Below are 124,989 nucleotides of genomic sequence, written 5' to 3'. Positions count from 1 at the left end.
TCAATCCCTGGTTGGGGAACTAAGATCCTACATGCCCCCACAGCACAGCCAAAATAAATAAATAAATAAAAGAATTCCACCATTCTGGAACCTTGATCTCAGACTTCCAGCCTCCAGATGGAGAAATAAATGTTATTTAAGCAGCCTAGAGAGCTGAAGCCTTTAGAAGGCATAAATTTGTCCTCCAGGAAATCATAGTCCTATTCACCTCCAAGAACTAAGATAATGGCTGTAAAAAGACCTGGATCAAGAGACAGTGGTATCTATCTATAAAGTGGAATATTATTCAACCGTAAAAAGGAAAGAAGCACTGATTCATGGTGCAACATGGATGACTCTTGAAAATATTATGCTCACTGAAAGAAGCCAGTCACAAAAAAAAAACACATATTGTAAGATCCCATTTTTATGAAATGTCCAGAATACGTAAATCCATCAGGACAGAAAGATGAGTGGTTGCCAGAGTGCAGGAGGAGAAAAGGGAGTGGAAAGTGACTGTTAACTGGGTACACATTTCCTTTTTGGGTGATAAAAAGGTTCAGAACTAGATAGTGATGATGGTTGCACAGCACTGTGAATGTTACTGACTTGAACCTCTTAAAATGGTTAATTTTATGCAAGATGAATTGAAAAAAAAAGGCCTGTGAACATAAAAATGGAAATTTTTCTGAAAAATCCCTCATAGGGATTATTCTAGCTAATGCCAAAGACTTTGCTGCTGGTGCCTAGTTCCATGTCTCATGTGGGGCTGCCACACTGCCCAGTTCCAGGGGCACCATTTACACAGGATTCATTCTACATGAGTGGCGCCCCCTAGAGTTGTGAGACATGGCTCCTGCTGCTGCTGCTGCTGCTGCTGCCAAGTCGCTTCAGTCGTGTCCGACTCTGTGCGACCCCAGAGACGGCGGCCCACCAGGCTCCCCTGTCCCTGGGATTCTCCAGGCAAGAACACTGGAGTGGGCTGCCATTTCCTTCTCCAATGCATGAAAGTGAAAAGTGAAAGTGAAGTCGCTCAGTCATGTCCGACTCCAAGCGACCTCATGGATTGCAGCGCACCAGGCTCCTCCGTCCATGGGATTTGCCAGGCAAGAGTACTGGAGTGGGGTGCCACTGCCTTCTCTGGTGAGACATGGCAGCTCCACCTTTAGGGTCAGAAACAGATCCGACTGGCTGGAATGCCACTGCCTCCCCAAGTTTGTCTTTCTCCTCTCCCCCAAAAGGCTCAGGGATGTGGCTCTGACAATCCTGACTCCAATTAGAAAAGCAGTGTTAGAGGCTGGGTCACGGGTGCCTGCAGGTGGCTGGTGAGAGTCCCCAGACAGCCCTGAAGGATGGCTTCTTCACTCTTTACAGAAACTCTATCCCAGGGTTGTAAGGCTGGTTCAAAGGGCAGAGTGAGGAGTGCTCGGTAATTGCATTGAGCTGGGGAGCTTGCTTCCCAATTACCGGGCATTTGAAGTTATTTGATGTGGGAAAAGTGACTGCCCTGCTAAACTTCCTCTAAGCTGCTGTGGGAACAGCGAGAGAGCACCGGCTCCACGCTGAGATGGACCAGATGCCAACCAGAGATGCCTATTTTGGTGTTAGCCATTCCCTTCTGGGCAGAGTTAGGCCAAGATGGGCACTTAAAAATAATCATCCTTATCAAACTGTCATTGACATGACATAACACTAAAACAAGAAACAACTTTATGGAGGTATGATTTCCGTACAACAATGCACCCATTAAGTGGACAGTTTGGTGCATTCTGGGGCTACCTCGGTGGCTCAGCAGTAAAGAATATTCCTACAGCGCAGGAGATAGCCCGCAATGCAGGAGACATGGCTTCAATCCCTGGGCATCTGCATATCCACCACTCCAATAAAGATACAGAACCTTTCCATCACCCCAGAAACTTTCCTCATATTCCTTTGCCCTTAATCGCCACCCCCTCAATCCTAGACGGCCATAGACATGTGAAAGAAATAGAATTTCAAATAAATAAAACCGTACAATATGCACGTTTTTCTATCTGGCTTTTTTTGCTTAGCAGAATGTTTCTGTATTTGTCCACATTGTTGACTGTATCAGTAGTTCACTCCCTTTTCATCACTAACAAGTACTCCATTATATGGATATACCAGAATTTGTTTATCTATGCACACATTGACGGGTGTTTGGGTCACATCCATCTTGGAGCTATTATGAATTGCACTGTTGTGTGCAAATCTTTGTATAAGCATATGCTTTCATTTCTCTTGGGTAAATGCCCAGGAGTGGAACTACTGGGTCATATGATAAAGTGTACGCTGAACTTTATAAGAAATTGCCAAACCATTTTCCCAAAGTAATGGTACCATTTTGTGTTCCCATCAGCAGCTCATGAATGTTCCAGTTGCTCCACACCCTCATAAACACTTAATATTGTCAGTCTTACTAGTGTGAGCCAACCTGGTAGATGTGTAGTGGTTGCCTCACTGAGGTGTTAATTTGTATTTCTCTAATGATTAATACTGGTGAAAACTTTTCATGTCTTTATTGGTCACTTACATACATTCTTTTTTGAACTGTCAAGTATTTTGATCACATTTTGATTGGGTCATTTGCTCAATGTTGAATTATAAGATGATACATTCCAAAGGCAAGGGGTGAAGGTATTCAAGGTTCTCAGTGTGATGGGAGGGGTTCCTAGTCTCCGTTTTTCTCTGGGGTCTGGCCAGGACAACTGAGAAGGGAGTCTTTGGTAGTATAACCTGAGGTGCAGAAAGATTAAAAGCATAAATCCTTATAGCATAGAGCACACAGGAGGACGTTAACCTCAAACTTTAGTATTCATGAGAATCACCTAGAAGACTTGTTGAACCAGAGATTCCCCGGGAGACAAACCCCAGGTGTTTGACTCGGTAGCTCTAAGGCAGAGCCCAGGAATCTGCCTTTCTAACACGCTCCCAGCTGATGCTGAAGCTGCTGGTCTGGGAACCACAGTTTGAGTTACACCTTAAAGGTGCTTGATGCTGAAGATGGACTACAGTGAGGACCCCTTACTCCTCCCTCTTGTCCAACCTGTCATCTCTGAAGCCCTCCCCTCTTCCTCCATCCACCCACCCATCCCACGCTCAGAGTAACTGGACAGAATGGAATGAGTGACAGACCACATTGTCAACATAGAGAGGACCAACATGGTCCAGCGGCTCAAGGAGACTGCTTTCCCTGATGACCTCATAGGGATAGGTGCACCTTAAGGAGTGCCCTAAAAGTGAAGAACAGAAGTCACAAACTAGCTGAGTCAGGCCTGGATATGAGTCTCTTTTTTTGTGGGCAAGGGGGATGTCTACACAGTATTCAGGATTCTTCGGAATTAGTCATCAACATGTATACAAAATTGACAATAAATCCAATGTCATTTTTTTTAGAGCCAATGGTTGCAACCAAACTTTTTTAATTTGCTTTTTTATTTAATTTTCTATTTTTTTAATTTTAAATTGGTTTTTACTGTTGTTATTTTTAAATCATTTTTTCTTTTTTTCAAACCCTTGTGTCAAGGGATGACTTTCAATAGGTTGAAGCGAGGGAGCTGCTTTGCTACAAATGAAACCCCAACCCAGAAGCAGGTCGTCTACGAATCAAACTCTTCTTAAACTTTCGTGTGAAAGGTAGAATTATGCTTATTAAAAATAACTCTTAGTGACTTTGGCATCTGAGTTTAGGACCTAGAAATACATCTGGGGGCAAAGATACCTGGAGAGACAGCAAAAGCTTGTTAGAAGTGTGAATGCATATAGATAGGCGTGTATGTGCACAGCACACATTTTTTTCCCTTTTCTTTTTTTGGCAGCACAGCGTGGCATGCGGGATCTTAGTTCCCCAACCAGGGATCAAAACTGGCCCCTACACTGGGTGCTCAGAGTCTTAACCACTGGACCACCAGGAAAAAACACACAACTTTTTCTTATATGTGTTTATTGAGCTAGAGACCTGGGTTCGATCCTTGGGTTGGGAAGATTCCCTGGAGAAGTAAACGGCAACCCACTCCAGTACTCTTGCCTAGAAAATCCCATGGACGGAGGAGCTTGGTGCAGGCTACTGTCCAGGCTACTGTCCATGGGGTCACAAAGAGTCAGGCACGACTGAGCAACTTCACTTCACTTTACTTCATTGAGCTAGAAGACTGCACAACCCTAATTGAAAACTTAACAGGAAAGACTTTGATTTTGCAAATTTATAAACTACAGAGTCAAATATAAATAAAGAAAGCAAAAAAAAGAAGAAGAAATGGAAAGGAAAGAATACCCACGGTTGACAGTAACTAGGAGCAGATGAAATAAACATTTTCGATCTTAGCTAAAACTTTAGAAATTTTCCAAAGTGCTTAAATGAGAGAGGGGGAGAAAAAAAGGAAATAGAGTGAATAGGGGAGAGGGTACTACCAATTCGGATGAAGCTAAAAATTTAAATTTTTGTTAAGCAATCCTAACAAATTGGCATTCAAAAGATGCTATTAATAAAAATGCTCTGTTCAAAAAGATGGTTTGGTGTAAAGTACTTTTTCCCCTTTATACTTTCCCTTACCCCTGAGGCATTTGGGATATAAAGATTGGATTTGAATTTCAGCTTTGCTGTTTATTAGCTGTGTGACCTTGGACAACTAGACCTTTCTGATCCTCAGTTTCCTTGTAAATTGGGAATAGTGAAAATTACTTCTCGGGGAAACTGTAGAAAACTCAGCAGTAGACCTTAGGCAGAACTCAAAAGGTCCACAGCAAGGGACCTCCCTGGTGGTCCAGTGGCTAAGACTCCACTTTCCCAATGCAGGGGGGCAGGGTTCAAACCCTGCTCAGGGAACTAGATCCCGCATACTGCAACTAAAGATCCTGCACGATGAAATGAAGGTAGAAGACTCCACGTGCCACAACTAAGACCCAGCACAGCCAAATGAGTAAATAAATAAATATGTATTTAATACTAAACACTAGATTTATTACTAAGCTCATATTTATTTTTTAAATTAAAAAAAAAAAAAGAACCTTGCCTACGAATATTAGGTGCAGCTGGCTGCTGAAAGTTTTCAGGTCTGTGTGCCCAGAAATGGAGTGTGCCAAGCGGATATGAGCAGGGCACACACAACATCTGTTATAAGGAGTCACTGAAGGATTTTAAGCAAAGTGATTTTCAAAGCTCACTCTGGTCTTTGGGAGGATAACAGGCTGCAGGTGACATCAGTGGAAACACAAGTGTAGTGTGGATTCTGCTGGCAGTAACTCAGGAAGGAGATGGCCGTAGCTTGGACTAGTAAGGTGGATGGGGGTGGAGAGAGTGGGAAGGTTTGAGATACATTCAAAGTAGGAACTGCAGGGCTTGACGATGGATAGGATGTGGGCCTGAGAGAGAGTGGGGCATCAAGGGTAGCTCCTAAGTTTCTGGCTTTGCCAACTAGGTGAATGAAGATGCTATTCTCTGAGAAGGAACTGGAGAAGAAAATGTTGCTATTATTGTGGAATCTGATTAAATTAAGGAGACCGCACCTAGTCTGGGGCCTTCCCTATGCTAGGCTCTCAGTAAGGTTCTGTGTTTTACCTTCCACTTTCATGTTCTTTGGAGACAATATCAAAGCCTGCTGGGACCCACAAAGAGTGAAACATTTAATCTCTGGGAAATAACAGACAATAGAAACAAACTTCCCAGCCCACCTTGGCAGGTTTATTGAAATTCCATGTGATATCCCTGGTGACTCACATAGTAAAGAATCTGCCTGCAATGCAGGAGACCCAGATTCAATCCCTATGTCAGGAAGATCCCCTGCAGAAGGGAATGGCAACCCAGTACAATATTCTTGTCTGGAGAATTCCACGGACAGAGGAGCCTGGCGGGCCCATCCATGGGGGTCACAAAAAGTCAGATATGACTGAATGACTAACACACATGTGACATCCCAAGCCAATTCTGGAAGCAAATTCCAGAAATTACCTTTGGTCCTGATACACCAGGGGCAGATCTTTTTTTTTTTTTTTTTTTTTGATTGGCATCAATTATAAGCTGAGGGTTAGAACAATGTGGTCATTTTCAGCTGGTGATGTGCTTTTAGTTCAGTATTTTCAAATGGCTCAGAGTTTTCCTCTTAACACATGGTCCAAAAATAAACATGGAAGAGCAAACATTTGGGATTGCTCCAGAAGATCTGAATCAATCATTCACATATTCAACAAACATGAGCATCGAGTGTTTTCAAGGGAACTGGTAGAGAGAGGAGCTTTCTCGAGGAGCTAAATCATATGAGCAGAGATGAAACTGTTCACAGCCAAGAAAGAAAGTATACTGGGTGGGGGTCAGAAAAGGGGGTGATTATTATCCACAAGTGTCTTTACAGGGAATACAGGGACATGGAATGATGCAATAGACTTAGAGTTAGAGACGGAAAGACATGCAGAGTTACCAGAAGAGGAGTGCAAATTGGTACAACCACTTTGGAAAACTGGCAATATCTATTAAAATTAAAGGCAATGGCAACCCACTCCAGTACTCTTGCCTGGAAAATCCCATGGATGGAGGAGCCTGGTAGGCTGCAGTCCATGGGGTCGCTAAGAGTCAGACACGACTGAGAGACTTCACTTTCACTTTTCACTTTCATGCATTGGAGAAGGAAATGGCAACCCACTCCAGTGTTCTTGCCTAGAGAATCCCAGGGACGGGGGAGCCTGGTGGGCTGCCGTCTATGGGGTTGCACAGAGTCGGACACGACTGAAGTGACTTAGCAGCAGCAACAGCAACAGCAAAACACTGTAATCTAGCAATTCCATTCCTAGGCATATTCCAAAGAGAAATGCATTCATTTGTTCACTAAAAGACTTGTGCTACAAAGACAGAAATATAGATCAATGGAACAAAATAGAAAGCTCGGAGATTAATCCACGCACATATGGACACCTTATCTTTGACAAAGGAGGCAAGAATATACAATGGATTAAAGACAATCTCTTTAACAAGTGGTGCTGGGAAAACTGGTCAACCACTTGTAAAAGAATGAAACTAGAACACTTTCTAACACCATACACAAAAATAAACTCAAAATGGATTAAAGATCTAAACGTAAGACCAGAAACTATAAAACTCCTAGAGGAGAACATAGGCAAAACACTCTCCGACATACATCACAGCAGGATCCTCTATGACCCACCTCCCAGAATATTGGAAATAAAAGCAAAAATAAACAAATGGGACCTAATTAAACTTAAAAGCTTCTGCACAACAAAGGAAACTATAAGCAAGGTGAAAAGACAGCCTTCAGAATGGGAGAAAATAATAGCAAATGAAGCAACTGACAAACAACTAATCTCAAAAATACACAAGCAACTCCTACAGCTCAATTCCAGAAAAATAAATGACCCAATCAAAAAATGGGCCAAAGAACTAAATAGACATTTCTCCAAAGAAGACATACAGATGGCTAACAAACACATGAAAAGAAGCTCAACATCACTCATTATCAGAGAAATGCAAATCAAAACCACTATGAGGTACCATTTCACACCAGTCAGAATGGCTGTGATCCAAAAGTCTACAAGCAATAAATGCTGGAGAGGGTGTGGAGAAAAGGGAACCCTCTTACACTGTTGGTGGGAATGCAAACTAGTACAGCCACTATGGAGAACAGTGTGGAGATTCCTTAAAAAACTGGAAATAGAACTGCCTTATGATCCAGCAATCCCACTGCTGGGCATACACACTGAGAAAACCAGAAGGGAAAGAGACACGTGTACCCCAGTGTTCATCACAGCACTGTTTATAATAGCCAGGACATGGAAGCAACCTAGATGTCCATCAGCAGATGAATGGATAAGAAAGCAGTGGTACATATACACAATGGAGTATTACTCAGCCATTAAAAAGAATACATTTGAATCAGTTCTAATGAGGTGGATGAAACTGGAGCCTATTATACAGAGTGAAGTAAGCCAGAAAGGAAAACACCAATACAGTATACTAACGCATATATATGGAATTTAGAAAGATGGTAACGATAACCCTGTATACGAGACAGCAAAAGAGACACTGATGTATAGAACAGTCTTTTGGACTCTGTGGGAGAGGGAGAGGGTGGGATGATTTGGGAGAATGGCATTGAAACATGTATAATATCATATATGAAACGAGTCACCAGTCCAGATTCTATGCATGATACCGGATGCTTGGGGCTGGTGCACTGGGACGACCCAGAGGGATGGTATGGGGAGGGAGGAGGGAGGAGGGTTCAGGATGGGGAACACATGTATGCCTGTGGCGGATTCATTTCGATATATGGCAGAACCAGTACAATATTGTAAAGTTTAAAAATAAAATAAAATTAAAGAAAAAGACTTGTGCTAGAGAGTTCAAGGTCATGCTATTCATAAGAGCAAAAAATTCAAAACAAAGAAACTGGAAACAACACAAGTGCTGACGACAGTAGTGTGAATGAACAACCTGTGGTATACTTACACAATGCAGTATCGTGATACACTGTACAGCAATGTGAATAGTTTACAAGAACATGCAATAACATGGATTATTCCCACACAGTTATAATTCTAATAATAATACTTTACAGTTGGACATACTGTTAAATTATTTCAAGAAATACTGAGAAGTAATTGCTAGAATGGGCTTACCTGGTTCTAGGACTCAGTGGTAAAGAATCCTCCTGCCAGTGTAAGAGATGGGGGTTTAATCCCTGGGTGGGGAAGATCCCCTGGAAGAGATCTATTCTTGCCTAGGAAATTCCGTGGACAGAGGAGCCTGGTGGTCTACAGTCCCTGGAGTCATGACTGAGCAACTGAGCACAATACACACATACACAATTCCTAGAACAGACACTGTCCGAGGAACTGGAGATGTGACAGTAAACAAGATCTTGAAAAACCCTTGCCTTCATGTATCTTACATTCTAGCGAAGGGAACAGACAGCAAGTAAGTAATATATCTGAAATCTCTGAACATGTTTTAGTATGGTTTTGGCTTTTTAATGGAATTAAATAACTTAATGGCCAGGACTGAATTAAATGAACATTATCCCCTAAACCTGGAGTTGAGGAACATCTGTGGAGAGGGGTGACCCTTGATGGATATCAAGGGATCCCCGAATCTCATAGAATTATATGTAAAATGTTGTATGTCTGGGGCTTTTTCTGGGGAGATGGTCCAAGGCATTCTCAGATTCTTAAAAAGGTTGCTGACCCAAAGGGAGATCCAAATCTCCAGATTCTCCCCAGTGCTGCTCAGGGAGCATACACACAATCCCAGAACACTTGCCAATAATTATGGGATCAACTGTATTTTGCTCAATTTGCTCAACATTATTTCTCTGAACCAGGAAATGTATAGCCCTGTCCTACGTGTCATTCATAAATGCTACAAAAGATCTTGCTGCTTCATACTCTGATTGTTTTGCAGAACTACTCCCTGCCCGTCCGTCAGGCATGGGGTTGTTTCCCCTGTCTTACCATCCCACAAAGGTTGCTGTGAGAGCTTTGGGAAGATTGTTTGTTCCTTTTAAAGTTTTGTCTTGAAGTGTTTCAAAAACTGCAAGAAGTGGGTCAAATAGTACCAACGGTTTAATACTCCAGAATGGCTTTTGACCACATTTTCAATATAGCAAGAATAGCTATTAAAAATCACCTACAGGATATGACAAAGGGATCGTTTTAGCTTTAATTCATCATTGATCTTCCTCTCCCCCCAACAATAGTAGTCTTTTATCTGTGATAAAATAGCAGAATGAAACATACTTATTACAATAATGGAAAAATACCTATTTTCTGGCAAGATATTTCATGCTTCTATGCCCTTGGACGTTCCTCTCAAATTTTTTTCATTCACCATAACTAATGTGTCAGTTTCAGGGTAAACAGGCAAGATGGAGTGGGGGGTAAGGGGGGGTTGAAGGGTGGAATGTTGCCATGGTAACAAAGGATTTCAGTGATGAGTATCCATGGTGATTGTTGCTAAATTCTGAGAGGCTTTAAATGCTTTATTTAAAATACATAACAACTGTGCAGCTGCTGAGGATGTTGTGAGAGGAAGAGAGGAATGGACTGTTTGTTCCTTTATGGATCCGTGCTTGGTGCGGTTCAGAAGGAAAAAAATAAGGCAGTTTAAGGACAGACGTGCTCCCTGTGTGATGCTATTTAACAGCTATCAAGGTCTGCTCTCCCTCTAACACAGGATGCTCTCACAGTTCTGGGTCCCAGTTTTACCTTGATCGCCTACTTGACAGGGTAACCCCTGAGATAAACTCCAGCAGGAGCCAGTTTCCATCCTGCTCCTCCCTTGGGCACCCTGCCCACATCACTGCCTCAGAACAGAAACACCCAGCACCCTGAGCAGAACTGAGAATTCCCAAGGGACGAACCCCAGTGGAAGCTTAAAATGAAGGCTGAGGATTGTGAAGCAGGGACTATTTTTTTCACCCCCAAATTTGAATGGAAGATGAATTGGAGGAGTGGGACTAGAATCCAGGTGGTCTAATTAGTAACAGAGTTCTCCTTTTGTATTAGAATGAACTTTCGCTATGAACAGCAAAGATACAACAGAAACTTAAAAAAAAAAGCTCATTTCTCTTTTATAAATCCAATCAATTCATTATGCAATAAATCCAGAGGCTCAGGGGGCCAGGGTCCCCTTATTGCTCCCCTAGACTCCATATTCATGGTCCCTTCTTTGTCCACCATGGCTGCCTAATTCCAACCATCACATCTAATTCCAACCAACAGGGAAGAGAAAGCGATGAAGAAATAAAAGCAATGGTCCAAATAAATGTCTTTTTAAAGAAGGTTCCTAAAAACTGCTCCCTGACACTTTCCTTTATACCTCCTCTAGTTACCAAACACAAGTCCGTGTGCCGATACACAGTGAAGCCAAACAATACCACAACGTTGGAGTTTGGAGCAGAGAAAGGCTTATTGCAGGGCCATCCAAGGAAACGGATGACTCGTGCCTTAAAAACCCTGAACTTCCTGAAAGCTTTCGGCAAAGCTCTTTTATAGGAAAGGTGAGGGAGGGGCATGGTTAGTTGTTGCAAACATCTAGGCGTCAGATCCTTTGTTCATAAGGTCAGGACATGATCAGGTTATGATATATAGACCTATAAACCTACAAACCTATAAACCTCCACCAAAACAAATGTTAGTCTCTGTTCTGATGATAAAGTCTCTGTTCTTGGGAGCAAGGTCCCAAGGCTTAACTTTTGCCCTCTAGGGCCCCTATGCCAGCCAGTTACTCTGCCCAGGAGCATTTGTCCAGCATCCAGTCTGGGTCCTTCTGCCTGTGCCCAGATCCTGCTGAAGAGGCAGCTCTCAGCTGGTGGTGCCCTTCAGGTCCCCAGACCCTGTCCCGTCATCATCACTGAGGGAGCCAGGCACCCAGGACCATGCCGCTCTCAGGCTTTTCATTTAGACAGGAGAGAATAGTTGTATAGGATCAATAGAATACATGTCATAGCAAGTATCAGGTTAATTTCCAGCTCATCACAATTGCCCTTCTTTGAGAACAGCCCCAAAGGAAATCACTGACCAAAACTGCCCACCCTCGCCAGGCATAATAGTAACCACTTGCATGAGTTATCAAACAGGAGGTCCTGGTAAGGAACATGGAACTGACAAGCTACTACCAGTCAGAATAAAAAAAAATCAAAAGGAAAAAGGTGAGACGCCAGTCCATATGTTCTGCCACTTTCCCAGAGTCCTTCTCACCGGACTCCATCTTGGCTGAGCAATGCACGCACCACCAGGAAGGGCCCTGAGTCGGAATGATTGGCCAAAGACAACCTGGAAGCTAACCCCATGACCATAAAACCCGAGACTTCGAGCTGCGAGGCAGAGCAGTCCTCCTGGGTTCCCTTACCCTGCTGCTCTCCGCCCAGGGCGCCCCTCCCCAATAAAGTCTCTTGCTTCGTCAGCACGGGTGTCTCCTCGAACAATTCCTTTCTGAGTGCTAGACCACAGCCCAGCCTCCGGGCCCTGGAAGGGGTCTGATTTCCTCCAACACAACCACAGAGGTGGACTTGAGGTAATAATGTGCAAAACGTCCTTCCAATTTAACCCTGGCCTCTGGTTACCTCCTAGACGTATACAACTGATCCAAACTGGACCAAGTTGTGAAACTTGAACAGAGAGACTGAAGCTGATGGAAACTATTTCCTTAAGGGCAGCATCCACGTACGTCCTCTGCGGACATCAGGACGTTCAGAGACAGCAGCCATTAGGTGGAGGAGGCAGAGATCAGGAAAAGGGTTGCCTCCGCCTGAAGACCAGGACGAGGGCTCTGGGGCTCTGGAGCTCTGCGAGCAAGACACAGCCCTCAGCCTGTGCCTGGGCCCCTGGTTCACCTGCCAGCCCTGAGCTGGAGGGCCCCTGAGAGAAGGCTGAGCTCCACCTCTGGGCACACTCATCTCTGAGAGGGCCACCCGCTGCCAGGCTGACTGCTGGCGGAGCAAGACCTCCAGGCGCCGCAAACTCTGGGTCTCGTTCCAACGGTCTCGCGGCAATGGTCTCTCGGTAACATGCCCCGCACCCCCAACCCCACCCCCAGGCCTGTAGGCGCTGCTGCTGCTGCTGCTGCTGCCGCTGCCGCCGCCGCCGCCGCCGCCACTGCTCAGTCGCTTCCATCGTGTCCGAATCTGTGCGACCCCGTAGACGGTAGCCCGCCGGGCACCCCCGTCCCTGGGGTTCTCTAGGCAAGAACACTGGAGTGGGTTGCCATTTCCTTCTCCAATGCATGAAAGTGAAAAGTGAAAGTGAAGTCTCTCAGTCGTGTCCGACTCTTAGCGACCCCATGGACCGCAGCCCACCAGGCTCCTCTGTCCAATGGAATTTTCCAGGCAAGAGTACTGGAGTGAGGTGCCATTGCCTGAGACAATCCTAAATGGTACATTGGGCTTCCCTGGTGGCTCAGACTGTAAAGAATTTGCCTGCAGTGCAGGAGACTGGGGTTCGATCCCTGGGTCAGGAAGATCCCCTGGAAAATGGAATGGCAACCCATTCCATTCTTTCCTGGAGAATTCCATGGACAGAGGAGCCTGGCAGGAGCAACTCGTCCCTTTTTTCATTCCCTTCCAATCCTGAGCACGACAAGGAGAAAGTCTCAAGTTGGTAACCACAGGTCCCCAATGCTGCCCTCAAACTTGCTATTGCCTCTTTTTAACAGAGAGGAAGTCTCAGCCCAGAATTCTTTTTAAATATTTTTTAATTTTATTTGGCTGCTCTGGGTCTTAGTAGTGGCATGCGGGATCTGGTTTTCTGACCAGTGAACCCCGGATATCTGCATTGGGAGCTCAGAGTCTTAGCCACTGGACCACCAGGGAAGTCCAAGCCCAGAGTTCTAAGTAGCCCTAAATATCCCTAAATACTAAACCCGATGAGCAGAGCAGATGCTAGCTTTTGTTGTACATGAGTCATTGTCTTAACAATCACAGTTGCCTAGTACAGCTTCATACATGGATTTACTTGCCTTGTATAATTATCATTTATTTTCTATTTTTGTGAGTAATAAGATTTTCCATTTACACTTGGGCAGTTATTTCCTTTTAAGTAAACACCTTTATGTTTTTTAAAGAGAATTGATTTAAAAGGAAAAACTTACGTGTACAATAGTACCGGGGGCACATGAGTATCTTACAAGTGTGACTGAACTACGGGAACAGAAAATTTTCATGGAAAATACAACTACTGAGGCTGGAAGAGGCCTCATTCTAATCCCAGTTATGCCACCAATTTGCTGTGTGACTTGAACAAGTCCCTTTACCTCTCTGGGCTCCCATTTCTTTACCTGTAAAATGAAGAAAACTGAACTCCTGTAAAATGAAGAACCACTGAACAGTGGTTGCTAAGATCCCTACTCTAAGTAATAGGAATTCTGGGGTCTACAGAGAACCCCAAAATATAACTTCCAAGGACCCAGACGTTATTCCTCTAGTGATACCAACTTTGCCTCCATGAGCCTTTGAGAGCATGTGTTCTCTCATGCATGCTAAGTCACGTCCAACTCTGTGTGACCCTTTGGACTGTAGCCTGCCAGGCTCTTCTGTCCATGGGATTCTCCAGGCAAGAATACTGGAGTGGGTTGCCATGCCATCTTCCAGGGAATCTTCCTGACCTAGGAATCGAACCCGTGTCTCTTATACCTTCTGCAATAGCAGGTGGGTTCTTTATGACTAGCACCACCACCTGGGAAGCCCCAGTTGAGAGCACATCAAGCAGCAAAGTTTAGTTTAGCGATGGAGATTAATCTGTATTCAGAACATTGCAAATAAATAAAGATTTTTAAGCCAGTGGAGAGCCATCTCCCAAACATGCAAAATTAGAGTTAATTATTTTTAAAACAATACATCTCTTAATTTGCAAATGAGCAGAAGCGGCATGCTAAGCAGGGTTTTATTTTGGATGCTAACTACAGTAGGTTTTTCAATGGAAGATTTTCATACTCCTCTTCACACTTCCCCTCAACTGTTTATTAATAACTCTGCCTTTTCCTTGGGTTTAAATTATCCCTAAATATTAAAGCCAGTGTGCAGAGCAGATGCTCACTTTTGTTTTACGTAAGTCACTTGTCTTATTATAACCCGAAACAAAGACCCATATCAAGAAATCCCGAGAGATGATCTCCTTCGGAGCTCTGGACTTGAACAAAACTGGGGGGGAATCTGGGGGGACACAGCTCCACTGTCCCTCAGAAATGTTGACATCTGAGTTCCCAGGCATATCAAGAAATGCGTGGGAAAACCACTATTTTACACCCAAGCACTGGAGAAAATTGAAGTGTCTGACTATAGCAAGTGTTGTCAAGGATGAGGAATTCTTACAGACAGGAAGCCAGTCAAGGGAGGCCCCATGCCTGCAGGGGACAGAAGGATGGCTTTGGAGTTATTCACTCAACAGATATATATTGAGCACCTACTGTGTGCCAGGCACTGCTCTTGATGCTGGGGAAGCAGCAGAGGGCATGACAAAGCACCTTGCTTTCATGGAGCTGATCTTTTTGAGGGGAAGAGTGAACAACAAACAAAAATAAATAAGTGATAGAGTGTGTTAAATAATGAGATGTGCCAGGGAGGAAAATAAGGAAAGAGGGAGAAATCAGGGGTAGTGGGGAAAATTTGCAATTTTTAAAAGGGTTGTCAGAGAAGAGGTGACATTTGAGCACACACTTGAAACAAGTTTATGCAACTATTTGGGGAAGAGTATTCTAGGCAGAAGGAACAGCCTGTGCAAAGGCCCTGAGGTAGGAGTGTGCCTGGATGATTAACAAAGAGGTGGGGAGAGGGGATATAATCAGGGAGACCAGGGAAGAGGCTACTGAGATGTGAGAGTGGCTGACCCAGGTGATAGCAGTGGGGTTGAGGAAAAGTGGGCAGGTACATATTTTGAAAATAGAGACAAAAGATTGTGCTGAATCTAGTTAGAGCTGAGTTCAAATTCCAGTTCATCCATTTTCTCAGATGTGTCACTTTTCCTCTCCGAGCCTCAGTTTCTTCATCTGTAAAATGGGGATAATCATTCCATTGGCAGCTGTGGTGGAGAGTCAGTGACATAGCTGGTGCACAGTAACGCAAAGCTATTATTATTATCTCTTCCAGCCAATGTCCACCTCCTCAGGGCTCCACTGACCACCTTAGAAAGACAGAGTGCCCTGGGGGTGGCGGGTTATCACAGAGCCATGTTCTGATATGGTAAAGGGAAATGAATCTGACCAGAGTGGACCCTAAGAAGCTGATGTCACCGGCCACATAGAAACAGGATGGGCCACGGGCACAGGAGGAGATTGACCACTGACCACCACCACACGACCTGTCCTCAGCTAGAAGCCAGGAAAACCTCCTTCCGTCCTCCGCCTCTCTCTCTGCTTCTGCCAGTCTCGTCTCATCTCTCCATTAACTGTAGCCTCTTGTTCTTGATGGCGAGTTCTGGCCGCCTCTGATGGCCTTTCTGCACACTGAAGATGTGGGAAAAACAAAATAATTAAACCTTGCCTTTCTTGGTATCTTTCAGCTGGGAACCCAAAGTGCTTTTCCAACATTAATGAGACTGCTGAGGCTTCCAGCAGCTTAGCACGGAGGGCAGGTCACTGACACAGCATGGACCCGGCTGTCAGGGTCTTTCTGCTGCCTTAAGAGCCCTCCAGGAGGAATAGCAGCTAATTCAGAGAAATGTCTATGCAGTTCTATAAGGATGGATGAATCTGCCCTTTGGGTTACCTCTTTTAAAAACAGTAAAATTCAACACAGAAAAAGGAAGCCAGAAAACCCTAAAATGTTTATGGAAGAACTCTTATGTAATTCCCTGCTGCTGCTAAGTCGCTTCAGTCATGTCTGACTCTGTGCGACCCCATAGACGGCAGCCCACCAGGTTCCCCTGTCCCTGGGATTCTCCAGGCAAGAGCACTGGAGTGGGTTGCCATTTCCTTCTCCAGCTGATTACCAATAATCAGCTTATCCACTTCTGCTATAATCAAGCTAGAAATCAGCATAATGTCATTATGTCAATCAATAAACATTCTCTGTCATTTCACATGTCACTCAGACATGTTTTTCTGATCTCTGTATTTAAAACAGCATCCCACTACCCCCATCTCTATCATTCTTTGTTCTTTTATCCTATTTTATTTGTCTTATTTCTTCTATTATTGTATGAAATTGTGATTATTTATCTATTTTCTTATTTACTATTTTCTCCTCCAGCTGGAAATAAACCTCATGTCTGCCTTATTTGTTGCTCTGTCCCAGCACCTATCACAGTGACCATCACATAGTACACCCTCAATAAATACTGAATGAGTGGATGAATGAAAAACGGAACAACCCTTCAGGGTAGGTGGGACTCATATATCTTTGCCATTTAACAGATGAAGAAACTGAGGCTTATCCAGATTGAAACAAATAGCTCAAGGAGGGCTACAGGACAGAGCCAAGGGTTAGAAGAGAAAGAAGGGTGGGCCATGAGGTCTCCTGAGTCATCACATTCTGGACCATGACTGAGGAATCCAACATTCTAAATTCAAATTGATAAGTGTGTCAAGATAGGAAGATAACTCACATTTCATTTATTTGCTTGATGTATAATTTTCAAATTCACAAACAAAAGATATCCTGGCCTCCCTCTGCACTCTTGCCTTGGGGCCTGCAAATGTTAGAGGTGCCCCCATCAGCCCAAGCCAAGAAGTGAGCCTGGAACCCATGCTGGGCTGATTGTATGTCCCCTCTCCCACTGTCTAACTCCTACACCTTCTGATTAATGTCTTTGACTTAACTGAGCCCAAATTGGTGTCTGTTGCTTCCAACCTAAGAACCCGCCAGGTATTCCCAACCCCAAATTCATTGTTCCTTCCATTAGAAAAGGAGGAAAATACACATCAGGTCTGCATCCCCAGAAGACATACAAGACACAGAGAGGGAGAAAGGGGAGGGTGGGATGGAACCTCAGGTACATCTCACAAGAGGTATCCAGAGACTGCATTGGATCCTCCATCCCCAGTTCCCCCCACCTCAACTGACTCAGGGCAAATAGAGTCTTAAAATTCACTAAATCTCATAAAAGAGATTATACCTTCAGCTGCAACCTCCACCCTCATATGTATAGAACAAAAAAAAAGCAAAACCCTTAAAAATCATTTTAATTTTTGCTAGAAATCATTAAAGCCTTCACACTTGATGCTCTGTCTTTTGTAAATATTTCTATCGCATCCCCTAAAAAGTGATCTCACTGAATGGATGAATAATAATCTAAAGAGAGGACAGGAGGAAATTTACATCATTTAAATGAGAGCCTCTATTATGCAAAATTATTATTCAAATGATGCAAATATCACCCTCTCAACGGGATGAACTTGCCAGGGGAGAGGGGAGGGAGCGGAGGCAGACCACTCCATGGAGCGGCGGGAGGGAAGAAGCAAGATAAGCAGGATCCTAGAATAGCATCTGGAGGGTACTAAAACCTGCAATGGTCCATGGTGGGATGGGTCTTTGTATGTTAGATTTGTTTGTGCATCACTCTACCCTAAAAATTTGCAAAAATCTGATTCATTTCCTGTGATTCCTGCAAATTGCAAGAAATGAACCCCTCAGATGTTGTGGCTCTACATCAAGAATACTTGTAGGGACAGAAGGATGGAATTCTCTCCCAGCAGGGTGTCTAGTAAAGATGAGACAACCTGAAAAAAAAGTTAGCTTTCAGGATAAGTGGAGAAAGGACAGAATGTTTGCTACAACAGAGACCAATCCCCATTATTAGTACCATGCATGCTGATACTGCTGCTAAGAACCCCCTTCCTTTGCCAGAGAGGTTTTTTTTTTATTTCTTCCTTCCTTTTTCTTTCTTTCTCTCTTTTTTCTTTTTCTTTCTTTCTTCTCTCTTCCTTTCTTTCTCTCTTTTTTTTTTTTTTAAAGGAGATTGGATGGTGCTGTTCCCCTGTTTAAAGCCTCTTAGGAGCTTCTCATTCACTGATGACAGGAAGGCTACACATCCTCCCATCCACCTAGGAGTAAGTGTGATTATCATCCAGTGTCCCAAGCTGGAATCCACAGGAAACCCACCTGGAGACAGAGCTTAGCATATGGGCTATTTACTACGGAGGGCCCTTGGGATGGTTCCCTGTGGAAGGCTGGGGAAGGAAGTAGAGTGGATAGAGGGGGAGCTTGAGCTTGTGATGCAGGTTCAACCACATCCTCAGCCTGCCCAATGGGGAGGCCTGGTGCTAATTTGGTGATGTTCAAAAGTTGGGTCTTGATGGCAAGGCCTTCATACTCCACCTTGAGCTGTGGGCTGACCCAGAAAGGGAAAAGGTCAAGGTGGCTCTGCAGCTGAGGGAACCTTGAAGGGATTAACACCTGAGGGCTATCTGCTGTCAGCATCCCCCTGACAAGCCCTCCACCAAAAGGGAATCTGAGTGGCACATGGAACTGAGACTTGAGGAGTTTTTGCAACCTGCCGAACATCTCATAAGTACAACACAGGCAAACAGCAGAGCCAAGATTTGAACCCAGATCTGTCCGATGCCAACATTTTCCCCACCAGCATGTACTTTTCTTAACTGCTAATCTACACTGGTTAGTAAAAAGCAAAGGAGTTCATAATGACTTGGATAAAGGGAATAAAACAGAAAAGACTGAAAGAACAATCTGTGGTTTGCCAGCCTGGGAGCCTGAGTATGTGATGGCATCCTTGACAAGTGGGAAAGTTGGAATGTGGAGCCAGCAGAGAGAGGGGAGGTGACAGGTTCTAATCTGACCAAGTGGCCTGTGGCAGAGGTTGCTAGAAGGAAAATTTGCGTTCAGGGATAGATACGAAAAAAAGCACCATTTTTTGAACTCTCTGAGTTGGCAAAGGGCCAGGAAGATAACCCAGCGTTTGTCTGGAGCATTGCATGATGGGAAACGCCATTAACACTTGGAAAAGATGAAATGCAGCCGAGGAGATTAAATAACAACACTGCACTTTCTTCCAGAAACTGTGAGGACTTGGGTTTCTCCCCAGAGAGAGGTAGCAACTGAAGACGGTTTCACAGATGATGACAAAACGGAACAAGTACACAGTGAGGAAGCAGGGGGCCTGACGTTCAGCAACAAAACCGCCTTGACACACGTGCTGTGCGTCCTTGAGCAAGCCACTCGCCCTCTCTGAGCTTCGAGGTGAGTGAGCACAGAGAATTCTGCCTTAACAGAAGCCAGATATAACACAAAGCAAAATCAGGTTTGTTTCCTAATGATGGCTTAGTATTCTTTTGTCCCAGCACACTTCGTTTGCACATTAAAGCTTTGCTAAGAGCACTATTTCCACAAAAGAAAACATTCCTTCTTCATCTGCTTCTGAGGAAAAGCCCTCTCCATCTACCCTTTGTCCTTTCTCTCCAAGGGGCGTTAAGTAAAAGAAATGCTTTGGTTTCCTCTTTACTGTAACAACATCTATGTGCTGATACACAGCAATGAGTGACACTCCAGCTGCAAGTTCAGAGGCACTAGAAAGTGATCTGGGATGTGCAAGGAAGGAGGAGGGAGGGGGCTTCCTTCTGGCCCCTCCCTGCTCTGACCACCTACCTTCTGACCTGCAGAGGCGGCCCCTCCTGCACAGCCCCGCCTGTCCTTCTCCACCCCCCACCCCACCCTGCCTCCAACCCCGCTCCTTCCCTTTGCCCTGGAGGTGGTAATGATTCTCTCTCTGCCAGCCCTAACACCTCAGTATGCCCTGTAGTCCCCTTGTTCTCAACCATATCTTTATACTGGATCACAGTTACATAACTATATAACTATACAGCTATAGTCTTTTTTTTACCAAACTCTCCTCAATTATCCAGTTAAAGTGTGCCTTCTCTTTCCCGCTGGAACCCTAGCTGATACAATAGGTGCTCAATAAATACGGATTAAAAAAAAATAAATGAACGAGTATTTGAATAATTGAGTGGATGAAAATGGTAACTGTGTGAGGTGATGAATGCATTAATTAACTTGATTGTGGTCATCATTTCATAATATATATGTATATTCCCTAGTAGCTTCCCTAGTAGCTCGGATGGTAAAGAATCTGCCTGCAGTGCAGGAGACCCAGATTCGATACCTGGGTCGAGAAGATCCCCTGGAGAAGGGAATGGCTACCTACTCCAGTATTCTTACCTGGAGAATTCCATGGACAGAGGAGCCTGGTGGGCTGCAGTCCACAGGGTCAAAAAGAGTCAGATGCAACTGAGCAACTAACAGACACATAGGAGGTCTTCACAGTGGAGACCTTAAATGTATGCAATACCAGTTATACCTTAGTAAATCCGGAGGGGGAATGAATGGATGAATGAGGTGGATAAAGGGGAGAAGCAGAGGATTGGGGTTGAGGTTAGTTAAGAGTTAGAGTAAGGTAAGGGTTAGGGTTAGAACTGGGGTTAGGGTTAGTGCTAGGGTTTGTCTGCAAAGTAGAGGGAGAAGCGATGTCAGCAAGGCAAGCAGAGCCGCCCGCAGCCATCTCTGGTGCTGTGTGCAGGCTCCTCCATCCCATCTCTGCTACCCAAGGGGCCGTGAGATGACTGTACTGTGCAAAAAGCCCATTAATTACTTTGGCTGAAGGTCAGTTGACACACCCCACAGACAGTACATTAAAACACCTGTCACATGGTGGTCCTTCTGGGGGCAGTCAGCACCTCCACCAAAGGACGCTAACCTCAGCCTCTAGCAAGGTCAGATTGAAGGAGTCCGGCATGCCTGACGCCCTTAGTGGAAGTCACCAGGCTCTATGACTACGAAAGGAAGACATTTCTCATTTTAGACAAGCAATTTTGTGAGCTACCAGAGCTATGGCTTAGAATACACTCAGGAGCCCCCATCTGGCGTCTTCCCTGATGCAGGCATTTTCCTTTTTTATGGAATTCTAGGTTTCTAGAGTGTTCAGCATTTCCTAAGTTTCAGTGATTCAAAGCCATGGTCACAATTTTGCTGTACCCTTGTCATGCATGCTTTATTATCTGTTTAATATTTTTCTTTACATTAACTCTCACCTCCTTTTTTTGTTCTTGTTTTTTGGTAAATCTATTTTAAAAAGGAAACATTATGTCATGCATCAGCAAAATAGGATGGTTAAGGGCACAGGCTCTGAAGGCAGAATTCCTGGGTTCAAATCCCCCTTCTGGTATGTACTAGCTGTGTGAGCTTGGGCAAGTGCATCAACCTCTCTGTGATTTTATTTTCTCATTTCTAAAGTGGGGATAAAAATAATATCCTGTCTTGTAAGAGAAGGGAATGAATTATGCGTGTAAAATCTTGAGAAAAGTTCCTGGAATTAGTAAGCACTATGTTGGTGTTGGTAGTGGTGGTTGCTGGATTATAAATAAATGGAAAACTAGTTTTCACTGGCTACACAGAGAGAAGAGAAGGGAAAAACACAAATAGAAAATAAAAACAATGTTTTTTTATGGATATATATCTGAAGAAAATAAAAATACTCATTCAAAAAATACATGTATACCAATGTTCATAACAGCATTATTTGCTATAGCCAAGATTTGGAAGCAATCCAAGTGCCCATCAACAGATGAATGGATAAAGAAGATGTGGTAAAAAAAAAAAAAAAAATGAAATTTTTCCATAAAAAAGAATGAAATTATGCCAGGGACAGACTTGAATGGTATTGTGCTCAGTAAAATAAATCAGATAAAGAAAGAGAGATACTGTATGATATCACTTACATGTGGAATCTAAAAAATACAACAAACTAGTGATATAACAAAAAAGAAATAAACTCAGAGATATCGAGAACAAACTAATCATCAGTGAGAAGAGGGAAGAGGAGGAGCAATATAGGGGTAGAGGATTAAGAGTACAAACTACTATGTATAAAATAAATAAGCTATGAGGGTATATTATACAGTACAGGGAATATGCCTCCCTGGTGGCTCAGATGGTAAAGCATCTATCTGCAATGCGGGAGATCTGGGTTTGATCTCTGGCTCTGGAAGATCCCCTGGAGAAGGAAATGGCAACCCACTCCAGTGCTTTTGCCTGGAAAATTCCATGAACGGAGGAGCCTGGTAGGCTACAGTCCATGGGGTCTCAAAAAATCGGACATGACTGAGAGACTTTACTAACTCACTAACAGGGAATATAGCCATTTGTTTTACAATAACTATAAGTGGAGTATAGCCTTTAAAAATTGTGAATCACTATGTTGTACCTGAAGTTTATATAATATTGTAAGTCAACTATCCCTCAACTTAAAAAGATAAAATTTTTAAAAAGGCAATGTTATTAAATTTTCTTTGTCAGAAAGATATATTAGCCAATGCAGGTATTAAAATATCATTAGCAACAAGTGCATTTTTCTTCATGGAAAAGACAAATGGAATTGAGCAAGGAAAGGAATTCCCCAGCAGTCCAGTGCTTAGGATTCAGAGCTTCCACTGCAGAGGCCCTGGATTTGACTCCTGGTTGGGGAACTAACCCGCAAGCCTCTTGGTGCAGCCCAAAAAAAGAGAGAATTGAACAAAAAACACTTTAACCAGATGATATTTAAAGCTCCATCCTTGTATCAACTAAAATTTATATCATACACTATAGTCCACTCTGGTTTTACCCTCCAGGATAGGGGCAAACAGAGGTCCCAGCGTTGGCCTGCCCAAGGGCACAGGCAATTTAATACAGATGTCATTCTCAGCCAAGCTGGAAGTTCTTTGGACATCAGAATTCCTAACATCTCTTCTAGACAAGGATAACCAAGAGCCCCAGTTCAGCTCTGTTCAGTTGGTTTATATTTTCAGGTACCAGAGCTGGAAAGACCTGAAATGTAAAAGAAATCTTTAATAAAATTCCATAAAAACTTGAGAAGCAGTCAATGGCCATGACACAAAATGACTTGCAGAAGCTTTGAATATTTTCATCTTCTCCAAACTGCCTTTATGAAAAAGACAGCTATAAAAGTGAAGATTTTAGCAGCCCTCTCAGGGCTTTTGAACACACAGGCGGATTGCAATCAGTGTTGCAGTTAGCCTCAGGAAATGCAATTTTTTGGCCACTGAAAACGCCTGTGATATTCTTCTTTGGTCTTCAAAATAAATGCAAATGCACATCCCTCAACACAAAAAGAAAGTAAGGAATAAAATAAAAAATAAAAATGTCAGGTTTGGGGGGATGAAACCAGGAGATAGAGTTTGTCGCCGTGGGAGGTAGACCAATTATTTTACCTCGTTCAGGGCTTGGGTTCTTCACCTTAAAAAATAAGTAATTGAAACTAATGGTCTCTATGTAGAGAACGGACTTGCGGTTGCCAAGGGGGAAGGAGGAGAGGGAGGGGAGTAGACTGGGAGTTTGGGGTTAATAAATGCAAACTACTAAGTTTAAAACGGATAAACAACCAAGTCCTACTGTATACCAAAGGGAACTATTGATATATCAAATTTCCTGGGATAAACCATAATGGAAAAGAATATAAAACAAGAATGTATATATGTGTATAACTGAATGACTTTGCTGTACAGCAGAACTTAGTGCAACATTGTAAATCAAGTATACTTCAATTAAAAAACAACTAATGGTCTCTAATGACGGCCACTTACATCTCTTACACACACACACACACACACACACAGAGGACCTCTAACAGAGAAAACTAGCTGCTCCTCCACCCACCCATTCAGCCCTTCCCCACATTATTCTTAGTTGAAGGTTGGCCATCCTCCTAGGAACCAGGACTCCAGACTTGAGGCCTCTAAGCACCTTATCTCCATCATATCCATCCACATAGCATGCCAAATCTTGCTAACTCTCCTTTTATTATTTATTTTTGCTTTTATTTATACAATGCTTATTATATTCCGGGGGAAAAAATGGGTTTAAATCTTTCTGACAGTCAGTAATAAGCACTATTATTTTGCTACCCAGCACCCATACCCCTTCTTCTGGTAATGGCACCCTGTTTTCTTTTGAGGACCATCCCCCACTCTTAATCCATGAGGCTTGGGAAATGCCAACGCACACTCCTTCCAATGACCCAGGCCTTACAACGTGTGTGTGTATTCCATCCCTCTGGCTATAAGGATTCACTCAGGAATGGGCATGTAAGCTGTGGTGATCCAATTACCAACCCCACAATTTTTATCAGAACTATTAATAAAGAGGTAATCTCTTTACATAGAATTTGTTGAGGGAGTGTGACATAGGTCTGGATGTATTGGCAGCCACCTTGCCCCCATGAGGAAAGAAACAGCCTAAATAAAGCCAACACTTAATCAAGAGATAAATCCCTAGTAACTTTACTAAAGCCTCTGGATCCAGCCATACCTGAAATTGGAGCCGTCTCTAGTGAGCATACAACACAAGTAGTTACCTTAGTGGGAGAATGAAAGCAGAATATCTCAGGTAGAACACTGAGGCATATGCAAAGGCCCTGAGACAGAAACAGAAAGGAAATATTTATTTTTGTGAAACAGAAAGAAAATCATTGTGGCTGGGGTGCAGAGACCAGGGGCAGGCAAGAGTGGAAGAAAATAAGTTCTGAGAGAAAGGTAAGGGTCAGACCATCGAGCGTAGACCAGAGTATGTATTTAGATATTTATTCTAAAGTCAATAGGCAAAATAATAATAATAATAAGTAAAGACAATAGGCAAAGTTTTAAGAAGGAGAGGGTTAACGGTCTGATTTGAATTTTGAGAAATTCACTGGGGTTGTTTGAAGGAGAATGGACTCGGAAGGCAGATTTTGGAGGGACAATTCGGGGACTATTGTAATCATCAGGGGAGAGAAGGTGGCCTGGAACACGGTGGCATGTATCCAAACAGCTGCCCTTGGAAAGGCCACAGAGAGGAGGAGAGGCCGGCCACGTGCTCTATCTTAGTAGCTACATGAAATGAAAACTAATGCAACAACCAAGGCAAGATTTGCCGCCCCCAGCAGCCCGCCCAAACCACCGAATCATGGAGAGCTAACACAATCAATAAATCCACAGTTGCTGGGCAAGAGCACTGCTCTGCATATATATTGGCACGAAGTAAGGGACCAGGAGCTATGCACCAGTTACATCCAGTCACCCCTAAGGCTTGCAAGAACCTGGAAGCTAGGCGAACTGTCTGCCAGACAGGACCCCTTGAACCTGTTTGTCTTTTCCTGTTTACACTCCTGAGTGATTTCTCCTGAATATTTCCCTTGAATTAAAAAATGGCAGATGTTCATCATGAAGGGGAATGATTCCTGTACAGGGGAGAAATTAGACAATATCACCTTGGCCACGTGATCAAGGTTAACATCATCAATAACAGGACAAATGACACCTCATGCCTCCTGATGGGATACACCAAGAAGGACACAACAGTGCCCACACTGTGTTTTTGCCAAAAAATGTTTAACCCCAATCTAATCATAAGAAACAATCAAACAAATTCAGATCGATGGACTTTGTACAAGACAAACGGCCTGTGCTTCTCGAACACCAATGTCATAAAAGAAAGAGAGAAGGGAACTGCTCTAAATTCTGGGAGACTGAATCAAAAGGACTACTAAATGGCATGTGTGATCTCTGATTGGATCCTGGTTCCCAAAAAAGCAAGACATTTGGGAGACAATGGGGAAGTAAAAATATTGACTATATATTAGACAGTGATGTGTCAATGTTAAATTTCTCGAGTGTGAACACAGCATCATAATTATGAAGGAAGAGAATGCTTTTAGGATTTGCACCCTGCAATATTAAAGGATGAAGTGTCATGCTGTCTGTACTTGAGTCTAAGGAAAAATAATGATATTGATAGACAAAGAAAGTATGTAGGTAGGTGGGTAAATAGATAGGTAGGTGGGTAGATAAGATAGGTAGGTAGAAAGATAGGTAGGGTAGGTAGGACTGATGCTGAAGCTGAAGCTCCAATAGTTTGCCCAAAGTTTTAGCTGACTCACTGAAAAAGACCCTGATGCTGGGAAAGATTGAGGGCAGGAGGAGAAGGGGGTGACAGAGGATGAGATGGTTGGATGACATCACCAACTCAAAGGATATGAGTTTGAACAAACTTTGGGAGATGGTGAAGGACAGGGAAGCCTGGTGTGTTGCAGTCCAAGGGGTCACAAAAAGTCAGACACGATTTAGCGACTGAACAACAACAATAAGAAGATAGATAGGCAGGTATACAATGTAGATAGATAGATAAGATAGGTAGACAGATAAAGATAGGTAGATTAAGTGGGTAGACAAATAAGATAGATGGGTAGATAGATAAAATAGGTAGATAAAGACAGGTAGGTAGGTAGGTAGGTAGGTAGATAGGTAGAGAGGTAGGTAGACAGAGATGACATAAATGTGGCACCTGTCAAAAATGGCGCTATCAAGGTAACAATTATGTAAGTGTTCATTGCACTAATCCATTATTCTTGCATTTCTTTTGCACTCTTGAAATTTCCCAAGTTATAAATTGTGGGGGAAAATCAGTAACTTCTTTCAACGCTCACACGTACAGCACACAGCCAGTGTCCTGCCGCCACTGTGGTGAAGAGTCACCTCCCTGATTGGCAATGTTACCAGGCCTCCTGGTTTGCCTAAGACAGAGAGCATTATTCACAGTGCCCCCTGAAAACCAAGATGGCTGCCCAAAGTGGAGAGAAAATATCACCACCATCTGACTTCTGAAATAGCAGCATGTAACACTCACGTTCGTCGGATGTACGGTGGGCACCTAATGGTGTGCCGAGTATGCAATGCTGAACACGGTCAGGCAGTTTCCTGCCCTCATGGAACTGATGGTCGACAGTCCCTTTTTGCAAACTGCAGCCCACAGGCCACATCCAACCCCCGGCCTGCTTTTTAGTAACTCGTGAGTGAAGAAAAACTTGACATTCTAAAATGCTTGGAAAAAATCCAAAGGAAAAAAAAATTGTGATATATGGACATTAAATGAAATTCAAACCTCAATGTCCATCAATAAAGTTTTATTGGCACACAGCCCCATCATCTAGGGACACATTATCTCTGTTGTGTCCCAACAGCAGAGTCATGATAGTGACAGTCTGGCCCACAAAGCATAAAATATTCACTCTCTGACCCTTTATAAAAAAAAATTTCGCTGACCTCTGGTCAACAGTTGTATTTTCAGTTGATTTCCTAGGGTCACCAAAAGATGAAGTAGGATAAGACAAGTGTAACAGAAGCACCTGGCACTTAGTAAATTCTCAGACAATGTGATTTGGTTAACTGTCTCGATTTATTCATCTGACAAGTGAAGGTGTCTGCAGCTACAGAGACTTCCCTGGCAGCTCAGTGGTTGAGACTCCGCATCTCCACTGCAGGGGCATGAGTTTGATCCCTGGCTGGGGAACTAAGATTCCACATGTTCTGTGGTACAGCTAAAATGTTTTTTAAAAAGGAAAAGAAAGAAATCACCAAAGCTCATATAGATAATCTCTGCCACAAGTTATCATCTGAGAAGGCAGTTGTGGTGTGGTGAAGAATAAACATTGCAGCTACAGGGTGTGTGGTTGTGTGGAGGTAGTCAGAGAATGCAGGGCAAGCCTTGGCACAGTGCCTACACCTGGAAATCAGCCAACAAACAGCAACTACTGGCTGTTACACAAGCCGACTTGAGCAGTGCACTACTCACGAGGTGCTGGTCACATTTATTAGCATCATCTTTTTCATGTTTCATCCTGAAATATTTCATATGTTCAAAAGAATATACGGAACATATAATCTTAGAATATGAACATATTACAAAATGTTATAAAATCCATAAAAACATGAAATATATCATCTTATAATGCAAATACCTTACAAAATGTCACAAAATCTAAAATTATATGGAACTTATGCTCTTATAATGTAAATAGATGATAAGACATAAAAACTAATAATGTGAATAAACAGCCCCAATAAGCATCGTGGAAGCCATGGGAAGCCCACTGGCCCCTCTCTCTTATCCAGCCTCATCTCTTCCTAATGTAGAAACAACAACTACCAGAGAGTGGGGGTTCCTGTATTTTCCTTTAGAGTTTGACTATGAACAATTTTCTTCTCTAAACATGATTATTTGTTTTTGCATGTGGCTGGGCAAGCAGAATAAATGATCTCACTGTGTTCATCTTCTCCCAAGATTTCCTTGTCCCTTTGTGTGAAGGATTCATTTATATTGACAGGATCCACTCCTTCCCTTTGCTGTATCACACATGAGTCAGTGTATGGAAAACACCACAACTGATCCCATCCATTCTACTGCAGAGGGACATTTGAGGGATCTATTATTGCTTTGCTCCTACAAAGAATCATTCTTGTGTATTCTGTTAGCTCATTTTATCTGCACAGGCAGTGTGATCGTCACCCCATTTTCCATGAAGTTCTGAAAGCTTAAATTACTTCCCAGAGTCACATGAGCAAAATTTATGACTCAGTCTTTACCGTCAGCTCATCCCCATTCTCAGCTCTTTCAGATCACGCTTCCCAAATTGAAGCAATTTCCCACTTGTTGATTGTAATAAAGTAAAAGGTATTTGCTCAACCATTACCTTTTGGAAGGGCTATGTAAACTCTAAAGCAACCCATGAATTTCATTCATATCCTCCCTGCTATGTGCCATTAGCTAGTAAATTCATATAACACAGAAACAAGCTATGTCAAGGGTCTGCAAGATATTTCCAAGTCCTGTAGGAAAAACATAGATGTTTATTGAGCACGTACTATGTGCCGAGTTATCCACCACCATTAAACTTCTCAACAATCCTTCACAACAAGGTAGATTTCCCAAAGAGGAATCTGTGGATCAAAGGCCTGAACTGACTTGTCTAAGCTCTTATAGCCAGTAGGTGACAAAACCAGGAAACAAGATCAAGATTGTAGGATTTCAAAGCCCTGATTTTTCCCACTAAATTAACACGCCTAGCACAGAATGTTCCATCTCCTCCTGGAGTCTAAAACTCCAACATAATTAATACCTTGTACCAAAACATATATTTTAACTTCCCCTTAGCAGAAACTTGATGGTTTATTCTTATATCTCGTGAGAGGAATTCAGACTTACTTGTTGGTGACTCCACATCTCCACTGCAGGGGGCATGGGTTTGATCCCTGGTTGGGGAACTAAGATCCTGCATGGCTCACAGTGCGTTCAAAATATAAAAAATAAAGAGAGGACTTACGTGTCTCCACCAAGGATCTTGGGGCTCCAAGGTGGCACTAGAGGTAAAAAATCTGCCTGACAAGCAGGTGATGTAAGAGTGTTGTAGCCACACGTTCTGGGAAACAAACTCACTCAGGAGGACAATGCAGATAGTGGAGTGCAGTTTGTTTCTCGGAACGCATGGCTACAACATTTGGTGCATTGGCCAGGAAAGTCCTCACTTTGAGGAGACGAGTCCCATTTGGGACTACTCCGAGGCCTTGCAGCTCGAATCTTCTAGAGGGGGAAGGTGCCTCGCCCTTCTGGAAGGATTCTGCTTCTCAATGCCTGGACCTTTCACGTTAGCAGGTAGTGGACAGCAGCAGGGGAACTGAGCGCTCAGGTGAGGAGGAACCCACGCAGTAGGGTGGAAGAGGGGGCCTGATCACCCCCCTGGGAGGGATTAGAAGGGGCACAGACCCACAGGAGCCTGGAATAGGCAGGTGGCAACGATTACTTGGTACACAGGTTGATGTGTGTGTTAGGGCTTAGGAAGGAAATTTGTGAAGGTCATTTACGAGGTGGTGTCCACGCTGTCTTGGGGAAAATTATTACCAAGCAGTTGTCAGGGGATTTTTAGGAGAAGAAACTTGGTTTTTCTGTGTTCGTATTCTGCCCAACCCAAGGAGGTGTCCTATCTGCTAGGAAATTCTTGACCCCCTCGGAATTGTCAGGCTAGAAGGAGGGGGATACATGCTGCTGCTAAGTCACTTCAGTCGTGTCTGATTCTGTGCCACCCCAGAGACGGCAGCCCACCAGGCTCCCCTGTCCCTGGGATTCTCCAGGCAAGAACACTGGAGTGGGTGGCCATTTCCTTCTCCAATGCATGAAAGTGAAAAGTGAAAGTGAAGTCGCTCAGTCGTGTCCGACTCCTAGCGACCCCATGGACTGCAGCCCACCAGGCTCCTCCATCCATGGGATTTTCCAAGCAAGAGTACTGGAATGGGGTGCGGGGGATATGTAAGTGAGTACGAATTGGCTTTTCCGGAGACAGCCTGGGACATGGGATGTTTAACCCATCTGTATTTTCATCCACACCTGATCAAGCCCACCAAGGCAGAATGGACTTTAAAAGTTAAGGGAGAAACAGTCTTGCATCATGTGATGTTCTGGTTCGGCTGTGCTGACCATCAGGTGAAGACATGCTGATCCCCCTTCTCCCTCTGGGATCTGGCAGGTAAGGTTCTTCTCACCCCAATTAGGAAGGAGGCAGAATGGCAATTTAAGTGTTGTTGCAGCCATGAAATTAAAAGACGCTTACTCCTTGGAAGGAAAGTTATGACCAACCTAGATAGCATATTCAAAAGCAGAGACATTACTTTGCCAACAAAGGTCCGTCTAGTCAAGGCTATGGTTTTTCCTGTGGTCATGTATGGATGTGAGAGTTGGACTGTGAAGAAGGCTGAGTGCCGAAGAATTGATGCTTTTGAACTGTGGTGCTGGAGAAGACTCTTGAGAGTCCCTTGGACTGCAAGGAGATCCAACCAGTCCATTTTAAGGAGATCAGTCCTGGGATTTCTTTGGAAGGAATGATGCTAAAGCTGAAACTCCAGTACTTTGTCCACCACATGCGAAGAGTTGACTCATTGGAAAAGACTCTGATGCTGGGAGGGATGGGGGGCAGGAGGAGAAGGGGACAACAGAGGATGAGATGGCTGGATGGCATCACTGACTCAATGGACGTGAGTCTGAGTGAACTCCGGGAGTTGGTGATGGACAGGGAGGCCTGGCGTGCTGTGATTCATGGGGTTGCAAAGAGTCGGACACGACTGAGCGACTGAATTGAACTGAACTGATGGGGTGAAGATGAAGCCTAACTGCCTCCACATACTCTGTGAGGTTGAATGGCCCCCTATGGGAGTAGGATGGCCACCAGAGAACACCATGAACTTAAAAATAATGGAAGCAGTCTATACAGTAGTCACAGGAGAGCCAAGACACCTGGATCAATATCTGTATATTGACTCATGGCTAGGGTTAGCTTAAGACCCTCCTACTTGGACAAGGTTCTGTATCCAGAAGAGAAAGGGAAAAATATTAATGGCACAAAAATTAACTGATGATAAAAAAGGAAATTCTACAGGATTTGGATGGGGATGACCTGACCCCTCGCCCATACTGGATAATGACGCACCTGCCTCCCAGTGCTACACCAGGACCGGAGGCCGCCTTAATGCCCAATCCAGGGCCAGGTGAAGCTCCTGCAGCAGCCTCTGCTCTTCCACCAGCTCTCCCGGAGTTCGTAGAGCCGCCGTTTCGGCAGGCTCCAATCCCAGCAATGGAGACCTCTGGTCAATGCCCCCAGAATTCCACCTCAGCTGGACCTCCTAGATTGTATCCACCTCTCCTGGTGAGTACTGTTGGGAAGGGGGAAGAAAACACAGCAATTAGACAGAGGCTGCGCTCCGCCAAGGAACAGGGGGAAAGAACCCCACTACAGATGCCCCTCAGAGAGCTACAACAGCCTCCGGTTCAGGACGCATGGGGCTCTACCATCAGCCCCCTGTAGCCTATTATTACCAGCCATCTTCCTCTACAGATATATTAAACTGGCAGAGACACGCTCCACCCTACTCGGGGGAGCCACAATCCATGATTAGGCTAATGCAGACTATTTTTCGAACCCATTGCCCTGCATGGGATGACTTAATCCAACTACTCGTCTCCCTCTTCAGCACTGAGGAGAGACACAGGATCCTAACTGAGGCCAGAAAATGCTTAAGAGCAATGGCACCTGAGGGTACTGCAAACCCACAGCGGTGGGCAGAATTAGCCACCCTGATGAGAGGCCCAGTGGGGACTGTAACACAGAGGAAGGGAGGGGCCACCTCGAGAGATACTGGGCGGCTATTTTACAAGGTCTCAAGAGGGGGGCCTGAAAAGCTATGAGTATCACAAACCCCTCCAAAGTGATTCAAAGGGAAAGTGAATCACCCTCTGAGTTCTGTGAAAGTCTGTGCGAGGCCTATAGACTTCATACGCCAATAGACCCAGCCAGAGGCTGCTGGGTCTCAGATGGTGATAAATGCAGCCTTTGTGTCTCAAGCCTACCCCGAAAATGTCAGATGGGGGGGCACCAAGTGACTCAGGAATTTTTATACATCCCTGAATGCCCAGTACCTTTGTTAGGAAGAGACTTGCTGTTTAAATTGGGGGCACAAGTGACCTTTCCCCCCACGAAAGGCCCACTGTTCGAGTGGGCTCAGCCACCTATTTACTCTTCCTCTCGGTAACCCCTCAAGATGAATGGAGGTTGCACAATCTCCCGGAAGGGAAACCGGATGGGCTAAACAGTCAAGAGATAGAGTTAACTCAACAATTCCCTGAGGTCTGGGCAGAAGACAACCCCCCCTCCACCCACCGCCCCAGGCTTGCAAAACAAGTCCCACTGGTAATAGAACTCAAACCCGGTACAATGACGTCAGCACCCGCCTTGGGCCTGCCAGACCTTGCTAAGCCGTTTACTCTTCATGTGACTGAAAAAGACAAGGTGGCTATGGGAGTGATGCCCCAGACTATGGGGACATGGGACAGACCCGTGGCTTATCTCTAATCAGCTGGACAATGTTGCCACTGGGTGGCTGGGGTGCTTATGGGCAGTTGCTGCAGTTGCCTTACTGGTCCGGGAGGCAGCCAAGCTGGCTTTGGGCCAAGATTTGTTCGTAAAAGTCCCACATGAGGTCAACACTCTCCTGCGAGGGGACCCCCATAAATGGCTGTCAACATCCCGGATTACTCAATACCAGGGACTCTTATGTGAGAACCCCCATGTTACTACTGAGCCTTGTCAGGCCCTGAATCCGGCCACTCTCCTTCCTGTGGGAGAAGGTGGGCCCTCACATGATTGCGAGGAAATATGCCAGCAGACCTGACTTGAGAGACCAGCCAATCCCAGACCCAGATTGTGTCCTGTACACCAAGGGCACCAGCCTGGTGAGACAAGAACAATGACTGTCGGGATATGTAGTCGTCATGGAAGAAACCATTGCTGAGGCTAGCTCTCTGCCAGCACACTGGTCCTCTCAACAGGCTGAACTATATGCTCTAATCCAGGCCCTCCAGCTGTCAAAAGGTAAGAAGACAAACATAGACACAGACTCCAGGTATGCTTTTGCCACACTACAGGGCTCTGTATAAGGAGAGGGGCCTTTGACAGCTAGTGGAAAAGATATTAAAAATAAGGAAGAAAGTAAGTCCCTATTAGACGCTGCCTGGGAACCAGAAAGGGTTACAGTCATACACTGCCGAGGACGTCAAAAAGAGGATACCCCCCGGGCTCAGGGAACAGACTGGCAGATAAGACCACTAAACAAGCAGCTGAGGGCTTGGGGGTGACAAGTGAGGCCCCTATTAAAGCTCTCATATTGGCGGAGCTACCTGAGCTAACGCTAGACTCTCCAAAATACAATGAAGCCCAAACCAACTAGCCAAAGCAGAAGGGGACATCAAGACTGAAAAGGGATGGTGGGAATTGCCAGGTGGCAAATTATTGGTACCGGAGGAGTTGGCACCCACTCTGGTAAGCCAAACACACCAAGCAACCCATCTGCTGCTGCTGCTGCTGCTAAGTCACTTCAGTCGTGTCCGACTCTGTGCGACCCCAGAGACGGCAGCCCACCAGGCTCCCCTGTCCCTGGGATTCTCCAGGCAAGAACACTGGAGTGGGTTGCCACCTCCTTCTCCAGTGCATGAAAGTGAAAAGAGAAAGTGAAGTCTCTCAGTCGTGTCTGACTCTTAGCGACCCCATGGACTGCAGCCTACCAGGCTCCTCTGTCCATGGGATTTTCCAGGAAAGAGTACTGGAGTGGGGTGCCATTGCCTTCTCCAGCAACCCATCTAGGCCATGATAAACTGGAAGAGCTAATTTGAAAATATTTCTTGGTTCCCCGCCTCTCTTCCCTAATGCAGGACAGAATCTCAGAACTGTACTGCCTGCTCACAGGTCAATGCTGCCTCTCGGCATGGACAGAAACCTCCAGGGATTCAGCTAAAAGGCACGCTGCCCTTTGAACACCTGGAAGCGGACTTCACTGAAATGAAACCTCACTGACACTACCATTACCTGCCAGTCATGGTATGTACATTCTCGGATGTGTAGAAGCTTTTCCTACCCGGACTGAAACAGCATCAGAAGTAGCCTGGTGCCCGCTCAGGGAGAGAGTTCCCAGATTTGGATCTCCTACCAGCATTGGATCGGACAATGGCCCGGCTTTTGTAGCTGATTTAGTATAACAAGTAAGCAAAACTTTAAACATCTAGTGGAAATTACATAAAGCATATAGGCCCCAGAGCTCTGGGATGGAGGAAGGAACCAACTGGACACTTAAAGAGTCACTCTCCAAGTGGATCTTAGAGACTGACTGTTCCTGGGTGGACTTGTTTCCGATGACTCTGCTCACTCAGGATGACCCCACAGTCCCGTGGCTCTTCTCCATACAAAACTGTGCATGCGAGGCCCCCTCCCATAATAAAACAGGTGTCAACAAATTTGCCTCAGGTAAGGGGAGATGAGATTTCACAGCAGATGGAACAACTGGGTAAGGTAATAAACCAGGTAACTAAGTTTGTACAAGAAAGTGTGCCATTCCCCATTGGGGAACAGATTCACGAATTTGTGCCCAGGGATCAGGTGTGATCAAGGATGGGAAACAGGACTCCTTGGCCCCACATTGGAAGGATCCATATACTGTTGCTCTAACCAGCCTGACTGCAGTTAAATTTGCAGATGTCACTCCCTGGATCCACCACATGAGGGTGAAGAGAGCATACCACGAGACCCGGAGGACGCCGAGTGGACTACACAAAAGGACCCCACTGATCCCTGTGAAACCAAGATCGTCTTAAAGAAGAAACAGAGATGAAGCTCTACGATCAACTGCTGCTACAAGGACTTGCTGGTATCATCTTGAGACTAACCTTAGTTTCAGTACAAAGAGGGACCTGTGCTATAATTAAAGTTGAATGTTGTGTATATATTCCTGATTATATCAGCCACCCTAGATGACATGAAAGGTCAGGGAAAAGTTATGTCTGATGATAATCTTCCTTTTTGGACTTCAGTCCTATCTTGGGTGAAGGGTGACGGGTGGAAAACTATATTTACCATTGTTGTAGTTGCCTTGATAGTTCTGCTTTGTGGACCCTTTATTTTACAATGTATTATGAACTTTGTAACCCAAAGGTTGGTGTCATTCTCCCAATTGGAGGTCGGAGAGTCAGGGTGCAATATATCCCTATGAATGATGCTCATACTATGAGATAAGAGCATCAAGATGGGGGAATGAAGGAGGAAAGAGACAGAACAGGCTCCATCTTGAAAGCAGGACTCCATCTTGGGGCAGACTGTGGACTTTAAGCTCTATGCCCAGTATCTATGGAAACGACATACGAACCAGAAAATGAGGCCCCCTGGATGGAAGAGCCCCAGGGCTTGTACCTAGACTCTCTGTTGCCTAAAAGAATACCCTAATTATCTGTGTAACTGAATAGAATCATAAATTCTATCATGCTTATTGGGGTATGACCCCAGGCCTATTGATAATTGTCCACTGTTAACTACCTAGGCTTAAGACATATGAATCACAGGTTAACTTTGATTGTATCTTTCTTTTCCTTTGTTCAGACTAGTTTCAGAGAATTTGGGGAGGTGGGTTTGGGCACGTACACTTAGGGTATATAAGGTTTTCAGAAAAACTGGTCAGGGTCCTTGGCTAAGAGGAGACTCCGCCTTGGGCCCGCCAGTGTAATAAACTGCACTCCACTAACTGCATCATCCTTCTGAGTGAGTTTGTTTCCCAGAATGCATGGCTACAACAAGACATATGGGTTCGATCCCTGGGTTGGAAAGATCCCCTGGAGAAGGGAATGGCAACCCACTCCAGCATTCTTGCCTGGAAAATTGCACGGACAAGGGAGCCTGGTGGGCTACAGTTAATGGGGTCACAAAGAGTCGGACATGACTAAGCATACACACACAAACAAGGATCTTAGTCCATTTTCAAAGGTGGAGAACATATTGAACACAATAAATCAATTCACAGTGGGGCACTGCTAGAAGCTTATTTGTATGGCGGAAGCTTAGGAATCTTTTCTGTCCATAACTCAAACCTTTGTTAGACATTTTCTAAAGCCTTCATACAAGGTAACACTTGAGAGAATCCACCCTTTAGAAAGAAGGAAATTGATTTTCGTATGAGAAAAAATATAACGGTAAAAGGGGAAGCAACCGTCAAACATGTATGAATGAAGATGAAAAAAACTACTTCTTACAAGCCGAGAAATCTATCAGGACCCAGACATCTGTCACCTCCCAAACAGACTTTAATTTTAGAGTTTGCTTCCTCTACATTTTTTTCCCCTTCTCTTCCCATAGTTAGATGGATTTAACATATGCTTGGGATTTCACAAACTCGGTTTTGGTAGGTGCGATGTCTAAGAATATCTAAAGCTGTTTTTGAGGCCTTATGGGATGACGCTTGTCTTGTTCTTTGAGATTCAGTCTTTGGATTTTTCTTATTCTTCGTGGGTACTCTTGTGATGTCAAGTGATTCCCAAATCCCCATCTGCAGATGTGAACTGAACCAAGCACGGGGTCTAATTTCCAACGACCTTTCTCTCCAATGCAGCTCATTTCAAATGCGCCCACACAGCCCCTGGTAATCTTGTTTAAAAAAAAAAAATACAGTTTGTGATTCAACCCCTGGTGGTTCAGACAGTAAAGATGCAGGAGACTCGGGTTCAATTCCTGGGTCAGGAAGATCCCCTGGAGAAGGAAATGGCTACCCACTCCAGTGTTCTTGTCTGGGAAATCCCATGGGCAGAGAAGCATGGTGGGCTACAGTCAAATAGAGTCACACACAACTGAGCGATTAACACTTTCACTTTTCTGACTCAGTAAGGGTGAAGGAGGGCCTGAGACACTACCTTTTCTTAACTTCCAGGAACACCACTACCTGTCTCCTTGACCTTCGGATGGCAGTAATAGACGCAACAGACCAGGGCTAGATATACTTTAGGAGAGTGAATAGAACTGGCCGGAAGGATGGACAGGCACTGGCGTGGTCACAGATGATCCCAACATTTCTGCTTGAAACAACAGAGCGGTGGTGATGCTGGGGCCTGCACCAGTGGAGGAGATGCTGAGTGCTGGCCCAGAGCTTCAAGGGGCTTCCACAGGGGCTGGGCGTGACTGTTTAGAGTTCACAGCTGCCCCAGGAATCAGAGTGAGGCTGCCTCCACCTGAGTCCTGCCTCTCCTGTGCTCCTAGGCTCAACAGACCCTAATTCCCCACTTACTGAGTGAGTAGAGCCTCAGATAAGTCAGTTTGTGTCCCTGAATCTCAGTTTGCATGCATGCTAAGTTGTCTCAGTCGTATCCGACTCTGTGTTACCCCAGGGACTGTAGCCCACCAGTCTCTGTCCATGGAATTTCCCAGGCGAGAATACTGAAGTGGGTTGCCATTTCCTCCTCCAGATCTTCCTGACCCCGGGATCAAACCCGAGTCTCCTGCTTCTCCTGCATTGTACACAGATTCTTTACCGCTGAGCCACTGGGGAAGACCAGACCTGTTTACTCATCTGTAAAATGGAGATGAGCCATTCATCCATAACTACTGAGCCACCCAGGTACCATGCTAGGCACAGGTACATGGTGGTGAGCAAAACAGATAGGGGAAGAGTACCCTGCTTTGCCACGGGAGGGTACCTTTCAGTTTTTTAAATCATCTCTGATCATCTTTCCATAGCTGCTTTATTTTCTATCTTTTATTTAGCCTGTGTGTGTCTCCTTTCCCTAAATGGGGCATCAAGTCTTTTAAGACAGGGGTCAAGATGTTTTGTATCCCTCATAGTAGCTAGCCTACGGTTCACCATACTCATTAAAAAGGGGTTGAATGGATGCATGAATGCATACTGCTTGTTGCTTTTGAATCTGAAAGAAAACCTGAAGAAATTCTAAACTCACTGCTGCTGCTGCTGCTAAGTCGCTTCAGTCATGTCCGACTCTGTGCAACCCCATGGACTGCAGCCTACCAGGCTCCTCCATCCATGGGATTTGCCAGGCAAGAGTACTGGAGTGGGTTGCCATTGCCTTCTTCTCTAAACTCACTAGCCAGGATAATTAAGACTGGTCTTACATGGTAGCTGGTAGAGAGCTTCAGCATCCTGGCAATGCCAAGAATGCTTTCCTTCATCCTGAGGAAGGAAAAAACTGAGAATGACAATCACAGCAAGGCCCAAACCACAATGCACAGACAGGTATATTCCATATGCACCTAAAGAGCATTTACAAAAATTGATTGGTGATTCAGTAATTCCAGACAAGTCAGCCAGTCAGAGAGAATTGAATATCTTTAGTCCTAAACTCCGGAGAAGGCAATGGCATCCCACTCCAGTACTCTTGCCTGGAAAATCCCATGGATGGAGGGGCCTGGTAGGCTGCAGTCCATGGGGTCGCTAAGAGTCAGACACAACTGAGCGACTTCACTTTCTCTTTTCACTTTCATGCACTGGAGAAGGAGGTGGCAACCCACTCCAGTGTTCTTGCCTGGAGAATCCCAGGGACGGAGGAGGCTGGTGGGCTGCCGTCTATGGGGTCGAGCAGAGTCGGACATGACTGAAGCGACTTAGCAGCAGCAGCAGCAGTCCTAAACTCAAAACAGGACAGATCCAGAACTGAAAAGGAAAGAAAAAAACAAAAAGGCAAGTGACATAAAGAATTCACAGAAAGGGATACACAAAGCATTTGAAAAGATGCTTGAGAGAAGCAGATTAAGTTACATTGAACCATCACTGTTCATCTATCAGAGGGATGAGGGCTCGTGTTTGACCACAAGGTAACGATACGAGGGGAAAGAGGCTGGTCAGGCTCTAACTAGTGTCAGCCACGCTGGGGGACATTTCAGCATTCTACATCCAAGAAACAAATGCAAACTCTTGGAACCAGCACTTTGTTGTTGCTGTTGTTCCATCGCTCAGTCGTTTCCAACTCTTTGCAAACCCATGGACTGCAGCACACCAGGCTTCCCTGTCCATCACCAACTCCCGGAGCTTACTCAAACCCATTCCATGGAGCTGGTGATGCCATCCAACCATTTCATCCTCTGTCGTCCCCTTCTCCTCCTGCCCTCAGTTTTTCCCAGCATCAGGGTCTTTCCCAATGAGTCGGCTCTTCGCATCATATGGCCAAAGTTTTGGAGCTTCAGCTTCAGCATCAGTCCTTCTGATGAATAGTCAGGACTGATTTCCTTTAAGATTGATTGGTTTGATCTCCTCACAGTCCAAGGGACTCTCAAGAGTCTTTTCCAACACCATATCCAAGTAACAAATGTAAACTCTTGGAACCAGCACTTACAGTGGGACATATGTTCAAAGTTGCTCTCAGTCCTTGGGGATAATGAGAAACACTGTTCACAGGAGATAGGTGTGAAGAGATTTCCCACTGTATGCTCTTTTGACTGATGCTAAAGCTGAAGTTCCAATACTTTGGCCACCTGATGCAAAGAGCCAAGTCATTAGAAAAGCTCCTGATGCTGGGAAAGATTGAGGGCAGGAGGAGAAGGAGGTGACAGAGGATGAGATGGTTGGATGGCATCACCAACTCAGTGGACATGAGTTTGAGCAAACTCTGGGAGACAGTGAAGGGCAGGGAAGCCTGGCATGCTGCAGTCCATGGGTTCGCAAAGAGTCAGACACGACAGCAACTGAACAACAAAAAATGCTCTTTTGAATATTTTACGCTTTGTTCTAAGTGAATTTATTATGTATTCAAAAACAAACACAATTTTTTAAGCCTAAGGGAGGGAAATTTTTTAAAAACAGACATATTGGTTAATGGGTCCAGAATTTCAGTGGTGATACATTTCTGGAAATACCGTGGTTAATATTGCACAATGATGTGAATTCCTCATACCATACACTTAAAAGTGGTATAAACGTTTAATTTTGTTATTCATATTTCACAATTTAAAAAAAATTTTTTAAACAAACTAAAGACAGACACACAAGAACTCATGAATCATGAGATCACATTCAAATACCACTACTTGGGAATTCCCTGGTGACCAGATGGTTGATGGCATCATCAACTCAATGGACCAATGAACATGAGTTTGAGCAAACTCCGGGAGACCGTGAAGGACGGGGAAGCCTGGTGTGCTGCATTCCACGGGGTCCCAAAGAGTCAGACACAACTGAGTGATTGAATGACAACCAGTGGCTAGGATTCTGAGCTTTCACTGCCAAGGGCCCAGGTTGGATCTCTGGTTGGGGAACTAGATCCCAGAAGCCGCACAGCCAAAAAAAAAAAGAAAATACCAGCACTTGGAAGATATATTCTGCCAAGCTGTTAAAACTCAGAGGCCTACATACATACATTCTCTAGGGTAGTCCTGAATTAATAAATAAAGGAACATTTATTAATTGTAAAACTAAATTGCAATGTAACTCTGTGAATTTATATGAAAACATTTACAATGTAGGAAAAAAAATCCTTTGCCTTAGGACGTGAACTTGATTTTTCCCTTGAAAAATGTGGTCTCAACAGTGATTACATTCAGAATGAAATGGCTCATTCCAAACCACAGTTATACTCTAAATTATACTAGGAAGCCCTAACAAAACTAGCCTAGATTATCCAAATAGTGACTTTATATTTCACCAAGAACAGAATGCTTAAAAATGTGGTTAACAGATGCATGGATAGAGGATAAAGACGCTGATAAAATCTGTACTATGTTTTGCTGCACAGTGTGTCCAGAAGAGTCCTAGAACCGCCATTGGTACAGATCATGACGAACAGAATTATTCTCCTTTGTTCAAAGATGAATAGAGCAGAGTTGAAAGAGAAGAAGGGAAATAGCTATTTGCCTTGCATGTTCATTTCTAGAAAGAGAAGCAAAGAAACTGACCTTAACTGAACCCACAAGAAAATGAAAGGACAGTTTTCCTATTTCTCTACACACACACACACACACACACACACACACACACTTCCCCTCTTTCTCTGTACATACGCACACAAACACACAGAGAGGCTCCCCCATGGTCAAGAATAAGCTTAAGGGACCCCCAACATTGAACTCTAACTCCCCTATAATTTACTCCTCTATGTAACCATTCAGTTAATATGTTTATTGTCTAATCCAATCAAATTACTACCTGTATATAGATCTGTCTCCTTGACTACACTGAACATGTCAAAACAGGAACTTTTATTCATCTATTCCCCAGTATCTAGTCTCTAGCAGGGATTTAATTTTTGCTGAATGGAAGAGAGTTTGTACCCAAAACACTCTACAGTCTTATCAGGTAGAAACAAGTCTGAGTAACACATGAATTTTTTTGTCCATAAAAATGTTTATAAGATTCTTTCTTATAAACTCTTGTTTGAGTAGCTGTGTTTTATATCAGGATGCTATTTGGAGATTTAAATCATCTAACCTGAAATGATAAGACTATCAGCTCACTAACTGTGGCTATTGATAAAAAAGCAAATCACTCTTCTTGGCTCAAATTCAGTGTTTGGAAGTTCATTTAGTTCCTAGGGGGAAAAAAACAGCACCTGCAATAAAACCATTTACTCCAGGGACCATACCCTCCCTTTTTTTTCAACTGCTTCTTGTATGGACCTCCCTGGTAGCTCAGCTGGTGAAGAATCAGTCAAAGCAAATGGGTGGATACAAAAGCATGCACATGATCCAATAACTAGGTGCTTTCTTCAAAAGCTTTTCATTTACAAGATGATCAAGCCTGGCAGGCTACAGCCCAGGCCATTGGGTTGAAAACAGTCGGACACAACTGAGTAACTAACACAACAACAAGCTAAATAAACCCTTAGCGCTCCATTCACAATTAACTGGTTATGGGGATTCCTGCTTTGCCCTTTAATCTACACATTCTCTTAGGGACTTTTCTTATGTGTAGGAACTATAGAACTAGAAAGTTCTTTCATGACAAGTCAAAGATATTGCTGTTGCCGTCTAATGTACAGAAATTCCTTGGTGGCTTAGACGGTAAAGAATCCACCTGTGATGCAGGAGACCTGGGTTTGATCCCTGGGTCCGGAAAATCCTTTGGAGAAGGAAATGGCAACCCACTCCAGTATTCATGCCTGGAAAATTCTATGGACAGAGGAGCCTGGTGGGCTACAATCCAAGGGGTTGCAAACAGTCAGACACAAGCGAGCAACTAATATCTAATGTACAACTCAGGATCTCTGGCAGGCTGAAGGGGAACGAGAGTTTCCAGGCCAGCAGTGTATACTTTTCTGAAACCCCAGAGGGTACACACCAAAGTTGTTGCTGTTCAGTCACTACACACCAAAGTACCATGCTATGAAAACCCAGCAGAGGTCCCCCTCTCGTGAAAATTCGCTTGACAGATACCCTCAGTTCCTCTTCACAACTCCCATACCGTTTGAAATTCACTAATTCCCATTTTTCCTGCTTGTCTTACTGCCCTGCATCTTCAGTAGTGCTTATCCCAAGTACAGCTAACTGCTTTCCTTTTTTTTTTTTGCTGCACCATGCAGCTTGTGGGATTTTTGACTGCACCCCACAGCCTGTGGGACCCTAGTTCCCTGACCAGGGGTCGAACTCAAGCCCCTTGCACTGACGGTGAAGTCTTAACCACTGGACTCCCAGGGAAGTCCCTTGTGGGATTTTAGTTCTTTGACTAGGATCAGGACCAGGGACCGAACCCGGGCCCTTAGCATTGAGAGCACTGGCCCACCAGGGAATCCCCAGTTAACTACCTTCTGACCTGTACCAGGCCTAGCTCCCATGTTAGGGCACCACCACGGTGACGAAGGCCACCACATCTGTTCTGCTCGCTGCTCAGGCCCAGTGACCTAATGTAGATAGATGCAGCACTCGGCATTTCAGAGAGGCTCTGTATTTCTTGAACGGATACATGACCAGACCACCTGCATCCAAATACAGGCAACTCGGCTGAGACCAAGAGGAGGGCAACAGTATTTTACAAAAGTGTAAGTAAGTAAATAATACAGATCATTCTTTGGATTTATAATACAGAAGGAATACCTGTTTTGTTATTTATAAAAAGGATTTCTTTCTGTGTAGCGATGTCAGAAGCAGCAGATGGCCCTGTTGGTATGAGGTATGAGACCTAAAGCTACTCATAAGGGGAGAGCTGACGTCCTATGCCACATTGATTTACTCCTCCTGCAAGCCTCCTTTATCGTATCTTTACTTCAGAGCCCCACTCAATACTATTTACATTCAGTTCTATATGTTTTCTGTATATATTACACAGACATATTTTTTATTTGCTACTTACTCATAAGTTTTTTTGAATAAAACTGCCTTTGTGTCTCCCAGAGCTACTCAATAAGTAGGTACTGAGTAAGCGCTTGAGGAACTGATTCATTCATTCTGTATTCCAAGTTCCCTTCTAAGTAAGAGCTGCTAAATGTCAGCATCTGGCCAGTATAGAGGTTCAGGGACATATAAATCCAGTTTTTCCTGGACTTTTTTTTTGGGGGGGGGGGAGTACAGTTGCTTTGCAATGTTGTTTCTGGACATTTTTGATGAAGTAAATGACAAATACTGTAATATAAGAAAATGGTTTTATTCCTAATTTTTAGTTCCCATACAGTTTACAAATACACTTTTACTCTGATAATGCAGCTTTGCGACTAGCAAAGCAGTTAAAACTAACACCCATAAATACAGGTGGGGAGACAATTAACAGCCACTAACGTTCCTCTACATAAACTATTCTTTTAATGTCATTTTTTAAACCAATTGCAAATAGACTACATAGTATACGTGGGCAAAAAGGCAATTAACTGAATCTCTTGAAACACTAAATGTATAATAAACAGTGCATATTATCAACATTTACATGATTCACATCAAAATGATGACATCCTAAAACGTATTCCTTTTAAAGGATAGATTTATCAATAAAATATTACATATCTTTTAATACTCTGGTACAATACTTCATATACTGCAGGAAAATTAACTGTAGGTCTAGTCATCAACTTAATAAAGGATCCTTTTCCATTAGCTTTTATTAATAAAAGAATCACAATTAGGTCATAAATAAACAGGCAAATTATTAATTACATGATTTGAGGTTTAGGATGAAAACTTGTAAAAATTAGTTTGATATACAGTAAAGTTATGCAACATACTAAAACCAACTGTTTAATATTTTTGCCTTGTGTGAACTGCCCGTAATGAAAAAGGAACAAACTTTTTAAGGATGGAAGATACAATAAACTATATTTTGGAACTTACTTTTCAAGAGGAAGAGGAAAAAAGATTTTAAAGAAATTAAGGGCTAATAGATCCTAATAAAGGCATATTGAAATCAGGGAGGCCATGTGCTTGCCATATAAAACTTTATTCCCCCAACAACATACAGAAAACAAAAACTGCACTGGGTTTGTACTTATGTCTACAGCCTAAGTTTCCCTTGCGGATTAATAAGCTACAACAAAGCACTTCACAACTGCATACCTTTTTCCACATTCCGCAGCACTAGAAAAAACCCAGGACATTATATTAGTTCTTAAAAACCCCAGTAAACCCTTAATAACCCCTTAATAACACCTAAAAATAATCTTGATGACTTTCTTGGGTGTTCCAAAGCAACTGGGCTTTGTAAAGGATGCACAAACACCAAGAAAATCATACATGGACTTTCTCATCCCTGTTTAGCCACATTTAGAAAGTCACTGAGTCACTGATTTCAAAGGGAGAGATGACCAGAATTTTCAGGAGGGCCACACACTGAATACAAGGTGTCTTTTTGCTTTTTTTTTCCTTTTTAAAAAAGTTATTAAGACTCTGAAATTTGGCTTCTTTTTAAAAAACCCCAATACCACGTGCCAGGTAATTTCTTCACCCCAAATATAAAATCCTATGCTTATAATTTTAAAATACTTAGCCAGCTACGGGATATTGTGCAAATTTAATGTCTACCAGCAACCCGGAAGCAGACTGTAGACGTGTAGCTATCACACCTATTTCCCAGGTAACCTGATTCAACTATTACTGACTGCTCTGGCCCCAGGCCCTCTGACTTCCTCAGAAACCACCTCTTTGGAACTTCCATTTCCACTGTATTTCTACCTGCACCTTGAACCCCCGCCCCCACCCATCTTCGCAGTCCCTCCACCTGAATCCATCCCATGTAACATTACCCAAGAACCTACAATTACCTTTACCAAACACATGGCAAACCTTAGCACCCTAGGGACTATTACAATCTTGTCTTGGCATCAGTTTATAGCACATGATAGTTTGCTGACTTTATGGAGGGAAATCTAAATGAAATCAATGTCCCTTTACAAAGCTGGCCAAGATCAGGTGGTTTCCAAGTGCAAAACCAACTGATCTTAAGCTACAGGCAGAGACGTTACTGCAGCAGATATATTGTACAATCAAACCCTTGTTTGCTGGTGAAAGACCTTGCCCCCAAAGTCCACAGTCAAAAATTTACCGCAAAAATGAGACCTGTTCAATGTGACAATGTAAGAAAAAATAACAGGACGCAAGATCCTTGTTGCAAATACTTAACTGGAATCTCTTTCCTTACAGGTTTGACAAGAAGACAGTAGTCATTTACATTCCTCTTACAAAGTAATTACCTTCAGATCAGACCTGTGCTCTGAAGCACTGAAGGCACTGCTTCAATGCTGAAGTTCAATGGCTAGGCGGGATGGGAGGCGGGATCGGAGGTGGGGTAGGGGGGAAATCAATGTACTTTTTTTTTCCAATGTACATTTTTGTCTTCTGAAAATGGCAGCCAGGCTCTCCTCAAACAAATCTCCTCAGGATTTTAAAGGAGGTAAAGCCCTCAGGAAGGAACTACTACCAGGGCTGGATCTAGTCCTTCCTTTTCAGGAGACAAAGCAAGAAGAATTTGATGAAGGAGCCCATGACTTAACAGCAAAGTTGCCACGGCATTTTATTATCTTTACCATGTCCACCAATGACGCTTTAATTGAAATACACTCACCGACTGATGATTCAACACACAGGGCAAAGAGGGATGTCTTTGGAGAAGGCACTTCAGGTAGGACATTAGCAAATCTTACTGCTCAGTTAAATCAAAAATGAGCTACTGCTAATTCAGTCAGATTAGTGGCCTCAGGAGAACTGCTCCTCCTCACTCAGCCAATGGCAAGCATGGGTATGGGATATGACTAAAACCAGGGGCATGAAGAAAGCACTCCATACACCTCTCTCTGTAGGGGCTAGGGCAGCGAGCTGGTTCTGCTTTCAAACGCTCTGCCCTCACAAACACATCCATCCTAAGAGGTCAGGTGCCCAAAGTGATGGTTCAGAAAATATGTTAAGAGCCAGCAGAAGTGGTTCAAGAAGCTTGCTGAAGGCCCTGTTTCTGCCCGACTCCCAACTTACACCAGTTATCATAACCAGCTTCAGCTTTCCAAGGTCACTAGCGGCTCCTACTTTTGCTACTTTTTTTTTAGCTGTTTTTCCATGGCACTGGTCCTGACTGTTACGCTGGGGGCCTCCAAGGAACCTTACCTCCAGTTCATGCCCTCATGCAGTCCCCTCTTCCCAAATTGGGCCTGGACCTGGACCTGGGCCTGGCTTTAACCAACACAGGGCAGTAGAAATGCTGTGGTGACGGTTCTGGGCTGAAGTCTTCAGTGCGCGCGGCCACTACTGCTTTATACCCTTGGGGCCTCAGAGCTGCCATAAGCGTGGTCCAGCTATCCTGCTGGCGGATGAGAGACCTGAGGACCACACGCAGACAGAGAAGCCAAGCCATCCTGCCCACCACATGAGTGACACCAGCAAGACAAGGAGAGGAATCACCCAGCTGAGCCCAGCCCAGTTTGAAGAAGGTGAGGAAAAGCAAGCTGTTGTTTTAAGCCACTCAGTTTTGAGGTGGTTTGTCAGCAACAAATGATAACCAAAAACTGGTTATCCGAAGATGCAATTTTTTTTCCAAACACAAGACAATTACTCAAATGAAAAGAAAAGATGGCAAATGTTTTCCCACCACAACATTTTCAGTCAACAGGCTGAATGGTAACTGGTCAACTGCTAAGAAGAAAGCATGCCTTTTATCCTAAGTTCCCGTGATCTTTCCCTTCCATGATTTTTTAATGTCAATGCAAAGGTAAACAATCTAGGGCACTGGCTTAATTGTTCTTGAGCCAAAATAAGAGGCCATCAAAATGAATTATCCACTACTGGATAAGTGATGATAAATAAAACTGTTTTCTCTTCTACAGGATGTTGTCACTTAATTTTTCCAAATCATTTTTCCTCTTACAAGTGCCCTAGCATCCCCCACAAAGAGGGGAGAGGAAACTCAATCTGTTGAGGTTATCAAAAGAAAAAAAATGCCAATAACTAGAATTTGAGTCACCATCATCTGTAAAATATACAACACAATTTAACTGCTTCCTCAATTTAAAATAAAAGTCCATAAAATATAACACTGTCTACATCATAGAGATGATTTCTTCTTATCTGAGGACATGAGTAACTGGAAATCAGGTATCATCGAGTTAAAATACAGTGGTCTTTAAATGGTTTCAAATTTTGCTCATCAAAAGGTAGCCAACCACAGTGCAAGTATTCCAAATTCAAGTTCATTCTTCATGTAACCTTTCTTGTATCTGTTCTTGATCTTTTCAGGGAGAGGGTGAAAGTTCACATCTAGCAAAGAAAGAAATTAGAATTTTTAAGGAGCATACATTGAAAAGTCTGGCAAGGCAGTAAACCATTTTAAAGCAGAGTTAAAGCTTTTAAATATACTACTCATTAGAAATGAGAACTTCAACATGAAATACTAAAAACTGTGAGCTTCTAAATTCTCTTGGGTTACATCCATCACATACTTGGGTCACTCTCTAAAAAGGTGATTGACAGGGAGGAAATGTACAAGAGAGAGAATTCCCAGCATCAGAGCTGGAAGGTGTGGAGTTGAGCCAGTCAGAGAGAGGCCCAGGAGGTCCAGTGCCCTGTGTCACACAGGCAGGCAATCAGAGGCCCAATAAGGTGAAAACTCAGGCATCCTGACTCCAATCATCCAGGACCATGTCCCCATACTTTCTAGATCCCTAGAGATCCTCTCCCAGCACAGCCTGGGTTAATCTACTTTACTAAAAATTGCAGGAATGATGATATCTGCTCTTCATCACCAGTTTCAACCATTTCTCAGTAAGTGCTAACCCTGGCCTTAACAGAATTAATTTTGCATTTGATTTCAATATTTAAATGAATCCAGCTTGGAAAAAGAAATACAGGCAAAAGAAAAAGAAGGCTGATTTCTAATAAGGAGGAGGTTCCTTTTGTTATAACAGTCACAGATTTATCTGCCAGCTCCAAAATGCCACAAATTCACCAGACCCTGATGCTGGGAAAGATTGAAGGCAGGAGAAGGAGACGATAAGAGGATGAGACGGTTGGATGGCATCACCGACTTGATGGACTTGAGTTTGAGTAAGCTCCGGGAGTTGGTGATGGACAGGGAAGCCTGGCATGCTGCAGTCCATGGGGTCACAAAAAGTTGGACACGACTGAGCGATTGAACTGAATTGATATGAACGATGAACCCGAGACCACTTCCACTGAAATACCTATTTCTGTGCTTGACGTCTTGGCAGGTCTTCTCATCTGAAACTTTTCTGCTGCTGCATCAGGCCCACGTTTTCATAGACTCTAGCATTATCTTCTCTCATTCTGAAAAGAAGAGAAAGAAGAAGACACTAACAAAAACACAGACATACTGTTTAACATTATGTGATAGTTATAACCCATCTACTTCATTTTCTGGGACTGAGTATGGCACAGATATAGCTGTTGCCCCCAGGAGCTGACATTCTAGGAGGGCATTTGAGACAGAAACACATATCAAAATCATTGTGAAGAGCCTTGAGTCCCTGTACTCTCAAGGGTTTGGCACAAGGAGAGTTGTTTCCCAGGAAGGTGGAGTAAGGGAGGCCCGTATAACGAGGTCCTGGGTTAGACCGTGAAGGAAGCTGGGGCGTGTGCACAGAGAAAAAAATGGTATTCACTGTGAGGAGAGGGATCTGATGGCCAGAGCTCCATGAAGGCAAAATGTAGGAATGGTCAGGCAGTGACTCTAGATCCATTCAGTCCCTATCCAGTCACGTGAAGGTGAACGTGAAGCTGATCGGTGGTTTAGGGCCCCTGGTGGGCAGGGAAGCATCAGAGTCCAGACTCTATGGTGACCAGAACAGTCCAGGAGGATGAGGAAACCAGCAGCAGTGGGCTGGCCAGAGAGGAACAAGCTGAAACAAGCAGCAGGGGCTGGGGTCTCCTGGGTCTGCACCCTATGAGGGGGATGATGGGAAAGGCAGAGAACCTGTTGGTCACAAGGAGGCCACTGGTAACAGGGGAGTCGTCAGCGCTAATTCTGTTGAGCCAACATGTGGGGAAAGCTTTCTGGCAAGAAATCGGAGCCCTGACGTGCTGGTTCCACTGCAGATCACAATTCAAAGTATCAACTTTCCCCATTGGCCCACTGGGAAAGAAAAAAGCAGCCAGAAGGAAGAGGGAGCTTGGTGGAAAGCATACTTTTGCTGCATCATTTCATCTCAATGTTAAATAGAAAGCAAATGTAAATACAAACCTCATATATGTTATCCAAAACGTTTATATAGAGTATTAAAGCCAGCAGGGGTTTAAAAATCCACATCAGAAACAAACAGACATAAGACTCGCAGGGGAAAATAAAAAGTAAATGTTATACCAGAGAGTGACTGCAGGATATACAGAAAAATCATAACTTATAATTACTATTCACATCATTGATTTAACAAATATTTTCCTATCACATGTTTTAGTTTAAAAAAGGAGTTAGCAAAGTTTTTCTGTAGAGAACCAGACTGAAAATTATGTAGTCTCTGCGGGCCATATGCGGTCTCTGTCATGTATTATTCTTTGTGTGTGTTTTTTTAAATAACCCTTTAAAAACCATCCATGAGCTGTACAAAAACAAGCCGTGGCCCAGATTTGGCCTGGGGGCTATAGTTCGCTAACCCCGGGTTTAAATGACCACAGCGGATTTCTGCTGACTACAGAAAATTAGACCATGACTGTGTGGACCACTGTGTGCTCAGTCACTCAGTCAAGTCCAACTCTTTGTGACCGGACGGACTATAGCCTGCCAGGCTCCTCTGTCCAGGGGATTCTTCAAGCAAGAATACTGGAGTAAGCTGCCATTCCCTTCACCACAGGATCTTCTCGACCTAGGGATCAAACCTGGGTCTTCTGCACTGTAGCAGATTCTTTACCACCTGAGCCACCAGGGACCATTAGACCATTATTTTATGTAGCAAAGAATCTTGACTCATCAAAAAGGGTGTTACCTACTTCTGCAACAATCCCCCACCCCACTGAAATAAAAATAAAATTCTTCTTGGAGAAACAGCACTTGATATATTTATAATCCCCTAGGTTCCTAGCCAGTGGAGCAAGCAGCCTTCAGTTTAGGTGAATTACAATTTAGCTTAGCTAGCCACGCTCACAAACCAGTTAGGCAACAATAATGTGCACCAAGGAAAGGCATGTGCCACAAAGATGTGTCATTTTTTAAGCTTTTCTAAAGGATTATGTTCAGGCAAAAAGAATTTCCTTCATTTCTACTTACTCTGCACAGGATGGTGTTGGGGTACAAGGTGGCAGGGGACTCTGATCTCCACTTGCCTGGTCCGTCAGGGAATACTTAATATTTGTGTATTCGTGTCCTTTCCTCTTGCTTTTCTGAAAAGCAAAGGTTGCATATATGAAGTCCTATGACTTTTTTGAAGGAATGAAGAAGTTAAAAAGGCATTTCACAGGAAAGAAAAAAGGAGAGAGAGAGAGACAGAGCTGGACAGATAGATAAGTTGAACCCTGAATACTGGTATGCTGGCCAAATGCCGGGGAATTCACCTCCTAAATGTAAATCCATCCTATGGGTGAAAGGGACTTTTGAACCATACAATTCAAAAACAGAGAGAATCATGCATTAACAACTTACTGTACTAAATGAAATGTACCTGCTTCTGAGCTAAGAGAGAATTCACACTTTCTTTGCCACATTAGCGTCTAATCATTTCATAGTTCACTTGCAACACATTTAATGATTTTCAAGTAAACGGGTGGGAAAAGAGTTCCAGAAATAAATGCACTCTAAGTAGAAATGGCCCACGGGTACAAAAGATGTCAGCACCCTTATCAGGATCATACATTTTATCACATCATCCCCATCCCACCCTTACACCAGAAAAAAACCCTAGCACATTTAATACTTTATTTTCAGCCTAATGATAAACTCTGGAGGAAAAAAAGGCAAAGAAATCAGTAGAATGCAATCTCATCTCAGATACAGAATGAACTGCATTCGGTAGGACTCCTGGTTAGATGATTTATCACTCTTTCCTCCTAAATTCACCCAGAAACAACTGATTCCAAAAATCTAATCCATAAAGTTCTCATCATTATACAATGCTGCTTTCATTTCAGGATTATTCAAGACACAGCAAACATTAGAAAGGGTATCCATATCAAATACTGACATACAGCAATGACTTTCGTTCACTGCTGGTGGGAGGGTAGACTATGCCATCACTTTGGTGCACAATTCGTCAGAACAGATAGTACTAACACTAGTTAGTACCTGGTAATGATGAAAAGTAGAGATACCAAGGGAACATTTCATGCAAAGATGGGCTCGATAAAGGACAGAAATGGTATGGACCTAACAGAAGCAGAAGATATTAAGAAGAGGTGGCAGGAATAAACAGAAGAACTGTACAAAAAAGATCTTCACGACCCAGATAATCACGATGGTGTGATCACTGACCTAGAGCCAGACATCCTGGAATGTGAAGTCAAGTGGGCCTTAGAAAGCATCACTACGAACAAAGCTAGTGGAGGTGATGGAATTCCAGTTGAGCTATTCTAAATCCTGAAAGATGATGCTGTGAAAGTGCTGCACTCAGTATGCCAGCAAATTTGGAAAACTCAGCAGTGGCCACAGGACTGGAAAAGGTCCGTTTTCATTCCAATCCCAAAGAAAGGCAATGCCAAAGAATGCTCAAACTACCACACAACTGCACTCATCTCACACGCTAGTAAAGTAATGCTCAAAATTCTCCAAGCCAGGCTTCAACAATACGTGAATCGTGAACTTCCAGATGTTCAAGCTGGTTTTAGAAAAGGCAGAGGAACCAGAGATCAAACTGCCAACATCCACTGGATCGTCGAAAAAGCAAGAGAGTTCCAGAAAAACATCTATTTCTGCTTTATTGACTATGCCAAAGCCTTTGACTGTGTGGGTCACAATAAACTGTGGAAAATTCTGAAAGAGATAGGAATACCAGACCACCTGACCTGCCTCTTGAGAAACCTATATGCAGGTCAGGAAGCAACAGTTAGAAATGGACATGGAATAACAGACTGGTTCCAAATAGGAAAAGGAGCACGTCAAGGTTGTATATTGTCACCCTGCTTATTTAACTTCTATGCAGAGTACATCATGAGAAATGTTGGGCTGGAAGAAGCACAAGCCGGAATCAAGATTGCTGGGAGGAACATCAATAACCTCAGATATGCAGACGACACCACCCTTATGGCAGAAAGTGAAAAGGAACTAAAAAGCCTCTTGATAAAGTGAAAGAGGAGAGTGAAAAAGTTGGCTTAAAGCTCAACATTCAGAAAACTAAGATCATGGCATTGGGTCCCATCACTTCATGGCAAATAGATGGGGAAACAGTGGAAACAGTGTCAGACTTTATTTTTGGGGGCTCCAAAATCACTGCAGATGGTGACTGCAGCCATGGAATTAAAAGACACTTACTCCTTGGAAGGAAAGTTATGACCAACCTAGATAGCATATTCAAAAGCAGAGACATTACTTTGCCAACAAAGGTCCGTCTAGTCAAGGCTATGGTTTTTCCAGTGGTCATGTATGGATGTGAGAGTTGGACTGTGAAGAAAGCTGAGCCCCAAAGAATTGATGCTTTTGAACTGTGGTGTTGGAGAAGACTCTTTTTTTTTTTTTTTGACGCACACTTCAACAGATTTATTTCTTTAAAGGAATGGATTTTGAAGAGAAAAAACATGGGGCAGAGAGGTATGGAATAGAAAATAAATACAAATGTAAGCTGTTTTACTAATTGCTTTATAACCACAAACTAGTACAGAGAACGCCCTGTACAAAACAACAATAAAGGTTCAAAGATGGAGGTGTTCCCTTAGGCAAGGCTGAAGACTTAAGTCTCTGGTACTTGGAATTTAGGCTGCAGTCCTTGTTTTTGGATGGATCACTGGGTGTGTGGCACAGTCCATGCTTTTAACCAGATTTGAACAGGAGAATGGCCACTTGGCCCAGGTAGAAGTAGATGAAGTGTTTGGTTTCATGTGTCACATAACTACCGAAGTTCCTCCCCACGATGCAGTGCCAGGTGGGGTTGTACTTCTTGTCAAACTCCTTCTTGATATGGGCCGCAGTGTCCTTCTCTATATTATACTTTTCCAATGCCTGAGTAGCACACTCCACCGAGTCCTGTTGCATCTCCTCAGACATATCGGCATTCTTTATTACGGCCTTTCGGTCACACATGGTTACCAAGGAGCAGGGGCTGGCCAACTGCAACCGGAGAAGACTCTTGAGAGTCCCTTGGACTGCAAGGAGATCCAACCAGTCCATTCTGAAGGAGATCAGCCCTGGGATTTCTTTGGAAGGAATGATGCTAAAGCTGAAACTCCAATACTTTGGTCACCTCATGCCAAGAGTTGACTCATTGGAAAAGACTCTGATGCTGGGAGGGATTGGGGGCAGGAGGAGAAGGGGACGACAGAGGATGAGATGCCTGGATGGCATCACTGACTCGATGGACGTGAGTCTGATGAACTCTGGGAGTTGGTGATGGACAGGGAGGTCTGGCGTGCTGCGATTCATGGGGTCGCAGAGTCGGATACGACTGAGTGACTGAACTGAACTGAACTGAATGATGGAAAGGGATGTATGTACTACAACTTTAAACATTTTCTTCTTCAGAAGCTCATGCACACAAGCCTAGAAGAGCTGACAAGGATGTCCAGTGACGTGCTATTTCCAACAACATTCACCAAGAGAATAAATGAATGTGATGTATTCATATCACAAAATAAGAGGAAATGTACATATGTATGTGTGCACACCAAAACAGATTTCATACACAATGTTAGGTACAAAAATACAAACTGCAAAATAATGAAACAGTGCAATAGTATGATATCACCTTGCTGAACATTCTAAGGGAATTCCATTACGCTGTTTCTGCATATTTTTTTAAAATGTCTTTTTAATACTGTAAATGGAAGTTAACAAAGGAAATCAACTTCCAAGTAAACAGCAGAGTGTGAGATTGGTATATACAGACTGGAAAATTTTCTCAGTCTTGCTCATTTGCATTTCCCCTAGATTCCCACCTCTGTTTTGCATTCCCTCCTTCCAATGCTGCCTTGGTTTCTCTTCTTCCCTTATCCTGCTCTCCACCTCTGACTGTCATTTTCTTTTTTTCCATTTATTCCTCTGTAGCACAGTCTTTTACTCCCAAAGGTCCTTAATGCTTCATATTAATAATTTTGGAAATGCCTGGATTTAATAATTAATTATGCTGAATGAGCTTTGTTCATTTGCTTAATCTAAAAATCAGGTGGGTGTAATATTTTTAAGTCTGCCACTGAAACCTACTAAATTAAAGTACTTCTTACTCTAGTCCCAAGTCAAGTAGCAAGATCCTACATTGAATCAAACAGTATAATGAAGGAAACAACATACCACAAAATCTACTTTATTTCTTTTAATTAGTGGATTTTTTAAAAATTTATTTTTTGCCCCACTCTGTGGCATGCGGGATTTTAGTTCCCTGACCAGGGAATCAAGGCTGTAATCCTCGTGTTGGGAGCATGAGGTCTTAACAACTGGGATCACCAGGGAAGTCCCCACAAAATCTAATTTTAAAAAACAATCTAAGCCTACATATTTTTCTTTTAAATCCAAGGGTTCATATACCAAAGAGCTAATGAGCTGACACATAATGGCACTGAAAAGTACTGGCTGAATGGATGAATACACACACTCATTTGGTACTCTTGGGATGGGATTACTGGGGACATCCAATTTCTATAGTCTACATTCTGTAATATTTAAGTGATTCTACCTCCTCTATCCCTCATCCCCAATCAAAGTGCAGCAATAAAGGCATTTTGGTTTTAACTAGTTCCTAAATCCAAATTACAACTTCAGATTTAGGGTCAGAGGGACCATATATGGTAAGTAATAGGAAGATGTGAAGTGCCAGATAAGCTGGGAGGGAAAGTCCCTAAATTCTCCAAAACCAGAAGAAAAACCAAAGCTTCTGAATGAAATAGAGAGCTTTTCCCCCAGCTTTTCTAAGCAAGACTATCTTATGGTCTTCAAGATATTCCCAAGTAATTTCCCATTTGTACCAGTGGGACTGCACTCTACTTATTAGAAGTCCTTCTTTTGAGGCAACTTCATGCTTTAAGTAAGTACTCCGGGCCCAAATCAATATAACTGGAAGGTGAATATGAAATAGCCTACAGTAACCATCTAAAGGCTTCCTGGTGGCTCAGATGGTAAAGAATCTGCTTGCAATGCATAAGACCTGGGTTCGATCCTTAGGTCGGGAAGATCCCCTGGAGAAGAGATGGCTACCCGTTCCAGTATTCTTGCCTGAGAATTCCATGGGCAGAGGAGTCTGGCGAGCTACAGTCCATGGTGTTGCAAAGAGTCAGACATGACTGAGAGATTAACACTTCTACTTCTAAGTTCTAAGTTCATAGCACTTACATTAAGACAACGACTTAAAGCGGTCAAGTTCAAAACCAGAACAGAGCTTGTTAATCATTTGACCATGCTTTCCTATATCCACACTGTTTCTGAAGACATTTTTGTACAAGGAAACAACCTAGTGAGTATTTCTGCATGGACTGAGAACCTGCTAAACTAACTCGGGCTAACCATGCTTTGATAACGTGGCCGCTGCACTGCTAGGCTAGAAGCCTTTCAATCAGGCTGCAGGTCCCATTTTTGAGAAGCTGAGTTTTCCAGAAGGTGATAAACAGGGTAAAGAAGGCAAATACCACTGATGTTTAGACATCACATCTATCCAGTGAGCAGCATGGTGATGGGGCTGGGGTTGGGGGTGGGGAGTGAGCTAAGGACAGCTCCCAAAAGAGCAGTCTCCTCAGGCCTCATGAACTCAGCTTTGTGTGTTATAAAGAGCTTCCAATGCAAAGGCTCCAGTGCCACACTGTTCATTATGTATGGTTTATTAAAAATGGAAATGTTTCTGTTTCCAACTTGACCACATTGGTGGTTCCAACCCTCATGTGCTATAAAGAGTGAGGCATTCATTTAAGAGATGGAATCAGGATGAACAAGGCCTGGATCAAAACTGGAACAGGTTGGAAACTTTGAGGCTTGGAGTTCTAAGTCTGCCAGGTGAGCCTGGGAAAATCCCAAACCCATCTGTCAGGCCTGTTGCCCCTCCCTGAGCTACTCCATAGTGAAAAATCAGAGTTGTGTGGTAGGGAATAATTCGTTTCCAGAGAGGTCCTTCCTGGTTGGGAACTTGTTTCTCCTTTTCAGATAAAGACAGTTATCTAGCAAAGCCTGTATTCTCGCTCAGAAGGACAGCATATCCAAGCCAAGCTGCCCAGAAAAAAAACACCAAAAATCTACATGTCAGCCGTGCAGGCTTGGTACCTGCTCTTCTTCAATCCTGCGCTGTAGTGTTTCAATATAATGCTGGACGGCCATATAGATGAATCGGTACTGCGCTTCTGTCTGGACCATCCCTGACCTCTGTGACCGCACCATCTGAATGGTTTTGGGAACGTCGATGTCACAGTCAACACCTATAAAGCAAAGCACCGTGGAGCATCAGGAGAAACTGCAGAGACAAGGGGCAGCGGCTCAAAGCACAACTTTGAGCAGAGATAAAGCAAATTTACACGTTCATGTTTTAACTGAACCTGTTCCAAGGGCTACGGCACTGGCCTTCTGACCAACACCAATGATCCTAGAAGATTATAGGGTCAGGGGTCAGCGGTGAGGAGCCCCACAGGTTACAACACCGCCCTGTACCATCAGCAAGGAGTGAGCAGATGGACAGAGACCACCACTGCTCCTAAGCTGTGTTTTATGCCAAAAGCTCAAACGGCTTCACTCCTGTTCTTAAGCAAACATATTGAAAGTTGAAGTCTCTGGCCTAGATTTTTGTGAAAATACTTTAACATTCAATTTTTTTCCGCAGGCTATTTTCACTAGCACTTTCCTTCCATAAACTGAAAACAGGAATCGTAGCTTCTTGCCCTCCGAATGACCTACCTTTCTCTCTGATGATGTCAATAAGAATATCAATCACAATGAACGTCCCTGTCCGGCCAATTCCAGCACTGTGGGCAGAAGGACGAAGAGCGAGGACAATGGAGTCATTCATGAGGGTTTTATACTCAAAACCAAGCTATTAATATTAACAGAAACAATGTCTGCTCTTGGGAGTATTTATAAGATTGTCTATTTATATTTGCAAACATATTAGCAAAGAGCCCAGGGCTTTGGACTCAGTCCATCCTGCACTTGGAGCCCAGCTTCTCCAGCATAGTGTACCTGAGGCAAATCCCTTAATCTCTCTGACCCTCGGTTTCTTCATCTGTGAAATGGGCTACTGTGAGTATCAAGTATCAGTAATGGGTGAAAAACAATGAATGCAGATGCTGGTATGGAGCAAGGGCTCAATAAAAGGGAGCTTTTATAGAAATGAATAAATAATGTTTCACGTGCATCTACTTGCCCAACATATGAAAGATTTAGGAAACCCAACTTTCCCCAGTATAATCATGAAGCCTAAACTTGGGAACTGGAGCCTACAAACTCTGGTGCGGAGGCCATGGGCCTGGCTTCTAGAAGCCTGAACGGGGAGCGGTCCAAATATTCTGAAACAAACAGGTATGTTGTCAAGGGGAAAAAAATACACCATATTTCCATGGAAAACAAGAACAGGATCACAATCAAAGAGATGAATCCTAAAATAACTGCAGGACAAAGAAAACCAATCAAACATTACCAGACTAAGGGTGCCTTAAGAATAAGGACTGTGTTCACCACCTCCTGCCCCACCACCCCAGTACCTGGTGGTCCCACAGGATCTAGAAGAAATGTAATTTGGGGTCAAAGTGTCCCTTAATGCCACAAACAGGCATTAAATTTTTCCCACAGTTCAGGAGCTGTGGCTGGGGCTGGGCAAGTACAAATAAGCACCCTGGGCGTCGAGAGATGATGGGACAGGTGACATCCTAGAGGTGGGGGGGCTGGTCACCTGCAGTGAACCACCACGGGCCCCGCGTCCACAATGCTCTCCTGCTTGTGGTGAACCTCCTCCAGGAAGTCCAGCACGCCCCCCGGGTCACTGGGCACGCCGTGGTCCGGCCAGGTCCGAAAGTGGTATTGCCAGACCGTTCTCTCCGTATTCCCCTGGAGTAGAGCCAAGAAAAACCAGAAAAGAATTAAATAAACCAAGGGGTTGAGGCATCGTCCAGGTCCCATCTTTCCCAGATCCTCTGTGAGCCAGGAGGGTCAGGCTGGCACCACCTCCTCACGCTCCATTCACAGGTCCCCTCCACAAGTTCCCCAGATCTCTCCTCCTCCTGGGTCTGGCTGAGCAATCCTGGAGGCTGGAACCCTTTGCCTCTGTCCAAAGAAACAAGATGTCTCGTATGGCAGTTTGTTCTTGAGGAAACGACAACTGGCATCCGTGTCTGTACTGTTAGCCAGCAGCAGACGAGGTCCCTGTTCCCCCTCCTCCAAGCGCAGCTCCACGTGGGAGACAACTGAGTCCTCTGGGACTCGGGGGCTCTCCTCCCACCACCTGAGAAAGCGGGAATTCCCTCCAAACATCTGCTCATCTCTGTCTTTTTGTACCTGACCCTCCTCCCCTCCTACAACATGCACTTTTATTACAATTATTTCAACTTCTATTTTGGTGCAGACCGGGTAAGACAGGCTTTGCAATCAGGTGGGTGGATTCAGGCCCCAAACCCAGCGTTCACACTCACTGTGGTCCGTGGACATCTCTAAGCTTCAAACCCCTCATGTGCTGATGGGCATAAGACTCTCTACCACAATTATCACTGTGAGGACTAAACAAGACCAGTTAAACACAGAGCCACTGCGAAGCAGAGAGGAAGAGACTCAGCACACTGGCACTCTTCTGAGGACTGACAGTAAAGGTCAACAAGGGTACCGAGACTACAAAAAACCAAAAAAGCATCATGTTCTGGGTCCACACAATTAGGTCACTATTTGTCACTGCGTCTTCTTCCTACATTATCTGGAGACTACATAAGCTAAGTAACATTTTTAAAGGGGATTTTGAAAAAAAAAGAGAGAGAATAACCAGACCCACCACCTGTGACCTTCAGAATATCCAAGGAATCTGAACCACAGTCAAGATCTTCTCGTGAATTATGTGCATTTAGTTTGCTGAGTCATGAAAAAGGATTTTTCTGGAGGTTACCAGTGAGCTAAAGCTCAGGGGGTTCCCAGGGTCACAGAAGGACAGGGAATGAGAGAGGCCCAGCTGCCCCAAGCACCCTTGTTCTCCATCCTATATAAATGGCCACTGAGGTCTCTGGTCCCACTCCTGGTTCCCAGGCGATTAGGAGGCTAAAATGAGATCATGTGATAGTACTTGAAAAAAAAATGGAACATGCTATACAAAAAGCAGATAATCCGTGACCAGCAATCTTGGAGAAATGATCGGTCTCGTGTCAGCACCTGCATCCCAAAGTGCAAAACACAAACCCAAACACCAACATTTCCCGTACCTGATACTCCCAAATCTCTGCTAACAAGAAGATGGATGGTTTATCCAAAAAAAAAAAAAAAAAAAAAAACAACAAACCTGAAGAAAAATCCACCTGCTACTGAGAAACACCTGATAACGAGAAGATGGGTAGTTTATCACTACAGCTGAAGAAAAACCTATCTGAAATCTTTGTCCGATGTCCTCTAAATCTCTCTCTCATTTCTGCTTGACAGACCTCGCACAGTCTTGCAATCGACTGAACCTCCACCCTCTCCCTGCCAGCAACAGAACTGCACATCAGAAGTTCCAACATCTCACCCTGGACCACAGCCGCTGAGGCTCCCAGCTCACTCGGGTCCCCAGACCACATCATGGAACTCATCAGAGGACAGTCCCTCCTCCGTCCTCTGCCTGCCTCCTCCCACCCCAGCTGCCCAGCTAGGACTCCGTGCACTCTCTCCATCACAGATCTGCATTCCCCCCACCCTCTCTCCACCCACTGCTGAGGAATCTCAGCACCTTAGGTGGGTGTGACAGCGGGTGTCTGCTCAATGGCATAGGGACTTGTACCGTGGCTTCTCATGGCAACATGACTGCAATTCCTTAAGGACAAAGGCTGTTTCGTTCACCTCTGTGTCCCCAGAGGCCCCTGAATAAGCCCTTCTCACCATGAAATCATGCTGAATCCAAATCACGCTGGATGCAAAGTTAGTCACCCCAGATGTATACGTATGGGTGACTCCCTCTGCTGTCCACCTGAAACTATCACAATATTGCTGATCGTCTATACTTCAATATAACATAAAAAGTTAAAAAACAAACAAACAAACATAGTCATCCCAGGGACAAACCTGAACTATGTACAATTAGAAGCTGACACATGGAATATGAGCACTAAAATAGGCCTCAGGCCCTTTGCACTTGCTGCTCCTTTTGCTTGGAACTCTCCTCTCCCGAGCCTCAGATGCTGCTCCACCTTCAGGTCTCAGCTTGCCTGGCATCCCCTCAAAGAGGTCCTCCCTGCTTACTCCATTTCATTTTCTAACACACCACACCGTGGCGTTCACAGCCCCATCACAACTGGAAAGCTTGGTTGGTTATCTACTCCTTAGCCTCCCACCTCCCTAGGCTCTGTGGGGGAAGGGACCGTGCAGGTCTGGTTTGCTATATACCAGTCCAGTACCTTGCAGCTTCCCAAGTGGCTCAGACAGTAAAGAATCTACCAGCAACACAGGAGACCTGGGTTCAATCCTTGGGTCAGGAAGATCTCCTGGAGAAGGGAATGGCAACCCACCCCAGTATTCTTGCCTGGTGAATTCCAAGGGCAGAGGAGCCTGGCGGGCTACAGTCACAAATAGTCAGACACGACTGAGTGACTAACACAACGACAACAAAACAAGTACCTCGCTGGCGCCTGGCACACAGAGGGTGCCCATAAATGGATGCTACTCAGTGAGTGAGCGAATGCCTGAAGGTATGCAGACAGGAGTGACCGCACGACCCTGGATTAGCGCACCCTCTGTGCAGTTACCAGAGTCTCTAAAGTACGACAGTATACTTACTTGTCCAACCTTCGAGAGTTTAAGTTCTCTTAAGGTATAGTCGTGAGCGGCACTTTCCTTGACGTTCCTAACGCGCATGACTCCGTATTCTTTTAGTGCATACTCGTCAGGCCAGTATTTGACACATTTACTCTGGAAGGGGTCCAAGAAAAGAGTTAATCTCTGTGAACTGTGACATGAAAGCCTCAACCAGCAGAAGAGCAACATTCAAGTGTTGACTATTAACATGGAAAAGGGCCTGCCTGGCATCTAACTGTTGGATTTTCAAAGAAAAAGAAACAAGAGTTCAAACTAAAGAAGCAGATACAGGGAGAACCAGGGAGAAGTGGGAAGAGAAAGCCAGTGTAGCAGAGTGGTTCATCTACGTCACGGGTCTGAGGAGAGTCAGTGCTTGTTTATTTCTCTCTAAAGAACCAAGGAGGGATTTCTCTGACGATCCTGTGGCTAAGACTCCGTGCTCCCAATGCAGGGGGCCCGAGTTCGATCCCTGGTCAGGGAACTGGATCCCACATGCCACAAGTGACCATTTGCATGCCTCAATCAAAGATCCCACATGCTACAACCAAGACCCAGCAGAGCCAAATAAATAAATATATTTTTTAAGAAAGCACTTGAAAAAAAAAAAGAAAAAAAAAAAAAAAGAAAGGACTTGAACTTTCTTTTTAAAAAAGAACTAAAGAGCAGAGAGCGGGGGACTACGGGGTGTGCAGGTCGCTGTCTAGCAACAGCTGAGCACTGAATTTCGGAGATCTGCCAGTCACTCTGCAGGGAAGACAGGCAGGGGCTCTGGAGGTGGACGGGCTGCCCAATGAGCCAGACTGTCTGGTTCATTTCCGCACCCGTGTAGGAGGCCTCCTCGCCTTATCTAACCCAAGTGTGAACAACTCCAGCACAGAAAGACAGCTGATGGAGTTTTGAACCAGCTGCTTTTTCTATAACCAGATCCACTTGATACCTGCTGCACACGTCACCCTCGCTTAACCGGGCGCCTGGGAACGCCAAGCCTGCAATAGCTGCTGGCTTCGTGTTGGAAAATATGGCACTAGGGGAATCAGTCTTGCTGCCAAAGAGGAAGATACTTTGTTCAATGAGACATGAGTCCGCAGAGATCTGCTGATGGAGAATGTTTTTGTGTCTTGCTTTTTTCCTCAGGAGCAGTCACCCACACCACTCACTTTCCACAGCCCCAAGACACGTCTAACAGCAAGAGAAATCTATCTGGTACATTAGGAAGATACAGCAACTCACTGTTAAAAAACAAGAAATCAGAAAACAGCTGCAGACACCCCGCCAGTCAATGATTAATCGAAAGGAAACAAAATACAGTAGAAGGAAAGATCAACAGAAGAATTAATGGACAGCACTACTTTTTTGCTTGACATGCTTTATGTGGCCTTTTATTTATTATTCTGAATTTGGCTTTCCCTCCAGTATTTTGTAAATCCAAGTACCTTTTTGACAGATGATACAATTTTTATTATCCCCAAATGAACACTTTGACTATTAAATGTATGCAATGCTCTCGCTGGTCAATCAATTCTGAGGACTGCTGGTCACCCAAGAGAACACAAATCACAACTCCTAACACTGTAGCTGATTCTACGTGTCTGCGAATGACTGCGCCCTCCTCCCAGTTTCCCAAACTCTGATGTAAACCTTGGCAAACAAATTCTAAAACGTGAGCACTGATACTTTAGCTTTTAAATTAAAAGCCCAGGAATCCAGAGTCTGGTTTTTCTTCTACGCACTGGGGGTGGATACCAAGCAAACACAAGTTATTGGAAAGACCTGTGGGGAGACCGAGAGCACATCACGCCCTCCGCTCCAGCTGAAGAGTGAAGAGGGAGAATGGGAACACAGGCGCAGGCCAGGAGGAGGTAAGGAGTGGGGCAGGGTGACTGGTCCCAATGTCTGTCTGTTCTGGGAGCTTCTGGCAGCTCTTCTGAGAGGGACCAATCCTGATCCCTCTGAAGTAACCCAAGAACCCTCTCTTCCCAGCCCCCAGGTCGCCTCCTACAACTGCAACCAGACAATGAGAATGGGTGGCCTCCTATAACTGCAACCAGGCAACTGGTAGGATGGAGGGTTCAGCTTTCCTTTCTACACTCAGATCAGGTGATCCTCCCCTGAAGCAGAAATTATAAAAATGTTTTAACTTGTCCATTAATTCAAGAACATCTAATGCTACTGCGGGCGGCTGCTGGAGGAAGCCTTTGTTTCACCATGACCAGACCTGGCCCCAAAGGTATTCAGATGTGTTAACAACTAGCAGTACAACAACGAAAATCTTATAAGGGAACTCTTTGGTGGTCCAGTGGTTAGACTCCATGCTCTCATTGAGGAGGGCCGGGTTTTGATCCCTGCCCAGGAAACTAGGCATAGAACACTATCCCACGCAGTGTAGAAAACTATACCAGATTTCCTCCACTCCCCTTTTTCCAAAGGGTCAGTTAGAACAAGCTTAACATGTTTATTCAGTTCTTAACATGATCAACCCAACACGTCCAATACTTCAAGAAACTATAGTACACAGCATACCTTTCCTCTCTCCACTTCTTTTGTTGTCATGACAATCACTCGGGAGTTCTCTTGGAACACCATCCTCCAGAAGTCATTCACGGTGTTCTGCAGGCAGCCTTGTGTGGCAATGTAACTCTTTTTGGGCTTTGAGTTGTTGCATTTGGTTTCAAACTCAGGCTAGAGATTGAGAAAGAAAACAACTTCAAACGTTCGAAAATTGCTTTCAGGCCATGTGGAAGGATTTAAAATACAAAAACTGGCTAGCAATATATAGTCAGAAAACACCATGAAAGCAGTTTACCATGATAATGTTTGCGTTGATGTAATCCGAAACGGGCTCATTGGGATCACCGTCGTGGAGGACGACCCTGGTGTGATCGACTGGAAGAAGAAGAGACCACGGTCACAGTGGTACTCAGACCCCTTCAGGACAAATCAGGTCAAATCAGCTCATCCTCAGGGAGTTCCGGTTTTATTCATTTCATGATAAAATGGTATTAAAAACTAAATCCAATGTGAGCACGATAATCTGAATATGATGCCCCCAAATGCTTTCCTTAAGGAGTGTAAGGTAGCAATGTTAATTTCCTGGTTTTAATAGTGTATTGTTGATAGAGAGGATATTATCTGGAGAAGCTGGAGAAAACAATGGTACACGGGAACCCTCTACGTATTTTTGCAACCTCTTGTGAGTCTAAAATTATTTCAAAACAAAAGGTTTTTTGCTTTCTTTTTCTTTCTTTTTTTTTTTTTTAAAGGAAAAGTATAGGTTAACAACGTATGTCTGAAATTTGCTTCACAATAATTCAGGGAAAGAAGAGACGTGTACCAGAATACAGATAAACTGGGACTTTGCTGGTGGTCCAGTGGCTCAGGGGGGCCAGGTTCAATCCCTGGTCAGGGAGCTAGATCCCACATGCCACATCTAAGAGGCTGTATGCCGCAACTAAAGATCCCACGTGCTGCAACTAAGACCCGTCGCAGCCAAAATAAATAAATATTAAAAAAAAAAAGAATAGAAGTGAATCAAGATTGGGCACAAGCTGACAACTGGTAGAGCTGGGTGCTAGGCATGTGTGGGTTGTGTATATTATTTTGTCTACTTTCAAATATACTTTAAACTTTCTGTAATAAAAAGGATTTTTAAAAAGTGAAGTAGAATTAAATACAGTCTCCAGGCAACAAGATTCTGACAACAGTATCTACTGACCAAATTCTGTATAAAAGTACATTACTGATATAAAAATCTGAGTGTGCTTCCTAAGCAACACATTTTACACTGGGAATTAGTAATAAAGTCGTATGTCTTAACACTGTTCTTTTGTTTCAGATTGCCCATCTTTAAAGAAAATGATGCTAATCAGAAGAAACATCTGCTTGGGATTTTTATGGGAGGAAAGGACAGTAATATTCTGTTTAGTACTGCATACCACTGTTCCCGTCATCTTTCCCTACATGCCCACATCTTACTAATGAGCACCATTCAGACCTCCTGAGCAGAAGTGAACTTAAGACGTAAAGAGGATAATGCTTCCCCAAGGTCATTAGGACCATGCTGTGGCTCAGAATGATTCCCTGCAAATTCCTCTTTTTCTCTCCTCGATATTAGAAGAGCTTCCACTGTCTCCCATCCTCACTTACACACATCTATATGGATGTGATATTCATATACACCATGTATGTGCCCATATGAACACAGAAAGAGGAAGACTATGCTCCACACACACACACGGGATGGGTTTACAATATATAACAAAGTAGCTCTGAGCCGATGAGACATTAGAGTAAGGCTCTCCAATCTGATCATGTTCCCCAATAAACTTTAATAATAAAGTTTTTGGACATTGAAATGTATACATATTGGATGGGTCAAAAAGTTCATTCAGGTTCTTCTGTATGCTCACAATGTGGGAAAGCCAAACAAAATTTCTGGCCAATCCAATACAATTATAGATACAAACAAGGCTTATTAAATACATTATACACATTCTGGTATCAAGCTGCATATCAGATTTTTTTTTCTTTTTCTTCCTTTTTTTTTTGGATAAAAAATATAAATCAAGAGAAGTTCTAAATGTTTCTTCCTGGCCCACTCTGGAGACCCTGCATTAGAGCCTGGAGCTAAGAGTAGTGACTCTGGGGTTTCCAGTACCGGTTTTCCCACGCAGACCCAAGAGCCAGGGACTGCAGAGCAAGGGCACAAGCCTGGGACCCCTGAGGCTGACAATGAGACCCTGGGAGAGAGCAAGCCTTGACAGGATCTCTCCTGGGCAGTCTAAATTAACAGAAGGAAACAACCACACTCTAAGCCTCCTAGTGGCAATTTCACTCTGTAAGAAGCAGCATCACAGGCACTCGATGAACGAGGCCATCAGTCTCCACCACAGCTGACTACTTTGGAAACTACTCACAATTAAAAGAAGCTAAGGCCTTGGATCTGCTGAAAAACCACATGTCCCACCTTCCCAGAGAAATGACAGAGACACTGGGGATCAAAACCTCCAAGAGTGACTATTACAGAGATTAGTACTTACAGGGCAGGATGTTCTTATATCTATTTTTGTTTTTATTTTCTTGCCTCTGACCCTCTTTTCGGCTATAGAGAAGTTTACACTCCTGTTGTTGTAGTGTCTGGAGAGAAACAAAAGTAAATATTATTATGAATCAAAAGCTTCCCAAAAAAAGCCTGACTGAGCAGTTCTGCTTTAGGGGATTTATCCCAGGAAACGTTTAAGAGTCGTGGGCGACAGCTATAAGAATGCTCACCTTAATGCTATATCAAGAGGGGCAGAGACACTGAAAGAGCTGCCGAAATAAACACTTTCATTCATTCAAACAAAGGATGTTCTACAGACATTTAAGAGACAGCCTAGGAGAATATCTAATGCCTTGGAAAGATGATCAGAGTGAGTGTTAACTAAAAAGGTCAAATTTTCCAAACAGTGCCTTACACAAACCCTTATGTCTGTGTGCACCTATGTATGTAAGAAATGGCAGAAGTCTGTACACCAAAAAAGTATGGGGCTTTTTTATTTTCAGCAGTAAGATTATGTTTTGTTTTGCTCGTTTTTTGCCTAAATTTTCTACAATAAATATTTATAAGAAGAGAAACTTTGGGAATTTCCTGTCAGTGCAGTGGTTAGGACTCCTCGTTCTCATTGCTGAGGGCCTGGGTTCATTCCCTGGTTGGGGAGCTAAGATAAGATCCCCCAAGTCGCCCAGTGTGCCCCCACCCTGAAAAGAGAGAGACCTTTAAAAATAAGTTATTAAGAATGAAAGCCAGTGAACGTTGGTATACAGTACCCAAACAGGAAATGTGATCCATGTTCTTGAGGACTTTGTAATCTGCCTACTTTAACCATTGATGAATTCAAAGCAACCTGAAAGTCAGTTCTCAAATCTGGATTCTGGCGGACGGTAAAAGTGGTTTACTGTGGACATGCAATCTTTGTTAGCAAAGCTTTAGAGTCCTCCTGTGCCCCAAACCTACATCAGTGCCCTGGGCAGCCAAGCCGTGCCTGCACAGATGCCCGCTCCCCTGCGCTCTGAGGGGAGGGGGCGCCCCTCCGTCTCCCAAGATAGAGATGGAGGAGGAGAACGCTCAGGATCCTGAAGCAAGTGGTCAGGAAGGACACCTCTGCAGGGAAAGGAGGTGGGGAGCAGAACCAGGGAAAGAAGAGCCTAAACAAAGCAGGCAGCCACAGCAGAGCTGGCCCCAGGGAAGAAGGGACAACGTAAGGAAGTGGAGAAGACCAGCTGTAGAAACAGACAGGAAGGTGGACCAGCCAGGCTGAATGAAGCATTTTCAAGAATGTAGGCTTCATTTTCAGAATCACCAAAAGTGCCTCTTCAAGGAACCAATGGTTTCAGACAAGTCTCGTTTGAACAGGAAATCACAAATGGGCAAATCAAGAAAGTGAAAGGCAAACTAAAAAGAAAAAAAAAAAGTGTTACATACTAAAAATATATTTATATATGCCAAAATGATGATCCCTTAAGAGATTTCTCTACAAGGGAAGGCAGAGCCAGTATTTCCTAACACAGTGGCCCTATTATATTTCCATTTCATTTATCTGCATTTCGCAGACAGGTATGAAAGTCAGGAGTTTAAATTGCTGTTTGACTCTAGGTTTCAAAATGCAATAATTCAGCCTTGACACACAGCTCAAAACCAAAATGTTTAGCCAGCTGAAACCTGGACAGAAATAAAATACAACATACACAGAACTCTGACAATCAAACGGTCACTCAAAATTCTTCAGTGAGTTCACATACAGTAATTAGAGCCATCTGCATTCTCGGTGCTGGCATATCCTCTGATACTGCTGTTAGGAAGAAAGTTCGATCTTGATTTTTAGACAGTAAGGTGAGGTTCAAACCCTATGAACTGAATCAATCACTTAAACATCAACCAAGTGAAGAGAAACAACATCAACAAAAGCTACACACTAGGAAATAACTAGGGGCTTGATTCAAAACAAACTTGACAGCAAAGCATTCAAGTGCTCACTTATGGAACAAACTTCAAGTGACGCTTCACTTGTGGAGGGCACACTGCCAGAGCAAGCTCTAGAAAAGGCAAATCTCACCCACCCTCCCTGTTTAAGCACGTTCAATTTCTCCCCCTGCCTTCAAGACGAGTGCAAGCTTCTCAGAACAACTCAGGAGACCTTCTCTTCTCTGAGTGGATGGAGGCCTGCCTCTAACCTCAGCTTCTGATTGTCCAGTCACGATCCTGACTGTCCTTCAGTGTCCTCCGGTATAAAGCAGGGTGAACCCTGATTACCTACCCCACAGAGCTGGTATAAGAGTTAAGGCGTACTGTCTACACTCCAGCCACACCAAGTGTCTTGAACCCACCGTATTTCTTTAGGCCTTCATGTTCTTGCTCATGGCCTCTGCCTAGAATTCCTTTTCTCTGCCTTGAGTACCTCTGAATGTTACTTTTTGGTCATTCATTAGGACCCACCCCAAAGGCCGCCGCCTCTGGGAAGCTCTCCTAACCCATTCAGCATGACCTCCCTGTGTCTCACGATACCCGTACACGATCTGAAGCACCGCCCTCCATGAGTGCTCCTGTCACACTGAATACAGCTACGTCTTTACAACCCGTCTTTTCTATTAGAGAGCATGGACCACCGGTTTGCCTGTAACCAGCTCAGCATTCAGCACAAAGCAGGCCCTCAAAATGTATCTGCTGGATGGACAAATAAATACAGGAAGGGGTTGGGGGATGGGAGGGAGACAGACAAACCACAGACCATCATTGGTGATGGCCATGAACTGCAGGCCCCACACTCAGTATCCCATGCCGACACTGTTGACCTGGCCTTCAACGTAAAGGAAAGCCATTGGAGGCAAAATATGAGATCAGCATTTCCCGATCTTTAATCATCTGAAAAGCATATTTAAGGGAATTCCCTGACGGTCCAGTAGTTAGGACTCCAAGCTTTCACTGCCGAGGGTGCTGATTCAATCCCTGATCAAAGAACTAAGTATCCCACAAGCTGCACAGCACAGCCAAAAACAAAAAGATAAATGAAAACAAAGAAAGGAAAGCATCTTTAAGATGCTGTCTCATCTCGGCACGCTGCCTATTATATCAGTTGTTTTCTTAAACTAACCTCCACTTTTTCCCCTTCGGAAGATGTATTTCAAAAGAAAACTGCATATTACTAGCACATAAGAAAACCAGTATCACTTGCCATATATAGAAGGTAACCAGAAGAAGGAATATAATAAAAATGAAATATTGTCAAATCTTACCTAGATATTATAGCATGCCTTAAAGTGAAAGTTGCTCAGTTGTGTCCGACTCTTTACTGTCTGTGGAACTCTCCAGGCCAGAATACTGGAGTGGGTAGCCTATCCCTTCTCCAGCAGATCTTCCCTACCCAGGAATCGAACCAGAGTCTCCTGCATTGCAGGCCGATTCTTTACCAGCTGAGCTACCAGGGAAGCCCTGGTATGCCTGAGGCTTTATTTAAAAAAAAAAAAAAAAAGGTATACTGACAAGTGTTAAGAAATAGATGTTGCTGCTGTGCAGTCACTAAGTCATATCTGACTCTTTTGTGACCCCATGGACTGTAGCCTGCCAGGCTCCTCTGTTCATGGGATTTCCAGGCAAGGATACTGGAGCCACTTCTTTCTACAGGGGATCGTCCTGACCCAGAGATCGAACCTGCATCTCCTGCATTGGCAGGTAGATTCTTTACCACTAAGCCACCAGGGAAGCCCAGAGGTAGATGTAAGAGGCATATTAAAACTGTACTCAGACCTTCTCCTAAGCCATGACCAAAGAAATGGATAAGGGTTAAAGAGAAAAAAAAGAGAAAACCTTCTTCATTCACTAATTCAATCTTACTATAACAGGGCCGCTGAAAATCACCTCACACACCAAGAACACTTTGCTAGAATAACCCAGACTTCCAGGCCGAGGAAAGCCTCACCAATACCCAGCACACGCTGGCTGGACCATCTACTCGGCTCAGCCTCTGGCTTCCCTCATCCTGCATTAAGTTACCAACCATCTCTTCCACGCGGATGTGAGGTTTAAACAGAACACAAGCTGAGAGAGTTTGGGCCCTGGAGTCTTCCAGAAAGGACAGGCCCAGGGGCCTTGTGTCCCTGGCTTTGCTGGGTGCTGACTGCCGGCGGCTGGCAGCTGTCATGGATTAGAAATGAGTAACCGTGTGTCTCCCACTCCAGCCCTGCCCACTCCTCAGACCCCATCAGCCCGTTCTCAACTATGCCTGGGGCCCACTGGCCTGAACACAATTCATTTCTCACAGTGGACGGTTGCCATCCCTCTAGAGTGAGGCTGAAAATAAAAAGAACTCAGAAGTTGTGAGTTTCTGTGCTCTGCCAGCAGAGGCTCCCCGACTGCACCTGAGATTATCAGCTACCACCTGCTAAGGGGTGCTTTCTCCCCGGCACCAGGCTGGTGGACCAGGCATTGCAACCAAGTCCTGCCCCCAGGAGGTTACAATCCGTTCCAAGTTGATCTTCCATGAACTCCCTCTCAGCCGCCCCCAGGTCATCAAAAGCTGTGAATGACCTGCAGCTGACTGTCACTGTTTCTGTCCCCATTATCCACTGGGCCAGGCAGGATATCAGTGATAAGGCGTGGGACAGGCAGCTAAAAGGACAGTATAAAACTGGAGAGAAGCCCATGTGCAACCAACAACGACAAAAAACACTATAAAGCTGGGGCGCAGGCTGCAAGATATCCCATTTTCCCAAGCAATACAACCAAAGATTTGCACACAAGGATGAACCCTCCAAAAGGACCAGAGGCTAGCTACAGTCACCTGATTACATGAGCCAAAGCTGGTCAACAAAGGGATTATATCAAGTGGCTAAGCCTTTATAAAAGCCATGAAGAGAAAGATAATCCCTTGATCCACACTATACATTAGGAGTGCCCAGCAGCACAACCAGTGTGCACAGAACAGGTGTTCACAGTGCGGAACCATCCCTTACATGTATGGCGTTGAACATCCATGCTCCCCATACCTGGACCCCTGCCAGTCTCCAGCCCAAAAGCTAGGAGCAGCATTCTCAGTCTCTGTGATGATCGAAAGAGACCTCCCAAAACACCCCCTCACAGACTTCCAAAGCCCTGTGATTAAAGACCACTGGAACTGGCTCTTGAACAGAATGTCACGAATGCAAGTGGAAAAACAGGATCAAAGAAAGACACACACACAACAAATGAATGGGCAGAGCCAGGCAGCCCCACGCGCCAGGACAAGGCCTGAGAACCATTTGTCCTCACTGCTCTGAGCAACCGGGACTAATTGCTAAGGCGGAAAAAAAAATAATGCCATTAACCATTAGGGACAGACCAAGTTGTACAGTTAATTTATTTTTTTAATTCTAATTATTTTTTATTATTATTATTTTTTGGCTGCACTGAGTCTTTGTTGCAGCATGCAGGCTTCCTCCAGTTGTAGAGTATGGGCTCTAGAGCACGCGGGATCAGTAGTCCTGACGCACGAGCTCTCTGGTTGTGGCATGCAGACTTCCCTAGCTGCAATGCATGGGTTTAGTTGCTGTGAGACATGTGGGCTGTGGCATCTCAGTTCCCTGACCAGGGATCGAACCTGCATCCCCTGCATTGGAAGGTGGATTCTTAACCACTGGACCACCAGGGAAGTCCCAGCAGTTACTTTATTTTTAAAAACAAAGCTACTAGGGGAGGAAACAAGAATAACAAAGTATTGCTAAGTGTTACTGCTGAGTGTTGGGAAAAAGAAGGTTCATCATACTATTTTTCTCGACTTCAGGGTGTGCGAAAACATCAATAATAAAAGAAGGTTTTTATAAATTGTAAAAAAGAAAAACAGAAATGTAAAAGTTGCTATTAACTCTCCCACTACCTATGCATGGCTGGCCTCCTGAAGGAGAGAGAGAAGGCTGAGAGGGGCTGCTGGGCTGATGGCCTCTCTGATTTGGGGCCACAAATAATAAGACAGTGGTAACCATGTGGGCAGGCTCCACGTGGGCAGGTCTTCTTTCCTGTCTGAATGAACTTCTGTTTCCCTTTGGCATCTGCCCTCTGCAAAGAGGAACACTGGAATTCTCACTCTGTCCTCTTTACTGCAAACTCTGCAATGTTACCAGGCACCACTAGCGGGTAAAAGCCCCCACTTCCAGATGCTACGCGGCCTGGCCTTTTACCACTTCCTCACAGTGGAGTCTAGCGGTTAGTCCCGAATGAGTCCACGGCAACCTCGAGAAATGAAGGGGCTGATGGAGCCTCTCATGGTCAGAGAAGGTCCGCACTGATGGACAAGCTCTGACAAAGCACCATGAATAGACAAAACCAACCTAAGATCTGGTTTCTTTGCAGGTGCATGTTGTAAGTCAAGTCATCACCTTCCTCCAACAAGGGGAAGAATAAGTGGAAAAACACATTTAGAAGACACAGTCCCCAGATGAGAACAGGACGACACAGGAAATAGCAGCCCACAGCACAAGACAAATCCATCATTAAAAATCTGTCATTCAGTGTGCAATGAATTAGGTGATGTGGAACTTTGGGAGTGAGATTCATGAAAATGAAGGGAAGGTGGTTTCTGGGAGGAGCTGAGGCTTGAGGTAGGTGAGGGGTGAGGCAGAGGCAGAGGAGTGCAAGGAAGAAGAGAAGACATCCCAGCAAGGTAGGGATGCGAGCAAAGGTGGCTAAGAGGCCAGAGCTAGTGACCTTAGAGTTGGGGGGAAGGAAACTGGTCAGAGTCTGGAAGTTGTGCTGTCAGTGGTGGGGAATGAGGTCAGGCGGGGAGCTAGGGGGCTTTGGGAACTGGGCAGGAGATCTTCAACAGCTGAGCAGCACAGTGCAGTGGACTTGGAGTCAGAAGTTCTGGAAGTTCAAACCACAGCCAACTATTTGCCCACCACATCCTTGGGGACAGCTTTCTCCCTTTCTTCCAGGTGCTTCGTCTTCAGAATGAAAATGCTATACCTCTGGTGGGACATCGGGAGCCACTGCAGGTATGTAAGCAGAAGAGTGACGGGAGAAATGCTGGGAGCAGATGAGCACGAAGGGTGAATGGAAGGGCAGAGGTCAAGGGTAAAAGAGCAGCTGGGGTCCTGTGGGGCGATGAGCACCTACAGCCCTGGCATCAGGTGAGACTCCTATCTCGGCCGCTGCCCGCCTGGGTGGTCCTAGGGAGTTGCCCTGATCACAGAGCATCCAGGGACACAAGATCTACCTCCCTCAAAAGACCTGGGGACACAATGAGATGACTTCCTTAGCCCACAGCGCAGCACTAAACAGACCATAAATGCTGGCTTGCTTCCTTCCTTCCTCTAAAAACAGAAAGACAACTAGGAAAGGAAAATCAACCGGACCTGGTGCATGACAATGAGAGAAAGAGGAGAAAGACAAGTTAAGGGATGCTCCGAAGATTCCAGCATACAGGGTCAGAGAATATACAGGACAACCACCAGAGATGGAGATGTAAAAACGGATAGTTGGTTTGAAGGCAAAAATAAAATAACAGGTCTGGTTGTGAATGCTTGAATCTGAAGAGGCATGAAAGCCAAGAAGAGTGGAAGGCACAAATCAAAAGGTAAAACCAGAGACTGGAAGCCACTTGGGGTAATCGGACTGGGGTGAAAATGGACGTGCTCTCAGTGAAGAGAGAAGTCAGAAGAGCAGAGGGCTCAGGCCACGTCTTGGAGAACTAGCAGAGTTAACTGTCAGGAGAAGAGAGAGCAGTGAGCAGCAAGAAGGGCACGCGGGATGGGAGGAAGGAATAAAGCAGGCACATGCTGCTACCAGGGAAATGAGAAGATGGTGGGAAAGAGAGGCTGGACAGCTGTTCCAAGACCGGCTCATGGGTGAAAAAGGCCAGAGAAAAGACTATTTTTTTAATCGCAATTAAGAAAACCCTTGGTGGGACCTCCCTGGTGGTCCAGTGGTTAAGAATCTGCCTTCCAATGTGGGGGACACGGGTTCAATTCCTGGCTGGGAAACTAAGATCCCATGTGCTACAAGGCAGCCAAGCCTGAGTGTTGCAACTGGAGAGACTATGCACCACAATGACTGAGCCATGTGCCACAATGAAACCCAAGCACAGCCCCCTAAAAAAGAAAGAAAGAAAGCCACTGGTGTCTTCTGAAAGTGTTATTTCAATATACCGGGGACTGTCACATTCCAAGGTTAAGGAAGAAAGGGGCTAAGAAGGAATGGAGGCCACAACACAGGCCCACTAGATGGAGAAGACAGAAGGACAACCACAGGTGTAGAAAGCACCAAGAGTGTTCAAAAGCAAAGGGGAAGGTTAAGCAGAGATGTCAAAGTACCTGGAAGTATCTCAGATTCTTCAATTCTCTGTAAAGATGTCAGACAGCTCCAGCAAATGAAAACATTCCTAAAGAGAAAAACCTGACACTGGAGAGGCACAGAACAAAAGCAGGAGGGGAGGGAGGATGAAAGAGAAAGAGTTCAAAGGAAACAAAGGAATTTCTCCAGAATTAAGCTTATGGAACAGACCCCCCTTAGCCACTGTGATGCTCTGCCTGCAGGAAGATAGCAGCTGGGAGCTCGGGCCTGGATGGAAAACCCTGATGACAGCTTCAAGGCTGCCATCCTAGGGCATTTTTAAGCACGAGGCTGGAGCCCTGGTTGGGGGCTGTTGTTCAACGTGGGTTTGCTTAGTCACCCAGCAGAAGATTTCCGCTAGAGATCACCAGCAAGAATCATTATTTGAGGCACAGCTTTGGGGTGCAGTTAAAAGTCTTGTCTCCATAAAAACCTAACCACCTCCAAGGAGAATTTATAGCTCCCCTGAGCGGATATAATCACTTTAAAGAAATCAAACCAGACTGTGGGTTTGAAGATAGGCACGAGCTCCTTCCGGAGACACGCTGGCTGGCAGAGCTGCTGGCAGAATCCAGGACATCTGTGTGGCTGTCAGCGAACTGCCTGCAATGCCCATGCAAACAGAGAACAGTTTCAGACCATGACAGGGAAGAGAGGCTTGTGTATAATGGAAGAAGGATGGGCTTTGAAGAAAAACCAAAATACTGAGGAAAACAAGCTTTAAAGTGCTTGAGAAGAAGGTGTGCCTTCTTTTTTTATCTGTGTGTATTTTTTTTTTAAGTCAGAAAGTTCATAACTGAAATCTCTGAAATTTATTACTGCGATCCTGAATGACATCATTTTAACCAAGTTTGTAGAGAGGTTGCAGGGACTAAAATGTGCATTCGCCAAGCCTCCAACAGGGACTCCAAATGAAAAGTGCATAAGAATAAAGAGGGACATGTCAAAGCAAAGCCTGGAACATTCCTCCATACTTTTTAAGTGTCAGAGAGCTGCTCCCTATTGAATATAAGCAAAGGGTCCAAAGCCAATACAAGTCTCTCTTGCTACTGAAAACAGCTCACACCTGACACAACACAAAACATACATTGTACCTACTGTGTGCCAGGCGCTTTGCTGGATTCTGGGGCTACAGTGAACAAAACAAAACAAAAAGGACTACCTGTCTTTGCAGGGCCACAGACTCACCTGGACTATTTTCTTAGATAATATGCATACAGCAGACATAAAACAGCAGGGTTGAAGTGTATCTATTTGTTCACCAACACTTTCATTTGAACAAAACCATAACGCATAATGGGCTTCCCAGGTGGTGCTAGTGGTAAAGAACCCACCTACCAATGCAGGGTTCATGCTTTTGAGCTGTTGTGCGGGAGAAGACCCTTAAGAATCCCTTGGACTGCAAGATCAAATCAGTCAATCTTAAAGGAAATCAGTCCTGAATGTTCATTGGAAGGACTGATGCTGAAGCTGAAACTCCAATACTTTGGCCACCTGATGCGAAGAACTGACTCACTGGAAAAGACCCTGATGCTGGGCAAGACTGAAGGCAGGACGAGAAGGGGACAACAGAGGATAAGATGGTTGGATGGTACCACTGACTAGATGGAAATGAGTTTGAACAAGCTCCGGGAGCTGGTGATGGGACAGGGAAGCCTGGTGTGCTGCAGTCCACGGGGTCACAAAGAGTCAGACACAACTGAACAACTAATCTGAACTGAACCAATGAAGGAGATGTAAGAGAAGCAGGTTTGATCCCTGGGTCAGGAAGATCCCCTGGAGGAGGAAATGGCAACCCATTTCCCAACCCATTCTTGCCTGGAGAATCCCATGGACAGAGGAGCCTGGCCGGCTGCAGTCTATGGGGTCACAAAGAGTCAGACACGACTGAAGCAACTTAGCATGCACGATGCACAAGTGGTGAATTCAGGTTTCAGGTCACTTGCACATCACAGGGACAAAACAGCAGGATCATAACCTACCTGTTCATTTATTTAGTGTCAGTCTCATTTTAATAGAACTTTAGTTCATTTCACCAAATCTAGAAATACTGTCCACCTCTTCTCAGTCATGAGCAGAGATATGCAAGAGACACAAAATGTTTACAGAAATGGGCAATCTCATTTTACCACAGTAAATGTGGTTAAAAAAAAAAAAAAGTGGGGGAGAAAGAAAAGACAGAGAATCTACAGGGGTAAAAATCAAAGCTTGGGTTTGCAACATTTTGATCACACCACATGACCTAGAAGAAAACCATCAATCTGAATTTATTTCAGGAGCAAAGGAGGAAAGAACCAAAGAGTTTCAGAAGAGACTTTGTATATTTTAAGATGCATCAAAATCGGAAGTAATTTATAAGTGTCTTCTGGGGAGAAATAGCTGAAAGAACACGCAGAATTTTACAGAAAACCAGAAGCCTGGCATAGAAACAAACAAAATGTACCTATCGGAGCTAAATTCTCAATGGCACTGCAATTTAGAGCTCTGGTTGACTTTAAAGACCATAGAACACACAGTAAGAAGGAACTGATCCCAAATTTATCATCTTCTGGGAAAAAAACTAAGATACAACCACTAAAATAATAACACCTTGCTGTTGGATCAAGCTTTTCCTTCAGAGGACTTAGATTTTAATGAGTCTCTGCTTCCACAGACCTAAGTTCTTCTATAATGGTTCGCTCTGTTTCCAGCCTTATTCCCCTGGCCCCAACTTTAAACAGCATTAAAAAAAAAAAAATTGACTGGATTTAAGCAGCAGGTACATAAGAGATCTAGAAAGCAGGCCACCAGCTGTTTGGATCTAGCTTCAGTTTAAATGAAACGATAATGCCCTGACTGCCTGACAATTCATCACCCCAGCCTGACCTCTGAAGAGGATATAGGAGAGTTCAGACATGATCTTGTTTCTCTCCCACTTCCCCTGAAAGCCAGCTCAGTTCTGCCTCATTTTGTTGTTAATAATGTATACAAGATGAACTGAATTTGACATGTCATGGAGTGAAACCATCAGGTGAGCATCTAGAGTCAACCTTCTTTCCATGGCCAGAAAAGTCAGGTTAGGCACCTTCCTTCTAAGTTCTTATCCTGACCCTACCAATGGGATCATGAAAAACTCCCTACTGCCACAAGCGGCAGGAAGGACTTAGTTTCTTTAAGTATTGCCTAAGTGAACTTAACGAATCCACCACTGCACCAGATACCCAATTGACTGCTATAATTTCTTAAAAGTTCATAGTCACTTTACAGTTTCCCTGGTGGCTCAGTGGTAAGAATATGCCTGCCAGTGTAGAAGACACAAGAGACACAGGTTTGACCCGAGTTAGGAAGATTCCCTGGAGAAGGAAATGGCAACCCACTCCAGCATTCTTACCTGGAAAATCCCATGGACAGAGGAGCCTGGCGGGGTACAGTCCATGGGCTCGCAAACAGTCAGACACGACTGAGAGACTAAGCACGCACACACGGTCACACTTTATAGGAACAGTGGTTGATGCAAATGACTGCCCCAGTTATTTTAAAAGGTAACATAAAAATGGGTCTAGATTACAAAATTACTCACCATTTGCTTCTTATAATTATTTCTTATATTTACCAAAAAGGCTTGATATTTTAAAATTTTAATTAAAAACAGTACTTTTCAGACTTTAAATATGCTAACCAAAATCATGCAGGATAGATAATAAAGATTACAGATGAGTAGGGAGTTTCCTAGGAGTCTAGTGCTTAGGTTTCAGAGCTTTCATTGCTGTGGCCCAGTTCAATCCCTGATCAGGGAACTGAGATCTAGCAAGCCATGTGGCACGGCCAAAAAAGAATAAAGATGAGTAACAACCATCACTTTTTTTTTAAATACAGAATACAAAAAAAAAAAAAGTTAATATTAACAATAGTCTGCGAAAACAGAGAAACAAGCATGCACAAGGCTATCCATTGTATCTTCTTTCATTTGCAAACTATCCAAATGCTGATCAATAAGCTGAATAAACTATGGTACATCCCCATGGATGTAGTATGGAGTAGTATCCCAATGGAGTAGTATGCAGTAAAAATGAATGAAGATTATCTGTAGACACTATTGTCTGGTGGGTCTCCAGTGTAACAAAAAGACAATGCTGGAAAAAAAGGGTGTAAAATGATGCTACTATTTATCCACGAAAGGATGGGTTATGAAATTACAGATACATATTTGCTTATGCTTTTTGAAAGGCAATGATAAGCTATAATTTTTTTTAAAGGGCTATACATATAAGGAGGAAAAGATGGGAATAGAAGGTAGACTTCTTTGAATGTATTTTTTTTATATCTGACTTTAAGAATCAAAGGTAATATTTTATATAATTATAAATAAAATTTTATAGAAAGAAATTTCTGAAATTCAAATATAAAATGAAACAGCCTAACTGTATATCCAGTTAGAAAATAACCATATACAAAAGAGATACTGATGTATAGAACAGTCTTATGGACTCTGTTGGAGAGGGAGAGGGTGGGAAGATTTGGGAGAATGGCATTGAAACATGTATAATATCATGTATGAAACGAGTTGCCAGTCCAGGTTCGATGCACGATACTGGATGCTTGGGGCTGGTGCACTGGGACGACCCAGAGGGATGGTATGGGGAGGGAGGAGGGAGGAGGGTTCAGGATGGGGAACACATGTATACCTGTGGTGGATTCATTTCGATATTTGGCAAAACTAGTACAATATTGTAAAGTTTAAAATAAAATAAAATTAAAAAAAAAAAAAAGAAAATAACCATATAGAGAAGAACTATTACAAATGAATTGAAAGAACAGTAACTTGACTCTATTTCTCTGAAGGAACTACCGTAAGGATTGAAAAATAAAAACTAGCAAAACAAACTGTTTTCAGTAATCATATTATTACAGGCAGTGGAAGTCTTATAATTCTGAGCCCTAAATTTGAATTGGAAGTTTCATCTGGACTTATAATAAGTTATTTCAAGAAAATAACTTTTTCTAGCTCCACCCATTGAGAAGGCAATAACCAACCTTATAGCAATAAGCACTTCTGGCTCCTGGACTATAGTCTCTAAATACCACTTCCCAAGAAAGGAAGGACGAGAAGGAAGGGAAAAAAGGGAAGAAAGAGAGAAGCTAACTCACTCCTTAGAGAAATGACTGATTCCAGTTCTGACATGGGAAATGTATTACCCTGTAACAATTTATTAAACCAGAAAGTAAGGAATCTAGAAAAAACTACTAGAGTTGTACAGGAAGGCATAGAAGCCACTTGTAGAAGCTCCCAGTGGCCAAAGCTAAAATAATTTGAGCAACAGAAATGATAATGCTGTAAACAGACGCACACTGAATGTGTTAAAATTCATGAGTAGGGCTCCTCTGGTAGTCCAGTGGTTAAGAATCCACTTTGTGATGCAGTGGACACCAGTTCGATCCCTGGTCTGGGAGGATCTCACATGCTGCGGAGCGATTAGGCCCATATGCCCACAACCACTAAGCCCCCAGCCTGTGAGCCACGACTACTCAAGTCCGTGCACCTGGGGCCCGTGCTCCACGACAAGAGAAGCCACTACACTGAGAAGCCTGCGCACCGCAACTAGAGAGTGGCCTCCGCTTGTCACAACTAGAGAAAGACCATGCACAGCAATGTAAGCCCCAGCACAGCCATGATAAATAAATAATAAAAATTAAAATGTAAGGTACCAAGGCAAAAATAAAGTAAAAACAAAGAAGTACAAAATGTTTTTAAAAATCCATGAGCACATATTGATAAAAAAAATTTTTTTGGAGAATGCTATTTTGAAAACTACTTAGTAAAAAGGAAGAGAATCAAACATTTATCTTGTCTTTGGTGACAAGCACCTCCTGACACACCAACATATATGCAGTCCTGCTGAAGAAAAACTGGATCTGACAAAGCTTCTAGATAGACCAACCTAAAATAAATACAGGGAACTTCCCTGGTGGCCCAGTGGTTAAGACTCTGTGCTCCCAGTGCAGGGTGCATGGGTTGGATCCCTGCTTGGGGAGTGAAGATCCCACATGCCACGCAGTGCAGCCAAGAAAGAAAGAAGGTGGGGTGGGGGTGCTAGCCTGTTCTTAGAGCCTCCCACAGGAGAACATTCAGAGGCTTAGGATTTTAAAACAGAGATCCGGGGGAACTTATTTGAAAAATGATCCAACAGCAACAACAAGAGACAACTAGTATAATGAGAACAATAACTACTATTTGATGAATCTTCATTATAAGTGGAGTGGAGTGTAAAAAGACTGTCCAGCTAACAACGATTGTTAATGTTGGGTGACAGGTATATACTGCTACAATCAGATGATTCTCTCTGCTTTTGTATATATTTGAAATTTTACATAATAAAAAGTTTTTTTAAAAAATAGGTTTTTCATTCAAAATCTGATGTAAGATTTCTGAAATTTCTGTACTTATCCATCTCTCAACTCAAAGCTCCTTAAAGACAAAACCCTGTCCATCTTGAGGGTGTCCTTGGTGAGTAACCCAATGCTGGTATAAAGGAATAAACATGAGGTCAAGTCCCTGATCAGGAACACTGAGCAAAGACCATGACTGTTCTATTCTGTACCCACCCTCAGTGCTGCATTCAATCAATATTCGTGGTACAGAAAGCTGGACAATTTACTCAGCCTCTCTGAGCCTGAAGGCTCCTCCCTCATCTGTAAAATGGAAATAATATTCCGCCAAGGTGATCTGACATATGGTGGTTAAAAGGACTCCATGTGGCCATTTACTCATTCATTCATTCATTCCACAAATATTTACGAATCCTGAAGTCCTACAAAAAGTATGGAATGATCATTCCCATAAACAGAATAACAATAATATAATAACATAAATATTAGCTACATGTAAATACTCATTCAACAAACATTCATGGAGCTGCTGCTGGTTACTAGGCATGCTGCCTAAAGGTACCTATGAAGATAGATACAGCACACACACACACAATTGTTTTTAAGGACGTTTTCCGTCAAAGGGATGAGAAGGGAGAGAACAAGGTTACAGAGGTGGCACACTTCACCGCAACGGGACACAGCCCGCTGTGGGCGTCTCCTGCCCGCGCTGGCTTCAGGAAGGAGCTCCGTTATCTCTGAAAAGGTGTAAACTTCCAGATCATACCTTATAAAAGGTATAAGCTCCCAGAGTAAAGCTACCCTGAGCTGTCTTTTACTTATTCGCTGCAGTAAAGCTATATATTCTTCCTAAAGACCCCAGCCAATGCTGGAAATCTTCCAAAGAATTAGGTACTTTTGTGTTTCTGGGATTTTGCCAGCGGTCCAAACCAAAAGAGCCAATCCATGAGCCAAATAGCTCATTCATTTAACATTAACCGCCAACTCCTTTCTCCTAGAACATAACACCAAGTCTTTTGAAAAAGCCCCCTCAGCAACTTGCTCCATGTCAATCAACGACCAAATTAAGAAGAGCTGCAGATCCAAGTGAGTCTTTTCGAGATCCAATCCCAAACATAAGACTAACTTCCCTTCCACTAAGAATAGGACTTAATAAATCATGTAAAAAAATTTTTTTTCATAACTTACCTCAAATTCTTCCCAAAAGCCTTGTTTGACTTTATCTGTGGTCTCAGCTAATTTGCTTAGTTCTCGAACCCGACTTTCTATTTCAGCAGCATTGATACGAGTTGTGTTGAGGGGCTAATCAAATTCAGCAGTCAGTGCAAAAACAAGAAAGTATTACAGAAAAAAGTGTCAATGCACAAAAAAAAAAAAAAAAAAGACTTCTCTGTTGGCATTCATAAAAGAAGGACAGGAAGTTCACAGTATTCACAATAAAAGTTTTCAAATAGAGTTTCACTTTCCTTTCTGTTCGGTCAGGAAATACCTCTTTCTTGAATATCCACATACTTTACTCTGCTGATATAAATTCGAACCTATTTTTCTTTATAAATAGACCACATGTTAGAGATGATGTCATTTGCCACTAAGTAATGAGTGAGTTTTAAAATAGCAATAACTCCCAAGTGAAAAGCAATGATCACCTAAAGATAACCAAAGCTGGATTTACAATGAAAACTTTATCAAAACTTTGCTTTAAAACTCCATAAGGCCTTTTGAATTATATATGAAGACAGTCATGAAAATGATGTAATGTCTAGAATTCGTTTACAAATACTAAGGAAGAAGGTAGTGAGTGGACTAATAAATGAAACAACACTTGAGTTGATATAATTGAAGCTGGGTGATGGGTATGTGGAGGTTTATGATACTATTCTACTTCCATCTGGAATATTTTATGTTGGGACTTCTTTAATTGTATAAGGAGGTGAAGTTTAGCTTTCCAATAAGCTTACCTGCTTGAGTTGTAGTACTGTGCCCAATGTTTCTACCATAGGATTCTTCTTGTAATGCTCCACGAGGTCTGTCAAAGAGTCAAACCGCTCTCCTCCACCAACATCATATTTCAGTTCCTTTCATGACGCAAAACAAAAAAAAATTACGCTCATGACCTTTATGTTAAATGACTGCTTTTCCCAACTCAAGTACAGAGACTAACTCTCCCCTGACTTGGTAGCCTTGAAAACCAATAGCTTCATAACCACAGTAGCTGGGCAAACAAAGCAGCTTAGCACAACTGGAGTAGACAAGATGAAACTGGAACGCTGTCCAGACCAACCCCCAGAGAATTATCACTACCTGATCTGTTTAGCAGCTCCCTGTTTTCAGAGCTTGTCTTTGAACCTGACTTAGAGCCTATTTAGCCCTGCCTTCAGGGGATCTCCCCAAAACAATCAGCAGCAACTGTTCAGTATCACAGCTGCCTAAGGCAGCAATACCAGTCAGTGCTTTATAAGAGACTGAGCAAAAACTTAAAAGGAAAATCCAGGCAACGTCATAGCAGGCTCTGAAAACCTCCAACATACTCTTGAGAATCTAGAAGGACATGTGCATGTGCAGGGCTATGTGAAGTTCAGGAAAGATCCAAAAAGGCCCTAATCTTTATCTCTGGCTGATTCTGAGGCTGTGTGCAACCAGGATGTGAAGGCTAAGGCTGAGTTTTAAGGTACCAGAACACTAATGGCAGACATGCCCCAACACACACACAAACACACACACAGAGCCATGCTGGCAAAGTCTGGGAGATTTAATGTTTCAAGGCATTTAAGGAAATCTCTGTCCAACCATCAGGTGATCACTATGCTACCCAAGCAGAGATATCAGTGGCCACACATGACAAAGAATACAGGAAAGTCAATAAACATACAAATAGCATCAACTATAGGAATGATAAAAAGCAGCAACAACAAACCCTGGGAAAGGAGGACATCAGATTTCCAGAGCTGCCACATAATATTGCTTTAACTGTCTAGTTTCCAGGAATTTCCTGGTAGTTCAGTGGTTAGGACTCCAAGTTTCCACTGCAGAGGGCCCAGATTCAATCCCTGGTTGGGAAACTCAGATACCACAAGCCATATGGTGTAGGGGAAATTTTTTTAATAAGTAAAATACTTTGCTGTCCACCTGAAACTATCACCACGTTGTTAAATGGCCATACTCCAATACAAAATAAAAATTTAAAAAAATAAAATGCCTAGTTTCCAACAAAAACTCATGAGCCATGCAAAGAAACAGGAAAGTATGGACCATATTTTGGGACTGGGAGGAAAACATTCAGTGGAAACTGTCCTTGAGAAAGTATAGACAAAACTTTAAACCAGCTAGTACAATAAAGTACAAAAAATTATACAAATTAAAAGAAAATATGAACATCACGTCTCATCAAATAGAGAATATCATGAAAACTTTTACATAAATGCAGTATTCACGATAGCCAAAATGCCCATCAATTGTTTAATGGATAAACAAAATGTGGTATATATCCATACAACAGAAAGTTTGACAATAGAGTTTACTGACACATGGTACAATATGGATAAGTCTTGAGAAACATGCTAAATAAAAGAAGTCTGTCACAAAAGGCCACATATTACCTGAGCCCATCTATATAAAATACCCCAAACAGGCAAATCCACTGAAATGAAGAGATTAGTGGTTGCCAAGAGTTGGGGGAAGGAGGAAAGGTAGGGAGTGACTGGTAAAGAACACAGGGTTTCTTTTCGGGGTGATGAGAATATTTTGGAATTAGTGTTATTGGCTGCATAATTTGTAAATATAGTAAAAAAAAAAACAAAACCACCAAACTGTCCACCCTAAAAAGAGTGAATTTCATGGTGTGTGAATTATATCTCAATAAAGCTGGTTTTTTTAATCTTATTAAAAAACCAAAGCAATAAGTGAATACACAGTTACTATTTAAGAAACTATGTCAATGTATATTATCATATGTGAAATAGATCACCAGTCCAGGTTCGATGCATAAGACAGGGTGCTCAGGGCTGGTGCACTGGGATGACCCTGAGGGATGGGATGGGGAGGGAAGTGGGAGGAAGGGTCAGGATGGGGAACACATGTACACCCATGGCTGATTCATATGAATGTATGGCAAAAACAGCCACAATATTGTAAAGTAATAAGCCTCCAATTAAAATTTAAAAAAAAAAAAAAAAAGGACACTATGTCAAAACAAAGTTTGATATAGTTGACCAAAAACCCAACCTCCTTGGTCTAGCCACCACATTAAAAACAAGAAATGGTGAGTTCAATTCTCCCAGCCTTAACTGATATGAAATCACATGTAGTCACAGGCTATACTGTGCCAACCCAAGGGAGGAGCTGAGGCCATCGCTTTAGAAATTCAGACAGAGGCAGATTCCAGCTGCAACCATGTACAAGTAGATTGAGATACTGTGGGGCTGGGAATTCCCTGGCAGTCCAGTGGTTACGACTCCATACTTTCACCACCAAGGACCAGGCTTCAAGATTCTGCAAGCCACGTGGTGCATCCAAAAAAAAATTTTAAAAGATACCAGAGGGCAGAAGGTGACTTGCTAGAGACACACAGGAAATAAGTAATATAATAAAGCCATGAAATGATGAAACAGTTATAATTAACAAGGTACTCAAAGTATAGAAGCCCTCGCCTAAATGAACAAAGAAAACCTGACTTTGGAAGAAATGGTGTTGGTCTTCTCCCAACAGAAAAACCACCCAAAGATGACATTTCAGAAGACTCACGGTTCAGCTGGGACTTTACCTGACAGCGAATCATGACATGGGTCACTTTAGACTTGGCATCATTGCTCTCCCCTTTGTCATCTCCAGTTCGGACAGAGAGAACAAAATCTCCAGGGTGGCTCTGGCTCTCGCGCACAAGAAAGCTACCATGTTTTCCTTTTTCAGTTAATAATTTTTCTGCTTCTTTCCCAGAGAGGTGTCCATGAAACCACCTAATTTTTTTTTTTAAATGACAATCAATTGAGTTCTGCAATGAGTTCACAATATCCTTTTATAAAACTACCATCCATAGTCATATCTCAAAACAATTTAAAACAGACACATTCGTCCAAGAGACTGATCCATCCTATTCAAGACTGAACCTGCATCCCCAGCATGCAGGAAAAATGATAAAGATGTTATGAGTAACCATTAAATTCCTTAAATGAGCCCACAGTCATTTGAACACAAATATTCTCAATCTTTCTTATTTTCTTTTAAATTCCTCATCTTTTAAAAAGGCAGTCTGCCATTTCTCCACTGCCCAACCCTAAAATGACCAACTATTTAATCACAGTCATTTAAAGAAATTATAATACAGAGTTATGGTAGACAGAGAATCATTTGAATGTTTTCCCTTGCTTTGGCATGCAAACACTCCATAAAAAAGGGATCTTTTGTTAGAAATGAATTCAAATATTCTAAGCTTTTCCAGATTTTCAACTTATACTTCAAGAGCCTCCAAGTTTGCTGTCCACATATTTGGACTATCCGCTGGGTTATGATTTCAAATTTTAATGCACATGAGACCTGGAGTAGAGGCAAAGGATTGGGCTAACGATGTGAACTCTCATACCTTACAATCAGAGATACCAATACTCTAGGTCAGAATGGGGCCCAGCAATCTGCATTTTTAAGTAGCACATTAGAGTAGGCGGTCTGAAATCAGACTTTGAGAAAATACTACTGTAAGTTACTATAGAAAATATCTTAACATAGTCATATTAATAATGTGGCTTTTTCCCTCAGGATCTTGGTGAGGAAGATCACTACATGATCCGCATGTAGTGCTAATCACTCATCACTGAAGGTATATATATCAAGATATTTTTTCATCCACTCTCAGCCAAAGATAGTAAAATTAAGAAATAAACTGCAGAGAGTTGGCTGACAGTCTTTTGCTTAATAATCTGGCTGGCAAACAAAGGATCAGCATAAAATAACAATGACATGAAGGTATAAAGAGAAGAAACCTATCTGAAGATGGAAAATATACAAACCTAATTAAGAGACCCTGATTTGGTACTGAGTCAGAAAGGAGACGGAGAATGGAGAAGAAAACCAATAAAATCAATACAAATAAGTGAAGCCCCAGCTTTCATCAGCTTAGTTCCAAAATAAGGGAAAGATCTTAGAAATAATACAATTCCCTCTAAGCAAGGTCATTCCCACACATTCGTGGATATAACATCAAAGAACTTATGAACAATCTGAACCCTCTGAGTTCTCTGCTTTCCCATTTCTGAGCTTAAACTGACATCTGTTGGTGGCATTGCTGAATAGCTGGTCAGGAGCTATAGGGAACTACTACCATTTTGGTGTTTCCATTAGCGTTTGTTTTCCTCTCCTAACTCTCAAAGTTCAGTAACATTCAAATTCAATAATCTTAAAATTATTGCATGTACCAAGTATAATCTATACAGGAACTGTCTGAGACTTCTATGAGTTCTAAGTAATAGTGACTGAAGCTTTTGCAAGAAAAGGCCACTCTGAGAGTAAACTGATTCTATCACTGTTACTTTAGTAAAACTTTTAAGATTATGAGATTTTTAAGATTTTAAGATTAATAAACAGATAGAAGCCAAACCCCCATGATGCATTCACATCACACCTATGACACGGGAGAGACACAGGCTCCACAGTTACAGAAACAGAACTGACCTTTCAGAGGTAGGATCGGCACAGTTCAGAGGATATTTGAGCTCAATAACATCTCCATTCTTTTCTTTTAGTTGCCCGTGATGTTCCATGTAATACTGGACCAATTCAGCCAAAGTGGCAAATTTCTCTCCTCCGTACAGGTCGTAATAATCACCAGTGTTCTGAATCTTGATGTGGGTGACAGCTCCATTTCTTCTAAAATAGTCCATTAGAAAGGTGGGGGGAGACAAATAAAGAGCTATACTTGCAAATACGGATCTCACACTCATTATCAGATTTCACCTAACTGAAACAAACCCAAAGAAGGTACAAGTTTAGGCTTTTTTTAAACAAATGCATTGAGTGAAAAATAATCACACAGTCAACCATTTCAACACAAAGGGTTCTGTGTATATTAAGGGGCAATCATTTTTCTCATCACTAATTAATCAAATGAATATCATTAGAATAAAACATACATTTACCTGATAATTCAGTAAACCCGCTCTTAAGTATTTTGCCCTCCAAAAATGACACTTCATGGCTACCAAAGATTGGTTCAAGAATATTCATTGTGGCCTCGTTGTAGTAGAAGAAAAATGAAAAATCAAATATTTGTCGCCAAAATGTATACAAATACTCATACAATGGAATATCATATAGGAATTTACAAAGAAAGACACAGAACCACTGATATACACAAACAACATAGGTGAATCTCTAAAACATTAGGTTATGACAGTGAAGCCAGTGCTCATTTTGGCAGCACATATACTAAAATTGGAATGGTACAGAGAAGATTAGCATGGCCCCTGCGCAAAGATGACATGCAAATTGGTGAAGCGTTTCATAATTTAAAAAAAAAAGAGAAGGAGAAGTCAGACACAAAAGAAAATATATTGTATGACTTCATTTATATATTGCTGTCAAATAAGTTAGTCAATGGGGATAGAAAAAAGAATATTAATATTGCTGACCTCTTAGCAGGAGGAAGATTAGAAAGGAGCACAAAGGGACTTTTGAGGATGAAAGAAATAGTCAAGATTTTGATTGTGGAGTTTTGGTTGCATTAATAAGTACACTTGTCAAAACTCGTCTCACTATACACTTTAAGATATTATACATAACTGTGTCTTTAAAAATCATTTGAAAGACATATAACTGAAAGACTTTCCAAAATGAGATGGCTAATATGTCAACCCACTGAACTGACGTAACACACTGGCCAAAAGTTTCTAAAACTTGGTTAGCCTAGGCAGTCTGATGATTTTCCGCTTGGTTTTCCAAACTACTAAACATACCTCGTTACTCATAATCATCTTTGTGGACCCAAGAAGTCTGGCAATCCCAAAATGATAGCCACTAACCTATATTTCTTAGTCTGATCCTACACCATTATCGATGAGGCCTCTGTTAAATATAAACACTACTATCTTTATCCAAAGATAAAGGAAAATGGGAACAAAGTACGAAAAAGTACTCTACAATGTTAACAACAAAATCTACTTCTAATTTGTGGTAACAATCTTTTCCCTGTAAAAAAGGTACTTCAAGTAAGTCTCTCCTCCAGCTACACCTGATTCTATTTTAGCACATGAGCTTTCTATCTCTAACCTTAAGAACATAACACAAAAACAGATATTTCAGTTATGGACTAGATCAATACAAAGCAACATAGGTGGATCTCAAAAATACGATATTAGGAATTCCCTGATGGCACAGCGGTTAGGACTTGGTGCTTTAACTCCTGGGGCCCAGGTTCGATACTTGGTCAGGGAACCAAGATCTGGCAAGGCTTGCTGCGCAGCCAAAAAAAAATGTACATATACATAAATATACACGATAGAGCATGAAAGAAGCACAATGCAGAACAATGTGCATAGCATGTACCATTTATGAAAATTTCAGAATATACACAAGTCATACCATGCATTATTCACGACACAGACCACAGACATACATATAATTATGTTTACATTTTATTATTTTTATGTTCCATTATTTATTATATGTGTACCCTTTTAAAAATGAACTAGAAAGAAATACACCAAACTCAGAAAGTAGTTATTTCTGAGAAAGAAAAGAACAGTAGAAAGTGTGGTGAAAAAGAGGAAACTTTGCTTTACTTTATATTTTACTTTGAAGAAAAAAATAACTGGCAATAAACACAACACGAGTAATTGTACATAAATTTATGTATTTTTCTGTATTTTTTTTCCTCAAAATTAAAACAGGGGATCTTCCTTGACTAACTAGCATGGGTGCATAACAAAAAGTTTAGATCACCTGCAGAAAACTAGAACAATAAACAAGTCATACACACACATATACACATATCTCAGTGTCTATTATATCGTATACACAAAAAAACATTTATCATACACATAAAAAAATGAGTACATAACCAAAAATGAATACAGAAAGAAATGAATCTGACTTTGTAGTAAGTTCATTAACTACACAGAAAATTAATTTCTGTAGCTTTTGAAAACAGTACTAACAGTACACCCTTATTGGGATATATTCTAAGAACAAAAAAAGACTCCAGGGAAATCATGAACTTTACTTAATTAGAAATGTTTGTAATTAGAAATGATAGTGGTATAGTCATTTTGAAGCTATTTTCCTATTATAGGATTGGGCAAATGAGGTCATACACTGATGCGGCTATAAAACAGGGTTCTCTCTATAAGTGAATGGAAATGCAAATATGGAATGAGAAGAGGTGAAGAAGCTGGTGTTGAATTCGAACTATCAAACTTGGTTTGATATATATTCATGTATTTATTGATACTGATATATTTAAAATTTGCTTTCAAATATATATTTACTCCCCAGCTCTGTCTACTACAAGGGCCTAGAAGCAGTAACACTCCAGGAGTACAAACACCAAAAGATAAGACAAACAGATATTCTGTGCTTTCTGATGTGACATAATGGGATGGCTTCAAAAGCCACGATTGAAATGACGCGAGAAATCTGAACAGGGACTGTACATTAGATAATATTGAATCAATGTTAAAATTTCTCATATATAATATTAATGATATTGTAATTATACAGGATGTCCTTGTTTGTAGGACATGCACACTCAACTAACAATATTGAGAGGTTAAAAATAAGCATCCTGACATTTGCAACTTATTTTCAAAAGGTTTGGTAGAAGGAGTATACAAACACATGCTCCTAAAAAGAAAGAGCAAACACAGTGAAATGTTATAATAACAGGTAAAGAGAATGTGGGTGTTCACTGTATTCATTTTTTGACTTTCCAATAGACCTGAAATTGCTCAGAATAAAAAGCTGAGGGAAAATAAATTAAAAAAAAAAAACCTCACCAGTTCTGTAGTCCTGGCTCTGCTGCCTACTAGGTACAAGACCGGCTTTCTAACTTGACCTTTGAGCTTCAGCTTACTTACCTCAAAGCTGGAGATAGTGGTATTTATTCTTAGGACTTAGGACTTAATAAAGTGGCATTTATTCTTAGGTTACTGGAGAGATGAAATAAACTGAAATACGGTGAGTGTTTAGCAAGATGGCCTGGAATGTGTCGAGTCCTCAGTAATGTCTGCTATCATCCTCCTCTTCCTCGTCATGGTTACTATTATATAATCTCCACCCAAACTCTTGTAAGTCAAATGTCACTCAACTGTAGGTTAGAGGTCTATGCTAGGACAAGGCCCGAAAACTCATGAAGGCTTCTGCCCACTCCTGGTAGCAAAACAGAAGTAAAAGCTAGCAATGACAGTGGCTCCTAGAGAAACCAATACCCATCGAAAAGGGGCTTCTCAAGTCCCAAAAGGGCCCCAGATAAATCCTCAGAGCACATTTTCCTTACTTTTTTATTTAAAAATAATAACAACAAAAGAAAATTCATAGAGCAGTTCGGATCTGGCTCCTGGAACGAGCTAGAGCAAGGAGAATATAAGAGTATATAAGTATATAAGAGAAACTCAATTTCAAGAAAAAACTCTCCCATGTGGGCTCAAAGAGACATGCAACAGGGTGCGTTGGCCATACTGTTCAAAACAATTTTAAACATAGTAAAGATAACTTAGTGTCCAACAATAGGGGATGGGATAAATTGTGGTATATTCACACCATTCAAGTATTATACAGCCATTAAAATTGATAATTAGATCTATATGTCCCAGCACAGAATTTTAAAAAAAAAAAATTTTTTTCAAGGAAGTCGCAGAATACATACGTTATAAAGCCAGGGATATGAATTCTAAAAACACACAAACCAACTTCATATCATTCACACATAGGACAAATGCAGTACGAGTATAAAAACATGTTCAGGAAGGAGATATGCCAGCCTCTTGATGGTGGTTTCCTCTGAGGAAGGAGCGAGGGGAATGGGACTGGACAGGGGAACAAACGGCACCACAACTTCCTCAGTGATGCTTTATTTCTTGAAAAAGAAAAGTGATCTCAAGAAACTCTTTCTTTCTCTTTTTACTTGAAGTATAGCTGATTCACAGTGCTGTGTTAGTTTCAGGTGTACAGCAAAGCGATTCAGTTATGTACACACTTTTTTTTCAGATTCTTTTCCCTTATAGAACATTACAAGATACTGAATACAGTTCCCTGGGCTATACAGCAGGTCTTTGATACCTACTTTATATATAATATAGTGCGTATCTGTTAATCCCAGACCCCCACCACCACCATTTCCCCCTTTGGTAACCTTAAGTTTGTTTTCTATCTCTGTGAATCTATTTGAAGAAATACTTCAAGAGTATTTTTTTTTTCCCATTCAGTAATCACCAGAAGAGAAAGGGAACCAGATTCAGGATGAGTGGAACCAGAACTGTGCCTTGTTTGGGATTACACTGGGATTGAATCAGGCTCAATTTAAGAACTTCTTATGTTCTGCTCCAACTCATCCTTATGTGGTCCCTCAAGAGAGAAGAAAAGCCCACCTTTCAGGCCCCTTCTGCTGACTCCCTAATCTGCTCACTCTCAGGAGGCTATGTCCTGAAACCCCACAAGCAGGCCTGAATCCCCCCTAATCTGGGGACCAGGGCACTGGCAAAGCCTCACTCACAGGGCTGCAGACAGGTCTTCAGACTCTAAATGAGGGTAGCAGGTTGTCCAAATGTGGTCTTAACATTTCCCACCTGGCAGGCACTCTCAGGATGTGCTCTTGTTCTTCCAGCTTACCTAACGGAAAGTGTGAAGTCTCCAGGGTTGCTTTTACTGGGCCTCGCCAAGAAACTGCCGTCAACTCCTCTTGTCAACAGTAGGTTTTCTGCCTCCACGCCAGTGATATTTGGGTGAAACCATCTTGAGAGAGAGAAAAAAAGAGCAATGAAAAACAAAGCACTGCTTTCCACACCATTGCAGCTAAAATGCCTATGAGAAGAGTAGCAGATAAAAATATCAACACAACCTTTCCCCGACTCTCTTTGATCACCGCCTCCTTCTTGTCTTCCCTACGGTAGGGACCTGGGGTCCCACTGGCACAGTAGGTGGGGCTGGGGGCATGGTTAACAGGACCGGGGCTGAAATGGATGCTATTTATTCAGGGTGGTTGGGGACGGCCTCAGCCATAAGGGAATATCTGATCAGATCTGGAAGAAGCAAGGCAGTAACATGCAGCCATATAAGACAGGAGCACAGCAGGCAAAGGGAGGAACAAGAAAAGGGCACGGGGCAGACTGTTTTTGACCTGTTCAGCTTGGGACAGAACAGACAAGGGTCAGAGGGGAAGGAGATGAGGCCAGTGAGGTAATGAAAAGCCAGATGAGGGAGGGCCTTGGAGGACACTGTAAAAACTTCAGCTTTTATTTTTTTATGAAATGGGAAAGGACTACAGGGTTTTTAGGCAGAAGAGCAACATGATCAACCTTACTTTTTTTTTTTAACTTATTTATTTGGCGTGCAGGGTCTTAGTTGCAGCATGAGGAATCTTCAACATTCATTGTGACATGCAGGCTCTTTAGTTGTGGCACACAGAATTTTTAGTTGCAGCATGTGGGATCTACTTCCCTGACCAGGGATTGAACCCAGGCCCCCTGCATTGGGAGCAGAGTCTTGGCCACTGGACCACCAGGGAAGTCCCTGACTTATATTTTAAAATCATCCCTCAAGCTATCATGCAAGGACAGAAGCACACAGATCAGTTAAATAAGCTACTGTGATAATCCACACAGGAGATGATGATACCAAGGAGCAAGGTGGCAGAAGGAGCAGTGATAAACGGTCCAGCTGGGAACACTCTAAAGGTAGCCACCAGGATTTCCTTATTAACAAATGAAATGGGAAAAAAGAAAAGAGTAAGAAAGACGCCTGGGTTTCAGGTCTGGGTAAGTAGCAGGTTGGAGGTACTGTGTACAAAACAGGGGAAAAGGGTGGGGAGAGGAAACTCAGGTGTTGGATTTGGCATATGCTAAATATGAGATGCTTAGTCATCTGAGAGTGCATATATATTATGCACTAAGGTTGATTATTGACAATCGTAATAATAAATATAAGACTGTTCTGACAAGGAATAATCAGAAAAGGCAAGAATTCAGACATAGCCTACCAACATTCCTGTTATTTACATTAACTGAAATTTATTTTCTTTTTAATTTTTCCTATTGTATCTTCCGAGCATTTAGGGGTAAGTCTAAACATCACTCTGATTGTCCCAGAGAAAAATCACAGGGCTCAGGTGAAAAAAATACATATATATTAGTTGGCTTTTTACTCCCTCTGAGAGCCTGTCAAAAGATCAAGATAGAATTTTACCCCAGGAAAACAACCTCAAGTTATATATACCTTTCATCCCAACATCCCATACTTTCCCACCTGAGTCCCCAGAGCCCTAGGGAATCAAAAAGCAGTAACAGAGGGCTTCCAATTACTTAAAACTTTTCAAAAAGTACAGTGAAAATTTTACATTAACATTCAATTTGTCTACCTATATAAGCCAGTTAGAATGTCAAATCTCTTTTGCTTTTGGCTACAAAACAACGTATTACTTGATGTGGTAGTCTGAAGCTGAGTGGGGGAACACACATATAACTGAGAAAAAAAACAAACAAACACATGCAATAGAACAGAACTAATATTTAAAACTAAATTGAGGGCCTTCCATGGTGGCCTAGTGGTAAAGAATCCTCCTGCCAATGCAGGAGACATGGGTTTGATCCCTGATCTAGGAAAATCCCACATGCTGCAGAGCAGCTAGGCCCATGTATCACAACTACTGAGCCTGAGCTCTAAAGCCACAGCTACTGAGCCCACATGTCACAACTACTGAAGTCCATGTATGATAGAGAGCATGCTCTGTAACAAGAGAAGCCATCACAATGAGAAGTCCAGGAACCGCAACTGGAGAATAGCCCCAGACCACTGCAACTAGAGAAAAGCCTGCAAAGCAACAAAGACCTGGCACAGCCAAAAATAAATAACTAAATAAATACATTAAATTTTTAAAAAATAAATTGAGACAATAAACAAGATGTGAATATATACACTGAAAAGTTTCACCAGGTACTTAGGAAAACTAGCCCAGAACAATCACTCTGACACTTGTTCTAATGAAATTATTACACTTTAAAGACAAATGGGAAAAAAAGTCTTCAATGCCTGCAGGAAAATCAAATAACTTGCTACAGGAAACAAATGAGACCAGCACCCAACTTTTCAAAGTCAACATATACAGCAAGTTGACAAATGAACAAGAATTTTTTTAAAACTCAATGAAAGAAAAGTGTAAACCAAGAATTTTATATCCAGCCAAGTTATCCTTCAACCATCGAAGCTATAGAAAAAAACAAGTTTCAACATACAAGAACTAAGGGAATGCTACACATATCAGTCTTTCCTGATGAATCTCCTAGAGGATAAACTTCATCTAAGCAAATGGTAACAAGCAACACTGACAAAATAACTGACTGTGGGCATTTAATGATCTGTAAGTGTGCATGGACAATGAAACAAAGATGGGAATGAGAGTAGAGGACTGATGCACAGTAGTTACACATTGTCACACAGGAGAAATACTACAACCAGAAAATGGGAAAGGGAAAACAATAAAAACCTCATTGTTGGGGAACTAGGATCCCACATGAGCCCTCTTGATCTCCACAGCTCAAGAGTCTGTGTGTTGCCAGGAAAGATTCCCCAGTGCCACAACTAAAACCCAACACTGCCAAAATAAAAACCTCATTGCTGTATAGTGAAAGTGAAAGTCACTCAGTCATGTCCAACTCTTTTGTGACCCCAGGGACTGTAGCCTTCCAGGCTCCTCTGTCCATGGAATTCTCCAGGCAAGAATACTGGACTGAGTAACCTATTCCTTCTCCTGCAGACGTTCCCAATCCAGGAATCAAACCAGAGTCTCCTGCATTGCAGGCAGATTCTTTACCAGCTGAGCTACCAGGGAAGCCCCATTGCTATACAGGTAATAGGCAACAGATGGGTATTCAAAGATAATGAAAAAATCTGATAAGCCTGATAATGAAAGTTAAATAACCAAACAGAGGGGTATAAGTACTAGAATTAAGAAAAAAGACACAAACCTTCCAAAAAACTATTTTCAACAAAAAAGTTTTAAATACACATCTTAGAAAAAAATTATACACACACACACACGCACACACATGTTGAGACAAACAATGCAAGGAAACACTATATATACACCAGACCTGTGAAAAACCTGGGGGTTAGAGGCACTGAACCTTACACAGTTGAAAATCCATATTTAACTTTATAGACAGCCCTCCATATCCACTGTTCTGCTTCCAACCACATGATTTCAACCAGCTGCAGATTGTGTTGTACTGTAGCACATACTTACTGAGGAAAATCTGTGTTTATGTAGACCTGTGCAATTCGAACTTGTGTTGTTCAAGGGTCAACTGCAAGTATAAAATATTATGATAGAATTGATACCAAACCTATCAATCATAACAATAAATGTAGATGAAGTTCTATCTATTTATGTACAATCACCTTTATGGAGCAAAAACTATAGGAGATGCAAGGAAACACACTAATAATAGGAGATTTTTTAATAGTCCACATCCAATACAAAATAAAATAGACTAAGAAAATAGGTATGAGAAAATATAAACAATATAAACAATATGGTAGATATATTGTGCATATGTTGGATTCCACATCTTGATAATAGTCACATATTCTTCCCTAGTGACCAGAGAATTTTTATAAAAACTGATCAGATATATTAGGTCACAAAGAACAGAAAACAGTAACTCCTATAAAGTAGAAGTATTACAACTTAATACCATTGTATCATGATTGGTCAACAGAAAATAATAGAATTCTGTATCACCAAAACTCCCATTTAACAGAAAAACCTGTGATCACTTTTTAAAATCCAGATGCACATCAGAATTATCTTAGACTTTTTTGAAAAATACAAATGCCCAGGTATAGCTTTTTTTCTCCAGATGTGTTTCTAATGAGCAGCCATGTTTCAAAGCAACTGGACTATACGATTATCTTTTACTTTTATCTAGTTTGTTTCACTTTATCTATTTCATAGTCAGTGTTCCCATTTTATTTAGTCTATGTTTCCATTTTGAATGTATAGCCATATATGTATTATACACATATTACATGTCTATATAAAAGAGTTTTGCCAAGAAAATGTACTGGTCATAGCAAACACCCTCTTCCAACAACACAAGAGAAGACTCTACACATGGACATCACCAGATGGTCAACACGAAAATCAGATTGATTATATTCTTTGCAGCCAAAGATGGAGAAGCTCTATACAGTCAACAAAAACAAGACCAGGAGCGGACTGTGGCTCAGACCATGAACTCCTTATTGCCAAATTCAGACTTAAATTGAAGAGTGTAGGGAAAACCACTAGACCATTCAGGTATGACCTAAATCAAATCCCTTATGATTATACAGTGAAAGCGAGAAACAGATTTAAGGGCCTAGATCTGATAGATAGAGTGCCTGATGAGCTATGGAATGAGGTTCGTGACATTGTACAGGAGACAGGGATCAAGACCATCCCCATGGAAAAGAAATGCAAAAAAAGCAAAATGGCTGTCTGGGGAGGCCTTAAAAGTAGCTATGAAAAGAAGAGAAGTGAAAATGAAAGATATAAGCATGTGAATGCAGAGTTCCAAAGAATAGCAAGAAGAGATAAGAAAGCCTTCCTCAGTGATCAATGCAAAGAAATAGAGGAAAACAACAGATGGGAAAGACTAGAGATCTTTTCAAGAAAATTAGAGATACCAAGGGGACATTTCATGCAAAGATGGGCTCGATAAAGGATAGAAATGGTATGGACCTAACAGAAGCAGAAGATATTAAGAAGAGGTGGCAAGAATACACAGAAGAACTGTACAAAAAAGATCTTCACGACCCAGATAATCACGATGGTGTGATCACTCACCTAGAGCCAGGCATCCTGGAATGTGAAGTCAAGTGGGCCTTAGAAAGCGTCAGTACGAACAAAGCTAGTGGAGGTGATGGAATTCCAGTTGAGCTATTCCAAATCCTGAAAGATGATGTTGTGAAAGTGCTGCACTCAATATGCCGGCAAATTTGGAAAACTCAGCGGTGGCCACAGGACTGGAAAAGGTCAGTTTTCATTCCAATCCCAAAGAAAGGCAATGCCAAAGAATGCCCAAACTACCGCACAATTGCACTCATCTCACACGCTAGTCAAGTAATGCTCAAAATTCTCCAAGCCAGGCTTCAGCAATATGTGAACTGTGAACTTCTGGATGTTCAAGCTGGTTTTAGAAAAGGCAGAGGAACCAGAGATCAAATTACCAACATCCGCTGGATCATGGAAAAAGCAAGAGAGTTCCAGAAAAACATCTATTTCTGCTTTATTGACTATGACAAAGCCTTTGACCGTGTGGACCACAATAAACTGTGAAAAATTCTGAAAGAGATGGGAATACCAGACCACCTGACCTGCCTCTTGAAAAATCTGTATGCAGGTCAGGAAGCAAATTAGAACTGGACATGGAACAACAGACTGTTCCAAATAGGAAAAGGACAGACTGTTGTTCCAAATAGGTTCCAAATAGGAAAAGGAGTATGTCAAGGCTGTATATTATCACCCTGCTTATTTAACTTCTATGCAGAGTACATCATGAGAAACGCTGGACTGGAAGAAACACAAGCTGGAATCAAGATTGCCGGGAGAAATATCAATAACCTCAGATATGCAGATGACACCACCCTTTTGGCAGAAAGTGAAGAGGAACTAAAAAGCTTCTTGATGAAAGTGAAAGTGGAGAGTGAAAAGGCTGGCTTAAAGCTCAACATGCGGAAAACGAAGATCATGGCATCCGGTCCCATCACTTCATGGCAAATAGATGGGGAAACAGTGTCAGACTTTATTTTTTTGATACCAAAATCACTGCAGATGGTGACTGCAGCCATGAAATTAAAAGACGCTTACTCTTTGGAAGGAAAGTTATGACGAACCTAGATAGCATATTCAAAAGCAGAGACATTACTTTGCCAACACGACTGAGCGACTGAACTGAACTGATATACATGTATAATATATGTATTTTAGAAAACTTATAAATTTTTGCCTAGCTAAAAAATTTATGACATTTTGATTCTGTTTGATGTAGTATGAATAGAATGCTAGATGTCTAATAAAAAAATAAATATGCAACAAACAACAAAAGTTAACTGTATAGCACAGGGAACTATAGTCAGTATCTTATAAAAACCTATAATGGAAAAGAATCTGAAAAATAATACATATGTCAGATCAGATCAGTCGCTCAGTCATGTCCGACTCTTTGCGACCCCATGAATCGCAGCATGCCAGGCCTCCCTGTCCATCACCAACTCCCGGAGTTCACTCAGACTCATGTCCATCCAGTCAGTGATGCCATCCAGCCATCTCATCCTCTGTCGTCCCCTTCTCCTCTTGCCCCGAATCCCTCCCAGCATCAGTCTTTACCAATGAGTCAACTCTTCGCATGAGGTGGCCAAAGTACTGGAGTTTCAGCTTTAGCATCATTCCTTCCAAAGAAATCCCAGGGCTGATCTCCTTCAGAATGGACTGGTTGGATCTCCTTGCAGTCCAAGGGACTCTCAAGAGTCTTCTCCAACACCACAGTTCAAAAGCATCAATTCTTCGACGCTCAGCCTTCTTCACAGTCCAACTCTCACATCCATACATGACCACAGGAAAAAGCATAGCCTTGACTAGACGAACCTTTGTTGGCAAAGTAATGTCTCTGCTTTTGAATATGCTATCTAGGTTCGTCATAACTTTCCTTCCAAGGAGGAAGCGTCTTTTAATTTCATGGCTGCAATCACCATCTGCAGTGATTTTGGAGCCCAGAAAAATAAAGTCTGACACTGTTTCCACTGTTTCCCCATCTATTTCCCATGAAGTGATGGGACCGGATGCCATGATCTTCATTTTCCGCATGTTGAGCTTTAAGCCAACTTTTTCACTCTCCTCTTTCACCTTCATCAAGAGGCTTTTGAGTTCCTCTTCACTTTCTGCCATAAGGGTGGTGTCATCTGCATATCTGAGGTTATTGATATTTCTCCTGGCAATCTTGATTCCAGCTTGTGTTTCTTCCAGTCCAGCGTTTCTCATGATGTACTCTGCATAGAAGTTAAATAAGCAGGGTGATAATATACAGCCTTGACATACTCCTTTTCCTGTTTGGAACCAGTCTGTTGTTCCATGTCCAGTTCTAACTGTTGCTTCCTGACCTGCATACAGAGTTCTCAAGAGGCAGGTCAGGTGGTCTGGTATTCTCATCTCTTTCAGAATTTTCCACAGTTTATTGTGGTCCACACGGTCAAAGGCTTTGTCATAGCCAATAAAGCAGACATAGATGTTTTTCTGGAACTCTGTTGCTTTTTCCATGATCAAGCGGATGTTGGCAATTTGATCTCTGGTTCCTCTGCCTTTTCTAAAATCAGCTTGAACATCAGGAAGTTCACAGTTCACATATTGCTGAAGCCTGGTTTGGAGAATTTTGAGCATTACTTTACTAGCGTGTGAGATGAGTGCAATTGTGCAGTAGTTTGAGCATTCTTTGGCATTGCCTTTCTTTGGGATTGGAATCAAAACTGACCTTTTCCAGTCCTGTGGCCACTGCTGAGTTTTCCAAATTTGCCGGCATATTGAGTGCAGCACTTTCACAACATCATCTTTCAGGATTTGGAATAGCTCAACTGGAATTCCATCACCTCCACTAGCTTTGTTCGTACTGACGCTTTCTAAGGCCCACTTGACTTCACATTCCAGGATGCCTGGCTCTAGGTGAGTGATCACACCATCGTGATTATCTGGGTCGTGAAGATCTTTTTTGTACAGTTCTTCTGTGTATTCTTGCCACCTCTTCTTAATATCTTCTGCTTCTGTTAGGTACATACCATTTCTATCCTTTATCGAGCCTATCTTTGCATGAAATGTTCCTTTGGTATCTCTGATTTTCTTGAAGAGATCTCTAGTCTTTCCCATCTGTTGTTTTCCTCTGTTTCTTTGCAATGATCTCTGAAGAAGGCTTTCTTATCTCTCCTTGCTGTTCTTTGGAACTCTGCATTCACATGCTTATATCTTTCCTTTTCTCCTTTGCTTTTCGCTTCTCTTCTTTTCACAGCTATTTGTAAGGCCTCCCCAGACAGCCATTTTGCTTTTTTGCATTTCTTTTCCATGGGGATGGTCTTGATCCCTGTCTCCTGAACAATGTCACGAACCTCATTCCATAGCTCATCAGGCACTCTATCTATCAGACCTAGGCCCTTAAATCTATTTCTCACTTCCACTGTATAATCATAAGGGATTTGATTTAGGTCATACCTGAATGGTCTAGTGGTTTTCCCTACACTCTTCAATTTAAGTCTGAATTTGGCAATAAGGAGTTCATGGTCTGAGCCACAGTCCGCTCCTGGTCTTGTTTTTGCTGACTGTATAGAATATGTATGTATGTATACATAAATGAATCACCTGCTGTGCACCTAAAGCACTGTAAGTCAACTATACTTCAATAATATATATATTGTAAGAGAAAAAAGTATTACCAAATACACGATCATAAGGCAATAAAACCGAATTCTACTAACAAAAGCAAAAAACTGAAAGGCCCTTCCATTAAACAACTGTTAGGTAAAGGGGGAAATATAAGCTCAAATTACACAATTTTTAAAAAATAATGGCCACAAAAACACTATGTATCAATATTTATAGCATACAGCTAATGGAGTGATCAGTGGAAAATTCACTACAGAAACACTAACAATAATAAAAAATAAAAATAAAGTCCCACCCCTGCCAAACAAAGGCCAAAGTATACCACAAAGAAGGAAATATATTTTATAAAGATAAAAGCAAAAATCAAAGAAAAAAAGGTAGCAGATGGAATTAATAAAAATCCTGCTTCTTAAAATTAGCAAAATAGACAAACCACTAGTTAACTTATTCAGGAGTACAAAAACAAGAAAAAAAAATCACAAATACACAAAATAAGAAATGACAAGGGGGAAATAACCATAACCACTCAAACAGAAGAAGAAGAATTTTTTAAGAAACTACTTTGCAAACTGGTGTGCAAATAAATTAGAAAATCCAGATAAAGTGAATAATTTTCTAAGGAAATACAGACTGCCAAAACTGGTCCATTCGAGAGAAAATGCTGGCAAACCAATTTCTATATAAAAACAGAGCAATTTTAAAACTACCCCACAGAAAAGCACCAAGCTTTTATTTGTTTGGTTTCAAAATGGAATTCTATCAAACTTTCAAAGACCATACCATTCCATGCTCTATAAATTATTCCAGAGAAGCAAAAGGAAAAGAAAATGCACCACTTCCTTTCATGAAGCAAATATAACACTGATATCTATACCAGAAAAAGACAGCTACTTCAGTGATATGGACGGCAGATACCTTGTTCCTGATTCAAAGAAGATTCTAATTATTTTTAAATTATAACGATAGTTATATCACAGTATTTTAAAAATCCTTAAACCTACAATTCTCAGGTTACTCAAGTGAACTGACGCATACTTCAAGCTCAGCGGTTGCTTCACGTACACTGGTCACCCAGCCTGGCCCCACCACCTACGGGAGATCTGTTCCCTTATCGTCACCGCTGTTACCTCCTCTCTGTTTTTCAAAAACAGGTTCTTAGAAGAATTTCTCAGGTTTGCCCCCAACCTCACCATGGGGAGGGCTGCCTCAAAAGCACTGTTTACTGCTTCTAGCAAGATCTTTTTATTTGGTTATCCTGTTTTTCATTCCTGTTTCATCTTTCCTTATCTCAGCCAGCTACTTTAGGCGGCTCTAGTTGTGTATAGTTGATGCCCTCTAGGATCCTGCTGAGCACACACACTTAAAACTTTCTAAAACCTTTTAAAATTTATCTATTAAAACAGCACAGATGGGCATGAAATTTCAGAGAAAAAGCCCAAGGTTCCATCGACTCCCAGCTGTATTCGTCAAAAGTAAGTACAGTTAGCAAGTTTCCTGTAACACTGAGAAACGTCTCACGCATATACACACACACACACCAGATCAGCTCAGTCGTGTCCAACTCTTTGTGACCCCATGAATCGCAGCACGCCACACACACACACTTACCTACATGTGCACAGGTGCATACTCCATGCCAGGCTATGTGAAACACACACACAAATGGAAGCCTGATCTACACCCGATTTCTCACTTACTACAACACAAAGATCTTTCTATATGATCTTTCTATTCTTTTTAATGGCTATACATTATTCCATTATAAGAATGTACTATTCATAATTTAATCCCTATTAAAGGACATTTATATTATTCCTAGATTTTTGTTAATACAAATAATGCAGCATATCATACCCTTTATAATTATCTTTATACAAGCTTACAAGTATGTTTGTAAATTAAAATTTTAGAAACAAAACTGTTTTGACAAGAGTGTTTTTTTAACTCTGATAAATCTGCCAAACTGCACTCAAAAGAAGGTAACAGTTTCAACTCCCATGAAATGAGTGTGAAAGTCCCTGTTTTCTCCCAGTTTTGCCAATACTACATATATTACCAAACTTTTTCATCTGAGTCATGGAAAATGGTACCATTCTACTTTGCATTTCTGTGTGAGACTGAGCAATTTTTCAAGTTTTCAGACCATTTTTTTTTTCCCTTTTCTGTGAGTTGTCAGCTTGCCATTGTTCATTTTCTATTGGATTTTTTTTCTTACTCATTTAAAGGAGCTCTTGATAGAACCAGAAAAATGATCCTTTATTATATGTGTGACAACATTTGTCTTAGCATTTTTCCTTTTTTACTCACTTGTGGTTAATTTTTTTGCCCCCAAAGAAATTCATCTTGGCATGATTAAATTTATCAGCTTGTTCCTTTATGGTTTCTGGGTTTCTTGCTATGTTTAGAAAAACTTGACTCACAGCAAGTTGTTGTGAGCTTGAAGTAAATTAATAACACATAAAATGCTTAGCACAGAAAAAACTCTAAGGACTTTCCCCTTAGGAACTAGGAATTTTGTTTTAGGTCAGAATAAAATACTTACAATAAAGGCACAGATTTTAACAGGACCCTTCACAATAGGTACTAAAAAGACAGGGTGACTGGAAGAAGAAAGTAAATAAGACAGAGATGAGAATTTACATCAGGAAAAGAGTATGAAGACAGAGAAGGCATAATTATATTTTTCCCACTAATATTTTTTAATTGGTAGAAAATTGCTTTATAATATTGTGCTTTTTTCCTGAGGTACAATAACACAAATCAAGTCATGAAAAGCATTAGTCACTCAGTCACATCCAACTCTTCGCACCTCATGGACTGTAGCCCGCCAGGCTCCTCTGTCCATGAGATTTCCGAGGCAAGAATACTGGAGTGGGTTGCCGTTTCCTTCTCCAGGGGATATTCCTGACCCAGGGATCGAACCCGGGTCTCCTGCATTGCAGGTGGATTCTATACCGTCTGAGTCGCCAGGGAAGCCATAATTTTATATATATATATATATATATATATATATATATATATATCCCCTCCCTTTTGAGTCTCTCTCCCCTACAAATATTTCAGATTTAAATAAAAAGTTGCAAATTATAAAACAGAAAAGACTTCTCCATACTCATATTATTACATAAATTTTTTTCTCCTCAATTATGAACTAGCTCTGACAGCAAGGAAAAAAATAATTTACTGGCTATTATTTATTATGGCTGGTTAAAACTGCGGCCACAGGGCTTCCCTGGTGGTCCAGTGGTTAAGAATCCGCCTTGCAATGTAGGGGACATGGGTTTGATCTCTGATCCAGGAAGGTCCCACATGCCATGGAGGCAACCAAGCCCATGCATCCTAGGGCCCGTGCTCCGAAATAAGAGAAGCCACCACAATGAGAAGCCCACGTACCGCATCTGGAGAGTGGCCCCCCTCTCCACCACTAGAGAAAGCCCACACGCAGCAACAAAGACCCAGCAGCCAAAAATAAAAATAAATAATAAATACATTATTTTTTAAAAACTGTGGCCACATTTACTGACTGTTTTCCCTGGGGCCAGCATACAATGTAGACTCCAAAAATCAAATTTTTAGCCTTTACACTGTTATTTATTTCTAAAAATTTCTAGAGCAGGACTCTAAGCCTAGATGGTCTTCATTCATAACCATGCGTTCCCACCTTTGTGTGTTTTAAAAACACAACATTTACGTAGAGTATCCTGCTGAGGCTTAGAGACATTATAAAAGTGACTGCTGAAGGTGAGCTAGGTAACCACCACGGACACCCATCAGGCAGACTGGCACAGGGGAAAAAGCACGTGGTCTCTTTACCCTTTTATTAAACAAACTATTACTGCTTCATTGCCAAGTTCTAATTATGCCTATCATGTTATTAAGAGGGAACAGAGGAGAGTAATGTTTACGGGGAAAACTCAGTAACCAGCATTTAGCACAAAGGCTAGACAGAGTACGGGCTTAACAAACATTGGTTATCGCTGTTGTTATCATTATTATTATTGGTGGAAGATATGCAGATAGATTCTTCTCTTGCATAATTATGTTAGTTTCACATGGCCCATTTTGACATATGAATCATTTATGTTACACTGTCTTTGCAAAAACTGAACTTCAGGGCTCAGGGGCTGTCCCCACGTTATTTCGAATGGTGTATAATTAGAAATTGAAAGTTCTACAACATAATCCACCCACTTGAGTTTTGATATATTGTAAACTCTCCTTCCTGAGCTATGCTTTTCAAAAAGTTCTTTGTATTTACCAGAAACTTTTTCCCAATTGCATGTTTAATATTTGTAGTTCAACGACTAGCAGTTTTGTGATTCGCAAAATGCTCACCTCTAACACACAGCAGTTAAGAGTTCATTCAATCCCTGAGATCTTAGTGAGGGAGGGTAAAGGATATGCGTGTGCTAAGTCGCTTCAGTTGTGTCTGACTCTGTGCGACCCTGTGGACTAGCCCACCAGGCTTCTCTGTCCATGGGGATTCTCCAGGCAATACTGGAGTGGGTCGCCATGTCTTTCTCCAGGGGATCTTCCCAACCCAGGGACTGAACCTATGTCCCTTGCATCTCTTGCGCTGGTAGGCGGGTTCTTTACCACTGAGCCATGAGGGAAGCCAAAGAATCGTGAAGTTAATAGGTTTAATATTAGATTATAGAGCCGGCCTCAAGGATGACAGAAACACTTGTAATGGTAGGTACTGAGGCCACACATCTCTAAATCCTGCCCCCATCTTCTGCTTCATGTGAATTCAAACAGCAGAGGTTAGTGTCCCCAAATCATGTAAATTTATCTATGTTACCTCAAGGGAGGGGAAAAGGGCATTTGGGTTTATCAACAAGGTAGGTCCATAAAAGATGAGAAGAAACAGATAAATGTCAGTCTGCCTAACATCTACCATAGGCACTTGGTGAAGGACAGATGCCTGAGTTAATTTTGGGGAATGAAGAAAAACCAGGGAGGAGAAAAGCCAGAGAGGAAGGGCACAGGGGAAAAAATCACATGCAGAAGAGGGGAAGAGAGTTCTCTTCTGTATTTTTTTTTTCAGTGCCCTGCCACAAGGCATGCTGGATCTTAGTTCCCTGACCAGGGATCAAACCGGTGCCCCCTGCAGTGGAAGTACAGAGTCTTAACCACTGGGCCAGCAGGGAATATGAGCATGCGCCTCTTGTATGCTGTAACTCGCACAAACCTGCAGGTGCTTGACAACCCCTTCTAATCGGTCATCCTCTGGCACTGCCTATTTTGTAAAAAAATTTTTTTTTTACTTTTATATTGGGTATAGCCAATTAACAATGTTGTGATAGTTTCAGGTGGACAGCAAAGGGACTAAATACATATACATGCATCCATTCTGCCCCCAACTCCCCTCCCGTCTAGGCTGCCACATAACACTGTGCAGGGTTCCCTGTGCTGTGCAGTAGGTCCTTGTTTGTTATTCACTTTAAATATAACGGTGTGTACATGTCGATCTCAAACACCCTCGCTATCCCTTTCCCCATCCTTCCCCCTGTTAAGTTCGTTCTCTTAGTCTGTGGCACTATTACTTATTAAGACTCTCAGGTCATAACACGGCCCAGGTGGGTACCACCCATCTCGCAGAAAGAGCTGAAAACACATACACACTCACACAACCCCAATGCTTGTGGAAAAAAGAGCCTCCAATCAATGTGTGAAACAAATCAGCCCTGTGCTGAGTGGGCCTGAAGAAAGGAAAGACAGAATCCCCCACCTCCAGGAGAGTTTACTAACCCAAACTACTTGCCGGGAAATCATACCAAAAATGTAAATCTCTCATTACTGAGCACAGATTCTACAAAGCCCTAGCTCACTGAGACCAGGCTCTTCTTTATGTCAAGTGAGTTTAAAAAAGAAAATGCTGATGAACCAAAAAGAAAATACAATGATGCTGATTATTTTATCCATGCGTCCCCTTCCCCCCAGAGATGTGGGGAAACAGTCAAGCAGGCTGTTAATTTCAGGAACTTATTCTCAAGGCTGCTATGCTAAGAAGGGAGTTTAAACTAGGGATCCAAAGTCTAATTTCAGTTTCTTGCCTAAATATAAAGTGATACTGGGTATGGCTTTCTTACCCGCTGCTCTACAAAAATGATTATCTTTGTCCTTGGGGAGAAAGCTTAAAGTGGTACTTTCTGCAGATTACAAGAATATTCCTCTTTTCCAATTAAATGCTAATTTTCAATGGGGAAAAGGATGAGTCATGAGGGAGGGGTAGTCGATAGGGAAAGGATTCTAGGTAACAGAGGCTAGAAAAAAAGTTAAGGCAGTTTTTTAATGGTAGTATAGAGCTATGGCTTAATTGATCGTTATCTTTTCACAGAGTTTCATTGGTCAGCATCTCTGCTCTGATGACAAGGCATTGGAAACTGCCTCCAAAAACCTTTCCACAAATGGCTTCTATCCTGTTCGAAGTCTCTCTCTTGTTTGTCTGCTCTCCTAGGGTCTACTCGAACCTCTTACAACCCTCCCTTCAGAGCAGCTAGAGGGATATTTTTAACTAGATCATCTCATGCCACTCCCCGATCACATCCTTCTATGGGTCTGAGCTGCTCTTAAAATACAATCCAAACTCTTCTCTGTGGTCCACGTGATGCTGAGGACCTTAATAATCCCTGCGTGGTCTAGTCCCCACCTACAGCCCCAGTGTCAGCTCCACCACGTGCTGCTGTCTGTCCTTCAAGCATGCTGAGAACTCCCCACCTCAGCACTTTCACACTCACTGTTTCCTTAAAACCTGGACACTCAGCGCCTAGTACAGTGCCCCCTATACGTAGTAATCCCCTGATAACTAAGTTAAATCCCACATTCGTGAATGAATAAGTCAAGGTTCCATTACAGTGGGTCAGTGGAATGACAAAGGCTTGGATCTATAGTCTACTGTTTTTAAAATAAACATATTGCATGTGGGTATAGGTATGTGTATATAAACAGACATACACAGTGTGTGTGAATGTGCACATCAGTGCACAAGTATGTGTGTACTCTAAACAGTACGCTCTATACTGACAAATTTCAGTTTCAGTTTGGTACTACTTTCATCAAACTCATTCGATGTTGGCCTACAAGTCTGTCTCCCTCTAAAGTCAATGCTACTTGAAAACATGAACTGTGTCTTTCATATTTCAGCACTGCTAAGAGTTTGCTAAATGCACATCACCCTCCAAAACTCAGTAGTGAACTGGGCTGCAATTTTAGGGAGCCTGAATCCACTTCGGGGGTGGGGGGGGGGGGCGGTTCTCAAACCCTTGGCTGCAGTCCACAGCTGCCACAGAACCTACCAAACATCAGTATTTGTCTTCCCCTTCCTTAAAAAGGGCAGCATTGGAGGGCAAGTGCTATCTGTGTTTCCCAAAGGGAAAAAGGAATAAGCACAGTGTCTTCTATTGTTCTGCTGCTGCCTAACAAAGTACACCAAGGCCCACTAGTAACAATTACAAACAAGGGTTGGCTCTGCTTTTCCAGTTCTCGTGTGACTCTCTAACAGTCACCACATTGACCACGTGCAAGAGGAGTAAGTAATCTCAGCAGTGGGCCTTGCATTTGAGCAGCTCTGGACAAAAACCCGAGTTCTGGATAGGACGTTAGCAAAGACAACAAGTTTCAACTGGAAAGACACAGAGCTGTTATTTTTCAGTAAGGCAAGTTTACTGACTCCCACAGGAGATAAACAAACATGGCCACCAGGGAGAGCCTGGGACAAAATGTACTTGACCTGCAACAGATAAACCAAAAGCCTAGAGTTAGAGAACAAGCTAAATTTTCTGCCCCTCTCAGTACAAGTCATCAGTCTCTCCCAGAGGAAAAAAAGCAAATGCCAAAGATGTACCAGATGCTGAAAGATATAACCTGTTTGGTCAGCCAGGAGAGTCAGAGTAGAGCAGCCAAGCAATCTCAAAATCTAAACACAGAAACGGAACTGCCATTACTCTATTACCTGGGTGTGTTGTTTAGTGGCTAAGCCATGTCTGACTCTGCAACCCCATGGACTGCCAGGCTCCTCTGTCCATAGGATTTCCCAGGCAAGCATACTGCAGTGGGTTACCATTTCCTTCTCCAGGGGATCTTCCCAACCCAGGGATCCAATCTCCTACATTGGCAGGCAGATACTTTACTGCCTAGCCACCAGGGAAGCCCACGGCAGAGGGGTGTGGGGGGGTGGGGCTTGTCATTTAATTGCACATCCTTTCCCTACCTGTGATGCTGAGAGGCATCAGCATACTGAATATGACATTTTAATTACTGAACACATAGAGACTCTAAACCCATGAACCAAAAAAGATTAGTTTGATAATTAAGCTACACAAAATTCAGAATATTAGTCACTGAGGAGTCAGCTCCTATGATCACCTCCTCAGAGACTTTTCCTAAACCCATTATCAAAACTAACCACATTCTCCACATTTGCTTTTTTCAGCCTCCCAGAAGTTATTACTACCTGAAATAGTCTTATTTATTCATGGGTTTGTTCACGTTCTCTCTCAGTCATGAGAACAGCAATCTTTGCCTACTTTATTGCCTCATCCTGCCTGGTTCAGTAACTACTTGGTGAATGTATTAATTTTGAGGTTAAACGTCATTTGAAAAAGAGCAGTTTGAAGACTGAAGACAATATCCGATTTCAAGACTTGTTATAAAGCTACAATGATCAAGATCGTGCAGTACTGACATAAAGACAAATAGATCAATAGAACAGAAGAGAGTCCAGAAATAGACCCATGAACAAATGGACAACTGATCTTCAAAAAAGGTGTGAGTTCAGTAAAGATGGACAGTCTTTCCAACAAGCGGCGCTAGAACAACTGAACACTCATATGCAAAGAAGAGAAGATATATCCACGGCCCATACCAACATACAAAAGTTAACTCAAGTGGATCACAAACCTAAAACTATAAAACTTGGAGAAAACACTTGAGACTTAGATTAAGCAAAGATTTCTTAAGAATAACACCAAAAGCATGATCCACTTTTTTTAACTGATAAATTCGACTTCATCAAAATTAAAACCCTCTGCTTAAGACACTGTTTAAAAAAATGAAAAGACAAGCTACAGACTAAAAGAAAATGCTTGCAATTCCGATCAAAGACTTGTATCCAGAATAAAAAAGCTCTCAAATTTCAATAAGAAAACAAAGAAGTAAATTTTATTTTTTACACATAAATTTTAAAAGGGAAAATATTTAATCAATAGATGTGCCACCAAAGAAGAGATACAGATGGCAAACAAACACATGAAAAAATGATCAACATTATTAGTCACCAGGGAAAATACAAATTAAAATTACAATAAATAAATATCAAATCAGTATGCTGTACACCTGAAACTAATATAATGTTACATGTCAATTATACCTCTATTAAAATAAGTAAATTAAATTTAAAAGTACTGATATAGGAAAAAACTATAATGACACACCTTTACATGAATGAAATTTAAAAACTGACCACACCAAGTGTTGGCCAAGATGCGGAGAAACTGAATTCTTAATACACTGCCAGTGGGAACATTTTGAAAAAGTTTGGTAGTTTCTGAAAAAATTAAATATACATCTGCTCAAACAGGGGCTCTGTATCAACCTAGAGGGGTGGGATGGGGAGGGAGATGGAGGAGAGGTTCAAAAGGGAGGGGACATATGTATACCCATGGCTGATTCACGTTGAGGTTTGACAGAAAACAACAAAATTCTGTAAAGCAATTATCCTTCAATTAAAAAATAAATAACTTTTTAAAGTAAAAAAAAAATTATAAACTATACTCCAATAAAATTTTTTAAAATTATATCTCCTAAATATATATATACACATCTGCTATGTGATCCAGCCATACCACTGATAAGGATTTTTCAAAGAAGAATGAAAGTATACATCCATATAAACACATGAACACGGACATTCAGAGCAGTTTTATTTGTGATGCCAAACTCTGAAACAACCCAAATGTCCACCAACAACTGGATGGAAAAATGAATGGCGGTAAAGCCATACAGTAGAATATCACTAATCAATAAAAAGGAACTATTTGTCATACACAACAACATAGACGAACCTCGATATAATTTTGCTGAGCATAAGAAGCCACACACAAAAGTCCACTTGTATAAAATCCTGGGAAATGCAAACTAACGTATAGTGACAGAAAGCAGAAAAGTGTCTGCCTGGCAACAAGGAAGGGATTATAAAGGGTTCCAGGAGCCATCACAGGGGTGATGGATATATTCATTATCTTGATTGCGTTGCTGGTTTCTTGAGTGTATACATGTGTGGAAACTTATCAAATTGTATGCTTAAATATATGCAATTTGTGGCATGTCACTTACACCTCAATAAAGCTGGTTTAAAAATAATAAAAAAACCTATGATCTGAAAACTAATAATAAATAATCCCCAATTGTGTGCATTGTTGTTGTTGTTATCGTTTAGTTGCTAAATCATCTCTGACTCTTTTGCAACCCCATGACCTGCAGACAGCCAGGCTCCTCTGTCCAAAGGATTTCCCAGGCAAGAATACTGGAGAGGGTTGCCATTTCCTTCTCCAAGGACTCTTCCCCACCCAGGGATCCAACCCGAGTCTCCTGCATTGGCAGGTGAATTCTTAACCACTGAGCCACCTGGGAAGTCGTGCATTACAATCATAATCTGACTTTTTAGGGGGCACATATTTTTCTTCCATAACAAGTATGAGAGGGCTGTAGGAGGAGAGGAGGAATTACTTCATTTCAAACTGTCATCTTTACCACTTGCTGCTTTGGCTCTTCTCACACTTCCTGGCTCCTAAATTAACCAGTTGGACAATGTAGGGTCTATTATTACCCAGCCCCTACCCCACCCCCAGTCCCCAGACTTTTTGTCTCCTAAAAGAAGCAGATCCTTACTTGTCTGGAAAAGCAGACACAAGGAACAAAAGGCTCAATGACTATTTGACAGATTAAAGAATAGAAAACTGTTTTATTTAAATGCTCTCTAAAGAATTAGAACATTTGAGGCTATACACTGTTCTGCTGAAATGCAATTATATATTACCCAGATCTGTAAGCACTTGCCAGAAGACCTGTCCAAATCACTCACTGCTTAAGTTTTCAGTTTTCTCCTTTCTCTCTTTTCATCCCATCAATGACTAATGTGCAGGTGTATTTCTGAGAAGACATTCCTAATGTTTTGAAAAGTCTCTCAGTCAATAACCCCAACAGCTTGAAACAGTTTTCCAAATGTCTAAGACAGTGTGAACCCTATACAGAATGACAATACAATAGCAGGATCATTATTTGAAAACAATTGATCATACTAATATTTAACAACAAAATTAAGGCTTACAAATGATTGGCAACAGTTGTAATAGCAGACTAGTAATTAACAGTGGGGTTCTGTCTCCACCACTTACTGATCGAGTGACCTTAGCCAAGAGTCGGACACGACTGAGCGACTAACACTAGAACTAACACTACTAGGCAAGTGGCTTAACTTCTGAAATTCATTTACTCTCTTTAGAGCGGGATAACAGTACCTACCTGATAGGGTTATAATAAGGATTAAACGTGTCTGGCATACGATAAACGCTAAATAAATGTTAGCCGTTAGTAGTATGGTTACTCTGAACTTTCCAAGGATCTCATTAACTCACTCATCTTCCTTCTGACTCTTAGGTTCAAACCCTGTCATTTACCAGTATGTTTCTTCTGAGCCTCAGTTTCCAGATCCGTAAAACGGAGGTGATTAATGTTACCTGACTTTTAAGGTTGTGGTGAAGGATTACAATAACTAAAGATACGATCCCTTCCCTCCCACCTCCCAAAGCGAACATCGCAGAGGAAGGAAATACTTCTAATAGCTGCAGATACAGTCAGTTTTTCCATTTCTGGCACGTGAGGCGTGGGGGGGGTGGGGAGGAAGAAGATGCAAAGAGGCATACAAAGTGGTCAAGGACCCTGAGTAAAGCCCCCAAATGCGCGCAAGACGCAGTGTGACCCAAAGAGGCTGGACTATTGGCCTGGCCTCGCGCAACTCTCTCCTCTCCCCTCCCGCGTCCCGGGCCGAGGAGCCTCCCCTAAGTGAGCGGGGTTATTTCGGAATCACCATGAGGCAATTCTCATGAGGCAATGGGTCAGGAATGCGGCGCGCCGAGCCGGGCCGCTAGCGTCCGCGGTTCCCCGGCCGGCTCTACCTGACCCCGTCCTGACGGGCATCCCCAGGGCTGCGGGAGCCGGAACTCCGCGGAGGCAGGAAATGAATGAGGACCCGAGGGGTTGGGGGCGCGCTAGGGCCGGGCCCCGGGGCCCTGGAGGGCTTAGGGAGCTGGAACGGAGCCTGCCCCGCGACCCCGGGCGGGAGTCCGAAGCCCAGCCGGGCCGCCCCCTCCCGGGCGGAGCAGACTGAAAGAGGCGGGGGCCGGGCCGAGGCCCGGGCTAGGCCCTCGGGGCTCCTCACCTCCGCGATGTCATGTTCCTCCCGCCCTCCGGCTCCGCGACGAACCGGCTCCTTACTCAGGCTCCGCTGGGCCCGGTCACATCGGGCTGGCCAGAGGGAGGCCCGCTCCGGACCGGACGGAGAGGGGGGCAGAGCCAACCGGCCGCGCGCAGACCCCCCTCAAGGCCTGAGGAGCCCGGAGACTGTGCAGCCGCCCCCCAAGCCCGGTTCGCTCCTCCTCCTCCTCCCCCGCCCTTCCCCGCCGGCTCCTCCATGACGTCACTCCCACGCGACACCCGCCACTACTTCCTGCTTCCATTCTGTGCTGAGGCTGGTCCTAGCAGTTTAGTGGCTCTGTGGAGCCTCCGCCGCGCTGTTCCCAAAGGACCTTCTCATTCTTCTTTAGATCTTGGCGTTAAACCGTGCGTTGTGTGCTCAAAGTTACACTCAGTCGCGTGAATTGATCCTATCTGCTCCCACAGCGTCAATTTCCATCCCTGTGCTGTGAAGTCGAATTTCATTCATTTCATTCCTCAAATAGTTGTTCCACTTACTGCTGTGTAACCTTAGGAAAGAGATTGGGGTCGGAAAGAGTCGGACACGACTGAGCGACTGAACTGAACTGAACCTTAGGAAAGTTGCTTGATTTCTCTGAGCCTCCATTCCTTGATTTCTGTAAAAAGAGAATAGTAATTGTATTTTCTTCTTGGATTATGAGGACGATTAAATATGTAAAATGTTTAGAACTAGGCCTGGTCTGTTTAATAAGTTCTCAGTTGGTAAAGAATCCGTCTGCAGTGCAGGAGACCCTGGTTCGATTCCTGGGTCGGGAAGATCCCCTGAAAAAGGGAAAGGCTACCCACTCCAGTATTCTGGCCTGGAGAATGCCAAGAACTGTATAGTCCATGGGGTCGCAAAGAGTCGGACACGACTGAGCGACTTCTACTCACTCTCTCCTATAGTTATTGGGGCTTCCCTGGTGGCTCAGATGGTAAAGAATCGGCCTGCAATGCAGGAGATCCCAGTTCAGTCCCTAGGTCGGGAGTATCCCTTGGAGAAGGGAATAGCTACCCAATCCAGTATTCGTGCCAGTAGAATTCCATAGAGAAGCCTGTCAGGCTACGGTCCATGGAGTCACAAAGAGTTGGACACAACTGAGCAACTAACGCTTTCACTTTTTCACTTTTTTGTGTGTAATTATTAGCTCTATTATCATTAGAAGGAAACGTGAGCGTTTTCTGTCTGCTAGGCACTGATTTTCCACTATAGAGATAAAGGAGTGAACTGAAAAGACAAAAATCCCCGATATTCTCATGGGAGGAGCTACAGTAATCAAGATAAATAAAACAATTGAGATAATACCCCCCATACTCATCTCCCTTCTTTTCTCCATTGCCCTTTATATTACTTTAAATGGGGTATTTAGGGAAAGCTTCACTAAGGATGATATTTGAATCAAGGAGCAGTTTAGTAGTGAAGTTGCTCAGTTGTGTCTGACTCTTTGTGACCCAATGCACTGTAGCCTACCAGGCTCCTCCATCCATGGAATTTTCCAGGCAAGAGTACTGGAGTGGGTTGCCATTTCCTTCTCCAGGGGATCTTCCGGATCAAGGGATCGAACCCAGGTCTCCCGCATTACAGGCAGACACTTCACCATCTGAGCCACCAGGAAAGCCCTGAGCAGTCAGTGGAAATTTAGAAAAAGAGCATTTCAAGCACAGGAGGAGGCCAGTGCAAAGGCTCTGAGGCTAGAGGCTGACTTCTGTATTTGAAGAAAAAGGGAGAACATTGCAGGCAAATTCTTCATGAGTCTGAACCGCCAGAGAAGTTGGAGCACAGCAGGAGGTGGGGGATGGGGGGTGATATAGGAGATGTAGGGAGAGTAGTAGGAAATGAGATGAGGAAGGGGTAGAGATAATATAGGGTCCAAGAGCCTACTGAAATAAATAGTAGGGACTTCCCTGGCAGTCCAGTGGTTAACTCTCTGTGCTTCCAATGCAAAGGGCTTGGGTTCCATCCCTGATTGAAGAACTAAGATCCCATAGGCCAAAAAAAAATTTTTTTAATCCAGTAAAAACAAACAAACAAAAAAAAACAACAGAAAAAGATAAATGAACAGTAAAATGGAGAGTCATTAAAAGATTTTAAGCAGAGAAGAATATAATCTATGCTTTACAAGTATTACTTTGGGTACTTTGAGTAACTGAATGAAGAGGGCAAGGCTGGAAACAGAGACCAGTTCAGAATACTGTAACACTGGAGATGATGAAGATGAGGTAGCTCAGACCAGAGTGAGAAGGTAGAGCTTTTTATTTGAGAAAAATCTGCCCCTGTGACTCATGAAGGGCCACAGATCTAGTAAATGGCAGAACCAAAATTCAAACCCACAACTATAGAGCTCCAAAATCTTCATTTTTTCCCTCCCAGTGTTCCCCACATCATTCCTATACAAAGAACTCTCATACAGTATGCTAACTGCTTCAGCAATGATGCTACCCAAAAATTCTTACAAAAATTGTCTTTAATATATGCCAATTTAAGTCATAGACTTTGAACAAGCAGTTGTCCAGCCTGTTTCTTTTCATTCCCCTGAATCTGGCCACCCAGATGACAAGCAACATCCTATCTGATCTTAACCCTGAAGGCTTGTTCTCTCCAACTATTCACCACATAATAGCCATGGTAATCTAAACTGAAAAATTAGTCACTCCTTCAGTTGAACACTTCAATGTCTTCTCATTGCTTTTAAGATACAGTCAAAAATTTTTTTTCCAGACTTTCCTAGTGGCCCAGTAGTTAAGACTCCATTTTTCCAATGAAGAGGGCACGGTTCAATTCCTGGTTGGGAAACTAAGATCCCTCGTGATGCAGCGTGGCCAAAAAAAAAATGAAAACATATATAAAATGCACAGTATGCAGCTTGAGTTTTTAAAAGCATTTGACAACCATCTGGTCTGGTCCCTGCTCACTTTACCAGCCCCTTTTCTCCCCACCACTCTATGATCCAGCCATGCTGAATGATTTTCAGTTCCTTTAAATAGCCATGTTCTCTTCCAGCTCAGGGCCTTTAAACAATCTGCCCCCTTTCCTTAGAGGATTCTGACCCTCCCCATGAACTCTAGTCTATGCCTCTGATCTCAGGCTAGAAGTCATCTCCTCTGGAATAGAAAGAATCACCTCATTCTCCCAACCCCGTTTAGATGATCCCCAAGACACCTGTGGCTCAGATGGTAAAGAATCTGCCTGCAATGCAGGAGACCCAGGTTCTATCCCTAAGTCAGGCAGATCCCCTGGAGAAGGGAATGGCAAACCACTCTAGTATTCTTGCCTGGAGAATCCCAAGGACAGAATAGCCTGGTAGGCTATAGTCCATAGGGTCACAAAGCATCAGACAGAACTAACTGATCAATACTAAGACACCTATTGTAGCTTAGAACCTAACACACTCCATTATAAATCTAAGACACAATATCATATGAGGATTAAGTTGTTAATCTCCAAAGTTTAGTCTGCCTGGGTGTTCCCAGGCAAGTCACTTGGGTCCTGTTTCTGTTTGCTGCTGCTGCTGCTAAGTCACTTCAGTCGTGTCCGACTCTGTGCAACCCCCTAGACGGCAGCCCACCAGGCTCCCCCGTCCCTGGGATTCTCCAGGCAAGAACACCGGAGTGGGTTGCCATTTCCTTCTCCAATGCATGAAAGTGAAAAGTGAAAGTGAAGTTGCTCAGTTGTATCCCACTTTTAGTGATCCCATGGACTTCAGCCCACCAGGCTCCTCCATCCATGGGATTTTCCAGGCAAGAGTACTGGAGTGGGGTGCCATTGCCTTCTCCAGTTTCTCAGTTTACTTCTCTGTAAAATGGAGAGATCAAAATACTACCTACCATCAGTTCAGTTCAGTCACTCAGTCGTGTCTAGCTCTTTGCGACCCCATGGACTGCAGCACGCCAGGCCTCCCTGTCCATCACCACCTCCCGGAGTTAACTCAAACTTGTGTCCATTGAGTCAGTGATGCCATTCAACCATCTCATCCTCTATCGTCCCCTTCTCCTCCCGCCTTCAATCTTTCCCACCATCAGGGTCTTTTCCAATGAGTCAGTTCTTTGCATGAGGTGGCCAAAGTATTGGAGTTTCAGCTTCATCAGTCCTTCCAATGAATATTCAGGACTGATTTCCTTTAGGATTGACTGCTTTGATTTCCTTGCAGTCCAAGGGACTCTCGAGAGTCTTCTCCAGCACTACAGTTCAAAAGTATCAATTCTTTGGCGCTCAGCTTTCTTTATAGTCCAACTCTCACATCCATACATGACTACTAGAAAAACCATAGCTTTGACTAGATGGGCCTTCGTCAGCAAAGTAATGTCTCTGCTTTTTAATAAGCTGTCTCGGTTGGTCATAACTTTTCTTCCAAGGAGGAAGCGTATTTAAATTTCATGGCTGCAGTCACCATCTGCAGTGATTTTGGAGCCCCAGAAAATAAAGTCTGTCACTGTTTCCACTGTTTCCCCATCTATTCACCATGAAGGGATGGGACCAGATGCCACGATCTTTGTTTTCTGAATGTTGAGCTTTAAGCAGATTTTTTCATTCTCCTCTTTCACTTTCATCAAGAGGCTCTTTAGTTCTTCACTTTCTGTCATAAGGATGGTGTCATCTGCATATCTAAGGTTATTGATATTTCTCCTTGCAATCTTGATTCCAGATTGTGCTTCATCCAGTCCAGCACCTGCCATAGGGTAAGTTACAAAAAATAGAAGTTAATATTGTGAAGTACTTAGAACAGTGCCTGGCAAAGTCAGCATGCGATAAATGCTGGTTATCATTAGTCTCTTTTCCAAAGTAAACTGTAAGCTTTTTTTTTTTTTTTTTTCTTTTGGATGCACTACATGGCTTGCAGGATCTTAATTCCCTGAACAGGGATTGAACACAGGCCACAGCAATGAATGTGCCAAGTCACCACTGGACCACCAGAGAATTCCCAAACTGTAAGCTGTTTGAGTGAAGAAGCCATTGCTACGCCAGTATCTTCTATGTTCAATACACTCATCAGCTAGAATGATCTTTCTACAATACAAATCTAGTCATGTCCTTTCTATGAAAGAAGTTCAAAGCCTTTACTACGAGTGAAAATTCTTCCATGAGGCCCTTCTAAACATGAACTATGCCTACCTGTTCAGTTTCATTTACCTCAACTTCTTCACATAATCTGGTAGTTTCCAAAGGCCTCTGGCTCTTTCTTGTATCCTTGTCTTTCAAAATTTAATCCTCCTTTATTATATATCCTTTAGGGGACTTCCCTGGTGGTTCAGTGGCTAAGATTCCACACTCCCAATGCAAGGGGCCCTGTTTCGATCCCTGGTCAGGGAACTAGGTCCCACATAGCACAATTAAAAGATCCTCCCCGCAGCAACTAAGACCCAGTACAGTCAAATAAATTTTAAAAATTAATTAAATACCCTTTAAGTTTATCTCCATCTGGGAAACTGAACGTCATGCAAGATTCAGCTCCAACTCAATCAGCTCCTATAGGAAACATTCACTGCACACATCCCTTGACTACTTCCTGAAAATAAAATAGAAACCTCTCCCTGGAAATTCCCTGGCAGTCCAGTGGTTAGGGGGGCTTCCCAGGTGGCTCAGTGTGGAAAGGTATCCGCTTGTCAGAGCTGGAGGCGCAGGAGATACAGCTTTGATCCCTGGATCGGGAAGATCCTTTGGAGTAGGAAATGGCAACCCACTCCAGTAGTCTTGCCTGAAGACTCCCATGGCAGAGGAGCCTGGCGGGCTACAAGTCCGTGGGGTTACAAAGGAGTTAGACATGACTGATCAACTGAGCATGCCCAGTGGTTAGGGCTCAGCGCTTTCATTACCACGGGCCCAGGGTGGATCCCTGGTTGGGGAACTAATGTGAACAGAAAGCAAAAACAAAAAAAAAACCTCTCCCTAAACTTTGGGATTTGCCTGTTCATGCCTTTGTCAGTCCCTAACATTGTTGGTTGATTTCCTGTCTCTTCCCCTAGATCAGGAGCTCTTCTTAAACTCATTGTCTTCATCTTTTTATGCCCGGAGCCTAGCACAGGCATTAACAAGCTTAATAAATATTCCTTTTTCAGTTCAGTTCAGTTCAGTTGCTCAGTCGTGTCCGACTCTTTGTGACCCCATGAATCGAATGATGCAAGGCCTCCCTGTGCATCACCAACTCCCGGAGTTTACCCAAACTCATGTCCATTGAGTCGGTGATGCCATCCAGCCATCTCATCCTCTGTTGTCCCCTTCTCCTCCTGCCCTCAATCCCTCCCGGCATCAGGGTCTTCTCCAATCAATCAGTCAACTCTTTGCATCAGGTGGCCAAAGTATTGGAGTTTCAGCTTCAACATCAGTCCTTCCAATGAACACCCAGGACTGATCTCCTTTAGGATGGACTGGTTAGATCTCCTTGCAGTCCAAGGGACTTTCAAGAGTCTTCTCCAACACCACAGTTCAAAAGCATCAATTCTTCAGCGCTCTGCTTTCTTTATAGTCCAACTCTCACATCCATACATGACCACAGGAAAAACCATAGCCTTGACTAGATGGACCTTTGTTGACAAAGTAATGTCTCTTTAATATGCTGTCTAGGTTGGTCATAACTTTCCTTCCAAGGAGTAAGCATCTTTTAATTTCATGGCTGCAGTCACCATCTGCAGTGATTTTGGAGCCCCCCAAAAATAAAGTCTATCACTGTTTCCACTTTTTCCCCATCTATTTGCCATGAAGTGATGGGACCAGATGCCATGATCTTCATTTTCTGAATGTTAAACTTTAAGCCAACTTTTCCACTCTCCTCTTCCACCTTCATCAAGAGGCTTTTTAGTTCCTCTTCACTTTCTGCCATAAGGGTGGTGTCATCTGCATATCTGAGGTTATTGATATTTCTCCTGGCAATCTTGATTCCAGCTTGTGCTTCTTCCAGCCCAGCGTTTCTCATGATGTACTCTGCATATAAATTAAATAAGCAGGGTGACAATATACAGCCTTGACATACTCCTTTTCCTATTTGGAACCAAATATTCCTTTAGATATACTTTATTTTAATTTCTTCCTCATCTACAAAAACAATACAAGTTCCTTGAAATAGATCGAATAAAACAGTGATTTTCCCTGCTCTACAATGTATACACCCTCCCTTCCCAAACCCCTACCAGAGTTAGTGGTTTGGTGTGTATCCTTCCATACTTTTTTCTATACCTATACAAACACACATATCCCACAACCACACTCACTCACACACATAACATATATAGGGATTTTTAAAAATAGAGTCTTAGTGTGCATATATATTTATGGGTTCATAATATGTATCACTGTGGATGGTGACTGCAGCCGTGAAATTAAAAGATGCTTGCTCCTTGGAAGGATAGCTATGACAAACCTAGTGAGTGCCTTAAAAAGTAAAGACACCACTTTGCTGACAAGGGTCTATATAGTCAAAGCTATGGTTTTTCCAGTAGTCATGTTGAAGTTGGACCATAAAGAAGATTGAGCACTGAAGAATTGATGCTTTCAAACTGTGGTGCTGGAGAAGACTCTTGAGAGTCCCTTGGACACAGCAAAGAGATCAAACCAGTCAATTCTAAAGGAAATCAACACGGAATATTCATTAGAAAGAAGGACTGATGCTGAAGCTGAAGCTCCAATACTTTGGCCACTGGATGGGAAAAGCCGACTCATTGGAAAAGACGCTGATGATGGGAAAGACTGAAGGCAAAAGGAGAAGAGGGTGGCAGAGGATGAGGTGATTAGACAGCATCAGTGACTCAATGGACATAAATTTGAGCAATCTCCTGGAGATAGTGAAGGACAGGGAAGCCTGGCATGCTTCAGTCCATAGGGTCACAAAAAGTCAGACATGACTTAGCAACTGAACAACAACAGTAATAGGTATGTATTTGAACATACACATACATTTGTATATATGTGTGCATATATATGTGTATACATATAAAAATAAAACTCTGATATTTTTTCCTCTTAAAATATAATGGGCATTATTAACAGAAGCAGAAGATATTAAGAAGAGGTGGCAAGAATGCACAGAAGAACTGTACAAAAAAGACCTTCACAACCCAGTTAATCATGACGGTGTAATCACTCACCTAGAGCCAGACATCCTGGAATGTGAAGTCAAGTGGGCCTTAGAAAGCATCACTACGAACAAAGCTAGTGGAGGTGATGGAATTCCAGTGGAGCTATTTCAAATCCTGAAAGATGATGCTGTGAAAGTGCTGCACTCAATATGCCAGCAAATTTGGAAAACTCAGCAGTGGCCACAGGACTGGAAAAGGTCAGTTTTGATTCCAATCCCAAAGAAAGGCAATGCCAAAGAATGCTCAAACTACCACACAATTGCACTCATCTCACATGCTCGTAAAGAAATGCTCAAGGTTCTCCAAACCAGGCTTCAGCAATATGTGAACCGTGAACTTCCAGATGTTCAAGCTGGTTTTAGAAAAGGCAGAGGAACCAGAGATCAAATTGCCAACATCCACTGGATCATGGAAAAAGCAAGAGAGTTCCAGAAAAACATCTATGTCTGCTTTATTGACTATGCCAAAGCCTTTGACTGTGTGGATCACAATAAACTGTGGGAAATTCTGAAAGAGATGGGAATATCAGACCACCTGATCTGCCTCTTGAGAAATTTGTATGCAGGTCAGGAAGCAACAGTTAGAACTGGACATGGAACAACAGACTGGTTCCAAATAGGAAAAGGAGTACGTCAAGGCTGTATATTGTCACCCTGCTTATTTAACTTCTATGCAGAGTACATCATGAGAAACACTGGACTGGAAGAAACACAAGCTGGAATCAAGATTGCCAGGAGAAATATCAATAACCTCAGATATGCAGATGACACCACCCTTATGGCAGAAAGTGAAGAGGAACTAAAAAGCCTCTTGATGAAGGTGAAAGAGGAGAGTGAAAAAATTGGCTTAAAGCTCAACATGCAGAAAACGAAGATCATGGCATCCGGTCCCATCACTTCATGGCAAATAGATGGGGAAACAGTGGAAACAGTGTCAGACTTTATTTTTCTGGGCTCCAAAATCACTGCAGATGGTGATTGCAGCCATGAAATTAAAAGACGCTTCCTCCTTGGAAGGAAAGTTATGACCAACCTAGATAGCATATTCAAAAGCAGAGACATTACTTTGCCAACAAAGGTTCGTCTAGTCAAGGCTATGCTTTTTCCTGTGGTCATGTATGGATGTGAGAGTTGGACTGTGAAGAAGGCTGAGCGTCGAAGAATTGATGCTTTTGAACTGTGGTGTTGGAGAAGACTCTTGAGAGTCCCTTGGACTGCAAGGAGATCCAACCAGTCCATTCTGAAGGAGATCAGCCCTGGGATTTCTTTGGAAGGAATGATGCTAAAGCTGAAACTCCAGTACTTTGGCCACCTCATGCGAAGAGTTGACTCATTGGAGAAGACTCTGATTCTGGGAGGGATTGGGGGCAGGAGTAGAAGGGGACAACAGAGGATGAGATGGCTGGATGGCATCACTGACTCCATGGACGTGAGTCTGAGTGAACTCCAGGAGTTGGTGATGGACAGGGAGGCCTGGCGTGCTGCGATTCATGGGGTCGCAAAGAGTCGGACACGACTGAGCGACTGATCTGATCTGATCTGATCTGGTGGCTCAGAGGTTAAAGCGTCTGCCTGGAATGCGGGAGACCCAGGTTCAAACCCTGGGTTGGGAAGATACCCTGGAGGAGGAAATGGCAACCCACTCCAGTACTCTTGCCTGGAGAATCCCATGGAGGGAGGAACCTCGTGGGCTACAGTCCAGGAGGTCGCAAAGAGTCGGACACGACGGAGCGACTTCACTTACTCACTCAAGGGCTTCCTTGGTGGCTCAAACGGTAAAGAATCTGCCCGCAATGCGGGAGACCTGGGCTCGATCCCTAGGTTAGGAAGATCCCCTGGAGGAGGGTATGGCAACCCACTCCAGTATTCTGGCCTGGAGAATCCCCATGGAAAGAGGAGCCTGGTGGGCTACAGTCCATGGGGTCACAAAGAGTCGCGCACAACTGAGGCGATACAACTGAGTGACTAAGGCACAGCACAGTGAATGCTAAATTTTGCAATACCGCAACAAAACACTAGAGGGAGTTCATTATGTTTTTATGTCAATGGCAAGTCATTTAACAAACGTTTTGAAGTCATCACTAGGAGAGAGTCTCTGAGACTGTCAGAATTTTTGAGGGGTTCAAGTAAGCCA

The 124,989-nt window shown here is 42.8% G+C and overlaps 2 protein-coding genes and 1 non-coding gene across 4 annotated transcripts; 1 reads left to right on the top strand and 2 right to left on the bottom strand.

Moving 5' to 3' along the window:
• Nucleotides 1–44,160: 44,160 nt before the first annotated feature.
• PTPN11 (protein tyrosine phosphatase non-receptor type 11) lies at nt 44,161–114,991 on the bottom strand. Of its 2 annotated transcripts, none has more exons than XM_025267535.3 (16): nt 114,755–114,991; nt 93,525–93,647; nt 88,377–88,571; nt 86,476–86,668; nt 83,675–83,791; nt 82,905–83,018; nt 67,054–67,150; nt 64,821–64,900; nt 64,538–64,696; nt 62,000–62,131; nt 58,950–59,116; nt 57,959–58,026; nt 57,335–57,486; nt 51,221–51,333; nt 49,185–49,287; nt 44,161–48,261 (listed from the first exon to the last, which is right to left on the bottom strand). In XM_025267535.3, the coding sequence occupies exons 1-15, from the start codon at nt 114,766–114,768 to the stop codon at nt 49,218–49,220; spliced, it is 1,794 nt and encodes a 597-aa protein (XP_025123320.1). In that variant the 5' UTR covers nt 114,769–114,991; the 3' UTR covers nt 44,161–48,261; nt 49,185–49,217. The 2 variants fall into 2 exon arrangements, with proteins under 2 accessions (XP_025123320.1, XP_006053054.1); XM_006052992.4 differs by having other exon boundaries at nt 58,950–59,104.
• Nucleotides 53,623–54,216, bottom strand: LOC102405475 (dynein light chain 1, cytoplasmic-like). Its single transcript, XM_006052991.3, has one exon. The coding sequence runs from the start codon at nt 54,176–54,178 to the stop codon at nt 53,909–53,911; it is 270 nt and encodes an 89-aa protein (XP_006053053.1). The 5' UTR covers nt 54,179–54,216; the 3' UTR covers nt 53,623–53,908.
• On the top strand, nt 89,106–89,212 carry LOC112580037. The gene has a single exon (XR_003104394.1). It is a non-coding gene; the product is annotated as a U6 spliceosomal RNA (small nuclear RNA).
• Nucleotides 114,992–124,989: the final 9,998 nt, after the last annotated feature.

This window comes from Bubalus bubalis, chromosome 17 (genome assembly GCF_019923935.1).
Source record: "Bubalus bubalis isolate 160015118507 breed Murrah chromosome 17, NDDB_SH_1, whole genome shotgun sequence".
Classification (NCBI taxonomy): domain Eukaryota; kingdom Metazoa; phylum Chordata; class Mammalia; order Artiodactyla; family Bovidae; genus Bubalus; species Bubalus bubalis.
Note: the sequence above shows the minus strand (reverse complement) of the source record. Positions and strands in the feature narration are given on the sequence as shown.

Coding starts and splice junctions, on each gene's coding strand:
- LOC102405475 (XM_006052991.3), bottom strand. CDS start 54,178: ATGTGTGACCGAAAGGCCGTAATAAAGAATGCCGATATGTCTGAGGAG.
- PTPN11 (XM_025267535.3), bottom strand. Junction 88,572..93,524: donor GACTTCACACTTTCCGTTAG/GTAAGCTGGAAG, acceptor GGACTATTTTAG/AAGAAATGGAGCTGTCACCC. Junction 59,117..61,999: donor AACTCTCGAAGGTTGGACAA/GTAAGTATACTG, acceptor TGGTTTTTCTTG/GCTCTACTCCAGGGGAATAC.